Source organism: Pezoporus occidentalis, unplaced genomic scaffold (genome assembly GCF_034315485.1).
Source record: "Pezoporus occidentalis ecotype Australia unplaced genomic scaffold, CSIRO_AGI_Poc_V1 ctg14, whole genome shotgun sequence".
Taxonomy (NCBI): Eukaryota; Metazoa; Chordata; class Aves; order Psittaciformes; family Psittacidae; genus Pezoporus; species Pezoporus occidentalis.
In genome coordinates, this window is record NW_026913209.1 from 6961862 (window position 1) to 7106040 (window position 144179).

Consider the following 144179-nt stretch of genomic DNA (forward strand, 5'->3'; position numbering starts at 1 on the left):
AAGGTGCTCTCCAATTTCTGAGAAGCAAAGCAGCCCAGAGTATTAGTCCTGCTTTTTCTCCTCAGACAGCCAAGCAGTCTGACATCTGTGGGCAGCTTTTGGAAAAACAACGTTCGTTTCCATGCTAGCAATAACCTTCTCAGTCAGTTAGACAGCAGATTATTAACAGCACTTTCTATATTGTTCCTTGAGGTGCTGGCTTTTCAGGGTAGAAGAAAAAGCATCTATTTTTTTTTCCCTTTACTGAACTTGCTCCTTCCCTTGGCTTTGCATCCACTCACCCTATGTGCTATGGAAACCCTCGGTCCTCAACTGCAGTACAGTCAGGGGGTCATGTACATAGAGGGCAGCTGGGTTTTCATAAGCCGACACTTGCTTAACAACAACTGTGCTTAACAACACAACCTTGTGTTGTTACCTTGCTTACTGTGTATGGCTGCTCATGCCTCTCCCCATAGGGAGTGGAAGTGAGCTTCAATACAAGCATTTTAATGCCCAGGGAATCCATCTCTCCACCTCTGCACAGGGGTCCCAAAGGGGGTGTTAGAATAGGCTCATGCCAAGTATTGCCTCCCCCATATTGGGCTCCCTTGGCTCCGCAGGGCTGAGGAGGACCAAGGTGCCAGCAGGGACTGTTTGATACAGGACTCCCCTACATGGGGAGGACAGGCTGGTGGCTGTTTACACTTCAACAGCTTCACAGCAACAAGGAGGGCTTCCTGAGAGGCCTGCAGAGGGTGACAAGGACTTGGGAGAGTGTGGGGAATGCTGCACAAGAAGCTGTGCCAGAAGACCTGAGTGGGAGTACAAACATACTGACCCTCATCAGCTGCAAACCAGGGGAATCAAGAGGAATCAAAGTTAAAACACTGAGATGATAATCTCCAAGAACTGTAGATATTGAAACAAAGAAGTTACTGAAGACAAAGATATAATGTTGTACCAGGGACTTTCCCAGGAGCTAATGAAAGTCTCCAATGTGGACTGAGGGGACAAAAGAATGTGTTCAAGGAAAATGGAAAGTAATAATGTAGCAGAAAGTAGTAACAAAAAATGTGCTTATACATCTGGGAACAAATAAGTTGTTCAAGCAAAGGTGCACAGATACTGTCCCACACGACATCCTTGGCTCTAAATTGGAGAGACATCAATTTGATAGGTGGACCACTCGGTGGATAAAGAACTGGCTGGATGGCCGCACGCAAAGAGTTGTGGTCAATGGCTCAATGTCCAGCTGGAGACCAGTAACGAGTGGTGTCCCTCAGGGATCAGTGTTGGGACTGGTCTTGTTCAACATCTTTGTTGGTGACATCAGTGGGATTGAGTGTGCCCTCAGCAAGTTTGCCAATGACACCAAGCTGTGTGGTTTGGTTGATAAGCTGGAGGGAAGGAATGCCATCCAGAGGGACCTTGGCACGCTTGTGAGGTGGGCTGATGCCAACCTCATGAAGTTTAACCATGCCAAGTGCAAGGTCCTCCCCCTGGGTCGGAGCAATCCCAGGCACAGCTACAGGTTGGGCAGAGAAGAGATTCAGAGCAGCCCTGCAGAGAAGGACTTGGAGGTGCTGGTCGATGGGAAAATGAACATGAGCCGGCTTCAGTGTCTGCTTGCAGCCTGGGCTGCATCAAAAGGAGTGTGACCAGCAGGTTGAAGGCGGTGATCCTGCCCCTCTACTCTAGTCTTGTGAGACCTCACTTGGGAGTATCGTGTGCAGTTCTGGTATCCCCAACATAAAAAGGACATGGAACTGTTGGAACAAGTCCAGAGGAGGGCCACAAGGATGATCAGAGGACTGGAGCACCTCCTGTATGAAGATAGGCTGAGAAAGTTGGGGCTATTCAGCCTGGAGAAGAGAAGGCTGCGTGGAGACCTCATAGCAGCCTTCCAGTATCTGAAGGGGGCCTATAGGGATGCTGGGGAGGGACTTTTCATTAGGGACTGTAGTGACAGGACAAGGGGTAACAGGTTCAAACTTAAACAGGGGAAGTTTAGGTTGGCTATAGGAGGAAATTCTTTCCTGTTAGGGTGGTGAGGCACTGGAATGGGTTGCCCAGGGAGGCTGTGAATGCTCCATCCCTGGCAGTGTTCAATGCCAGGTTGGATGAAGCCTTTGATGAGATTGTGATAAATGTTCAAAAGAACTGGAAAATCTTACTGAGGGAACTAGTTTGTTCCCTCTTTGGGAGGAACCCTGAGGGGGGGGCTCAAGGGGGAATAGGGTTTGTAAATGCCCCCTTAACTTCAACAGAAGTTAGGAATTTAAGAAGGAGATTAAGAGACTACTGGAGGACCCCACAGGTCTCTCAGAACAATTTGACCAGTTCCTGGGGCCCAGTATTTATACCTGGGAAGAAATGCAATCCATAACGTGCATTTTGTTTTCACCAGAGGAAAGACAAATGATTAGAGTAGCGGGAATGAGAATTTGGGAAAGAGAAAACCAACAGGGTTCGCCAGGAGACCAGAAAATGCCAATAGCTACCCCTAATTGGAATCACAATGATGCGGCAGACAGGCGGAACCTGAGTGATTATCATAGTTTAATAATTAGAGGAATAAAGGAAGCCACTCGCCGAGGACAGAACGTGAGCAAGGCATTTGATAGCCAGCAGGGAAAAGAGGAAACCCCTACAGAATGGCTGGAGAGGCTCCGGAGAAACATGCAACAATACTCTGGTATAGACCCAATAGCCCAGCTGGCCAGCCGTTGTTGAGAGTTAATTTTGTTACACGCGCTTGACCAGATACAAGGAAGAAACTAGAGAAGTTAGATGATTGGTAGGACAGAGGATTGCAGGAGCTGCTACAAGAAGCACAGAAAGTTTATGTGCGAAGAGATGAAGGCAAAGGCTAAAGCAAAAATTATGATGACACAGTGCAGGGGGTTAACCCCCCCAAGTCTGTGGGTCCTCTGAATACTGAGATGCCTAAATACCATACCTTAGGGAATAGGGGAAGGGGAAGAGCCGGACCGCTGGCAGGAGCCACGAATAGAGGACCCTACTATAACAGTGAGGCACCGAATAGCATGTGTTTTTACTATGGAAAAGAGGGACACTTTAAGAAGGACTGTCCGAAGAGGATTAGGGACCTAAAGGTTTTCAAGGAAATTCAACAGAAGGAGATACAAGACTAGGGGTGTCAGGGGCTCTACCTCCTGGGGAATAAATACCATCTAGAGCCCTTGATAAATTTAAAAGTAGGACCCCAGAGGGAGACGTTGGAGTTTTTAGTTGATACAGGGGCTGAAGGAACTTGTGTCTCTAGCATTCCAAGAGGATGTAATGTGAGCCAGGACAATATAGGAGTGGTGGGGGCAAAAGGTGAAAGTTTTAAAGCTCCTGTAATCAAGGATGTGATAATTTCCCCAGTCGATGCCTCTAGACTTTAAAATTCGTAACATTAATCCCTGGGAGTGGGTACTAATTAAGACTTGGAGAGAGCAATCTTTAACTCCAAAATAGGAAAGTCCCTTTCAGGTATTGCTGACAACAGAAACTGCAGTCCGGACCAGAGAAAGAGGATGGACCTATGCCAGCAGGATTAAAGGACCTGTGGAAGAACCTACGGAGTGGACTGTCATATCTGTGCCAGGTGACACCAAACTGACTCTCAAGAAGAGGACTATGTAGCAATATATATAGATAATAACTTGCATATACAGGGTCTCAAATTTTTTGAGGAATACTTGAGGAAAGTCAGGTTCTCTTCCTGGGGAGGTAATATTCCTCAAATTGGGGGATCTGGATCATATTATTCAGATATACATGGGGAACTGGCTCGGGCTTGTGATCCTGTAATAGAGGAACAGAGTCTACACCAAGGTACGAGACAAAAGGTGAAGTGCGAGTTTATATGACTGGGGGTGTTTGTCACTGTAAGATAAGCAGATTCATATAGACAGCTATTACAGGGCACTGATGTACTTACTCTACTCTGTGGCTGGGAGTTATTGGTACCATCGGAGTGGGAGGTAACTGAAGATAATTGGAAACCCACTATCAGGGCTTGTGAACAGAGTTTTCATGAAAATCGAATAGGAGGAAATAAGATATCCAAGGGCAAGCCCAGGTTGGCCTCTATGCCTGCCACCAAGAAGCACAAACATACCTCGGCTGTGGGCAGCAACCCCACAGGCCAGAGGGGTGAAGCATATGTCATACTGGACCTCTGATCACCTTATGGCTCCTGTCCCTATCACGAGTACAAGCCTCCTCTGATTGCACGGAATGTATAAAAACCACATTGAGTGGGCACTTGACCATGCAAACTTTAATCTATCATACCCATTATTAATGCAGTGGAACCCCGCTCGAGATGTGTACCCATGACAATACAGAGTACGCCAGATGTAATGTTAAAGGCAAGATAATGTTATGATCCTAAAATGAAAGTAAAGGAATGGTGGTTGGAAGTGCGATCCCTGGGGAAAAACGGAGTAGTAGTAGGGCGAACTGAAATTACCAGCCTAAATAATCCAGCAAGCGTTATTTTTGATGCTTGTGAAGCAGTAGACAGTGGTAAGTGGTCAGGGGGATGTGGAAGTATGGAATGGGTACGAACCTACTCCTGCGAACGGAAATGTATGTGCCCCTCTTGGAGGTACAAATCTAAATGGGCAAGTACTGATTGTACAAGGAACTGGAATTATTGTACCTCTTGGACTCGTGTTCTTTGGACCACAGATTATACTCCAGAGAAGTATGCCAAGAGACTAGAGGAGCTAGGATATTGAGTAGTTAAGCTAGAGAGACTGACCGCCCCAAACGAATGCAGGATAAACCAGTGTAACATACTGAACTTAAACATAAATAAACCCAGAACCTGGAAAGGGGATTGGAAAATGGCCGAACACAATTTCGGCCTGCAGACTGACACCACTGGTTCAGACCCAGGAACTCTAATCCATATTAAGATCCAGGAAGTTGTACACACCGACAAGGAGAAGTACCTACTCTTCCATTCTTTCTATCATGGAATGGAAACTGGGGCCAAATATGAAATTCCCACAATTGCCAGAAATTTGTTTGTGAACTTGGCAGAAAGTATAGCAAAAGTACTCAATATAAGTAATTATTTGTGGAGGTACAAATATGGGGGAACAATGGCCTTGGGAATTGAAGGAAATTAATATCACTGATAATAGTATATGGAACTCAAGCAAAGTCCGGAGAGCGAAACAATGGGCACTACAGACAGGTATCATTGGCCAAAATTGTTGGCAAAAGCCCCCTGGGAGACAAGGGAAAAAGCCAGTGGGGGATTTAACTTATGAAAACAGTAGAATTTGGAATGAAACAGTAAACAAATGGGCAACTTGGGGCCATCCTTCGGACACTGCAGAAGGGGGGAAAAGTTGGACTTTAGATAAGTATCCTGGGGATAAGTGGGAAGCTCCAGAAGGACTATATTGGATCTGTGGTAAATATGCTTACTCTGAATTACCTGGGAGTTGGACTGAAACATGTATTTTGGGAACCATCCGGCCAAATTTCTTTTTGTTACCAATACGTAGAGGGGGACGATTAGGGGTGCCAGTCTATTTTGATGTATTTGAAATCTCCCAGGCAAAAAGGGCCCTACAGATTGGAAACTGGAAAGATAATCAGTGGCCCCCAGAGAGTATTATTGCATATTACGATCCTGCCTCCTGGGCTGAGGATGGATCCTGGGGATACCGGCCTCCTACATATATGTTAAATTGCATAATTAGACTGCAAGCAGTCCTGGAAATTGTGACTAACAAAACTGGTGATGCATTAGCCATATTAGCCAAACAGAACAACAAAATTCCTACAGTGGTATATCAAAATTGCTTAGCCCTGGATTACCCCTTGGCCCAGGAAGGGTGTGTGGGGGGGGAAATCAATCTAGCTAACTGTTGTTTACAGATAGATGATGAAGGAAAAGCTATTGAAAAGATAATTACTGAAATGAAAAAGGTCACACATGTTCCCGTTCAAACCTGGAAAGGGTTTAACTTGGATATGGAAAAATAGTGGAACTTGGGGGAGTTAAGAGGAATTCTGCTGGGTTTTGTTTTGCTAATAACTGGTTTTCTTGTTGTACCTGTGTTGTTCCCCTGATGAGCAGAATGGTCTGTTCTGTAGAACCATAGAGTAATTACAGCTTGAAATAATTACTCCTGAGGGAACAGAATCAAAAATTAGAATGCTAAAAATTCGGCCTCGTGATGAGCCGTTGAAGGAGGCAAAACTAATCTTCGAAAAAAAATGAGTGATTGAGAAAAGTCAGAAATGAAAATTATGGCTCAAGCCAAATGGATTAAGTAAAAAGGCGGGAATTGTGATAAACACATAAATGTATTGGCTTTTGCAAATCATAGGTGTGGTTATGTGGATATAACTGTAAGAGTTTATAATAACAGAAACAAAACTCACTAAAGACACAAGACTAGACAACAAGTTAAAAAGATTCAGATCTCTTGATCAAAATGGAGTCACATAGCAAAAGGATTTGTAAAGATAAAAGAAAGAAGGGGGAGGGGGCTTGATATAAGGAAAGCTGGTGCCTGGAAAACAGAGTTAAAGTACTTTTTAGCTTAACTTAGGTTGTAGAAAGAGAACAATGTTTATGTTGTAAGTCTGTGGAATGTAGTGGCCCCACTAAACACGAGTTAATTGTTTCACACTAGTCCTCTGAAGTACCTTTAGTTTTAAAGAACAATGTTTGTGTTGTAAGTCTGTGGTGAGATAACAGGATTTAGTGGCTCCACTAAACATGAATGAGTTATTTCGCACCATCCTTCTACTTATCAGTTAGTTTAGAGACAGACTCCCAAACATCTGCTAGCTTGGAATACTCCTTGTCTGCCCATCCTGCAAAAAATTTTGCAGGTAGATCACACTGTTTTAAATCTTTGCTAGTTATCAGAAGAATTACAGATATAGCTGGTTGTGTGATTGCTGGGGGGTCCAACTGTGCCAGAGGTGAAAAGTACACCGTGAGGAAGACTGCTTACTTCATCTTGAAGACCCCTACTCACAAGAGGAAGACTGTTTACTTCATCCTCAAGCCCCCTGCTCACAATCACCACAGAGCAGTGCGCAGACACCAAGAGGAGGAGACTTGTGATAATAAATTCTTGAAGCTCGTTATAATATCCCCCGCCTATATGTGGGAATTATGAATATATATGTGACTAATGCAATAGTAAAAGTATATAAACCTGTAACAAATACTAATCATCCGCACCTCTGGCTTTTTGCCAGCGTTGTTGCTTTTGCTTTATTGACTTTGTCCCTAAATAAAACCTTGTTATCTTGTTTAGAGGAGTGAGTTCGTATTTCACAAGATGGTTTAGTGTGAGGTGTCCCTGCCCGTGGCAGGGCGGTTGGAACTAGATGATCTTAAGGTCCTTTCCAACCCTACCTATTCTGTGATTCTATGATTCTACAACAATAATGTGATTGATTGAAAAAGGTGTGTCATCAGTAATGTCATTGGCTGGGAAGAGCGTATGATGTTGTGAAAAGTACCGAAAAGAACTTAACTGATACTAACAATTACTAACCACTAGGCAAGGGTTCTATAAAAAGCCTGTAAGTTCTCCACAACTAAAGTCCATGCCTCCACTGCCACAGGGGAGTTGTGGACAGGGCTTGGTGCCCAAAGCTCTGGCCCCCAGCACCTGCAGGGACAGCTGAGAAGCCTCTGGGGACTCTGGTGTTTATGCCTTGGTGGCCATGGGCTGCTCCTGATCCCTCCTGGACTGCAAAGGGTAGGTGTGGGAAATGTCCCTGCCAGCTTCTCCGTCCCTCCCTGATGCCCAGGCCACCCCTGCAGGCTCAGCATGCCCTTCCCTGCACCACCGCTCAGGTTTGGAATCTACCTGGGCCATGCTGTCAGTCTCATCACTCATGTTCAACACAAGTGGGACCAGGCTCCTCCGCACCTCCTTCTATGTTTGCCACTTGTGCTTCCAAACCACCGTGTGAATCAACTCTTTGAAGAGGGGGATAAAGAACTCTCGCACCTGGCCAGATTCCTAGTAGGGAGGAGGACAGGAGGACTTCAGCAACAGCCACTTCCTGAGCAAGGGCCTCAGCATGCCTGAGGGGAGGGGGCTCAGGTCTCCAGAGGCATCAGTGCATCAGGGAGAAGCTATGCTGGGCTGCAGAGCCCAGAAGCCATCCCCATGAGAGCGCAGGGACTGGAAGAGGGGCACAGCCCTGCCTAAGTGCTGCCACTGCGCTGTGCTTGTGGGCAGTTGTCCTGGCAGAGGGCCCATCAGGGGCTCAGGGTCCCACAGCAGCCTTATATCATCAAAGAGTTGCTGGAGCTTCTTGGCCAGCTCTTCCTTCTTCATACGACCCATCAAATTTCTGAACACAGGCAGGGGCTACACCTTGTTGTCAGTGTGGGCACTCTACAGGGTCTCCATCATGTCCAGCAGCAGGACCAGCATTTTCCTTGCCTGTATGAAGCACAGAATTTTTTGTGAAGTGGTGAAAGACCACCCTGGCAAAAATGCTCTGGCCACTAAGCACCAGTCTCCCATCCGACTGCCTGGCCGGTGGCACAGGAATCCCTGCAGCAGCCTCCTGGCAAGCAGCACCCATAGGTGCACTGATGGGGCCAGGGCCTATGAGGGGATGCTGGGGGCATTTGAGGCCACAGCTTCTGACTGCCAGCACAGGTCAAGCCACTGTGTTACCCACTGCCCAGCCCCAGGCTGCCAACACAGCTTCACTTGACTATGCCCTGCTCACCATGTCAGGTCTCTGGGACAGTGTGACAAGGCCTCTGAGCATCAGTGAGAGCAGCACCGGCCTTGTGTGCATCAGGGTCCTCTGAACTCTGTACACCCCAGCAAACTTCTCTGCTGTCACGTCACATCACCGGAGGCCAGCAGCTGAAACAGATGGCAGTGAGAGACCTGGAGAGCCTGCAGGGCTCCTTGCCCTGTGCAGCTCCTGGGTCCCACTGGCAGCTCAGAGCAAGATCATCGGGGACAGAGAGGATGTCCTGGGGGACAGTTGCCGCACACCACACGCTTGTGTCTGTGCTGGCTCCGCATGTGCTCTGAGATAGGCAGCATCTTGCTCGCACCCCTATGAGGAGCCATCCAAGAGAAAGAGCACAAAGGAAGTGTCGATGCTTTCTGTGCCCAACCTTGCAGCCTGCTCAGCCTGTGAAGAGGCCACTGGGGTCCGTGACCTTGCCCCAGCCCTTGCCCTGCCACAGGTCTCCAGTCTGCAGAGTGGGACAAGAGGATGCAGGCAAGGGGCAAGCACAGGACTGCCTGGGCAGACGGGCTGCCTGGGCTTTTTGCACCCACTCCCAAGCAGTGTGGCATGGCCCCCCGTGGCTTGTGCAGGGGAACCTGGTGCTGGGCTGGCCCTAAGGGGCTGTGTCCCTATGTCCTTGCACAAGCAAGGACTGCTCTGGTTACTTGCAGCCAAGTGCTGGGTGCAGGCCTCCTCTGTGCTGGAGCTGAATGTCCTGTGCAACTGCAGGTCCTAGACCTTGCCACCTCCAAGGTGTGGGGCTGGGACAGCAGCCCATCCCACATGGCCAGAGCAGCACTGCAGGCCCAGAGTGCTCTGTCAGCAGGGGTGCCTTGGCCACCACACGGTACGTGGGCCAGACCTGCAGCAACCAGGCTGTCCTGCAGCCCTGGCCCTTCCCGACCCCTTGCTTGGAGTGCCTGGGCAGGCAGGAGGGGGCTGAGATAGTGTTCCCCATGGGGTAGGGAGGAACCTCGTGCCGGGACTCGGATCTAACTTGGCCAGCTTTGGCTACTGCAGGCCTGGCCGACCCAGCAGGGGTGGAGAGAGTGGTGGGGTGCAGGGCCCTGCTCCTCAGGGGTGCCCTGTAGTTTTCTGTGTGTCTCCAGACCCCTATCCTCACATGGGACAAGCCCATGAGGGCTGTTGGGGTGAGTCACATGATGGAGAGAGCTTCAGCAGGCTTGTGACCACTTCCCTGGGCACTGCTCTGTCATACGGAGGAGCGGCAAGGCCAGGCTGTGCCAGGCTGACGCTGCACTGATGTGCTTCATGTTCTCATAGATGCAGCTCATGTTTGGCACCTGGAGGGCACATGGGTGAGCATGGTGCTCCCACCAGACTGCAGACATTTCCTCAGCTGCTTCTGAAATGGCCGCCCTTCCCATCCTGCTCTGCTGGCCTCAGATGGCTTCAAGGTGCCTGAGGCACCTGGGAGAGGGAAGGCGGGATGCAGGGAGGAACAACACCTGGAAAGGCTGAAAGGGCAGGGCAGCCGCAGTCTGCCTACCTCCATCAACCAGGAGGCAGGTTCTGTCATGGCCACATGTAGGATGCTACTTGCAGGGGAAACCTGCAGAGCTTATGAAACCATTTCCTCTGCAGGTTAAGTCTGAGTAGTATGTATGTTTTCCTATGGCTAGAAAGAGTTATCAGTTGGTAACTCTAGGGAGGAAAGGGTGGAGGACTTGGTATAAAATTTCTGGCTGTTTACATGAGGAAGGTTTAGGAAGCAGGTGCTGTCTCCTCAGCATTTGCAGCAATAGTAGCTCTGATAGAACTGTCAAGCCAGGACCAGCTCCATAACTTTCCAGATGAGGAATAATACATATGGGCAAAGAAGTAACAAACTGACCTGTTGGATATACTCAAGGGCAGGGTTTCACCTTTAACCCAGTGGTTAATGCAAATGCACATCTTATTAGAATCATTCTGCTTTCAGGCTTTAACATTCTCAATTCCCCAGTGATACTTTTGTTGGCTGACTTTAGAAGATAAAAACATAGCAGTATGGCACTGCGTAATGCTGCTGTTCCAGCTATCACTGCACTCCATCTCTTAGCAATGTTTTAAGTGCATTTTTATTTAGCTTTCAGGTGCCTCCAGCAGTCTCTCATCTCTCAGCTATGTGCTGTGCCTGGGCAACCACTGTCTGGAAAGCACGTGGTTTCTTTAGGTGCGCTGTAAAGATGTTGTTGGGTTGATCTTGATATATGTCTACCCTACAATACCACAGTGAGGTCACATTGCTCTGTGTTTCAGATGCCACTGTATCATGGCTGGAGTCTAAGGTTTCATTTCCACAGTTCTCTTATGTGGCATTTACAGGCTTGTGACTGGGCTGAGTGCAGCTCTGGAGCAGCTGAACACCAAACAGCTGACAGGCGGAGGGAAAGGCCGATGAGGAGCAGTCTGGGCAGAGAGGGACGTGAGAATGGAGAAAAGATCATTGTCTTTATTAATCGTTTGTAATTTTTCTAATCCCTTGATATCGGTAGTGTAACATCACTGCAGTAGGATTTTTGTTACAAAATAAATGCCAAAGATTGAAGGCACATTCCTCAGCTCTAGATTAATTGGGGGACGGGGACACAGGGTTTATATTATCTGATGATTGCTTAGTTGTTTTCTTATCCTTTACACAGCTGCTGCTTTTTTTTTTTTCAGCAGTATACTGTGATCTGGTTCAAGTACTTCCGTTATGTCTGTTCAACTCAGAACTGCTTGTTTTAAGCCAGTTTTGCTTAGTCTTAGTTAAAGCTGATGTCTAATAAAGACAAATAGTTTCTGCTTTCTCTCTGTTGGAAGTTGCTGCCCACTGTGCATTTTCACTGTCAGCTGGACATCAACATTGGCTGTCTCTGTGTTGCCTTGGTTTTCAGAGAAAAATAAAATTAGCAGTAGGGGTATAACTGGGAACCTACATTCTTTCATTTGTCAACTATGACAGATATATATGAAAGAAATACCTAGCAAAACAGGGGAAACAATTTGAAAGGTCTGGAGGAAATGCAAAATACTGAGCAGAGCTTGGGCACAGGACATCCTTTCTGCATGCTGCAGACAAGTGAATTCAGAGCCTGTTCCCAGCTGGAGCATGGGTGTGCTTACATGGTGACTAAATGCGTCAAATGGAATAAAATCAGAAGTCAGCAAATCTCAGTGATTTGCCCTCACACAGTATATAAACCAGTAACTGTTTCCTCCTTAACAATAGAGGAATGACAAATATGTTTCCATGTTAAGTCGTTCATGACAGGTTTTTCTTAGGGGGCAGGGCAGTCTGCAGCTTCCCTGGAGTCTTCAGTAACCTATAGTGATATTATTATTGTCCTTGTTATTATTATTACTATTATTAGCTTGCTGATACTGCATTTCCCATGTGTGAGCTCAGAGAGTCTTGGGGCAGCAAATCAATATATCCGGCGATCAGTAAAGCATAGGGCTAATTACACCAGAGCCCTGGCTGAGGAGGGATGTGCAGACCCATAGGCCAGGGCAGTGCTGACCCACCCCACTTCCCACCAGCAGGCAGACCCCAGCAGAAGCAAGCTCTGGTGAGTTCCTTAGGTTTTGGCACAGCCTGGCTGGGCAGCACTGGCTCTGCCTGCCCCAGGGTGCAATGCCATGAGGTGTGCCAGGGTACAGGTGGGCCACTGGTACAGTGCTCCCTGAAACCTGAGGTAAATCACCTGCGGGATATCCCCAGCTCAGCTAGTGACAGCTCCTTGAACCAGACTGTGACAGGCATGGGAGCAGAGGGGCAGGGTGGGTGGTACACCTCTAACAGCAGGCACATGCTTAAGAAGCTGCAATTTAAAATCACATGCTGCAGTATGAAAGAAAAAAAATAATTGTAGGAATTTGCTGCCCTCTGGCAGGATTTTCTTACAGCTCTGGTTCTCTGTAAGCTGTGAGAGCAGTGCTCAGTGATGATGCTCCAGCTCAGAAAGGTCTCTGCATTTCCCAGCTGATTGTCAGCAGAGTAGAGCAAACAGCTGGGCACCACTGCTGCTGCCTCCCTGCAACCCTTCTGGAAAGCCAGAAGCACATGCAAGGGCTGGTGTAAACGGCAGAGCTGCTGGGCTGGCAGGAGCACCCTGTCCCTTCTCTCTATCCCTTTGGGGTGATGGGGAAGCAAGCCTGACTCTCTAAAGCTGTTTTTTTCATTGCTTGTCTCCTCACAAGAGCAAGCCCACTGTCTTCCAGCTTTGTACAGCCTTCTAGCAAGAAAATTCATCTTTCTGACAAGCCCTGAATGGCTTTGCTGGTTTGAATTCTTGATATGAATTCTTTCATATACCATGCCAAGATACTCAGCAAATCAGGCTAATTTTCATTAATCCCATTAATGCTGATATGGCACTTGTGGATATATGGGTAGTGGTTTTGAAAACCTGGGTTTCCTCTTCACTAAACACAAAGTATTGTGAATCTCTTGGGGTGAGATTTCTCTGAGGAAATGTTGAGTTCTACAATGCCTACACCATACTACATCAGTCCCATGGACTGACTGCCTGGTCAGCAGGAGGAACAAGCACATTTTGGACACTTCAGAGCACTCTGATGAGTCTCAAACTGTCAGATGACTGTATCCTAAAAGCATCCATGTCTTATTAAATGTACTGAGGTTGGCTACCTTGAATGTTGATGTTTTTGCTGCAGGTACCTGAAATTAGGTCATGCTAGTCCTACCCTAAAATAGCAAAGAAATGGGGGAGTGGGGAGTCCATAGAAGTACCTTAGGAGTATAGAGACTCCTGATTGTTTTTCTGTTTTGAGAGAAAGGAAGGATAACATAGGTGCTCTATTCCCATTAGTATACGTAATAGTCTGGCTGCCCATATGACATGCATGAGCCTCACCTCCATCAGCTCACTACCCCAGGAATGATAAATAGGTAGGCAAGGGTTAAGGAAGAAGAACAGCAAGCAGGACTCACATACAAATCCATGATCATCCCTGATGGTTGATTGTACAGGTTGATTGCGCAGGTTGATTGCGTGGGATTTCCTCAGGGTTTGGAATGCAGGGCTGAGCCTGGAGTTGGAGGATGTGTAAGACTCTTACCAATAATGTAAGTATGTAGGTTTTGCTGTGTATCCAATTTCTTTTCTGCTTAAAAAACACATAATAGCAGGGATCTTGTGACGAGTGATTTGCTTGTAGCAGTGGCCACAAGCCTTAGCATCAAAGTCCACATTGTACAGTGCAGTGCTATGCAGAGCTGTCAGAGCTGGTCTGGAAGGTGCTAGCTCTGTGTGATAGTGCAGCCAGGCTAATAAATAGCTCATGGTTCTGCTTTATTGCTATTGGGGATTTGAACTTGTATCCCTTTATGGTACTGCACAGTGACAATGAAATATGTGCGCTTGTTTAGAGCTATTTGGAGTATCTCTGTCTGGCACTGTACTAGACAGGTCAGGGATGTTCATGAAGCTGTGAAGATGGTGATAAAAGCCAAGGTTTGATTTTATTGTTACCTTTGTTATTCTTGAGAAAGCTCAAAGAATAAGGAAACTGTTTCTTCATCATCCTGTTAACTGCAACAGCCATGGCCTCTAAGACACCCTGGGCCCCCACTGAAGTGATGGCAGTATCCTTGGTGATTTCAGTAAGACCTGGATTGATGAGACATACAATTGTGGTTCTGCTGACTTCCATAGACTTACACTGATTTACTTCAGCTGCGAATCTTCCCCCTTTCTTTGGGTTAGATTGTGCTCACTTGTGTTAGCAAGATAGATACCTTAGAAGTGGCTAATACAAATTCATATAGCTGTATATGGAAAGGTAATAATAATGCCTCTTCTGTTATGTTCTACAGAAAAACTGGGAGATCCACCTAATGTTGTCTGTTAAGTCATGTAAGTATTTCCTGAAAATGGGACATGGTTTTGCATTGTTCACCCTTCAGCATGACTACACATTTCACTCATCTGGACTTCCCTTGCTGTGAAAACAGCCCAGCCACCAGTGTGAGAGAGCAAGCCTTTCTTAGACACTTGGAATGGCCAAAAGACCTGGGCTCCCTGAGGTGCAATGTCATACTGAACCTGCAAATGTTCCATATGATTGGAAGCCCGTTAACTAAAGCAAGAGGGCAGACATATCACAGGAAGCCCCTGTTAATGGTGGCCTACCCTAGAACTTCAGTTTAAAAACTCATCTGGAAAAAAATGACCATGACTTTAACTACTACATCCCAGACAAGGACTTCAGTGGATAAGTTATTACAGAGTGAGAACACTGGAGACCTCAGTGGGCCTGCAACTGGGATGCAAAAAAAAGTATGTAGAAGAAAATCCAGGAAATTCATAACCAAAATGGAAGGGAGTATTTCAGGAAATGATGTTGAACATTTGGCCAGTTTCCTTTGAAGAAAGTGCAAAGCTTTTATGAGGGAAACAATTGCATAAGGAATGAAAGCAGAGCAGAGGGCCTCTGGGGATACTATTTATGCCCTGACTGTCATAATTACAATTTCCATGATCAGAACTACATGAGTTCCTGTCCAGAGAGTGAAGTTACGAGGAGCAATGAACTTTCCTGGCTCTGGGATAGCAGTACAGCCCTGTATCCTTCCATTGACATCAAGAAACCCCTTGGAAACAGTCGAAATATTTTACACTTTTCTCAGTTTAGGCTGGATGAATCCATAAAAATTTCCTTTGTGACATCCCAAGATTGTGCTTTGCTTGTATTTGTGTACACTTGACCGGTTATAGAGATGAACCTTTATTATTTCTCTCTATGGTAAGCTTTTGCTGGAACAATGTGGGCTGCATTTATGCTTTACCCGTTCTTGCAGATGGTGCATCAGGATGGAAAACCTCCTACTCGGGCCAGCTCTGCTGGTTCATGTTAATTGTCCACATGCTTTAAAGAGCTCAATGTTCTGAAGAAAATATACAGCCTCAAAAACTGGTGTTTTTTTTTTTCTTGTTTTGCTTTGATTCATCCCTATGCTATACTCCATCATGCATTTGAATGAATTAAAAGGATTTCAGCATTTTGATGTAGTATGTAGAAGACAGTTAATACGTTAATCCTCCCTGATGTACTTTCTTCTGCTCAGGTATGCATTCACTTAACTAATCCTCAGATAGCTGCCCCTTTTATAGAAGGGAAAATGAGGCAGAGATGTTAGCAGCTTGCTCAGTGTTACATCAGAATGAGAAATTGAAACCAGCAGTCTTTCTGCATGCCTCCATCTTAAACACATTTAGTTTAGTCCCATACCTACCTGAAGCAGGCAAATGGTGGACCAGAACCACGGAGCTCTGCTCACATCAGCTGAGCGCACAAGTATTTTCAAGAAGTACCTTACCTTAGTCCTTCTTCATGTCATTTTGGACATCCTCACAGAAACTGGGTGCAGACAGTAGTGAAAAAGCAGCATACCCTATTTGTCACAGCCCTGGCTTCATCTTCCACTGTAGACTGCACTACCAGCAAGTCTCAATTTCTGTGTTTCAGAGTTTAGCAAGTGAGCTGTATTGCCATTTTAAAGGCTATGTTAAGTCTTTCAGACCACATACAGAGTCTGAAGCTGGCACCTTGTCTGGGAAAGAGCATTAGCTCTCTCTCCTATTAGGTCCCACTACTCTGTTAGCACTGCCATCACCCACTACGCTGCCCACAAAGGGACTGCACTTCTCTCTGTCTTGAAGGCAAATGCTTATTTTTAGGTATTAAAGGAAGTACAGACACCTGTTGTTATCCATGTTACCCTTCCTTAGCCCTGTAAGAAGAGGATATATGGACATAAATAACTGCTTCAGGCTGGTGTGCATCCCCTTTGACATTTTATGCCCAGTTTCCATATCTTTTCCCCTTCAGGCAGCTAGTTCCTGTAAAGTTTTTCTGCTTTGATTCTTGATGTGTGGTGGCACTTTGTCCTGGTTTAAGCTGGGATAGTTAATTTTCTTCCTAGTAGCTGGTGCAGTGCTGTGTTTTGGCTTTAGTATGAGAATAATGCTGATAATACACCAATGTTTTAGTTGTTGCTAAGCAGTATGTACCCTGATCAAAGACTTTGCAGTCTCTCATGCTCTACCCGTGCGGAGGGATACAAGAAACCAGGAGGAAGCAGAGACAGGACACCTGACCCAAACCAGCCAAAGAGGTATTCCATACCACAGCATGTCATGCCCAGTATATAAACTGGGGGGAGTTACCTGGAAAGCCCAGATCACTGCTCAGGTCAGGCTGGGTATCAGTCAGTAGGTGGTGAGCAGTTGTATTGTGCATCACTTGGGGGTTTTCCCTTTAAGTTTTAGACGTCGCTCTTCCCACTCTTTATTATATTATTATTAAATTGTTCTTATCTCAACCTATCGCTTTAACCTTTTTCCAGTTCTCCCCATCTCACTGGGGCTGGGAAGAGGGAACAGAGCCTTAGGCTGAGTGAGTTGCCACCTGGGGTTAAACCTTGACATCCTCAGTCTCTCTTAAATCAATGATGATATCTAGGGAGTCACTTGCACATCAATGGTCTTTCATCTCCAGTGCTTGGGCATAGTAATTTTATTGTTGCTGAGCCTTAATCACTGTTTAGTTAAGGATAAACATCCAAGCACCAAATACCCTCTCCTTACATCTTGCAATATGATAAAAACGTACAGTGAAAGACGTGTCTCTGAAACAAACCTAGGAAGAGCACAAAAGTTAAAACTGAATTTCTTAAGTTTCACCAAGTGTTGCATTTTCCCTTTCATGTAAGGCTGTACAATGCCAACATTCTCTCTCCTATAGTGCGTGCCTATTTACAGTCACTTTTTCTAAGGTGTTTGTAAGAATCTCCCAGGGAAAGCAATGAGAAAAATGCATGCCTTTGGTATCACAGCTTTCAAACAGAGAGGGACTGGAAAACAGCTGATTGACATAGTAGAATGGCTCTTTCCTTCCCCTTATCAGCAAAAACAGAACTGAGGGAATGCTGAGGGGAATTCTCATGTTAAAAATTCCTCTTTAATGAAAAGATTTTAGTTGCTTCTGGTAATTGATATGAAATAATTTTAATTAAACTTTGCACCAAAGTAAATGAAAACAGTTGGGTTTTTTCCCCCAGTGTTTGTTCACTTGCTTATTACCAACACCTAAAGCAGTACCTAAGTTTGCAACTTTTGTTTAATAATCTCTGTGCTCTAGACAACAAACCTTTAACCACAATAAAATATAGTTCATATGGACAAGAAAGAAAAGAAAATGTAGTCTGAGGGACAGCCACATAGCAAACCATTGGATTACTTTAGAAAGACTGAAATGCTGAATTAGCTTGACAGTGATGCCTTTACTCTTTTCACTGTACCCAGATTTTCTTAACACTATTGGGCAGAGTACCCTGGGAACTGAAGGCATTGTTACTTGATAAGTTATGTATTTAATTTCTTCAGATTAAGCCTGTGCCTGATTTAAATGCAATGTGTAAGATCCTCATTTTATCCTACGAATAGACACTGATGGACTGCACCAGTGATGAATACTTGGTACCAGCAGAGCTGACTACTTAACCAGTCCTTGCTGTCCTGCAGTCAGGATGACCATGGAGCATGGTCAGTTCTTCCTGGCTCAACAAGGTCTTTTGAGGCTCACAGGCAACCAGTGGCAGGGTAGGAAACCAATGGCTAATAACAGGGATTTTGGAAGACAGATCCTCAATAGTTATCATCCTGGTCAGATTCCTTTCCAGCTGAATAAAACACTAGGAAATCATCTAGAGCCTGATTAGCATATCAGCAGACCAGATTAGGTGAACCAGTGGTGCTGAGCCATTTGTCAGGTTATGGGAGCTCTGTGTTTGTGGCTCTGTGTGGGCATCTAAAATAAAGCAGGATGCTGAGATCAGATGGACAGGCTTTGTATTACATGGTATCAGACCTAGACATATTAAAATTAGTGACTGATTTCTGAGGCTCCGTCATGTCCTGGAGCTTTCAGACACCCAATTGAGGTGCAAAGGGTTTTAGCAAGTTGCGGTCCCCAGAAAACACCACAGTCTGTGGACCTAGAAAGAAGCCATGTAGTATCTTATAAACACAGGTAATGATGGCATGGCTGTATGTAAGACTGTGTGGGTCCAGAGCTGATGCAGATGCTTCAGGGACTTGCATTTGTGACCTGACTGAGTTGGAAGGAAGTTTACTCCCCTATTCACATTGACTCTGACAGAAACCACAGCCGAATATTTACAAAAATTGGCTGAAGTAATTGAATTTGCTGAAGACAATTGAGCACTTACTTTCAGCCATTCATTCTCATGCTGGCTGGGTTTTCTATACTACCTGCCAGGAGAAATGCAGCCTAGAACACCCATTTCACACAGCTTTAAGGTCAAAGTCTTTTCTCATGGCAAAGTTTGATGTCTATATCTAGAAAAGGAATAAACAAGTAACCATAAGACAAATAAGGCATGTTTAAGACCTGTGCTGGTCTCCCTGTTTTTTTTCTATGTGACCCCAGCAAAGATTTGAAACATACCATCCAGCTCCCACTGGCCTCCATTATTCCTTTTGTGCCAGAACCTTAAAGATCTCATCAGGCTTAGACATTTGTGATTTCACACCTTTTAGCAGCCAGCTCTTTAACTGCTAGGAAACTAGAAAATCATCTAGAGCCTAATTAGCACATCAGCAGACCAGATTAGGTGACCTGGTGATGCCCAGCAATTTGACAGATTCTGGGAGCTCTGTTTGTGCCTCTGTGTGGGAAAGTAAAATGAAGCAGGCTGTTGAGATCGGGTCGACAGGCTTTGTATTACATGGTATCAGACCTAGCCATATTAAAGAGCAGCCAGCTCTTTAACTGACTGCTAAGAGGTGCATTCTTCAAATATATGCTATTCATATAGTGTATTCAAAATATGCTTCACTCCTCAAATATGTGCTATTTACTCTTCAAATACATCCTGTTATCCTCATATCTATCCTCAGTGAGTTATTGCCATAAAAATCATTTTAGATAAACAATTGTAAGGTGAAAAAACATCATGTTACTTGAGTTCTGGAAGGGACGTGAGAAAAACTTTCATTATTTTTTTGACAAAACTCCATTGTAGAAACAAATATTTTAAATTCCATTTAAGGTGGGGAGACTGTGACTACACCACAGCCAGTCAATAAGAAATAAATTGAATTTAGAATGATCCTTCTTTAACAGAAAAAAAATACATTTAATTCTTGCTATTTCTCTCAAAAATTAGATGTAGGAGATCCACTGAATACATTCAAATGCACATTTTTATGGGGAAGAAAACGAGAGATATTTTGTTTGAATTTTTTTTTGGTGGAATGGCTTTCTCAGGAAGATGCAATTTGTTAAAGGCAAAGTGCAGATTGTAGTGGATTTTTCAAGGGAAACGTGTAAAAATGATTCATTTGACATTCTGCTCATACTGTAGGACTGAAGTACAAGCTAATATCAAACAAAATATCTCTTAATTTCTTCTGAGCAGCACCGGATTAGATGTTAGTTTTGAGTCTTCTTGCTGTCTTTGCTACTGTCACATCTTAATGCTTGTAGAAACGAAACAATGGAAAAGAGAACCAATAAAACATAAGATCAAATTTCAGACTCTTCCATGACTATGTTAAATTAGGAACTGTCTGTAATACATTAATGTATCTTGCATAAATGTTTCTTATATATAAATATAACGTATCTTACATAAATGATATTCCTTCGTACTCAAACATGCATCTAGGTACTCAGGCCCTAATTTCTCCCACCCAGTATATCCATTGAAGTGGGACAACTAAATCAAAAGCTAATGTGTTAGTGGGCTTCTAATGGAGTAGCTCCTGAGAGCAGCTCCTGAGGACCACTTCAAGTGCAGTAGGGGTTAGCTGGTTTTGAGATAAATAGCCCTTGGGCAGATTCTGTTGGAGATGGCAGTTCCTATACCCCACATCAGTATCAACCCATGCACATAAGCCTTGGTTTGAATCTGGGTCACATTTCCTCTTTAGGCAGAGGTGCAGTGCCTTTTTATCAAAGCACAAACGAGCTCTGTCATATTGCTTCCTTTCATTGAGAGATACAAGGCTGTGTTTTTTTTTGCAGTGGCTCAGACTTTTTTTTGAGTGTTCTGCATTCAGAGAAAGAGCTCAAAATCCAGGTTACACTGAGAATTGTAATTTTTAAGTATTACAGCCCAGGTAAGCAAACAACAAAGCACAGGCCAGTGCAATGAAACTGAGCTTTCAGATGTTTCAGAAGAATCTATTCAACAGTATTGGTAGGCCAGATGATTTTGTAAGGTTCAAGGAGCCAAGATCTGTGGTTTGGTAGAGATGACTTGCAAGGTGATAGAATGAGGAGATACTTCTCAAGCTACGGCAGGTTATTCTCCCACAGCAGGGTACCCTGCATGCAGAGTCTGTTCTCATGGGGAAAGCTGAACCAGGTGCTCCTTCTGACTCCTATGCTAGCATCCCTTTCATTTTGAGGCTGGACACTCAGGCTGTGTGAAATCTGGTATGAATTTGTGTCAGCTGCTCCTCTAAGATCAACCGCCTCTCTTCTGTTCTCCTATGAGCAGCATTTCTGATTTCCAGTTTTATAACTTTTTGGATTTCTATTCTCTTCATTTTTCCTGTTGGCTACATTTTGTGATCCTCAGCTGGTGTGCTGGCATTTTCAGATTTCTTTCCTGGGATCTAACTATGATAGAGCATCCAATAAAGAATCAGGCTGCTTAAACTTCAGACTGTTGGTTCCTCTCAGTAGCCATACCCTTAAGATTTAGGCGTGCTAAAACTGAGCATTATGGTGACCAAATAAATTTATTGATTTCTGTAGGAGTTAGAAACCTAAACAGGCCTGAAAATCTGCACCTGGGCAGCTGCATGGTTAAAACTGTCTCACATGATATGTAGAACATAATGCAGCATTTCATAACAAAACTGTTAGTGCAAATAAATATTCTAGCTGTAGGTGGTTTCCCTGCAGAAAATTAAAGTTCAATTTATGTTGTTATACCTGCTAAATGGTGGTGATAAAATTAAGTAATCTCTGTACATCCATGAGAATGGATGTTTTTAAGTATAACAAACACACATTCTCTTATTATAGTGCAATTTGTGATTCTTCTTTTCATGTTTTGTGAGTCTAAATATTTTATAGTAATGTCATGTGAAAATAATAAAATATGAAACTAAAAATCAGAGGACATGATAAGCATAAAAATATTTTACTCATTGCTTTTGATGGTCCTACCAAAGCCATATGAAGTCAATGGTAAGCTTCCCTTGGTTTCAATAGGCCTTGAGTCAAGCTGGGGTGCCTCCTGGGAAATTACACCACAAGGGTCTTGAGACCTTGATAGGGTGCCTCTTCCATGCTAGAACATTCCTAAAACGGATCAGAAGGCATTCATTACAAGCAAAAAGAAGTTTTGAAGCAGTTTGTTTAGCTTTTGTGTTTACCTAAACACAAAAGATGACTAAAAAGCATCTAAAAGAGCTTATTATCTAAGTTGTTAGAAGTTTTGATAAGCTATTAAGCATTCAGATAGCCAATAAATAGTCTATGTGATTTGATGTTTAAGAATATTTATTGGTGTAAGGTATAAGAATAACCTTAAATGTTCTTTCACCTAGCCAAAAGATTAACAAAGTCAGCTAAAAATCTGCATGTATCTTGCTAATAATTGAAACCGTGTACAATTTTCAGTACATCTAGTCTTTTAGCAGAGGCAACCAAGGTTATTGAAATGTAGCTGTAGCTGTGAATGAGAGCAGGACATAAGGAAAACTGCTCTGACATTACTCCCTGCTGGTCACCCTCCTAGGCTCTTCTGTAAGTCACTTTGAAATGGAAAATCTTATACTAATTCTGAATTTCAGGTTATATGGAACTTTGGTTTGCAGCAATTTTGTGGTATTGACATGTTGTACCACATTTCCTGCTGGCTTTATGTTGACAAAGGTATCTTCTCTTTTTGCTTCCATCCTAGCAAACAACAGATGTTTGAAGCTGGCACCTACTTGCAGTCATACCGTGAAGTGTCTGTGCAATTCATGGCCTTGTTTCTTCATCTAGACCTAATCAGGCAAAACCCATCTGCATGTGTAGCCAGTTAGGAGGTACAGATACAAGTGGCAGCAAGGTTAAGTCAGTGTTTCAATTGAAATCAGAAATTCTGACCTGGTGCAGGCAGCCCTTGTCCCAGTCACCTTAACTTATTCAGCACTAAACTATTATCCTCCCATTAGCCTCGAGGCAGCTGAAAGGTAATGCTGCACCATTGTGCTCATTACTGCTACTTGATCTTACAGACAAGGATTTTTCTTTATCACTCATCTAGTTCCAGATGTCTGGATGTTGTTCTGAATCCCAGACTGGGTCTTTGCTGCAAATCAGTTTGACAGCTAACTGCAAAACAGATTTGCCTTGGAATAATTTGGGTAAAATGATGGTTAAACTCAGCAATAACATTGTTAAACACTGTACAGATTGAATTGCACATTCATTTTAATTGTATGCTGCATTGAAATGGATGTACTTAGGTCTCCTAAGTACGCTTAATGAGTCAGATTAATAGGAGTTTGTTTGTATTACTCTAATTTTCATGTAGGGGATTTAAGAGTAACTACCTACCTGAGTTCTAGTACTTTCAGTTATGACATTATTTTATGTTTATAATGAATAATTTAATCACCACTGTCATTGTATTGAGAATAGTGGAACAAATTACAGATCTCTTGTATCCATCTGCATATACTTTCACCTTGTGGTCGACTGGTAGAAGTCTGGGGTATGTAATGTTCTGAAAATTACATAATTACATTTAAATCTTTATATATCAAACCCTAACCTGATGAATCAACATAGAATTTTCTATTGGGCTCCCACTTAATTCAGGATTTTCTGAACAAGCCTGTCTTAAATAAAAAAAAAATACATATTACAAAATACAATATCTCTGAATATATTCAGAGGTATTGTGGCTTTCCTCTGCTATGTGAACTTAGCCAGGGGGGTTGCTTATTCAGATGACTCTTCATGGACTGGTATACCCTATGAACTCCCTACAATAAACGAAGTCTCAGCTCCATGTGAATTGCTCAGTATTTAGAAATGAGATATTAAGTGTTGTTACAGACTTCTGTTCTTCTGATTCTTGGGGAATTTATGTATGTGTTTTGCCTACAAACATGTTTTGAGAGAGTGGGAAAGGAGAAATACAGCATGAGCTAGAACAGCTTATAATCACCTATTAATATATGTGTCAGAAGATTTGGATTCAGGTTCTTTCCTTGTTTTGACAGAAGTGTCAAATCATCATCCTATCCAAAAAAGATGTTTCAGATGCTTATTCAAACAAGATTTGTAGTTCAGCCCATGCCTCTCTCTAAAGGAAAGATAAGCCTCCCAAACAGAAACTGACTATTCCGCTATTTGAAGGGTAGTAAAACTGTGTCTTCATGATGGCAATGAATCTATTTTCTGCTAGTATTCTGGGTCATTTTAGAAAGCTCTTCCTGAAATCTGTGTTTCTGTAAGGATTCTCTCTCAGCAGACAAGGAAGATGATGTTGAACTCTTCTGGGACTGGCTGCAGTTACATCTTAGATGTGTCTGTGGAAAAGGTGGCTCTCTCTTTAACTTTCACTGGATGTGGCTGTCGAAGACTTGAGCACTGATTCTCTGAAGAATTTGTTTAGACCTGGAGCAGCTCTGCAGCTTCCTACTGTATGTGGACTTTGCTCTTCAGCATAGAAGAACCTGGCCTTTTTCCAAATCTTCAGGCACAGGTCATTGAAATGATCACAGTACAAAAGGTGAAGTCTTTCCTAGTCATCACTGATTCTGCAAGAGCCATCTGTGTTAAGCAGATTGAACACTGGCTTGTTTCTCTGAGAAAGTGGGAGGAGGGATTGCAGATGAGCATTTAGGGAAAAGTCTGTAGTTTAAAAGCTGGATTTTTGAAATGAAAACTACTACATGCCTCTGCTTCCAGGAAAATCACTATTAGAAATCAACACAGACTTAACTGGCATTCAGTTAAGGCAACATGAATACAAATGATTTACTTGTAACTCCTTGGAGGGAAGAAGTGGATGTTTCTATAGGTGGTAAAATCTTTTTCTCCACTTTCAATATACTGGTTTTATTTTCATAATAGACATTTTCTCACCCTTTTTAATATTCTGCATTGTGATATATTACAAATATAAAAAAATGATCTAATTCTATTAAAGTTAGAAAACTCTTTGGTTGTATTTTAAATGAATACAGGATTAAAGAATATGTGCAATTTACAGCGTGGTCTTGCCTTTATCTAAGTGATTATTAGAGTTTCTGATTGGTAAAATGAAATATCACCACTCTGTAACACATGTATCCTGGTCTTATCTTGATAGAATATAGATTTCTGTAGCAGTAACTTGCTTACACAGCAGTGTGAAGAGGATGGAGAAAATGGAGTATGGCTGTACTTATCTCCAGAAATAAGATGTGTACACTGAAGAGCAGCAGCCCCAAACCCATCCTGCTTCATTAGGCAGCTGAAGGAAACATAGGAAAAATTACAGTCACATTATCAGGTTCACAAAAGTTTTCTAAAATACATAGCTGCTAAAAGTAGACCAATACATCTGACTTGCCTAAAGTTATGAAACAAGTCCAGGCAATGTTTGTTTGTCTCCTAAGACAAAGTCATTGTTACCAGAGAAAAGACAGATTCTGGAGCTTGCCTTGCCTTCCTTTGCCACGCTAATTCTCCCAAGGCCATTCAGGTCCTGGGCCTTTAGTTTCATTAGCACATTTGTCTGGGACACCAGAATGCTGAATGTTTGGGAAGCAGAACTGGAAAGAAAAAGCTAAAAAACCGCAATGACTGTGCTGTGCACATAGGTCATATCCACACCGGCTGGGGAACTGGGCTTCACAAGGGATGCAGTCCAGTCCCACTGAGAGCTAGGAAAATCCTTCCAGTCACTTTGACACGCAAACTTCCATCCAAGAGAAGTGCAGGACTCTTAAAACTCAATTTTGATTCATGCGATAACTAACACACATCTGTAAAGGAAAACAAAGGCTTAAAATGTAAAATTTACTTCCACAGTTTGACTCTTATCCCTAAAACTTATGTTGATCAGGTCCATGGGGGGTTTTGTGGTTAGTTTTGGTTGGTTATTTTTAATTTTCAGAATGCTTGCTCTAGGGCTTGGATTGGTCCATAAGGAATCTGGTCCATAAGGAATACTTAAAAGTCAAAGAGCATTACAGAAAATGTGCTACCTTTCTGAATTTTAGCCAGCTGTTTGATATATAACATTGGCAGTTTAAGGCTCCTGCTGAATTTTTAAGCCATTTGGAAAATATATCAGAGACTCCAGTAGGACTTCACTGATTTACACCAGCTGGGAATTTGACCCTGAGTCTTTTAGAACAGGGTAATAGCCAATCAATAAGAAAACATTTCAGTCGGTATGTGAAAAGTAGCACTCCTCTGCCAGTTCATTCCCTGGCTTTCCTGGTGGAATGTCTGCGAAGAAAATTGCCTCAACATTTTTAGTGGCTGCCGACGTAGTAGTTACAGGTTCTGCTCAAAGCAGCTGCTATGGCTTCACGTGTTTTTGGGGACAAAGAGGAAGGAGCCTGGATGTATGTATAAGGGGGAGAAATGGGAATACAGACATATGGGACTTGTATGCTGGGATCATTTCTCTCAGCAGATGAGTAGGGAAAGGCAAATGACTGACTGTCAACATGGAGCCAAAGGAAGGAGCCTGATTGACTGTGTCAAACTGATATCCCACACCTCATCCTGGGAACCACCATTAGTCAAAACAGGTCTTACAACAATAGTGTGCCTAAAAGTAGGACCAGCTCTCTGATTCTAACCAGATCTCTAAATATGCATAGGAAGAAGGGCGGTGCAGAAAAGGATGATCTGCATACAATGTTGAGGTATTGATGCTCACTCAGTGTGTTGACCAAGTATATAACAAATAGCAAAAGTCAAACACCCAACCTGAACAAGTGCTCAGCATGAGTCTGGACAATGTCTGCCCCCACTGAGGGTCCACAGCATTATTGGAGGTGTTGACAATAATCTTCTGAGTAACAGCTTCAAGGGCATTTATAACATTCGCTGTAAGCGGTAATAACATTCGCCCATTTGCTTCTGCTGCCTGTAGTCCTAACATTTTGTCTTGCTGATTGATGGATTAGGTGCATGATTACATGGTATTTTTGGGGGTAAAACAGAATGTTCAAGGCCAAAGAGAAGACCTAAACTAATCTTAGGCCTAGTTTTCTACTTTTCCAGTGTCTGCATATATGAGGCGGCTGGTAAACTGCTCCTATCAGACAGCCCAAAACTGATATAGTAACAGTGTCGTGGTTTAAGCCCAGCCGGTAACTCAGAACCATGCAGCCACTTGCTCACTCCCCCCCCACTTCCCCCCCGCTCCTGGAGGGATGGGGAGAATCGAAAGAATGCAACTCCCATGGGTTGAGATAAGAGCAGTCCAGTAACTAAGGTAGAACACAAACCACTGCTGCTACCACCAATAATAATAATGATAAGGGAAAGAACAAGGGGAGAGAATACAACTGCTCACCACCTGCCGACCAATACCCAGCCGACTGAACAGTGATCTAGCCCTTCTGGGTAACTGCCCCCAGTTTATATGGTGGGCATGATGTGCTGTGGTATGGAATACCTCTTTGGCTACTTTGGGTCAGGTGTCCTGTCTCTGCTTTTTCCTGGTTTCTTGTATCCCTCCTCTCTGATAGAGCCTGAGACTCATAAAGTCCTTGGTCAGAGTAAACACTACTGAGCAGCAACTAAAAACATCGGTGTTATCAGCACTGTTCCCAGGCTGAAAGTCAAAAACACAACATGGCACCGGCTACTAAGAAAGAGAAAAATGACTGCTACTGCTGAACCCAGGACACACAGTAATGTTGTTCATCTGTTCTTGCTAATACTTTTTTTAGTCATATGAAGAATGGATGGAAAAGGCCATTTAAAAGATGGGACATTGGCATCTCCCCATCTTGGATTCCTACCTCTCAGCAGCTTGGCTTGTGCAGCAGGTCTGCTGTTCTTGGCTGGGTCTGGAGCAGCAGGCACACAAATGGCCCAGGTGGAATTAGCTATTTTTAAGCTTATTTCTGTATCAGCAGAAATTGGAAGCTGATATATAACTCCAAAAGAGCATCAAATCTCTGTCAAATCCACTCCCACACTAAGCTCACATCCCATTTCCCTGAAATTAAAGCTTTACTCAGAGAAATCAGCTCCCGGTGGATGAATTTCCTAGAATGTGCATTCATTAGTTACTACTGGCATAGCACAGTGAAGGTGGAGAGCATTACACAATCAACTGATAATGTCACTAATATGTGCTATTATTAAGGCTATTAAAATAGAATTGGCATTGTAGAAAATATGGTGTCATTAAATACGTATTAGGGCTTTATAATGAACTATCAGCATGACTGGTTCCATGCAGTCTTGGCAGGCAATTTTAGAGGAACACGTTCACTTCCCAGCTTTGTAGTGCCAGGACTGTACTCTGTGGTGGGATTTGAAGGCAGAAAGCAAGGGCATCGTGTGAAGCCAGGCCTCGGGCATAGCGCTGCAACCACGCTGTGCTCTCTCGGACTGCCTCCACCCTCGACTGCTTGCGCTGTGGTCTATCTGCACCCTGGGCTGCAGCACTGCCACCCTCCACATGCCAGTGAGCTCTGGGACAGGGAAAGGAATGGCCGTGACATGCACCTGAGCTGTGTCCAGATGGAGTGTCTGAACAGTGCAAAGCTCTGGAGAAAAGAGGAAGGTAAGGGTGAGATGTGACCCAGTCTGCTCTGCAGTGGGTTGAAGCACTGACGGGTGAGTTGCTGGGCTACTTGGTGGCTGCCATTAGATAACTCCTTGGCTGGTTTATTGGCAGCTAGCTTTGCTAGTTCCCACACAATTACCATTGCTTTTCCATACTTGGAGGATTTCCTCCAGTGCTGGCTGGCAGAATATGGAGTACAGAAGAAATAATAGTTTTCATTTCTGAAGGAGAGCATTTGGCTGGGGTTAGTTTGCAAATGGGCTTCTCCAAGCATGCCCACTTTTTCTGGCTGGAAATTTTGTCTAGCATTTCCATTCATGTTCATGGCTACAGATGGGATCAGATAAATGATATTTGAACACTGGATATGACCATTTCAAGAAATGGCATGTCTATTTTGTACATGCTACAGATTCAGTGTACCTCAGACACAGCAGATGTTCCCTGAAGATCAGCCGTAACACTTCTGCCACAGAAAGCCAGCACTTCCCAGAAGGTGCTGGACCACTGCTCAAGCCACACTAGGTTTAATCTATGTGGTATGGAGCAATGACTGAAAACTCATAAAGCTTAATATATAAAACTCATAGAGCTTAATGCCTGTTGTTTTTAATAGTTAGTGGCTTTTAAGTCTCTCACATAATGATTCAAATAAATACCTGTTCTTTTATAGCCTGTCCAGCCTGTGAATCTTGAAATGCTATACAAAGGTCATAAACAACAATTTTACAATAGTCAAATTGTAGTCCAAAAAGACAGTCTTGCATCTGGCTGATGGCTGAGCCAAGAACGGGACAAGAGCCTCTGGACCCCAGATGAGGGTGCTACCCCCAAAGACAAAGGATGAACAGTATCCCACCTTACCACAAAATATTGCAACTGTACATAGAATCATAGAATAGTTAGGGTTGGAAAGCACCTTAAGATCATCTAGTTCCAACCCCCCTGCCACGGGCAGGGACACCTCACACTAAACCATGTCACCCAAGGATCTGTCCAACCCGGCCTTGAACACCTCCTGCAAAGGAAGACATCCCCAAGCACAGCACAGGGAGGGCCCAATCGCAAATGGTCCTTTTTTTGCCTCAGAAAACTATAACATTTCCTCTGGGGTCTTTCTCACGCTTTTTTCAGTGCTTGAGGTTAAAAGCACCAGCACAGTTCTTGTCAAGTCAGTGTAGTTATGGCAGCGTATGTCTGTTGAACTCCTGATGTGATCTGTTCTCAGCAATGCAGATAAACATGAAGAATGATACCAGACCTATGGTCTATCTTTACTGGGACCTATGGTCTATATCTTCCATTCATTCAAATAAATGAGCAAAACAAAAATCACAGTCAGAATTGCATAAAAGGAACTAACACCGTGTACTGCAATCAGCAGGGTTTGTCAGAGTTTGCCAAGTGAAGCTCTGAGCAGTTTAACTGGCTTAACTGGTTTAGTTAAACTACTTCATATCCTTTCTTGGATGCTTTTAAACTGGTAACGGTAGCTTTAATTCACCAGTGCTGCTCCTGGTGTTTCCACGCTGCAGTGGTGGAAACAAAGCCTCCCTTGGTACTCGCATTCAGGCATATGGTACCACTGGGAGAAAAGCTGTGAACCTCCCCTGTGCCTCCCATGTGTGGTTAGTGTTTATTTAGTTCACAGTATTAAACCTGAGGTATAGATACATAAGGACTGTGAGAACTGTCTTGTCTACTTGCTGAAAATGTTATTGCATATACAGAACTCAACATAAAGGAACCACATTCTATGAAAAGGTATTTCATTATGTTGCCACCAAACCTATGAAGTAGAACCTTCTTTAGCTGTAGCTGATTAACTTTATTCACATGGTTTGCCTACTTCTTGAACACAATGCAGTACTTGAATTAAAATCTTTAGATTTTTATGCTCTGTATTTTTTAGGGCTAGGTTAATGAATAATACCCACAATTTTACTGAGTTATCTGAGTGACCTGATCTCTCTGCCCAGATCAATCAAATTCTCTCAAGCAAGCTTCAAGGCAAGTGTTAATGGGGAAAAATGTAAAATTTGCCTTTTAGAAATTTTCTCTCAAATAAAATGTCCTGTTTCCTCAAGAGGTTCTTTCAAAAAAACTTGCTCATTAAAATATTAATTGGAAACAGGCAGAAAAGGGTCACGAACAAAGTCACGTATCTGTTGAAATCTACCTAGAGGAATGTGATTATCTAGTTTCTCAAATAGACTGTAACACTGATTGTAGCACTGATTTCATTGCTTTGAAAAACATGGCAAGACAACCTTCCTAATCTTCTCTTTGCTCAGCAGAAGGTTTGGTGGTGTAGAAATGAACAAATAAAGTGAGAGTTACAACTTTTTCATATTATTTCCTGGGAAAGGACCACTTCCAAAATAAGGAAAACCTTTCTGGTAATTGAAAATAGAAGAGTGACATCACCTTTACTTATTCCAGACTTCACTATCGAGTGTATATTTTTACACAACACAATCCAAATCTTTTTCCAGGATGACTCAAGAGATAGGAAAAAAAAAAAGTTGTTTTCCTGCTGTTTGCCTTGGTAACTGTGCATCCCATTGCTGGCTTCCAGGGCTCCATGTTCTGAATGGTTGCAAGTCCCTTCCTGTGCTGTGAGCAGGAGCCTGGGCAGCTGGTGAAGCAGCACAGCAACAGGAACAACAAACCAAACTCCTCCATATGATTAGCCTGGCCATGCAAGGAGAGGGAATCAGAAATGCAGCCCATTTATACCAGCAGATGTTACACTGCTTCGCTCCTGCTCATGAGGAGCAGGATTTGTACAGCTCCTTGATAGCTACTTCTACTGGATGGGGTTTCAGAGTAATCAGAAGAGACCGTTCCTGGGTCTGCAGCAGCATACTGGTGTATGGGCAGAGCCTTTGTAGATGTGCTAGAGCTGCCCAAGCTGTAGCATTGCTTGCTGGTGAGCTGTGTCTAGTTTGACTAGGGAGGCCTGGTGCACTAGTTCAAGAGTCCAGTGAAAAGTACAAACACACTCACTGCAAGCCTCTGTCCATTGCACTTCTCACTCGTGATGATGTTTCAGAAGCGTGTAGATTTTCCAGTGGTGGGTTTCATTCTATTTACATCTCTGATCAGGAACTACAGTTTTTACATAGCACAGGGTGCTTCCGTCTGCATACCGAGAGCCTTCACCCCTCCTGATTTCAAACACTGGAGGAGGTTGGGATCGCTTTGTTTGCTGTGCCAAGGAGTACATGCTGTAACAAGTGAATGTGGGCATAAGTGGTGTGCCACAAACTTCACTCTGTGCCACTTAGGGAAGGACTGGAAGAACTGGATTTCTGCCAGCCAGTATAAAGGTAGGGTAGGCTGGGAACAGGCAGTTCTGGTAGCTCTCTCCTGCAGAGCCTTGTAAGCAGCAGATCTCATCAGAACCAGGTAAAAAACCTCTGCATGAATTTGTTTATTTTGGTTTAAGCTTGCTACTGTTTGACCTGGGTCATTCCTGAGCAAAGGGCGGGATTCAGGTATATCCCACATGACCTCCAGCTGCAGTCCCAAAGGGATATAGGACTCCTGTGCATCCTGTGTCATACCTGCCAAGCCCATGGAGATACCTGGAATAGAACAGGGTAGTTATAACGTACTGTATATAGACAGCTAAATCTCACCAAGTGTTTTTACAACTCTTTGCACTGAGGCTTTTGAGGTTTAGTCTGCATAAATTTGCTTTTAGAAAAGAAACGGCTGTGTCCTAGTGCATGGGGACACTCACAAAGATTGTTTTCTGTGCTTCCTAATAGATGTGGACTGGTAGCAACCACGGTGAACCACGATGCTTACACCTAGCATGCAGATGTTACCAACCCCCTAAAAGACTTCTGCTCAGGTATTACCCAGCCCTCCAGACTGTTACACTCCTTTAGCATGTCAGGCTTTCCCAGTAATGTCTCTGCTTCACCCAACCCCTCTTGCCAGCTGGCTATGTAGAGACCTATTTCACATCTACAGTTTGGTGGGATTCTTTGGAAGTCTCATCTATGTGACCAGCTGAGAGTGACTTGCCAAGCATCTGTAAAGCATATCTCCTGGATATCTAAGGGAGATACTGATGAACAACAACTCTACTGCATTTTAGTCAACAGCCTGGTATTGTAGGAAATGGATTTGAAAGACCTGTTTGCTGCCTTTGTTTGGGAGCAGAGGCTTAAGCCCAGGCCTCCTGCACTTCTGACTAAGATTGGTGAATCCTTAGGTAATGCAAAAAATAAGATCTACTTTTGGTGAAACATTAGAGTGGAAAAAACAGTGAGCTTTTGTTCCTTGCAGATACAATATGACTGTTTTCTCAGAGCAGTAAGCTAAAGATGAGGGTTCTGGGGCTGAGTACTAGCTGCTCCAGGAGGGATGGGCAGCCATGGGTGACCTCAGCATGGGCCTTGCCCTCATCAAAAGGCACAGCCCCTATAGCCAGGTGCTGTTAATGGGCCCACTGACAGAGCCAGAGGAGGCAAGTGATGACCCAGGTGCAAGGGCTGTCCAGCCCAGTCAAGAGCAGCAGGAGATGGAGCCAGAGATGAGACAACAGTGTGGGCCCAAGGCATTCACCCAGGAAATAGGGCCAGAGATGGGGCTGGAGACAGGCACCCCTCCTGCATTGCTGCGACAAGTACCAACAGCCCCAGGCTAAGCTGAAATGGGGCTCCAGGGCCATGGGCTGAGCTGGAGGGAGGCCCCAGGGAAGGCTGGGCAGGGACAGAAAGACCATCAGTGCCTTTGGGGGCTGCGGCAGAGAAGTGTTTGAACCCCTTGAACAGTCACCAAGACAGCAAAGATAAGGACTCCATGCATGATATTAAGCGTATCTATGACACACAGTCTTTGGACTCTGTGACATAAATACTTCTTGTAACATCTTGGTGCAGCAGGTAGAAGGCTCAGGTTCCCTAAACTCCCAGCAATGTGCCCTAGCTGGGTGTTTATCTTGAGAAAGGCAGGGCAAAAGAGTTTCTTGAAGTGAACAAGTAATGCATTTAAAAACAAATCCCTGTAAAGTGAGGGCACTGCAGGCTGTGGATGAAGTGCTGGATTAAGACCTCTTGGAAATGCTCTGGCTTTTGTCTTTACCATCCTTTATGGCCATATGAAAGTCTATGATTGTTTTTCACCTTCAAAGGGTTTCTTAATTCATCATCTTCATGTGATGTGCTGTGGAAATACTAGCACCAATTGCTCCTAATACAATTTCTTTTTGTGACTGGAATGTACATATTTATTAAAGCATTGTCTGCCTCATTCAACCTTAGGATTGAATAGAAACAGGTCAGGAATATACAGTAATAGAAATATAAGGAAAATGAAAACAGATTTGAGGGAATCTTTTTTAGCAGCAAGCTAAATTAAGCAAAAGATTAGCTCTACCACTCAGATTCTCTGCTGACAAGCTTGGAAAATCCTCCACATCACTTAGCATCTAAAATGCACAGTCCACCCCCTTTTTAGCACATTTTAGTACAAAGCTTCTAACTAGCCAGAAAAAAAAAAAGCAAGAGCTTTATGCACAGGAATAGCAAGTAACTTAAAATTCACATGGCTTCCTTTGGGAAAAAAATAGTTGAATTCTGTGGGAAGTATCTACTAAAAGCTGTTCTTGGAAGATACTGAGCATCATTTTATAAATATATTGCTCAATCTGTCAAATTTATTTACATGTACACAGACAGGCTTGCTATAAACATTACAGCACTGGTTACTGCTCTGAACAGTGTCAGTGTTGATAGCAAGACTGTGTTTGAATTTTATTGTACACAGTAATTCCCACTGGTCTGCCATTGTATATGGGAAAATATGCACTTAACAGACATAAATTTGGGATTCAGTATCAAAAATAACTCTCAGAATCGACACGTGCTCAAGATGTTGCCTTCCTGCTAAACTAATGGCAACAGTAAAGGTAGTGGTATTTCAGAAAGTCACATTCTTCTTTTAAAGAGACATGGGGAAGGAACGTTGTACTGGCAGTTAGACAAACTATTGGTACAAAATGATGGAACCTGTTAATCTTTGCCAGCTCATGCTAATGGCAATAAAGCATTTGCTGTCACTTAGAAGTGTTTATCAAGGTACTACAACCATCTTTTATGCAGTTGAGCTATAAATGAAATAAAACTGGGTTTTGGGCTGTTACTACACCACCTATTTTTGAGGTAAGAGAACATCTTGCAGCCTGAGCAGGGCTTGCTGTATCCCTGTTTATCTGCACACTGTGGGGACACATGTTACGATAAATTTGTGTTTACCATTAGTTCAACTAGTAGGTAATATAAAGCAAGATTATAGACGTGAGAATGGAAAGGGTTTTTTTTCATTAAATCATAGTTTCATCTGTCAAGATACACCTCCCTCCTTTTCATAAAGAGATGAGAAGCAAAAGGAGAAAAGCACAGCAGGTAGGGTAGAAATGTGGGGTTAGGAATTCAGTTGCTTTTCTCCAGGGCTAATGCCCTGAAGGGTAAGGCTCTGGCCATGGCATAAACCCAGCTCACGGCATGGCACCCACCAGCTGCAAAGATGCAAACCTTGTTCCTGCTGCGGGTTGAGGTGTGAGTGCCCTGGGCCAGGTTTGACCTTCAGAGACTGGGCAGCACCAGGACTTCTGAAAGAAACCCACAGGCAAACCCTGGGGGAAAGCAGGAAAATATTTGTAACAACTCTGAGAGATCTTTATTTTCAGCTGCATTTTCCAGCAGTCGTGTCCTCCTATTTCCAAGGGATCCGGATAATGCAACCCAGATGCTTCTCTGGCTATCACTTTAAAGACTCCAAAGATTTTTTTTCAGTCAGGAAATGAAAAAATCCTTTTATACCAGTTTCGTTTCAACAAACGATTTTGCCTTCAGCTTTGTAACTTCTAACTAAATACAAAATGAAAATGAAAGCGTCACTTCAAATGGCAAGCAAACTTCCAAAATTTTTTTATATTGTTGCAACTTTCCCTTTTCACTGAGATTTTGTGTTGGAGACAAAGTAAACAATTTCATACATCTCAGATATATGTTTAATTAAAAGTAGTACCCTTTTTTAATGCAAACCAGTTTTTCTAGCAGCTCTACCTCCTGTATGTCAAATACTAAAGTCAAACTACTCTTTAAAACATTTGCTGGATGCATTCTGCAGAATGCTGGGTGTCATTTGTTCATTTCCACCTGGGCAAAGGGTGTTTAACATCTCAAAGCCTGAGACATTTAGAATGCAAATAAACAGGCGATGGAGATATTTTTTCTAACATTTAGAGTGCAGACTACAATCTGTGTTTAAGAATGTATTTTACCAACTAGTTCCAACTGATTTAAATAGAATTCAGGCTTTGAAATGCTTTAAATTCTTAAGTGGCTCTGTGGGTCTAAACCTTACTCTCTCCAGTCTAATGGGTATTGATAATGGTGATTCAGGGATTACAACACTGAAAATGGTATGATAAATACCTTCCAAACTGTAGTAAGAATCACAGCTAGAGAAGAAGGTTGAGAAACAGTCACCTGCACCTTTCAGTGATCCTTGGCAAAAGCCTAAAGAAAACTAAGTTTGAACTCTTAGGAAAGAAAGGAGAGTTTTCTTTCGGCTGTCACAGTGCATGCTTCTTGCAATAATTTCAGGGTTTTTAAACTGGAAATAGAAACAGTAAGAAAATGGCACAAGATATCCTGCTCTGATCCTACCTAAATCAAGAACTGAGAAATTACTGGAAATTGCATTAGAAGACCTTGCCTAGGAAAATTGCCTGGTTCAGGAAACTTCAATGAGTTGCTGTTACAGCTGGACAGCTTTTTTCAAGCTGAACAAAGCTGCTGAATATTCAGGTCCCTGAATTTCCTCTTATTTATGGAAATAATTTTTTAAATATTTATCCTTATGTGTGTAAAATCATATTCTATACATTACCCAACAACTGAGGCAATACAGAATGTCTAGAATGTGAAAAGGTCACAAAACCAGACACTGATTTTTCTGGCTTTGGCCAGAATTGAAGGTTCTTCTTTTTGAGGCTTGAATGCTGTTAGTTTTCTGCACTGCAAAGAGCAAACATATCAAAAAACTTACCCTCTCAGGGCCACAAGCCAGCTGTTCCCCTCTACCACATATAAACCGCAAAACTCAACAAAACACCACAATCCCCTGCTACTGTTGCATTTGCTACTGCTTCAGCAAAACTACAAAACTATTCTTCCCCCTCAATTTTCTGCTTTACTTCTGCAGGAATTCTCTATATCCCGTCTCAAAATGTTATATCCAGCCAAGTTCAATGCTAGACATCCACCCATCGGCAAACAGCTGCTTCTGAAATTCTCCTTGGCTGAAATATACCCCTGTGAGGTGAGCAGGATAATAAGGTTTTCTTTCTTGTAACAAAACCTTTTTGTGAGTCTGTTCCACATCGTCCTGCAGGACTAAGCTAGTTAAGAATACCAACAACAGCTCCAATAGCTAATGGGCTTGTAAGCTGATTTTCATAATGAAAAATCTATACTAATTTTAACTAAATTGGAAAAATGGTGTTTGAAAGAAACTGTATTCTTCTCTTTGGAAAATAGTAAAATATGTGGAAAATTCATACAATCACTTTATTGCCAAAAAGACTGAGTATCAGTCTAAAGTTGGGGGAAAAGATAATATTTATTTATTATAAAACACAGTGATCCAAAAGAAAAATGTAGGTCAAATCTTAGGAAAATTTTAGATTGTCCAATAGTACTGTGAATTCTTTGTGCAGAAATATTTAAACTGTTATTTTCCGTACAGACATGTCAGAGACATGATTGTCAACTATGCAGGGAATTCAGTGTACCTGCATCTGCAGGCTGGATTTTCTGAAGATGAAGGTAGCACAGAGTGAGCACTGGAGACAGGACAATTAATCCCTTGCACCAGGACACATGCCAGCTACTCAGTACCTATATTTGAGGGATCTTACACACCAGTGCACCATCACTTCCCTCCATAAATATAAATCACACACTGTTCACCAGTGCACTAATAGTTGCTATTACTCTTGCAATTGTCCAGGAGGACAAGGATGGAATAATGACAAGAGTAGAGGAGGAGTGGAGCCAGAAAGGAGAAGTTAAAGCAGGTTTGTAGTGATTCCCTTCAAAATATCTTACACTTTGGGCCGTGAAAAAGCAGCAAAGAGCAGGGATTTTGGCTGCAGCCCTTTTGTATGTGAACGTGTGAGGAAGTGTGGGCTTAACCCCTCTGCCTGCCTGTTCCTCTGAAGGGATAGGAAGGAATGCAGCTACAAGTTAGGTCACACCGTATACCCTGGCTACCTCATCTAAGCATCTGGGTCATTAAAACAGGGCAGCCAAAAAGGAGAATAAGTGGCTCTTTGCCTACTGCCCACATTAGTTGTCTCTGAAATTGGTACTCATGGGTCCTGAGTAGCCTCCTCACTGTAATAAAGAAACTTCAAAGAGCATCCTGTCTCCCCACCCAGGAACAGCACTGACTGTGAATGACACCTGAATGTTTGTGGCTTTAGGCATTTTGCCGCCTGACACATCTCATCCTTTACTGACCTAAATTCACATTTTGCAGTTGCTTTAGGGCATTCACGGAAGGCTGACTCCACTTTGAAGACAGAAATGTTATAAATGTCAAACACCCCAATGATTATTTACATGCAAACATACATTGTATCAGTCATTTACATAATAGTGATCAAAATGATAAGGTCAGAATTAAGCAAGAGGTCAAAAGTCAGCATTTTGTGTCTGAAAATAATGTGCCACTGAAAAACGTGACCAACTCTAAGCTGAGCTCAGGTAGAACGACTGACGGACATCCTATATCCTTTCCTTGGATGTCAGACATGGAGCTTTCAAACCTACGATGAAGTTGTTACACACTGCCTTCATGTGGCTCCTGAGAAGATTTTCACTCCAAGTTTTCACCATGGGTTCCTGTGGCCCATTTGCAAAGCTACCCTCTCCCTCAGCTCGTGGCAATTTGACAGCCCTGTTCCACTAAATTCTTTACATTCTCAATCTTCAGGTAACTCAAGAGCCTGGTTCTTCTCATAGCAGTCAACCAAAAAAGTACATTAATTTTGATGGCACAGGATCGGATCCTTGGGCAAGGCATTTTATCAGCTTTTTTCTCAGGATTTTTTTAGAGCTGGTAATGAATGCAGTAAATAAATGCATTTGCTTGACCTCCTCAATCAATATACATTTATTCTATTTTCTTTGTTCCTTCCCATCAGCAGCCTATAATTGCTTAGCATTTGGTTGCCTTTTTTACTCTCCCATCCTATTTCTGATTTGCTCTTTAATTCTCCCAAGTAAGGCCAAGTTCTCTTCCTTTCCCCACTTTATTAAGAAAATTCATGGTATAAGAAGGTGCTGACTCTTTTTAACCTCTATTTCCATTCTGCAGGGGTTTAGTTTTACCTTGCATGAACAAACTCAGAGTTATTCACAAATGAAAGCAAGAAAAGATCTACCTGTGCTTGATTTTCCCTCAGAGACAAGAAGAGCCACTGAATAAATAAATAGTATTTGCTGGGAACCAGAGTACATTTTCTGTATTAGTAGCAGTTCTTGGGAAATTATTTGTAGTAAATTGTTCAAGTTTCACAGGCCAGTGGGCATAGGGTAACTTAGTGGTAACAATCGGAGAAGGAAAAAATCTTTCTCCCTCAAGGAAAGACAGATATTTGGAGAAAAATAATATAAAGGAGTTGTTCAGTGAAAGAGCTGTATAGAGGAACAGCAATGCTGAGAGAGAATAACAAGTCTCAAACTAGCGGCTTCATCTAACAGCAAAAGAATAGCAATTAAATTTTATGTAGTGGTGGGACATCATCGAGCAGTGTCCCTGCATTTGCAGGGACCCTGCTTCAAAAATATGCTAAGTATGATAAGCAATTTATGACCAGGAATTGAAGAGACCACTATATATATTAAAAAAAGATAAAAACAACTGACTACATAGTGATTCCTGGTAAATGAGGACAAAATCATAGGCTATAATAAAAAATGCTGGGGATACAAGAAAAGAAAGGTTTTTTTTTGCGTGTTGTCAAAGCTTGTAAATAAAAATAGTGGATTAAACCTGCAGAAGGAAGGAAAGTTTGGTGAATATTAGGTTAAAATGAAAGTTGTAATATTATCTTGTTCTATGGGAAGTATCCTAAAAGAGTACATGAAGCAGGGGATATACATACATTTTTAAATAACAGACCAAATGACCTATTAAACTTTATCTCAACTGGAAGATTCTTACAGCTATATTCAGAGAATGAAACGTCATTAACCTCAGTATCATTGATACTTTCAATAAAATAAGTTGGTCTGACACCCTGTTCTTGTATTAGAAAAATAGGAAATATTTTATTTAACATGTAAATTATCATTGCCTGAATTATTCTGGATAAGAACTAAAAGAACTGAAGCATTTTAGGCCATCATAACTCATCCTGCAGTTTTCTAATCCCTGCATGCAGGGACCTTCACTTGCAGCCCTAGCACCATTACCTGCAGAGAGATGCCAGGTTGTTTCGTATCATCCATCTGAATTCTCCCGTGTTCCCCTTCCAGAACTGATGGGGAGAATGATGCTCACTGTCAAAGACACTTCAATGTGCTGGGCCAAAGTTAATTACACGGGACTTAGGCTGGTTTATACCTGCTTATGACCCAGTGCATGACAATGCTTGCTGTGTTGGGAAATGAATGTGGAGTGCTACCCTACTCATGCATGATGTAACCATTAACTCAAGGGCAGTCACAGAGGAAGCTATAAAGGAGGTAAAATCAGTAGAGCATGGACAGTATTTGCTAAGTGCCAGCTGTTAATCCAGGGTAATGAGTTAATTTTTAAAGGAAGAACTTGCCATGAGAGAGTCATGCATGCTCCCACAGCTCCCAGATGGATTGCACCTTGCTGGGATATGGAACCCGGTCTGGGACCAATGGTGAGGATGGTGCCAAGCTATTTTTCTTTCTGAGCTTGTCTGTTGTCATTACCTATTTTGCTACATTTTATGACTCCTGCTTCCAGATGGCAATTTATATCTTAGCTGAATAATAATAATAAAAAAGGTAATTTTTATCCCTGTTTTGCAGATACATTCTATAATTGTGATAAACAATGTGTATCACCCCAAATGTATATTGTGTGCTGCTGAAAGAGCATGGGCAGCACACTAGGCTGATTTTTCCCAAGCACACTTTTACTTATGGTGGTGCAGAGAAGAGACTGAAGGAATACCAGCTGTTTTTTTCCCTCTCCTGCTACATGACTGGCTGATACACCATGTGTTCATTCATGTGTCTGGTGGAAGGGCAGCCATCCCAGGCAGACCAGGACAGTATGTGTTAGTGGGTTTCTATGGGGCAGTTCCTTTACTTTGGTTTTCTTTAGCATCTGTTTTTGAAAGTAAATTAATTTTAAAGGGTGACTCCTTTGCTTGTGAAGTATTTTGAGTCAATCTATGGGTAGTCAATCTATAACAGAAACTACTTTTGAACTGTGTCTTTATGTTATGGGGTGATGAATGAGCGGTTGGTGAAAGCACTCATGAAACCCTCAGGATCTGTTAGCATTCCTCATTTTCTAAAATTAGATTTCTAGCCCCACCGCTGTAACTCAAAAAGCCAAAGGGTTTGAATGTGTGTGTGCTTGTACTTATGAACTCCTCAAGCTACTGGTATCTGCATTTGTTCTCTTTGAGTCACCATTATTAAATCTGCCCTGGTTGCTGCTCAAACCCTATTGATGACCATGATGATGTCCTATATTTGTTCTTTATAAAAATAACTTGTCCAGTTTATTGCTGCAGCAATTTGATAATAATTATTTATGTAGTGGACATCTTTAGAGCTAATTTGGTACAGGCAATGCTTTGATTAAACTGTCTAATGCTGTATGCTCTTTGGAAAAGTTATCAATACCCACATTTTCATTTTCCTTTCTCTCTTTTCCTTTTAAGTAGGCAATTATTAGACTTTATATAATTTTATTAAAAACTAGGCTACACATCCAGTATTCAGTTACACAGTATCTTGAAGAAAATGTAGATGAGCCTGTAAACTAGAGCTTGATGGCCCAGTGGGTCCTTAGCATGCCTTCAGCCTGTGCACTAACTTCCAGGTTGAATACTTTTGTGTGATGATATTCACATTGTCCTTTATCACATCCTGAGTAGTGCAATATAGTGCAGAAAGTGCTTCCATCTCCTATGGAGACAAATTGCTTTTCATTTTCTGTGTGAATAACTGACTATTTAGGTCTGGAATTCATCTACATACATTTGATGAACCAGTTAGATGCCTGTTCTTGTTAGGTACCATCTGCAGGCAATGGAGAGAGACAGGCACTTGTGCAGGGTGATTCCTCCCCCCCTCACCCACCATTCAGGATCTGAGATAAACTCGAGAGGTTCCTGCAGAGCGAGTCTATGACAACTGCATTCCTAAAGTAGGCACTGCAGCTACATGCATGAAGTTGCCTGGGTAAAGTGCACTGTGACATTCAGTCCTTATGACTTTAACCATTTATGTGTTAGGACTGTGGACCCAGGTATGTGCCTGTAATTTACTCAGTCATTAGAGGGAGAAGGTATTTCCTGGCAAGGATAAATATACTGGACAGATGTTGTACATAGATGGGAAGAGTCATGCTCTAGGGGTTTCTGACTCTTTCTGCCAAAGATAAAGAGTGTCTTGAATAACTACCTTGGAGCAGGAGCCTAACTTTTAGATGGCTGAAAAAGTCTCATTGTTAGTGTCTGTCCTGGGTTCAGCAGTAGCAGTAATGCAACTGTATGTCTGACTGGGTTTAAACCACAACAGTGTTAAAGGAAAGTATCATCCCAGCAGCTTAATAGTCATCTTTTATCTTATCCGGTAGGATAAAACAGGCAGCAGGATGCAAGCTTCCCTGTAATGTTCTGTGAGTATCATTCAAAGTTATTAAGCTCTGATTTGCCTGAAGAGCTAGAAAATAGCTCAGCCTTCATTGTCATTAACTCAGTTACTTTCAGCTGCATGTCAGATTTTATGACAGAAAGCTGAAGTCATTTTACCAATTTTATGTGACGCAGCAGGTAGCCAAGATACTAACTGGATAGGCTGAAACTGAGCTTTCAACTCAGTTGTGATGGCATAATAGCAGAAAAAATAAAGTAGATTTAACTGTAGATACTTTGAATCCATTAAGAGAAGGGATGGAGAACAGACCACTATTTTTTCAAGTATGGGTTTCAGGAAGATGTTAACATTCTCACGTCATGATGATCATGATTTGATAACAATGCCTGCAATGAATTTTTAGTAGGCTTTTATATCTTATATTTATAGAGTTTAAAATCCTTTTAAAGTCCTAATAATTCAATAATCATATTGCATGCAAGAGTGAACAAGTGGCTGCTATACTGGAAAAATGCTCACAAGGCTACGAAGACCAGCTATGGACAAGTTGCTCAACATTGGCTTGTGCAGTCTTGTATGAGCTCTGCAGTGCAGAAGCAAGATCAAATATGAGTTTAACTCATTCTAGTTACTGGCTGCAGTGTGCAGAAATTCACACTTCTGGTGTGAGGACATAAATGATGCACCTAATGACATAGATGAGCCCAAACTTGATGTTTTCATCTGGGCAACTGATAAAATATGGGCTCGTATTTTTAAACACAGTCAGTAACTGTGGGTGGTGCAATGTGTAAGTACCTATCTTGAGAGTCTACTAGTTAAAATTTCTGAATTAGCCTTACACTGACTGAGGAGCTTTTAATGCTTATGAACACAAATATGCAGCACCAGAAACTGGGTGGAGTTTACAAAACTACTTTGGTTCTAATATTTCTACACTGGTTTGCAGTGAAAATGTGAGCAGCCTTTAAAAGCTTTATCTAGCAAACAATCCTGCAATGTGCCTCATCTCTTGAATCATAATGTTGCCTGTTGTATCTGCAGCCATCAGGTATTGTGTGTCAACCAAACTAAAGAAAAGAATTCTAAGTCAAAGAGATCTTTTAATACTGCAGAAGTCAAAGAATACAATCCTGAAAGGGTCCTCTGGAAATAATCTGATTATCGCTTGCTTTCCAAAGTTTATAGGATTAATTATATCTACAACTTCCTTGAAAGATTTACCAACTGTCCTAGACAAAGTATTCTATTGTTTATCTGCTCTTACTGCTACAAAGGTTTCTAATATTCAGTTTAAGTCTTTTTTAGTATGATTGAGATTCATTAGTCCTTGCCTAACCCCTAGTGGACAGGGAGAATATAAGAATGTAATGTTCATCCCTTTTCATTCTTTTTCCATTTCATGCCTATAAGATATATGTTACTGTGTTTTCCTAATAATGTCCTTTAGAGAAATATCCTTTATTTCTTCAGTCCTACCTTGCTGTATTTCCTAGACTTCTATTGTTTTCCGTGTTCTGATGTATCTTCAGTGTTCTGCTCAATTGATTTCTTCTACCTCAGGACAAATTTTTGCATACGTCTCTATTGAGTTGAATCCAACCTTTTCCCTCGTCATTCCTTCCATATGATAATTATTGCTTTTGCCACCTAGGCAGACCTGTAGGCTGTCCATGCTGTAGGCCATGCTCAGCAAAAAATAAACACTTGTCTGAAATTACATTTGAGCCTCTGTTAGGATTCTGAGGAGGCTGTGCATGCTGAGCTGGCACGTAATTTCAGTTCACATCAACACACACATATGAATATATATGACTCTCTGAAACTTTACCTGTGATGTGTCTGTGTACATGTCACACTAACAGAGACCTATTACTACATGCCTCTAGCAAACAAGTGACTAATCGGGCAACTGGGCATTTCCATTTGGGGGCTTTTCTACATCTTTTTTTTTTACACTAGTGTATTTTCCTGATCATTTTTCTCTATTTTCTTGGTAACAAATTACTTCAGCGTGATATTTTTTTCTCACATCTAACCACTATGAAAACATTAACAAGCAAGAAGCAGCTGTTTTATGCCAAAGGAAAGCTGTAAATTAATCTTTAATTCAAGGGAGTTGCATGTTTTGGATTCGTGGCAATTAATTCTCTGGCCCAAAGAAGGAGACAGAAACTGAGTCTAAAAAACATGAATCAATAGCTCTGGACAAGTTCTTATAAAACGCCCATGAGGTAAGACTCAGATTTCTTCCTCTGCTATGGGTAGGTGCTGCACGCTTTACCATTAATCATGTAAACAATTCCTCCTGTGCAAAGCTGCATCAGGTATTTAAGGCAGGATCAGAGCAAGATGTACATTGCCTGACTGTAAATCTATTCCTGAGATATTCAGCAGTGTTTTATAGATAATTACATGTTATAAAACTGTTTGAAGTAGCAAATAAAAGGTGAACTACTAAACATGGCTGCAGAATGGTTGCATATCCTGTGGTAATTGGAAGTGATTGACTTCTTTGAAAATGGCTTTTGAAAATAAATGAATATTTCCCTAAACTTTTCTTAAAAAAATAGTATGATAAAATCCCAGTTTAAGAAATAGACTAGTTATTGTCTAATCCATTATTAAGTTCCTCTTTTATCTGGGAGCATGTGAACTCAGCTGTAATAAAAGAGGAGAGAAAGAGACTCTTCTTAAGATGTTTTCACTGCTGATACAATACTTAGAGTAGAATTCCCACATTTTTAGGATTTTCCGAGCTTGCAAGATCTTTCCCTTTTTTCAGTAAATTGATAATTTCCTTTATGTTGAGAGAAACATCTGTCCTGGGTGATTTACTCTGTTTGCTCAACGAAGAAGTAAGAAAATAGCAAAAACCCACCATCTAAAACAGTCCTACATAAAGCTTTTGAACTTGTTAATCTTCATCTCGCTCTCACATTCTGTTGGTTTCACAATGACCTGATTACATGTGGTTTTGTTAGCAAGTTCAAACACCTGTACTTGGGGTCTGAGAGACAGAATCGGAAAGAAATGATTCACGCTCGCAGGCATTCCAGAAGTTCACATATCATCTTTACAGAAACAGTTTCTGGCTACAGTCAAGCATAGAAGAAACCCTGATGGTTCTCAAATGACTAGTTGAAAAGTATAAAAAAAATCCCCCAGAAATTCTATTTCTATATTGCAGAGAATTAAACTAATGAAAATTAAATGCGGTCTAGACATGAAATTCTCATGGAAAGCGCCATTTCCTAAAGCTGTTCCTTTAGGAAATGGCACTAACAATACTGGGCAGTGCCATCCTGAAGTGTAGTATAATTTTTATAATGTACAAAAACATTTTAAGACTCTATAAACCCATGAACACTGACAGTGCTGCCCAGAACCACCATTTCACTTGCCATGGGTCTTCCTGAGTTTATTTTGGCACTAGTCTTAATGCCTCCAGGTAGTTCTTTTTATGTCTTCAATATGTAGATTGCTAGCCTGGGAAGACACTTACCTTTTCTATGCTACTTTGCAATCCAAATGACTGTTAACTCTGCTACTTTGCAATCCAAATGAACTGCTACTTCTGCAGCTTTCAGAAGTTATTTGAATTCGTTTCACAAGCAGGTGAGGCAGTTCAGAGGCAGTCTGTAACACAGACTTTCTTTCAGGCCGCATTCCAGCTGTGTTAGGTGTGGGAGCTAGCTAGTAAGCAACCTCCTACCCTAGCCCCTGTGAAAACCCTTGGCTTTGTTTTCAATTCAAATTCAGGTAGTCGTCTTCACACAGAACATTTATAACCTACTTTAATGAGCACTTTTCTCAGCAGGCTTAGTAAATTGGACTTTTTGAAGGTAAGAGACAGTGGGATCTGTTTTTTCAAGCATTATAATAAACTGAGATACTGATTTATTTCAATAATTCATTTTTTCAAAATTACTTTAGAAGTGAATAATGTCTTTGTCAGACCGGATTTAGAATTTCTTGTATTATTGTTCTTAATATGGAAATCACAAACAAAGTTCCCTGGCTTTATCACTCTGACAGAAACAAGTAAGGAACAGCCTCTGTTTTTTATGCAAGATGGACAGACTATTTCTAGATAGATCTAGTTAGAAATGGGGACTAATCTATTTCTGATTTCTGCAGAAGTGGTATGTGAGCTAGCAATAGGTAAATAAACAAATAGAATTGAGAGAGGCCTCTGGAGCCCTTGAACTTCTGGTAAAACAGGGCACAGATTAATCATAGCCTTTTACTGCTTTACACTTCAGAACTTCCCTCCAGTGCACACACGGTTACAGCAAAGGTGTAATGAGTTTTTACTCTCCTTGACTTCACAAGCAGAGTTGATGGCAGGAAAAAAAACAAGCAGACTCAGCAGAGAAGTTTTGAATGCTCAGGAGAAAGAGCTAATTTAACTGCAAGAAGGTCTCAGAAGTAAAAAATCCTTGAGATCAAAGTCCAAATCAAGTTCAATACATGCAAAGGTGAAAAGAACAAAAACCTCCCAATCAAACACACTGTAAATTACTGCTGAATGGGAGCTGTTTGATAAAACTATCCTTTTTTTTTTTTTCAGAAAATGCCAGTCTGTTAAAAAATAAAATAGAAAAAAAAAAGAATCATAGAATCATAGAATAGTTAGGGTTGGAAAGGACCTTAAGATCTTCTAGTTCCAAGAAACCAGAGGACCAACAGAAACCAGCAGGGAATACAGGGTTCTCCAACTCATGTGAGTCCACATTGACTGTGAAATAGAAAAATAGTATTTTGCATAGTAGGAAACATGTACTTGCAGCAGAAGAGGCACTGCTGCAGTCTAGAGCCTGCTGGGTTCAGGTAACAGCCAGCTGAAGGTGATTTTGGCTGCAGAATGCTGCTTGTGTCTGTGTTACCTGTTTCTCCTGCACATGCAGAGAGCTTACAGCTGAGAGTTGGGAGGGCAAGAGGGGACTGCAGCACCTTCAGTCACCCCAGCCAGAGCTCATTTCCAGGCCCTCTCCTTCCTTCTCTGCCTCCTTTTTACATAACCTGTTGCAAAGCAATAGCCAGGAAACCAAGCCTTGTCTCTTGTGAGCCTGGCATTTGTCTTTGCTTGGGGCAGTGTTATGTCCCTGAGTTTGGGGTGAAGGTCAAGGTTATATACCAAAGCTGGTTTATTCCTGGACAGTATCGTATGTCATATTTTCATTGTTCTCTCATAGACTATGGTTAATACAAACATTAGTATGTTAGGAAAATATGGGTGGAGAACATTAACATGGATTTTGCATGTCTACTACATCAATGAAATCCAGGTGGATTACATTGCCATAACAGAAAAGAAAGGTTCTGGCCCACAAGACACATTCTGTGCACAAAAGTGAAGGCTGGCTGAGAACAAGAAGCAGGATTTCCTGCGATCCAGTGGTCCTGGTATCCTAAATGGCACGAATTTCGGAGTACAGGGAAGACTGGTAAGTGCTCCTTGTACTATCCAGCGTTTACAATGGCGAGGATGCAGGGTGGAGCAGTTCCTTTTCTATGCTGTTGTGGTGACGATGTGTGCTTCTCTCTCTTCTCCCCACATGTAATTTGAACCTATGTGGAAAGGAACCTTTTCTAGACATCCACATCAGTGCACATGAATAGGGCAGTGGGCTTACTCTTGCTAAAGGTGCAATCCCAAATATCATTGTATTAGTGAATGTGGGCTCATTGGTATAGATCCGCACAGATGCACCAGAGCTATGTTCACTGCATGGATTTTCTCAGTTGAGAATATGGGACTATATAAGCTTCAGAAGCAACCTGTGCTACTGCTGTTGGTTTAAGCTGGAACTTAGTTTTACAAACCTTTTTGCACTTCGGCTGGGTGAGGGAGGGTGCCTCTTTACTCCTTGATTAAAACTGCTGCTTTCAATATGTACACAGGACACACAGAAATGCATCTTTCTTAACACAAAACCATTTCACTCAGATTGCTTTTAGCTTTCCTATTTGAAGATATAACTTGAAAGTGCCTAGGCGTAGATTGACATAAAAGACAAGGAGACATGAAAGGCAATCAGGTAAATAAGAAAATTCTTATTTACTAATTTTTACAGGGCCTATTGTCATGGCAGCTCAGCAAGGGATTAGAAAGATTTAAATGTAAATTAGATCTGTCATTCTCAAAACTGAGTTTGTTATTCAGAATTGTAGGGGAAAAAAAATAAAGGCAAAAGAGCCTTCTGTGTTGCCTTTAAAAGCTTAGATCTGAATCCTGGAAGGCACTGAGTACAAGCCATTTGGGAGGAGGCCTCCCAGGGGAGAACTGTGCTGCCCATAGCCAGTTTCCTTTAGCTGGCACAGAGGAGCACAAGTCAGAGGTAGCCTTGCATATGCAACTGTGCCAGGGCAGGAAAAATAACAATAATAATTAAAAAAAAAAAAGATTTACAGATTCTCTAGCACTAAAGTGGCTCCTTCAAACAAAAGAGAACATAGGTGATAGTTGCTTATGAAGGTTCACCTCTGTGGGTAGCTGAACCTTCTACCAAATGGGGGATCTTGGTCAAGTTAAGCCATGGTTCTCCAAAAAGCAGTTTGAATCTTTAGGCTGGAGTTGACAAATATATAGAAAATCTTGGCTAAAGAGGTGGTAAATTGTAATAGAGTCATATCAAAATGGTGAAAGCAAATCTCAGGTGCGCACAGGGCATGCCAAACATACGTGGTGCTGTCAAAACTACTGGTGTGACTTCAGCTCTCACAGCTTAACTGCAAGGGGTGTAACGCTGCCTGGGTCTGGCTGGGGGCAATGCACAGCAACATCAAGAATCCTGGGAGTGAGTTAGGGAAGTCAGCCCCGTATTGTGAAGGGGTGAAGGAAAAGAGCATCCTGAGCGATGTGAATTGGAAGGCAGGCTCTGTCCCATGGGCATGGTGGGTGAGCATACTATGGAGTAGGTCCCTCTGTCTTGGGGATGTGGAGGTTAAGATGGGCACTTTGGAGAAATGAAGGTTGGAGGTGGGGATATCCCAAACTGTACTGGGACAGAGAAAAAGAACAGGACCTCTGTGGAGGGTGGGCTTAGAAGAAGGGGATATGGGGTGTGCAGAGAAGGATCTGACAGGCGTGACTGAGGTTCACAGGATAGCTGCAGAGAAACAGGTTACAGCTGCCTTAATACCTTGTTTTGCTGAGAGATGAAGAAGTGCAGGGAGGCAGGATTCATCTCAGTGGAACCAGACTGGCAGGAGAGCAGGTGATGTGAGGGGAGAGGGGAAGGGAGATACCACATCTTCAGCTGAGCCCCCTGCCTCCTTTCACTCCATTCCCTTAGCCTTACACAAATCACAGTGTTGAGTTTTGCTACTGATTAATAATGGGATCAATTCCTCAATACTTTGTTTTTGGGGCAGCAGAGTTCAATTTTGCCTACACTGCTTAGAACCTTTGGACCATCTCTGCCTTTGCACATTACCACTAGTTTTTTTTATTATTATTATTTGTAGCATTCAATGGTATCAATGGGGTGGTATTTTCATCTTTTTATCAGCTTCTCTTCCCATCTGGGATGACACCGCCTCTCTTTTCAGCTGCCAGCTGTGGCTTCTGTAATTTTTCACCTCCTGCTGCCCCACGGCCAGCAGGAGCACCTTCCAATTTGTATTATATCAAATGGAAGTGAGGAGCCACCCAACAGCCATACTATAATGATTTAGAGGAGCACAGTAACATTTAGCACCAGGTTATTGGGTTGAATCCAGCTCATTCAGTAGCAACTAAATATTGTCAGTGCCTGCTGATGGGCTGGCAGCTGTGGGGCGTGATACTGGTGGCTTTTCTCCAGTTGCTAATGGACAGATATCCACATCATAAAAATACAAATAAAACTAACGCCTTTGGTGGCAGGCTTAGCAGGGGCACTGAGGCTGTTCTTAACGCTGAGCAATGCCCACAGAGAAGACTGAGAGGACTGGGTGAACAATCTGCAGATCACCCACCTGCTGGGGGTGTTCCGGGGATGGGAGCCTTCTGTATCAGTGACTGCAAGTCTTGTTTTGGAAGAAATAGTTTGATGATAAAAGCCAGAGGAGATGTTGCTGGAATGAACTGAACTGAAAGTCTTGAGACTGAAACCAATTCCAAAGACAAAACTGGTTTTATATTGAGGAAGAAAAGGAACATTTTTTAAGTTGCTATATTATAACAGAGGGGCCACAGCTCAAATCGGCTCTAACCCGTGGTACTGCCTGCCATCCCACTGCTCTGGGAGCCCCTCAACACAAACTACAGCATGAGCATAGTCAGAGCTAGGAGTTTAACAACAAACAGCGGATGGTTGTTTAATTATCTTTATCTGGGTGTTAACAAACTCATCAACACCTGCAAGGGATGCTCTGGTGGTCCTGCCCGAATCTCTGTGGGAGCAGGAAGCTGGCCCAGTGTGTCTCAGTTCAGTGATCTCCAGGCACAGCAGCCTTGCCACTTCCTTACTAGTGAAGGATCTCCTCCTACGATCGTGTTTCCCGCCCAGCGCGGATGCACTGCCTGGGGGTACTCAATGATCCAGCCATGCAGGATACAGTTTTGCTTACTTCTTACCCCATTTCTGCATAGCCATTACTCAAAGCACTGCTGCATCAAAAAGCAAAATTAAGTCAAACTATAAAACATTTCTTACTTTAGGAAAAAAGAACTCATTCAAAGCATTTTTTCAGTGGACTATAAAACACAGTGTAAAACCTCTGACAGGTAATGTGTTGTTATACTACTTACTGCAATCAGCTGTGACAGGAGACACCTTTAATCAACTACCCTATAATTATGCTAAGGCTTTCACCAGATACAAATCCCAATTGGCTGGGCCAGAGCCCTGCCCTTCCAGACAGGAATAATTATTTTGTCCACTCACTCGATTATTCACTCCAGCAAGTCCTGACCCGTAGAACCATGTGGGTGAGTATTTATTGCTTATTTTTTATATTGCTTACATTTTTACTGTTTGGAAACGTAAATCTCAGCCAGGGAAGGTAAATTTCAGTAGGACTTACCAGGAAGATTGTCCGGAATTGTGAGGTGTAACAACCACTATTCTGAACCATGTATGATGCTACCACCCCATTATCTTTCAGCCTGTTTTAACTTTTTTTCATAGCAAACGATACACCGAACCATTGCACACACAACAGATTACCTATAAGCTGCAGATATGTAGCTCTTGGAGGTATTGAGTAAAATCTGTGTCTCCATACCAACAAAATTGCTAAACCAACCTAAAAACTTGAAACAGGTCTTATTTCAAATAAGATTGTTAGTCTACAGCGGGTGGGAATGGCGTTCACTTAGAAGTAAAAGTAGGGATTTTTTGGGTTTTAGGAGTCTATTGGTATAAAATTCTGCCTGGGGAAGTTTAAGAAGAAGTTATTTGTCTCTAGTGAATGCTTCTAGTCAGGGGTGAAAGAAAATACACCTGATTGTTTTCAGCCTTTCAAAAACTCAGGGAAATGATATGTTGCAGTGTAATAGTTATTTTCTATGTGGAGCCGCAGGTGGCTAAGGTAATCCACAAAATATCTGAGGTAAGAGATTTGAGTCAGAGTTGCTCATAAGCAATGGAGCGCACACTGGGCACAGCTTGCACAGCTGCAGGTTGGCATGGGTCTCTGCTGAAGCCAGGGAGAAATCTGAGAGAGGGTAAGCACCAGGCCTGAATGGCACACATTGTCCCAGCTCCCCTGGCAAGTGGTCTACAGTCACTCTCTCAACACGAGAGATGTTGAGATCTCTTACCCTCTAGACTTCATTGTGGCTCTCGACCTTGCTGTTTAGTCAAAATGTATAAAGGTTTGTAGGTTACTTCAGGTAGAAGAAGACCCGGTGAGGAGGTCAGTTATCGCTGTTGTTCATAAGGACTGCACCAGCTTGGCCTCCCTAGCAGTGGTAGGTCCAAAGAAAAAGAAATTGGTGTTGGCTCAGAGCCACAAGTCTCTGCTTTCAGCTCCCTCCCTGTAAATCCTTTTCCTTAGGCTTTCTCCAAGGGTTATGTTAATGTGCTTGCTCTGGCAGGTCCAGCTGAGCTCCTTTCTTCTTTTCAATTGAAACTGTTAATTCTCTGCATAACTGTCTCAGAAAACAGTGCTAGATAATGGTAATGCCTCCTTTATAAATCACCAGTGTTCTGCATAGCTTTGTACTCACCTTTGCTTTGAGCCTTTGACATCTGCTTACCCATCTCTCTCGCTTATCTCCAGGGATGGGTGGTAATTACACTGGCTCCTCGGTATTAGTAGGCTTATCAAAATAACAAAAGGCAATGAGGATTGTGAAGAAACAGCAGGTGAAAAGGGACACAGTAGGAAAGAGAAATTATCTTTGAGAGAAGGTGCATTTCTTTACTGCGGTTTCATATTTTCCTCGGATTATATTTATTTATATATAGTTGTGTGGAAGAAAGGAATATGGAATGAATTACAGTCCCAGGAGAGGAAGTTTAAAAAGAGAGAGCACTCAGGCATAGCACTACAGAACTTGAAACACATACTGTGAAGACAGATGTTACTGTGCAAACTGGTACTGAGGTTAATAATACATATTTATTTCCAAGGATAATTCCCTTTGAGGACACCCCCAAACCCCCCCGCCACCTCCTGTTGCTCTAGCTATGAAGTGTTGCTGCTGAAAACCCAGGAACAAGTTCATCCATGCAGGCTGGGCTTACTCCAGGGGTATATCTGCTCCCCTGCTTTTAAAAGGGAACACCATTATCATTTTTTCTTGAAAGAACCGAACCAGTTTCACATTCAGAACTGGTCGCTGTGTTAATTTTAATTCTACATTACTTCCGAGAATTAAGCAAAAGCCTGCTCTCTTTTCCTCAGATGTTCTCCAGGGCAATCTTACCTCTTCCAAAGGTACAGCTGCTTTTGTATAATGTAGATCATTTTACCATATTAATCCCTAGACCAGGGTAATGGTTAGGTTGGGGGAAAATATATTTTTAACACAGATGTGAAATGCAATCTGCTTTGTCCAAATGTGTTGAAATTATTTCTGTGCTGCATGAAAGCTTAGAAGAAAAGAACACTGTATATGTTCAGTTCAGACTTCTGGTTTTCAAAATAATATTCCTATGGGAGCTAATGATCATACATGTTAATAGCATATTATAATCCTCCATAGTATGAGCTCCCTGTGATATTGCCTATGCATTTGCAGGTATAACATTGTCATGTTTGGAAGAGAGCACTGAGAAGATCTAGTAAAGGAAGCTTGTTCTTGTACTGTAACTCCAAGTGCACAGTGATCTGCACGAGAGCCCTTTGTAAAAATTGCTGTCCAATAGAGTTTTAAATAATACTGGAATTCAGATATTGCTGAAAAAAAAAAAACCCTGACACTGGACATCTTGGGTCAAATTTCAAAGCATTATCTTGATGAAATTATTCAAAGATTATTTGATTTACTCAGTCGATGTCCCCAGTGGGAGTTGGACCAGATAACCTTTAAAGGTCCTTTCTAACCCAGACCATTGTATGCTTCTATGAAAATTTGTCTACAGCTTTGTCAAGTTGTCAGATGAAGAACAGGTTGAACATAAAGGCTCAACCAAAGAAAATCAGGATTGGATTTTTTGTTTGGTTGGTTTGGGGCTTTTTTGAACGCTTCTAATTAGAATTATTCAAGAGGGTTCAGTGGAATACAGTGAAAAATATTTGACTAATTACAAACCAAAGAAAACCACTAGTTGCTTTTAAAAATGGGTCTGTGATTCGCTCTATTCTACATTAGAGTTGTAGCAGTGTAGTGCAGAAATGTGTTACAAATATACTCCCAGGTCAATCTGTACTCTAATTAGCTGTAAGCTAATTGATATTAATGGTAGATATGATTTTAAAATTTGTCTAGTAATGCATATTTCTTGCTACAAAAAAATGTTTGGACTTGTTTTGCCATAAAGCACTAGAGATTCAGCAGACAGTGAATATTTTGCAGAATAACCTTCATGAGATGGAATACTCTGCAAAGTGACAGTGATGGACTCTTTATCTTGTCCGCTATTTCTGTGCAATGGAACTGGCAGAACTCAGACTCTGTAATGACAAGCCTAAGTATGCACAATACAGCAAAGGAAATTTTCCAAATACTCCTGGAAATGTGTTCAGACAGTTTATTTGGCTAACTTGCTAAAAATTAGAACATCAGTAAACAAGTCATTAGGGTATTAAGAATTTGTATGAAATTGAGAATTAGAACTTGCAAGAGAAAAAGAAACCAAGAATGAAGAGGATAGTATTTCCTAACATTTGAAACTAGTCATGGAACGCTGCAGCAGTCATTGTAAGACTATAAAACAAAAATAATTGGGATACATTAGTAAAAACATATCATGGACTCATTTAAATAATTGAATGGCAGTTTGACTAAATCTTTTGTATATACATTTTTAAAGGGGGGCTGTCTATAACCTGAATGCTTATCTCCTGACCTTTACATCATTGGCTTACTTTGATGTCTTCCACAGGCAACGGTCAGGCATGCCATCACAGAAATCTGTTTAGAAGTTTTCTGAGACTTCAGGTCCTCACACACTCATTGCCCTGTACTAGGAAATAACTCAAGAATGGGAGTAAGCAATGATGAAAGAGGTGGTTTGGCAGTTCTTGATGATAAAGACAGCCACAGCACTAGGGTGTAGTTTGACAGCCATGTCTTAAATCAGACATGCTGGCTAAACTAGCCAGTTTTGCTGGTTTGTGTACTTAGTCATAAAACCCCCTTCCTTTCTCTTCTTTTGGCTGAGGTATTTTTAATCTGAACAATTCATTATGTGGCCTCAGAAACAGTTGCCCTAACTCAACTGAGATTACACTGAAATGAGGGTGGAGTTTAGGAACCACTGTCAAAAGTAAGTGCTTAGCAAATTCTGATTTCACAGAGAAGTGCAGCTTAAATGCATTCATAACAATGAGGTTACTTCATAACAATGCGGTTACATCCTGCTATACAAAGACCATCCTTCACACTTAATGTCTCATCGGGTTAAACTTGCCATCAGGTGTGCAGCACTGATGGCTCATACTCCTAGAGGAGGACCTTCATTCTGAGGAGCATCCTATTCCTCACAGATATTAATGTTATCATCTCAACATCAATGTGTGTTTGAATATCATTGACTTATCTTTTAGAAATCCCAAAATGACCCAAGTAGGGAATGCAATATAACTAAAGGGTTATTCTGCATTTCCTCTATGGTTGTGTCATGACTATGAAACCTCTTTGTAAGGAACAAACAGCCTCTAGCCCAAGGACTGCGCCTCTTAAAATAAACAAATATATAGCAGGGTTTAAACCCTCTCTAAGCTGAAGTCCCAGCAGTGATACTGTTCCCTTCATCCAGAAGAAGGATTCTGCTTCAAGTTCCAAGTTTGTTAACACTAATTTAACATATTCTTAGTCTGTTTTTCAGATCCTAGGAGTCTATTCTATTTCTCCTTAGGATTTGATCAGTGCTGATCTGTTCACAGAAGTCTTCAGACATCTTTCACAACTTTGTTTTCATAGCCTTCAAGATGAAGGAAGATCTAAAGCAACTTGACCAAAGAACTTATAAAGTTACACTGTTTAATACCATGTTTTGTCTGTATTGTTGGGAATTATTTTTACACTAACATAGTTAGTGTTTATATGAAAATGAAAGAATAGGGACTAAATCCTCAATATTCTGGTCCCATCTGCGTGTTTGACCATGTGACTTGCACCACAGCTTTAGAAGGATTTAAAGACTTGGATTCTTCTGCCCTATCAAAAAAAAAAACAACAAAACAGTTCCACATGCCAACTTCTGAATTCATATTTTCCTTGGCACAGGAGAAAAGCCCAACCAATTTTTACATCGGTGTTTTCTGTTACTGTTTTATGTTACTAATTAATAGGCAGCAACACATTGTGTGCAATGCAAGAAACAGTCAATAAACATTTAAACTATGTCATTTATAACCTAAAATTATATTGATAACTAGGGCTTAAAAGTATTTCTACATGCTATTGCTCAACCAGATACCGCAGCTCAGTAACACCCAGCTTCTCCCTCAGAAGTCATGAGGAGCACCACTGCTTCCTCAGCATTAAAACTAAACCAGGGAAAGTGAGATTCCATGGGCTTTTTTTTTGTTTTTTTTTTTTTGTTCTTGAAATCTGAGAAATGTGGTTAAGATTTACTAAAATCACAATGTCAGATACTGGTTGTACTTATTGGCTTAAGTTTATTTTTAATGTTAGCAGGTCTGACTTCACTAAGCAATGTCTAATCATTTCAAGGCTAAACATGGACTTTCATGTCTAATTTTCATTAAAAAAGCCCAAACCTGAGTTCTTCTAATATTTAGTGGCACTTCTTGAATATAAGCCAAATAACATAATGCTTATTTGATGGGATACATCATCTGGTTGTGGTGCATAATATTTGTGTGAAGTCCGAAGGTATGTATAGTATTCCTCTCCCTTTTATTTTCTGTCTGTGGCCAAGTGAGGCATTTTTTTTCAGGCTCCCCTGGCATCCATGACTGACTAGCTACCAAAATACAGGAGCACACTTGCTGTACTTTCAACTGTGTGTTTCTGCAGTGCAGTTCATGCTGTGAAAAATGATGAAATAATTAAACCATGAAAATTAATATGATTCCCTCTAATAGTTAACTTTTACAAATGCCAAATTTGGGAAAATAAAGCAGAAGCTATTTCCTTAGACAAAGGGCATTTAGATCCATCAGTATGTACTCCTAGTCAGGTAGCCCCAGAGCAATTAGTGTTAATATATTGTAAAGATATTGACTTTTTGACAAAGACAAGGGTGGCTTTATGACTCAGCTCATTCAGGAGGATGCTCAAGAAGACTGAAAAGAGCAACATTTATCAGAGCTGTCATTGTTAGGTGGGGCTACAGGCAATCCTTTTAACTGGAAATTATTGCATACAATAATGTATTAATTTATACCCAGCAGAGCACATTACAGCAAGATTTGGAGGAGCACTGTTTCCCAACAATCAGTTAAATCAAACTTTGCAACATTAGCCAAAAATAAATATGTTCTAGCTAAACTAGCAAATACAGGATTCAAAACAATGCTTTCCTCTTTACATCAAATCAGCATATTGCTGAAATCCACTCATAAAAAAAAAAAGCCTGTAGGAACAAAGAAAAAAATCTGTGTCCTGCAGTTTTCTGACTTTGGGTGCAAGAAATCTTTTACAGCCAGAGACAGGGGCACAGTAAAAGCTGAACCAGTCCCACAGCTCCTTTCTGAGGTTATCCCACTTTGTTAGGACAAAACCAATCCCATGAAGGATCGCTGTCCTGGCAAATACCAGTATATCTCAGCTCTCTATGTGTGATAGTTTTATTCAATTTTAATAAGATGTATTTGCATAAGTGGAAAATACTTTCCCTCAGAATTTCAGTATGGATTTCTTTTAGTTTTTCATTGAAGTATCAGTCTGTACCATCTTGGGAAATGTCACTTTGGATAATACAGCAAAGAGTGAGCAAGGGGAAATGCTCTGTTGAACCTTACAAACAGGGAGGGTGAAGGTTGGAGGCAGTCTTGGCTGCAGTGATTATGCAATGGTGAAGTTCAGGGTCCCCAAAAGAGGCAAATGGCAAGATCACAACCACTGATTTCAGGAGAGCACACTGATGTCTTTAGGCATCAGCTTGGAAGAACTGCCTGGGAGACAGCCCTAGAAAGATGGATCCAGGAGCTGATTGACTTTCAAGAATCACCTTTTCCAAGCTCAAAAATGGTCCACATGTAGGAAATCAAGGAAAAGCAGGAGGATCTCCTGACAAAACTCAGACATAAGAAGGAAGAACACGTGAATGGTAAGCAAGGACAAGTGAACTGGGAGGAATAGAGACACTGCCTGAGGTGTAAGGATTGGATTAAGAAAGCCTAAGCCCACTTGGAGTTGAATCTGGAAAGAGATGTTAAGGGCAACATGAAGGGCTCTACACGTCTGTCAGCAGTAGAAGATGTGGGAAAATGTGGGCCCAATGCTGAATGCGGCAGGCAGGAGGTCCAGTGGCAAAGGACATGGAAGAGGCAGAGGTACTCAATGGCTTTACCACCTCAGTCATTTCTGGAATGAAAAAAAAGAGTGGTGGAGGGAAGACTTGCCTTCAGTGGAGGAGGATCAGGTTAGGGAACACTTGAATAGACTGGACATACGCAAGTCTATGGGGCATGACTTCATGTGTCCGTGAGAAGCTGTATGTGTTGAATTGGCTGGCTGATGTCATTGGAAGGCCATTCGTGATAACCTTTGAAAGGTCATGGTTATTGAGTGAGGGTTCTGAGAACTGGATGAAAACAAATTTCACTCGTCTTCAAAAAAGCCAAAAAAAAGGAGATCCAAAGAACCATAGGCTGGTCAGCCCAGCCCCACCTCAATCCCTGGGAGGCTGACAGAGCAAATAATTCTGGAAAACATTCCTGAACATTAAGCACAAAATGTGATTGGAAGTAGTCAGCATGTATTAAGAAAGAGGAAATCATTCCTGCCCAACCCAACAGCCTTCTACAAAGAGATGACTGGCTTGATGAACAAAGGAAGAGCAGATGATATTGTCTTTATTACAGATTCTTTTGATTTTAGCAAGACTTTCAACACTGTCTCCTGTGATATTTTCAATGGTGAAGTACAAGTTAGATAAATGGATGGTGAAACTGAAAAGTTGCTGAACTGCCAAGCTCAAAGGGTTGTGATCAGTGCCAGGAAGTCCAGCTGGAGGCCCATTTCAAATGATGTATAATAAGGGCTCATACTGGGTCCAATACCATTTCACATCTTGATTAATTAGCTGAACAGAGTGCTCCCTTGGCAAGTTTGCAAACAATGCAAACTTGGGAGGAGTGGCTGATGCACTAGGGCATCATGCTGCTGCTTAGAGGGGCCTTCACAGGCTGGAGAAACAGGCTGATGGGAACCTCATGAAGTTCAACAAAAGCAAAGTCCCGCAGCTGGCAAGGAATAATCTGACAAGGAATGTGCTTCATCTCTCTATTTAGCAGTGGTGATACCACACTGTAGTGTTGTCTCCACCCCTGGTGTTGTTTCCCCAGTACAAGAAGGAAATGGACATACTGGAGCAAGTCCAGCAAATTGCTACAAAAATGAATAAGGGATTATAACAGTTGTCATATGAGGAGAGGCTCAAAGAGTTTAGATCAGAGGAGAGATGGCTTTTTCCTTTTGTCGTGTCTGGGCAGTTGGGGGAAGTGCATGAAGCCTTGTTTTCTACAAGACTCATCAAGCAGATGCCATGTAAATGAAGTGCTGCTCTTGGAGCAATTTAAACACAGCCATACGTTGTTTCCTGGTGATCAGATCTATAATATAAGCCTATCTTATGAAACTGCTTCTTGGCAGGATTTCTTTAGTTATCACATCAGCAGGTGCAGAATGATGAAGTATCTGTATGAACGTTTAGACTTCAATGCATCTGCTATTTCTATACCAAGAACTTGTTTTCCTCCTGTGATTAATAAGGCTTTTTAAGATAAAAGAAGTGGACAATTGAAGACTAGGTGAAGGAATGCAAACACAACTGTGAGAACTCCTGTCTACTGCTGCTTATTTATCGTCCCAAGAGAACAAAAGAGCTTGACCATGAAGGAGGATTCAAGCTTGTTGAAAGCAATAAGCAGTCACCATACATACCTCTTGATCATAGGGTCTCAAGTATCTGTTGTTTCACTTTTCCTTTACAGCTCTTGGCCTTCTTGACTGGTAGTCTAGCTTTCAAGGCACTGGTTTCCATTTCTTCCAAAATGTTGATGAAAACTTGACCATTGAAGATGAACAAAAAGCTTTCCTGTAAGGGAGAAAATAAAAGCTAAGGTAAATAAAGAAGTGCAGAACTACACTGGAGCAGAGCTCAGCTCTTTGTGAAAAGACATGGAGTTCTCTGCAGATATGCACATAGCACTGTGAACACTGGGGGAAAGAGGATGACTGGGCCAAAATCCTAGCTGAAAGTTTGTGCAGGTCTGTGGAAGAGAAGTGCTGATGACACTCCTGCTAGAGAATGTAGAATGTGCTTTAAGTTGCTTGATTTATGGTCAGAAATTGGGCTCTAGAGACTAGCAGTGCTACTGGGAAGATGGAGGTGCTACCATGGCTTGTAGGAGGAAGCTGTTGCAGTTATAGGTCTGTTGTACTTTGCACCTCGCCACCTATGCTACATTTTATTTCCCTTCCTTACCTGTCTTTTGTGTATCTGCTAATGAGTTCTGAAGTGATGCTTGAAGATACTGCATGGATGTACTTTCTGCTCCTTCTACTTGCACTTCCTACTCCAGGACTATAAGGTTCTGCTTTTAAAGAAAAAAGTCTTTCTCTGCTGCCAAACCGTCTTCCAAGAACCCTTGCTATAGGTGCCTATTTGCCAGTTTTTCAGCTGTGCATGCTTATGTCTTTGAGTAGCTGTTTTCATTCACATGTACTGGGAGCTCTAAGCCAACAATATTGAATTGGCTGTTGTTCCCTTCTCAGCCAGGTTGGGGACCAAGCAAAAGGAATGGTGAGCAGCTCTATGTTTCTCCACTGACACAATGGTCAAGAGCTGGCAATGCGCCCAGGAAGAAAAGGAATAAAAGGGAAAAGATCCCTACTGCCTGTTGGCATCAGAAATGACGGATGAGGAAGAAGTACAGTGAGATCTGCAAAATAGACTTGCTAATCTGGGAGCCTGAGAGTATGGGTTCTGGCATGTCTTGAAGATCCCTCTAATGCATGCATCCTCTCTCCTTTGGCAGACTTGACTCCTAGAGATCTCCTCCTCCAGTACAACTTTCTCATTTGTCTTTCATTTCCTCCTAGTCCTCAGAAGAGGCAAATTACCCTCGAATTAAGAAGAATCACAGAAAAATCTCTAGTGTGAAGTCTGTGACCAGGGACAGGATCTAGTCCATTTGTTGGCATAGGTTCCTTTACTGTTTTGATCCCCCAAAGGTCTAGATTTCCGTCATGCTGCTCTGCCTTTTCTCCCCCCCACCCCCCCCATGATAGTTCCTTTCATACGTGGCTTTCTCTCTCAGACAAAGCAAATCTGTAGTTTTCAGTAGATTCAGATGTGATCAAACAGTGAACGCACACAGGGAAACTCTTTGTACTAGTACTACAACAGTCTCTGCTGTGAATCTGGCTTGAGGCTGAATTTGGGAAGGTTCAAGTCTATCAACCTCCCATTATACTGTCAAACTTTCCTGCTTATGTGACAATTTGACGGATGGAGGCAGTTTGCCATTTTACTGAAACACATCAGAAGTATAACCATGCAGCCAGAGGGAGGGTGAAAAAACGCAAATGGATTATAATTGCAGCCTATTGTCTGTATGTGCTGTTGGGGGAAGAGAGATCTAAGATTCTGTGCCCATGCAGCTTGTTTTACACTAAGTAGTCACAGAAAAGAGAAACAGAGGGAGAGAGATAATTCAGGGTGTAGGAACCAGAGATTTGTGGATTTTCACTCCTAGCTGAATTCAGTAAATGCAAATCAAAATCTTTTTTGGCTTTTCTTTTTAATCTGTACTTGGAGACTTTACGCTGCCAGCCACACTGTGGCCCACTTCATGGTGGCTCCTATATTTTTGTGCACACTTCTATGTACTCCTTAGATACTCTATGGCCTTGTCATGAGGCTCCTATGGAAAGTGACGGATGCAAGTTTGAACTATTTCAAAATCAGGAGGGAAGTGGGTTCAAGTGAGTCACTGCACCCAAGAATGGTTTAGCTCCTGGGCTACTATGTAAAAGTTGATGACCACACCATGACTACCACCGCTTCCATTATGTTCTTCAATAAAAGTGTGACTGCTCACTGTGGGTGTATGGACAACTTCAGCTCTCCTAATGAATTACACGTACAAGCAAACTTAAGGTCACTTAATCTGTAGATCTCAAATAGCCTCCAGCAACATAAAGATGGCCATATACCAAGATGATACATAGCTTCTGAGCCTGTTTAATAGAGCTCTGGACAGAAGATAGAGTACCTATAATATTTCAGATACCTCACCGAGTTAAATGAGTGTACATAGATTGTTTTCTTGCATATATACAGCAGTCCAGATTCCAGTTTTGTGTTATCTTTTAACTTCCCTTAAGTGCTCTGTAAAATTAATTAAGTAAGAGCTAGGGCTGTATTTTGAAATAGGTGAGAAATGCTACACATACATTACTGTTGATTAAGAGAAGATATTGTGTGACTGCTTACAGACTTCAGTCACAGGTACAATCAGGGCTACTATTGAGCATACTCATTCAGATACATGACTCACTGGCTACGATTCCACTGTCAGTTTTATACCTACTTTATATATACATGATTTTATATATGTACAATTTATTTCCTCTATGATTACATATTATGCTTTTGCTTCATAAGAGAATTTTATTCAAAGATTACAATGCATTCAAAATCACAAATAGTATGTGTGTCATGGTTAGAAATTAAACATTTATCATCTCTTGCTTTATCCACATCTGTCTCTTTTTCTGCATTAGGTTTCAGAAGTTGTTGAGAGGCTTCCTGCAGCCTGAAATGATGGAGAGCGTCAGATAAAGGACACCCCAATTTTACACCCAAGGAATATTGCTTAATATGTATTGATCTGAAGTAATATACTGTATGGTAAAGCATTTAACAGAGAGCCAACCTTCTAACACCCAGAGAGCATTTAGCTTTTGTCCAGTCAAAACCACCTAATGTCACTGCACATACTACAATGGAAACTGTAAGACAAATACAAAGTTTTGGTATCTGTGTTACCTATACGTATCCTATAGCATCTGGTATGGTATTTGCCACTCTTCTAGTGTGTTGCTGCTCATCTCTGAACATAAGAGCTCGTCCACTTGTTCATAATTCACCCTTCCTTTCTATCTGGAATGCTCCTACAGAGCTTTGTACTGAAAGGACTGGAGTACAGCTGGACATGAATTTTTTTTCCTTCATTGGAAGCACACTGAAGACATCCACTGGGCAAAACATCACTCTTTTCTATCCAGACAGGCTTGGCTACTATCCTTACAAAAATGAAATCACGGGAGAGGCGTTAAATGGAGGACTCCCTCAACTCTCACTGCTGGAGAATCATTTAAAGAAAGCCAAAGAGGACATCCAGTTCTATATTCCTTCAGATGAACAATTTGGATTGGCTGTCATTGACTGGGAAAACTGGAGACCTGTATGGATAAGAAACTGGGGATCAAAAGATATTTATAGGCAGGAATCCATTGAACTGGTTCAGCAGAGAGACCTCAGTATATCAGAAGCCGAAGCCAGGATTATAGCCAAAATGGAATTTGAAGCTGCAGCAAAATCAATTATGTTGGAATCTTTAAAGCTGGGCATAGAAATGAAGCCAAATCGTCTGTGGGGATATTACCTTTATCCAGACTGTTACAACTATGATTACAAACAAAACCCACATAATTACACAGGGACCTGTTTAGATATTGAAATAGAAAGAAATAATGAGCTTAATTGGTTGTGGGAGAAAAGCACAGCACTTTATCCATCTATCTATCTAGAGACAGCCTTAAGATCTTCCAGAAATGCCCAGCTCTTTGTTCGCAACAGAGTTCAAGAAGCCATTAGAATTTCTTATGTCTCTAGTGCTACTCATCCTCTTCCAGTTTTTGTATATACACGTCCAGTGTTCACAGATATCTATGAGGAATATCTCTCCCAGGTGAGTGGAGATAGCCCTTGAATAAGGGTTAAAAGATAGTGAGAAAATTCTGTCCCTAGTTGTACTCCAGTAGCTTTCCAAATAGTATTTCAGCATCTCATGGGTTAGTCAAGGTTAGGCTCTGATTAAGGTCTAATCATCTTATTGCAGTTATGGCTATACTCTCCCCTTCATATTTTTATATACACCCATGCTATCAGAGATGCCGCCAATCTGGGGAATCTCTTCCTGGTCATCCAGACCATGAGGAAAGTGAAGTTAGATGTTGTAGTAATGGTGAATGCATTGTTGTCTGTTGTCATCTCACATTCTAGATACTGCATCACCGGGCATTGTCCCCAGTTCTGTGGATACCTTCAGGGAGGAAGGGGTGCTGTCAGAGTCCCTACTGGGTTCCTAACCAATCGCTTAAATCCTGTAATCCTTACATTCTTCCTTTTCATGTGCTGTGTTTTCCCCTTGTTCTTTTTCTACCCATAGTCCTCTCGCAGGCCGGATGAGCTTTAAGATTTTTGTTAGGGCTGGGTTAATAGCTGACCCTAAAAGGAGATATGAGCAGAAACAAATTTCCCAGATTAATCTCTGTAAAAGGCCAGAGCCATCCTCTGAAGAAAATTGATTGCTCTTGATGAAAGCTCTTTTTCTTGCTACTTTTCTGCTTTAGCACTTTCTGGTACCTGATACAAAGTTTAAGAAAAAATACACACACAAAAAGAAACAAACCCAAAACCCAAGCCAAACAACCAAAATAGCTGTGCTGTCCAGCTTTTGCTTCAGGCAGCATTACTGAAACCAGCTACTACCAGCTCTGAGCAGTGTCAAGGCAATGCAGCAAAACATAATTTAAAATGGTTGGAGGAGTGTATGTCATATGCCTAACCACCATCTCAGTTTTACAGCCTTGTTTTTCTAACCAGATGACATGCATAAATTGGATATAGTCGGCAATGTTTTCTGGTGTCACCTGTGCAACCCAATCCCAGAATAAAACAGTGTAATTGAGAGCAGAATGTTTGCATAGTGTATAATTACTTGCTGTCCTCAAAGCAGTTATTTTGGATATGTAATTTACTATACACATTATACCCTTTGCCCTTGTACAAAGAATCATACTGATAAGTAAGCTATAACATGTTTCCCCTCAGGATGACCTGGTAAATACCATCGGAGAATCTGCTGCACTGGGTGCTTCTGGAATTGTGATCTGGGGTGATATGAATTTAACACAAAATAAGGTATGCCAGATTAACATGACATTTTTAAAGAGCTCTAAAGTGAAAAGGACATAAAGCATTATGATTACTTACATAAGATCTTCTACATTTATAATAATGACTCTATATTGCCAGCAGTCCTATCGAGTCAAAAAAAGCAAGCACATTTGAGGCATATGAAGATCGTCACTGACCACACAGAGTAAGAGTTCAGTTTTTCAGATTATTGGTGTTGGATCTGAGCAACTGGACAAGCTACCATGGTAACTGTAGGCAAGTTCACGCTTAATTTAAGGAAAGAATTCCTATATTCTCATTGCATTGCAGTCTTGAGGTACAGAAAAAAATTACTTGTGCTTGCCCAAAACAATTTTTAAAAGACTCTTCTACTTTTTAAAGTAGTGCATTTAGCAAGAATATTTAAAGCACTAGGAGTTAGTCTGTGAAATTTCAGCGTCAGCCTGTTGTGTGTGTTGGAAGTACTACTTTGATTAATTTCATAGGAAGAAGGATCTGGGTCAGAAAAGGGAAAAAATCTAGTTTGTTTTAGGAAGGGAAAAAACATAGTTTGAGAAACATTGTTACAAGGATGTTCAAATAAATCTTTCGAACTAGCTCATTCATACCCAGGCAAGCTAGATATAATAAACTTCTGTATGGGGAGACTCTTCTGAAGTCTTCTAAGAGCAAAGAGCTGAAACTCTAAAGCACTGCTGGGCCTCCTGTCATAGAAAGCATAGCCAAATAAACCTCCCAGTTGTTAGGGTCAAACAACCAAGAGAATCTGAGCTTGACTTTATTATATGTGCCTGCATTTGAGAAAGGATTATCAGTTGCACTTGAAGGGTTTTTTTTTTTGCCTATTAGTGCAATATCAGACCACAGATAAGCAACCACTTTTATTGCTTGAATTTTGAGATTCATGTAAGGAAACAGAACTTTCCACAGCCCAGTCAGACTATGTATTTGTGCACTAATCACACCTTTTTTTTTTTTACAGCTATCAGAGTCAGTAGCCTTTCAGCAATGAACTATTACTGTGAGCCTCCCTTCTGCAAGAATTGCATCAACCAAAATTTCTAGGCAGGGTTTTTATCTATACCTAAAAGAAAAACAAAAAAACCTACCTGTACCTCATATTCACCAAAGTCATCTCCACAGGTGTAAATATTAGCTGTATCTATATGTGGTATTAGGCAAATGCCCTAAGAAGACAGTGTCAGAAACAAAGAGTTTCCAAAGCCTCTGATTATTAAACTGTGCCAAGCATACACAGAATATATGTCATCTTTGTGATCAATTCAAATGCTCAATTCTCTTAGCATACATCCAGTTTGACCATCCTCCCAAAATGTTTTCCATTCAAAAATGCTGTGAAAGCTCCCTTTTCCTGCAGCCTATTCAAGTCAGGGCAAAATTGAAGAGTCTCATAGAGATGATTTGATAGAAAAAAAATATTTGTTCAGGCTGAAGAAGTGATATTTTCTTCCAAGATCCCTTCAAACCATTCAAGACCATAAAAAAGAACTTCGATCCTTCATGTAACTTCTTTAAATGCATCTGATTCAAGAAGCTACATGAAATATACAGATAAAATTAAAGCCTAAAGTTGTTGGCTTTCTGATGTGTTTTTCATCACATCTACAGCAACTACCCACATAAATTTGCTGTGATCCTTGAACTGTGTAGCAATTTCTCAGATAAACTTGCTTCCAACAACTAGTTGGAACTGTTATCTATTATCAAAACCTCAGAAGAAACATTCATAGATATCCACTACAGTACAGTGGTGTTAGAATGACAGCATTTTAATGGTTTCTACACTAAACTATGCAGATATGATATTCTTTTCACAGAACACCTGCAGAACTCTGGACAACTACCTTAGGAGGACCTTGACCCCATACCTCATCAATGTCACAATGGCAGCCAGAATCTGTAGCCAGGTGTTATGCCAAGACTCTGGTGCCTGTGTACGGAAAAAATGGAATTCCAGTGACTATCTTCACTTAAACCCTGAGAATATTGTCATTCAGATGACAAAGGATGGAAAATACACTCTACAAGGGCAGCCAGCATTTCAGGATCTGCAAACATTCATAGAAAAATTTGATTGCCACTGTTATGCAGGGCAGAGTTGTGAACCCAGAGCTGATATAAATGACATCCATTACCTCCATGTTTGCATTTCAGAAGATATTTGCATTCAGATATCCTCAAATGCGCTTTCTAATATAGAAGACTCTGAAGAAAAGATCCTGTCTAACAGAACTGTATTTTCGTTACCCTCCCAGAGTAAGGTGACATTATCTACACATCCTGAAATAGAAGATTTCCAATCTACCTTTGGAAATAATATACTCAATATAACAATTCCAAAACATAGCACTGTCACAGCTGTGACTAAATATGATTTAGAAGCAAATGATACCCGTACTTCCAGTAGTTCTTCACCCTATAAGATAACCATGTTTAATCTGTTGAGTTTAATTCTAATTTTCAGAACATTAATACAAATGACCTATGAAAGTGAGAATATTCTTTTCTCTGGCTGTGGTTGAAATGTTTTATTTACAAAGAAAAACCATTCCTGAAAGGCATATGGTCTTATCTGTATCAGGTAACCTTTTCTATTGCATAGGTGACACTTCAGCTTGAATGTATTTCTTCAGTTTAGTTCTATAAACTACTATCTGTGCCAAAGGTATACTGATCTGTAAATATGGATTACACCAAAGGACAATCCAGAATAAGGAACTTTTTTTACAGTTTACATTTTTAACAGTTATCTTAAAAAGAAAATAAATTGTGGATAATGCCATTTTGTATACTTCAAGTTAAGCAGTTAAATACATCGTAACCTGGATCTCATTGAGTCTCAGGAATCAATAGGTTTGATGCAGGAATTAATTTTATTCCATATGAAACTTTAGATCTGTGGGACTTTGCAGCATAAAATTTATCTGATTAATGTAACGTTTCTCCACTTTTCACCATACCTACAGAGACACTGTGGTTTTTCTTTCAATTAAATATATTCATAACTCTTCTAAAGGTGCTGACTTTAACGTAAATATTCACTTCAAATATTACAGCTTCATTATTCAGAATATGAGCTGAGCAGTTTAGCCTTCTTTCTTTCCTCTTCTCCCAAGCCCTCCCCTCCTTATCTCAGATGTCCCATCCTTGGCTTTCACTTGTTTTGTCTAGCCAACACAACTCATCTGATCTGCCTTTACATTTCCTATGGGCACTAGTCACCAGCCCTAGTTTCTCCATCCAGCCAGTCCCAGCAATGGGATACAGCTGTCTATGCCATTTGGACAAAAGCCTGTGAGCACAGAACTTTCCTGAGCAGTTTCTTTGGTAGCATCCAGTTTGTCCCTCAGGAAAACCCATCAGTGGAGACTGTAAGATGAGTGACACTGAGGGTCTGGGACTCCCTTTCTTCACCTCCAATGCCTGTGATTCCTAACCTCGAGACAAACTTTTTGATGCAGTCTCCTGACAGCTCTAAGGCTATTTGCTAATGTTATTCCATTGTCAAAAGCAGTGTGAAAGTAGTAGAGATACCTCAGAGCAAAAACTGCTCCCAGTATCATATCAGGAGTCTATTTATGATGTATGTGTAGCATTTAGAAGTAATTAACAGTTTAAGCATTTAGAAGCAATTAACTGCAGTTTATTTGATAAAATAACCTTTTCAAATTATTGTGTCAGATACTTAATAGGTTGCTGGACTTCTGATGGGTGAAGAGTGGCTGCTGGCATGGATACATTAAAAAGTCTCCCCAGAGCTAAGCATGATCCTCATAGATCACCACCTCCCACAGATGCAACCTGCCTCACTAATGGAAATGCCTAAGATTTCAATATATAGTAGACCTTTATTTATAAAAAGTTCATGCCTCAATCTAGCAAAAAGCACATATTCATTGCCTTTGAATTTTCAGGTTGTCAGTCATAACAGACATGCATAAAAATAGATGAAGCCTTTAGATTTAACACGGAGAAATAATGTTTTATGGCTTTTGGCAGCAAGTTATCAAGAGGGGGTGACAATTTTGTCATCACAGTTATGGTGTTGAGTCAAAGCTATTTCTGCCATTAATATTCCAAGTAGAATCATGGATAAAAAAATACATATATGTAGCAGACTGACACAAAAAAAAAAGCCAGCTGCTTTTAATCACCTCTGTAAAAACATATTTCTTTTTCACTTCAACTTTGATATTGGGTATTTGATCTTGGGTAAACAAAAGCCATGGTATCATAATTACTGTACCTGAGGTCCCTCCCCTTTCACACCATAGTTGTGATAACTGGGTTATCAAAGGGTTTCTAAAAATTGGAAACAAAAAAAAAAAACAAAAGCAGGAATGACAAGTTGAAATCACAGAAGAGTTGAGGCACAGCCAGGACCTCCCAGTGGATGCAGAGGAAGTGAACTGCTGAAGCAAGAGTGAAGCAGTGGGGAATGTGAACAGACCAGTCTCTTCCCATTCAACAGTTTTTATCTACCTGGCATTTAATACAGTCAGCCTTTCCCTGAGGCCCACTGTAAAGGTAAAGGAACACAGTAACTGATATTGTTAGATTACACCTATCCATCTGATCCCATCTCTTTTTTTCTTGAAAGCAGCCAAGATCAGCAAAGGGATATGAAAGGCAAGAGCCTATTGCAATAAAATGTCCACAGAAATGTGTCTTCATATAAATAGCTGTCTGTCATATGCTCCAATGCACAATCCTTTACAAAACACCTTTCAAATGCTCATTTGGGATATTTATGTTACCTACATATATCTGCAATTCATGCTTTAAATCCTACAAATTTCTTGCCATAGAATCAGTCTGGCTCCGTGCTGTGTAAAATTACAGTATTTTCCAAATATTTTATTTTATTCTGTATTATATTTGTCTTGCCTATATTCTATGCTAGAGTCAGATGGAGTCAGAGAGCCTCCACGGAGTCAGGAAGAAGTAAAGAACAAACAGGGGTGCTGTGCCTTGCATCGCTGGTGACTATGTTAGGTTCAAAGCCAATCTTGTATTCTTCCGAAGCGGACTCTACCGCCCCCAAATATTCCCCTTCCATTCACTGCACCTCCTGTAATCATTAGTTGTCTCTGTAGCCCTGTAGTTTCCGTTTCTTATGTTGTATGTTTCAAAAGATTAAACACTAAAGAAACATTCATTTCACTTTTGATTGCCATTCACTCTTTTGTATGTCTCCCTTCTAGTAAGCTTTCAGGCTGGCAATACTTAGGGACTGGGAAATGCTAAACCAGTTTTGATGAAATAGTCTAAAAGAAAGTTGTTTGAGTGCCTCCAGTGCGCTCCTCCAACATCTAAAAGTTCTGCTAAAATTTTAATTGAAATTCCAGCTCTCTCTCTGAAGAATCTGGATCTGGTTTATTGTGTTGCTTACTCTGGGGCACCCAAAGCTATTGCACTTTTTAAGAGAGGTGCCTATGGGCACAGAATCTGAACAGAAGTGAAATCATAGTCTAGTCCTTGCCTTACAGTTTCTTGTTTCTCTGTATTAAAAATAGCAACAGGGAGAGAGAGACTGAGATGCAGGCCAGTAAGACCACTTTGTAGACAGCCTAGTATGTGACTAGCATCCCAAGGAGCCCAGCTAAATTTGCTCTAATCCCTGCATCACAATATATACATACATATCAGCAAAGAATTGTGTGGAAGATTTCCAACCTGTGCAATATGCACTAGACAGCTCCCAGACACAGATTAGATTTGTGCATCTACCTATCCATCATTTTTCAATACAAACAACAAGACAGCGAAGACAGTACATAATTTTAAAACATATTCAGTTATGGAGCATTGATGACCTTTTTTAAGAAGACAACTAAATTTTGTCCTTCAAGCACACACACTTAAAACTTACTTGAAAGGTTTTTCAGTGTGCTTGTGCAAGGCCCTTTGCACTGACAGATACCTATTCTGCCAAAGCAAAACAGCCTGCAAAATTAGGGGCTGAGATTTCAAGACAGAGTTATGAGTTCCATTCCAAAGAATAACAAAGATAAAAAACATTTATTGCATGGCTTAAAAAAAATATTATTGCCTTATTTAACAATTACGTCATCTTTCTTGAAGAAATCTCTTTTTTTGTTTTTGTTTCTTGGCAGTTTTTCCCCTGTCCTACTGAAAGCCATTGTATAGGTGGCTAGAAGCAGATTGGTCTAACTTCAGCCCTTAGCACTTCTAGATGGTTTTGGATATGTGGTTAGCCCAGACCTTTCTGTCTGTTTTTCTGGAAACTCCAATGAAATTTAACCAGGCACCATGGTATTTTTCTTTATGATAGCAGTCATGTAAGCAAGCAGTATTCAAGATCAATTCTAAATTTTTGTGAGTACCAGTCAAGGATTAGGGTCTGTAGAGAACAGTTCTTTGGTTCAAGAGTTCTGAATCTTTTGCAGTGACTTTTCACTGCCAGTAGTACACAGGACTGTAAAATCATCTTGCATTTGTTGTCCCCTTGTTACAAACAAAAAAGTAACGGGCAAGGAGGGTAAAGGGCATCAATCAATATTATCATCTTTAAAGGAACAACATTGTATTTCATTAAATTCACTAATGTGTTACCACCATCTTGGTGTATTGATTATAGTTCTCCTTGGCTAGTGGTAATCAGATGACATTTTCAGTGTATGCTTGTATAACCCTTAGTTTAAAACTCATAAGGTATTTATTGATTAGTAATCAGATACAAACAGTATGAAAATTAATGTCAATTGCTACTTTACATATTCAGTCAACATTTTGTTTCTCTGCACATGATTCCAGAGCATTGTGTTCAATGCCATATTTATATGGACATCAGATAATATGCAGTCACCCCTCTCTGCCTTTGTTTTCATCTCAAAAAATGTATTTATTCAATAGCACTTCAAGATCTCTTAGAAGAACTATACCATATGTTGGCAGTGTATTTCTGGCACACACTGCTCCCTCAGGCTACTAGCAGATTGAGGCGAGGTGGTAGGTTGCCAGTGTCAAGCGATGATTTCCTAAGGCAGGGACCTAACAACCACCATTTAAAGGGAGGCTAAGGGCACCCTACAGTCTCATAAGAACAATATTATTAATGTCACAACAAAGTACCTCACCGCTAGCACGGCTAGTAATTAAGGGCACTGGACTAATAATAGACTCAGCCAGTCTTGAAATCCTATGCAGTTTCAGTACGTGCTGCATATACCAAATTTAGGTATCCAAAACACAGAGTTCTTAAGTTAAAATCTTGAATGTGGCCCACTGAACCAGTGTAACAATCCTTACAGAAATCCTTTTTCACCTCTCACTGGAGCATGACGAAAACCAATATAGATACTAAGGAGTTCCTGACGCTCCAGCCAGCAGAGGGCACTGACGGCACAGGCAGACACTGGCGGGTACATTGCATAGCTTTCACTGTAAAGTTCAATCCAATCTCTCTATTCTCTTTGACAAAGCACCTGCTTGACTCTGGCCTACAAACAGAAAACACAACTAGACTCTCACTAATGCAGTGCCTCATTAGCAGAAAAGATATGTGGCTTATTCTACACGTTTTTTTTCCTCAAACACCTGGTATATCAGGACTGAAAATACTGGAGAGAGGCATCACCTCTTCTCATGATCTCCACTCGGGGGGATTTCATTCAGCTGAAGGCTTCTTCTTGTTAAGATCTTCAGCTGTCACTGAAATCCCCGCTTAAACTACAGATAATGTGATCTGATCTCTTTGGTACCACTCCAAAGTAGAGACGTGGGTCCCAAACATCTTGTTTCTCTCCAAATGCGGAAATATCTGGATATTCAGTGTTGGTTCAGTCAAGCTTTGCTGAACATGTATTGCATCAACACCATCGTCACCTGAAATGTAAGATACATTGTTATACTTTTTCATAGCATAAATAAGCCTCTGCAATGGAGTATGCTGCTTTACTATCACTTCATCCACAAAGCGCTTGAAAGACTCAGTGACCCCATAACACTGCTGAAGTGTGTAAATCTCTGTAGACAAGACAGGAAAGTGAAATACTTGATCAACTGTCAAATGTTTCCCAGAGATTAAGGGGCTTGTCTACAGTCACGCTGAATAGTTACTTGTGGCCTTCTGTGCTCCAGCTCAGGCTTTTAGCTACAAGAACATACATCCTCTGAACTACTAATGGTAGCAAGGTAGCAATATTGTATTTTTACATACAATATTATCAAACTGTCTGCAAAGTAAAGAATTGTCCTTCATAATAATTTAGTTTTGCAAAGGATATATCAGATTTTAGATCATTTTAACAGATCTTTTAACTTGGACAAACCCTCCAAGACTTGTTCATATATTATATTTTGACCTCCTAGATTCTGTAAGAGACTTCAGTCAGTGTACAGCTGAATTAATGGTTTAGATTTATCAGCCCATCTTCTGCCGGATACGACAGAAATGTATTTTTTCAGAATATGTTACTGTATCTGCAATACATTGTTTCTTTAAGCTCCCGCCACTAAGAGCCTTCTATTGAAGAATTAAAAACTCTTCAAAAAAGTCTTGCAAAAACAGAGACTGCTCAATTTCATACACGTTTTCCCCCGTTCAGTAATCTGAGCCACTTGATTCGCAGAAACCACTCTCACAAATTGACTGTCTTTATTCTGCCCATTGCCATCTGGGTGATACGTGGAGATGGGAGAAATTATTTTATTTTTCAGTTTTTAAGGCACCCAGAAACACTTCACCTATTCACTGAAAATCTATACTTGCTTTGGCTGAAACAAGCTTTTAAAAATAACAAAATTGACAAATAATACTGTTTTGCCAGTGAATTATTTCCTGGTCCTTTTACCCCTGCAACCAGAATAATTCATTTCCTCAATGTCAACCTTTTGACCCATGTCTCCAGTGAACCCCCAGTTATATTTACCATAAACAGTAACTGGTGGGTAAACTTGTGACCAGTGCCTGAGGATGCATGTATGTAATGAATGGCCATCTGGCTGCTACCAAGAGGCAAGTAAAAGAGCAGAGTTCTGCTACACTCTCTCTCAATGCAGGATCCGATCAGGTTCTTTTTTCACCATGCCACCCATTTGCAAGAAACTTTGAGAGCTGTACCATGCTCTGAAACTGCTGACGACACCCATCACTGCCTCAGTTTTAACACAGACATTCAAAATTCTGACTCTAACCCAAACCACCAATGCTAGGCTATAATGTTAGGACAAAAGGACTACCTGTGTCAAGAGCAGAATCTTATGAAACTAGGGAAAAAAAACCAACCACCCAATTCCTTTTGTTTGTTTGGCCCTGGCCACTTAGATGTGTCTGCTTTCCTCAAGACTTTGTATTAAGAGAAGCAATGAAAAATAACTCCCTTACACTACCTACTGGGTAGCAGGGCCAGCTCCAGTGTCCAATTTCCTTCTGGAAATGTTCAATTAAATTTACAAGAGTAAATAAATATCTGTAAAAAAAAATAAATATCTTAGCATTACCCTATGAGTCACTTTTACTGTATCTACAACCAGAGCATGAAAAAGCATATAGTTTTTCACCTTTGCAGCTAGCTCAGAACCAATTTCTCTTGACAGCAAAGTCACAAGAGCTTCCAGTTTTTGTGGCCTGACGTAACCAGCTAGGTTTAACACAAATTGCATTCTCCCAAATGCTGAATTATGTCTCTAAAAAGGGCATGAAAAACTAATTTCAAAATGTTTTGATGAATTTGCTTTGTTTCAATAGTACAAGTATCCGTACTAAATTTTTGAAGTGCCTTGTTTACACCTCTGTGAAGGTCCTCCATCAAGCAATACCATCAGCATTGTAATCTTCTAGAGCATCACGTATAATTTCAGTGGTGGATCCAGGTTAAATGCTAGCTCTGCAGTTACAGAGAAACGCAGCCTTTCTCAGTGATGTGTGGCAAGACTGTATGCTAAATGCTCTTTATCCAGTAGGTAGAAGATTCCTGGTGAAGTAGCATGTCCTGTCTATACAAAACCACTGTCACAACCATCTCTTGTTGAGGCAAGGAAGCATGCTAATAGAGACTCACCAAAAATTGTTGAAAAAGAACCCAAGTAAAACCACAGTAAACCTTGAATGAAACACTTCTCCTATGAGGAAAGGCTGAGAGAGCTGGGGCTGTTCAGCCTGGAGAAGACTACAGGGAGACCTTATTGTGACTTTTCAGTTCTTAAAAGGGGCCTATTAGAAAGATGGGGAAAGACTTCTTAGCGGGGCCTGTTGTGACAGCATGAAGGGACAATGATTTTAAACTGGAAGAGGGGAGATTCAGGCTGGAAGAGAGGAAGAAATTTTTACAGTGAAGGGAGCAGGTTGGCCAGAGAGGTGATGGATGCACCATTCCCGGAGACATTCAGGGCCAGACTGGATGTGGTTCTGGACAACCTTGTCTAGCGCAAGATGTCCCTGCTCATTGCAGGTGGTTGGACCAATGAGCTTTGAACTCCCTTCTAACGCAAACCACTCTGTGATCCTATGATGACCGGTCCCTACACGATAAAACAATTCAAGAGTGTCATAAGAAGAGTGGAGGTCCAGGAGTGTGGGAACTGCCACCACTACAGGTGAAGGACCTACAGCATCGATGCTGTCAAGATGTAAATCCCACCAACTCTCATAAGCCAGCGGTGCACATGTGGCCCTGGCCCACCCGTTGCGTGCATGGTGCTGGACGGACAGCCCACAGCGGCAGACCTATGCCGGGCCACCCCGTCCTGCCACACTCCCGCCAGGCACCAGCTGTTCACCTCACACCGCGCTGCCCTCGTCGCGCTGCCGGGAACCACCCTGCCGCTCCCCGGAGACTGCGGTGCCGCCATACGCCCACCTCATGCCCGTAAGGCCCGTGGGATGCCTCAGCGCCCGCTATTCCGTGCGAGAGCTGCCTCACCCGCGAGCACCCCCGTCCCCCGCTGCGGACACCGCCCTATCTCCTCACCCTGCGGACACCGCCCCACCCGGCCCCGGCCCCGGCCCCGGCCACCTCCCGGCCCTGCCTCACGCTCCCCGCCCCCGGCCGGGCCAAACCCCTCCCCCGTCTGCAGCAAGTGGCAGCGGGAAGGGCGGCGGCGCCGTCACGTGAGGGTCGTTCCTGCTCCCGGAGCCGGCGCAGCCTCGCCGCCGTCGACCCCGGCCCGGTCCCCAGCTCCGCCGCGCCTCGCCCCGCGCTCCCATGCCCAGCAGTGAGGCGGTGCCGCTGGGGCTGGGCGCCTGCCGCAGGTCGGGGGCGCTGGGCGGGATGCTGGCGCTGGTGGCGCGGGTGCTGGAGTGGCTGCGGTCGCTGTTCTGGAAGGAGGAGATGGAGCTCACCCTGGTGGGGCTGCAGTACTCGGGCAAGACCACGCTGCTCACCGTGTTGGCGGTACGCGGCCCCCGGTCGCAGGGGCAAGGCGGGGGGCGCGCAGGGCGGCGGCCCGCGGCGGGGAAGCGGTGGCCGTGGGCGGTGAGGCAACGGCCCGGCGGTGTGGTCTGGCTGGAGGGGGCCGCCCCTCCCGCCTCGCTTCACCTCCCCCGGCAACAGGTGCGGGCTTTGCCCCCGCTGCGATGCTGCCGCCTGTCGTGAGGCCCCGAGGTGCGCTGCGGAGAGGGGGGCGGCGGGCGTGAGGCAGCTCCCGCATCGCTGGCAGCCTCGGGAATTTCACAGCAGGATCGGGTGCGTGTGAAATGGGAGAGGGGGGGGGGAGAAAGAAAATGTCTCCTCTGCTGACTGCAGAGCGTGCCCGTTCTGGGCATGGGCTCTTGCCTGTGATTGAATTGGCTTTTCACGGCCAGTGTATCCCGGAGTAACTCAGAATGTATCCTGCATCCAAGGCCACAACTCCCTTGTCAACTGAATTCTCCCCTCCCATCAGTTGCATCAAGGTTAATGCCGCACACGGTTCCTTGATAGCTCTTTCCCAGCATTCCATGTCTGAATTTGGCGTTCCCTACCCCCTGTGGTGATGGCCTTGCAGCCTTGTTCCCCTCTAATGCTGATGCTTGCTATGGCGTTTTCCACTTTATTGCCGTCTTTGTTTCTCATCTTTGTTTACTGTGCTCTCTGACCTTCATTTAGGTCCATCCTGAAGATTTACTTTCCATCGGGAAGTGGAAACAGCTATATATGTCAAGTATGGCTCCTGCTAGTCAGGAAGCTTAGCACCTACTCTTGCTGCACATCTTGTCTGGTGAGATTTGCAGCTTCACCTGCCATGAGATAAAGGTTTCCAGACGTTCTTTAGCCCTTATCCTGAAAAGTTGCTAGATCACAGATCAGACCAAACTGGGATGTGTATGACCTAAAGCCAAAGAGATTGAGGCAATGATGACATGAGTATATGGTATTTGTTGTTTGCTTTTGCAAACGATTCTGAGTTAAGGGAAAAACAGAAGATTGTAACTCAGCGGGAGTGAAGAGGTGGAGGCAGAGTAGGAGATGAAGCGGGGTAGGGAAAGTGTACAGTAAAAGTATGTTCTGGGGAGTATTAGCAATCAATAAGCAGAAAATACCTGGATTTAGTATGTTAGTTTGTTAGACACTCAGCACAGGCCTTATCACTCTGTGCGCCCACTGGAAGTGTTCCTCTCCAAAGGACAGGCTTTGCTGAGTAAGGGGGAAAAGGCATGATAAGTTGCATTGCTTCTTGGATTGATTTCATAAACGGAGCAAAAAATACAGCACTTCAGAGACCTTGGTTCAGTTCTGTGTGGTGTTAGATTTTGTGCCTATAACTGCTTGTCCACTCACTTATGCTAGACCACCAGTGGTATGGCATCGTATGTTTGCGTCTCTGTCATGCTAATATCTTTAATAGCAAAGCACTGCTGTTACTAGAGGTCTGATTTTGCCAGTATATGTATTGTTTAAGAGTATTCTGCCAGGCATCCATGTTCTGTGCAGGTTTTGTAGCTTTTGTATTTTTCAGTCTAGAGATGACACACTATGATAATCAACAAAGAAAGGTGGTTAAAGAATTTGTGAGTAAACAGTTTAAGATATGGCAGATATTACGCTTGAATACAGTTTTATGGGGATGGCAAATTGACTGGGAACTCTGTGTTTGTGTCTATGTGGCTAGAATGTGACAAGATGAAACTAACCGTTACAAAACAGTGGATACTTAAAATGCAAACTGCAATGGATCATATAAACAAGTGTTAAGAAAATACTGTATTTTTCCACTTTGCAAGTGTATTCAGGGATCTTATCAGACTAACATTGAATAAATACCCTTTGAGACAGCCTCCTCCCTTAAGAATTTGAAGATTATGTAGTAATCCTTTGTTACTAGTGGAAACCTTGGATAATGTCCCTGTGTGGTACTATGGCTCTGCACTAATATAACTGAGTAGAATCTGGCCCATGGCTATGGATGTGGTAGGGGATAATGACAGTATTCATTGTCAAATCAATATTCAGCAACATTGAAAGAGGACAGCATGTTGTAGCATCAGTTACTTTCATCTGTGTCAGGATGTAATCTCTTTTTTACTGAGATACAACCCTAAACTTGTTTGCACATCTTGGATATTCTCAAAATAGGTAATTTGTCATGTAAAACTTCCTTAGCAAGCAAAATGGAACAGATTTCTTACTTTATGGTGCTTATAGCACTTGAAACAAAACACAGTAATTAGAGCTTTTGTACTAATGTTGGCAAAAGATTTGACATATTACTTTGTTTCCTTCATTGTGTGGGGAAAATAAAGAACTGTAAACATAATACTTTCTTTGTTGCTGTTTTCGTTCAACCAGAATGGAAAATTTGTAGAAGAAAAGACTAAAGACCAGTAAAGGGGACACTAATTCTTTGCATTCTGTTGCTGATACCAGAGCAGTTGTGAAGGATTTTTTTTTTCTGATGTCTGTCTTCCAGTTTAGCATGTTACATATGGTGTATAATTTGCTGGCAAAGTGTAATCCTGACTTTCTATGAGTTTGTTTAAACAATAGCCTTCTGAGTTGACTGGCTGTTTTTCGAGGCATTCTTGTGCTTGAGTAATGATGCTACATTCTCAGGGTTTATGTATTTCTATGTGTTTATACATCCGGCCTTCACAAATAAACGTGCTTTATATTTTAAGAAATTAAACCAGTACGTGCTGCAGGAGATAGTTACTGATTGTCTTTGTTTTACTCCATCCAATTAAGAAGTTGTGTCACTGATGGCTGCTTATATCTGTATGAGGCTGCAGGTGCATTTGTCTTCACTGTTTTTTTATATTGCTGTTGACAAGTCACTGAAGCAAGGAAAGAGGAAGGAAAAAAAAAAGACTTTCAGAAACAAAAGACGGGGAGTATTGTACAGAATAGCAAGAAGGTTCCCATAGGTGAGGTTGAGCAAGTAACTGCTGGAAGAATCTAATTCCAGACTCCAAAATCTTTGGGGGGGGGGGTAAGTACCTGTCAAAGGTTGTACAGCTTTTAAAATCCCAGATTAAAAATAATTAATCTTAGTTTGTGAAGACAAGCTAGAGGCATTGTGTGTTCTCACTCTGCCATGAACAGGGAAAATTTGCAGAAAGTATATAGCAATAGCACCAGGGCGAATTGGTGGCAGTGTGTGCTCTGTGAGGCACGTAGCTGCTGCAGTGCACTGTGAAGCTATGATCACCCGCTCTCAGATGGGAGACATGTATTGGAGCATGCCCATATTTTCTTCCAAGAAAACACAAAGCCATGGCATATGGGATGATGAGGTGGCTGAAGGGAATATGGCCAGATATAGATGGAAGAATGCACCGTGCCTGGGAGACACAATACTTTGTTAACAATACTTTTTGAAAAGAAAGAATGAGTTATCTGCTAAGGTCTGAGTTTCACCTTTCTTCTCAAAAGCTGTCTCCTGTAGTGGGTACATGTGTGTAAGGTTCCCGTTATCGTGATGACAAGCATCTGTCTTGTAAAAACGTTTCTTGAAACTGGGGGAGGAGGTAGCAATTTGATTTTATCTTTTGGGTTTATGCTGTGCTGCGTTAGTACCTTGTATTTTTCTATCTTTATGGCATTCTCTTAGCTTCCACAGCAGGATTCCTCTGCTGGCATCTACTCAGAAGGAAAGGGTCTGCACGTAATACTTTCTACAAAGTACTCCTTTGTCGTTTATTACATTTGGAGTTAAACCATTGGTAACAGTAGTGAGAAACTGTAAGGAAAAATCCTGCTATAATCAGTTTTATCATGTTTTATCATACTGGGGGCTGGACTAGATGACCTTTAAAGTTCCTTTTCAAGCCAAACTATTCAATGGTTCTGTGATTCTCCATTTTGACCATGCTGCTTTCTGGCTTGCTGAAGGAGCAGATGAATTATCCAAGGTCTTATGGTTTCTGGGCTGACCTTTGTCACTGAGGAGAATAAAAGATCATTTGAAGGGCTGATATGAACAGTCTTTCTTGGCGTGACAATGCATTAATGTCAATGCTGGCCGGTGCTCTTGCAGAAAATTAATGTGATATTTTACAGTGTTGTAAGATAAAAATTCTAGATTGCAAATGAGAAACTTACCTGCTGTGTATCAACTGTTTTATAATACTTTGTTCTTTTTTTTTTTTGTTCCTTTTTTTTTTGTTTGTTTGTATTCTAGTCAGGGCAGTTCACAGAAGATATGATTCCTACAGTAGGCTTCAATATGAGAAAAATAACAAAAGGAAACGTTACCATAAAGGTAGGTGTGCATGTTTGAAATAAATCCAGAGTGACTAACTAATAGAGAAAGTGATTTCAATTTGGAATGTGAAAGGACAGGAAATTTCTTTTAAGATGGTGGGATTCTTTATCTGTTTTTCTAGCTCAGAACTTTTAAAAGGCATATAGTTGTATATTTCTGTGTTACATGAATCTAGAAATAATGAATTTTGATTTCATTATATCCATGCCAGGCAGAAACTTTGTTGCACTCTTTTGGGTTAGAAAGGTCAGAACGTTCTGGGATACCTTCCACTTGAGCTTTAGTAATGCTTCCTAATTAATCAGGAGAGGATTCTATTTTAATTATTTCTAAATGTCAGTTTCATAAACTTTTCATCTCATCTGCCTTAGATCAAAGAAGATCTGTCAATGATCAAAGAAATCCATATATGCAACAGTCAATAAAAAAGTTACTGCATTCAACCATAGCTAATAAATAATACACAGGAATAGGAATTTCCTTTCAGTTCCCTTGTTTTCTGTCTTGCATAGGAACAATAAGGCCATATAGAGAAAGCATAAGGCTAATTGATCGCTGTACTGATGCTGTGACAGAATTGTCAGATGTGGAAGAAAATGAGAAAGTTATTAATGGTTCATTCGACTAGAGAAGCAAATCATTTACAAGTAGGCAGTATTCAAAATAAAGTAGTTTTTGAGCCAGGCTAGTTCAGGTAAGTGAAGGAAATGACTAATAAGTTTGTACTCCAGTTGTCTGCGCAAACGGTACTTCAAGACCACATTCATATAGGGAGGAGGTATGTTAGTTTCTGTGGTACTGTGCTTTTTTATCCTTTGATCTCAAAAGTCATGTTACATACAGTTATTATAATAAGGTTGTAAGAATAAGGAAATAATGCTAAAGTTATTTATATGTTTACTAGTTTCAAAAACAATACTTGGTTTGGAAGCCAGTCTGTACAGGAAACCAGTTCTTGTGATCTCTCTCCTATGACAGCATACAATGAAAGTAAGAGGTGTAGCAAGTATGGCTCTTATGTATACTTATTTCCTTAAAAGCCTGTCAAGATGAAGTACTTGCGCACTGCTATTCCTGTATCTAGGTAAGCTGTTAAAATCTTACAGCCAATTGCTAGATATGGTTTCCAAAATTATTTTACTGTGAGAATAGTGACATCAGTTGTTGATAAGTTGATGGCTGAAGAATGGTGAGGGGGATGCCTCATACTAGAATCATTTGATGAGCTATTTGCAGCCTATTCAACAAGGATTCAAGAATGGAATTTTCTTTAACCTATTCATCCCAACAAACCAGGTTACCTTTCTCATAAAAAATACTTTGATATCCAACTGTCGGCTATTATTAAAATTCCTGGATAAAGCATTATGTTACTAACTCTATGAAGTCTTTCAAACATGGTAGGAAGGATCTTCATAGTAAGCAGATAGGCCTTGTGTCTGACTTTTTTCAAAGGTCTCAGGCGACACTGCAAAACAGAAACAATTAAACTTACTGTAACAGTGCGGCTGAGAAACCATCTGGTCAAAAAGTCATCAAGTGAAAAAAAAGGCATTCTGGAAATGTAAGACTGATCACGTTAGGCAAAGTGAGTTGCAATACCAACAAGTAAGCAATATTAATTTTTAGCTGTTTGGTTGGGTTTTTTTTCTGTATTTTGGGGCAGGCCGCTAAGAGGAAGCACTGTGCTAATGCAGTGTCACTGCCTGGTTTCTTCACTACAGCTCTCTCTGTTTCAGCAGGCAACAAGAACTAAGGAGCCCCTGCTCTTTATTTTCTTATGATTTTGGCAGGCATTCCTGGAAGCCAGTAGATTTGTTCTCATACTTAGTCTCTAATCCTAGGGTGTGAAAATATGGTCACCGGCATGCCTGTGTGTATGAGTAGTTATCTGAACCACACTGAAAGGGAAGTGATTTATGCAAGGAGAAACATTTTGTCCGAAGATGCCAATTTCATGTGCATTTCAGTCCAAGCTGAGGATTAGCAGAAATGTAAAGCTGTCAGCTTTAACCATGAATTGTCAAATTTTGGCTTGTGAGTGCGTTTAATAAAACCTGTCGCCTGTTATTTCCAACAAAAGAAGAGGCAAAGAAGAAGGATTGTTGTACTGGGCAGTATTTGAAATCTAAACAGGAAGTTTTATGGATTTTGAGGTTGTGGTTGAGGTATTAAATTACGGGATGGTATCTAGCATTGAAATACCTGATGTACTACAGCTTAGAGATTTCTTAAAACTAATTTGATGAAGTTCATAGCAAACCTAATGACTTACCACTTTTTTCTGACAAAAAAAGAATAATTATTACTGAATCAATTTGGGGTTTTAATTCCAAGCAGGTTTTTTTTGCTGAGTGATTTGATTTTATGGAATCTGTTTTTTAATCAGCTCAGTTTCACTAGTCTTTTTGCTTTGGTGGGATTTACTGTTCAATAACCTGGACAGTAGCTAAAAACTTTATTTGAACAAGCTCAGATTTTGAGAGCCTGAGAAGACGTGCATCGCAAACTGTTGTTTTAAATGACTGAAGCTCCAGCTAACGAAACTTTCATTCTTACAGTGATAGAATAGACTCAGGTATAAAAAAGGAAGGGAGCAACACAAGCCATCTATACGCACAGGCAATGCAGCAGCTTCATTTTCAGTGCTCTTGCAGTTGGTTTTCTTGACGTAGCGCCATCAGCCAGTCTGTGTACCCCGTGGACATCGAGGCTGGAGCCAGCCGCCCTGGGCAGTGCTCGGGGGCCGGAGCTGCGGAGGTTGGCTAGACTGCGGTCCTCCAGCTGTCACCACTAGAGGCCAGCGTCCTTCCACGGGAGCTGCAGCCCTGTCTGCTGGAGGGCGAGGCCAAGTTTGCTGCTTGCTGTGTGCTCTGATGTCAGAGAGGGAGGAGGAGGATCCGTGCTCTGTGCGTTCTTCCAGCTTCCATAGTTGCAGCACTCCTACGTTCTCTGGAGAGTTGCCAAGTGTCCAAACATCCTTACCGAAACAGAATCCTTCTGCTTTTCAGTAGCAATTAAATACCACCTTACCTGTCATCATGTATCATTCAGTAGTACCAGCCTCTGTGTGTGCTGCCTGTATAACGCTAGCAGTGTTTCAGCATGTACAGGCTATTCTGCATGGCTTGGGTAACTTTGGAAAGGCTGTGCTGTATCTGGGCTGATTTCAAGTCAAAATGGTCATTTCTATAAAGAAGAATTTTTGTGAGATGTCCCAGTGATTTGTGATAGTTGTGTGTAAGGAAAATGTACTGCTGGACTCAAAAGGGCTATGATCCACAGCAGAAAGCCCAGTTACTAGTGATACACGCCAGGGATTGTTTAGCTTATTCCCTTGGATGATGGGGCAGGTGCTGATGATACAAAACTGGGAGGAGTGGCTGGATAACAGCAGAAAGTTATGCTGCCATCTAGAGGGATCTTGACAGGCATGGGCTGACATGACCTATGTGAAGTTAAAGACGTGAAAGTACAAAGTCCACCGCAGGCTGACTGACTGAAAAGCACCTTTGCAGAAAGGAACATGGAACAGGTTGCCCAAGGAAAATGTGAATGCTTCATCCCTGGCAGTGTTCAAGGCCGGGTTAGACAGGCCTTTGAGTAATCTGGTCCAGTGGGAGGTGTCCCCCCACAGCAGGGGGCTTGGAACTAAATGATCTTATGATCCTTTCCAACCTAAACCATGCTATGACTCTGTGATCTGGGGGTCCTGGTGGATACCAAGTTGGCCATTGACAAGCAGTGTATCTTTGCAACAGAGACCAGCAAGCATCCTGGGCTACATCAGGAGAGGCTTTGACCACTGGTCAAGGGAGGTAATTAATCCCTCCCTTTTACTCAGCACTGATAAGGCCATACCTGAAGTACGAGAGGGATGTGGAGCTACTGTAGAGTACAGCAAAGAGCCATGCAGATAATTAAGGGACTGGATCATCTCTCATGTGTGGAGATGCTGAGACACCTGAAACTGTTAAGCCTAGAGGAAGAGAAGGTTCAGGGAGATCTCATCAATGTATCCAGAAAATGTAGTCAAACTTCTCAGTGGTGCTCAGTGACAGGACAAGTGGCAATGGGCACAAACTGAACTATGAAAAATTCAATTTAAACCATAAGAAAAAGTATTTTTACTGTGAGGGCAATCAAACACTGAAACAGGTTGACCAGCCAAGTTCTGGAATCTCCATTCTTGGAGCACTCTGTTGTAGGTGATGCTGCTTTGACCAGAGTGAGTTGGACTATACAGTCTCCAAAGGCCCCTGCTAGCCTCAGTGGTGTTGTGATTCTGTGAAAAGGAGTTAAATAAGGGTTAGAAAGTGTCTCAGAGAATAAGTATGGAGCATACTCAGAATTACTCAGTGGTCAGCTAAGAAGGAAAAGTATGAAAGCACTGTCCCATCTCATAGTTTGGGAAGAGAAGCCTTGGAGACTGTATCTGTGCTGTGAGTTCTGTGCTGCAGAGTATGAGTCAGCATCATAACTTTGATAGGAACCTCTGCAGTGGTTGGGGCAAACACGTGGAGCCCCCAAACACGTGGGCAGTGTCCTGAGTCAGAACAGGCAGTGATGAATGTCTCACCAGTGATTCAGAGTAACTGTTAGGACTGCTGAAAATGAGGACCAAAAGTTGATCTCAGGGAATCATCTAAACCAAACTTGTGTTTTGAGGTGAATCAGATATTTACCCAAATATCTTGGGTAACTGTTTCTTAAAATCTGTTCTTCCATGAAGAAGGTTGTACAATGTCGGTTGTTTTGTACAGTGTTCTTTCACTCTAAGTGTTGGAAAGCTTTTTTCTAATATCTGATATGGGTTGCAGTCATCACAAATTGAGCTGTTTTTCTTCTATATGTGGCAGCCATTTTCTGGAAAGCATGATGGGTTTGCTCCCCCATCCCCTCTTTGTAGGTCATATTTTCAAAATCTTTTCTCACCCTTTCTTTTCTCATCTGGACTTTTATGTCTGCTCTATAGACTGATGCTCTGAGACACTGAGGACAGGGCAGTACATACTTCAAAAATCATACATAACATGCTTCTGCTCTAGTACAGGCTGATTTAAGGTTTGCAACACTGTTGAAAATCTAGTTTGTGAACAGCTGAAGCTTTTTCTCCTTCACCTCTACTTGCCTGCTTCCACTTCGTGCTGGTGCACTTGGTTCCCTCTATCCAAATGGACAATTCTGAACTTGCGTGTGTTGAATTTCAGCCGCCTTATTTCAGACCGCTCCTCTAGTTGCTCTGGATACTTCAGGATTCTGATATTTTCTTTTTATCCACTCTCAGCATAAAATTACCTGTAGTTCATATAAAGATATGTTCTATTCAACATCCTGTTAGGACACCTGGGAACCATAAATGCTGCCCCTGGTTAGCACTGTTCTCAGCAACTTTGTCTGATTAATGCTGGGAATCTGTCGGGATTCCTCAGACTTGAGAGGCAGCGGCAAGGAGAACACATGAGGAGAATGCCAGAAAGTTGCTCTGTGGGTTTAAATCTGTCATGAGAGAATGTCCTTCTACCAGTATGAAAGAATGTCTAATCTACCAGTATTAGATTAATTTTGGTTGTCCTTGAAGAACATACAGCAATGAAAACAAAAATTACTATTTGCTCAACAGCACAGAAAAGTCAGGAAGATGTGCAACAGTGTATATGCTGTGAAAAAGTAATCACTACATTAGTATTGATCATCTCTTTTGAGATATCAGAGTCCTTGCTTCTGGTCTCATTGCCATCAGTCTTCCAAGTGCAAGTTCTGCCTATAACTTACATGCCTACTTTCACCAGAATATCTTGGATTTCGGTGTCTGTAGACTATGTGAAAAGAGGGTACAAAGGACTGCACATGGTCATGCAGAATTAAGGCTTTCTGCTTTAGGGACAACACAATATTGAGGGTAGGATGGGTTGCCTCTTCTGCTTAGATGTGTGCTACATCTTGATTGAGAGGATTACAGTCTTCCCTCTAAAGCTGCATTCCCTGGAACTCTCCTGCCTTAGAACACAACATGGAAGTAAGCAGCATGAGGTTCAAAAAGCAGTTTCTGAGAACAGACTTTGCTTTTGTGTCCTGTTTAAAGTCCACATGTTGATCCTTCCAACATTGTATCTTGTATGTCTGATAAAATGTCAAATACACCCTGATCATTGAGAAATACCCCTTCCCATTAAAAATGCCTCTGTGCTTGTTCTCAGGAGTTGAAGATATTCAACCATTTTGTGTTGCAAGTCGAAGTCTATTTCCAGTTCTTCAGTGAAAGTGCTATGATTAAATTAACGAATTATAAGATGTGAAACATGCATATAGGGGTTTGTTTGGTTTTTATTTTTTGCTGTCTGATGCTACTAAAATAAAATACCCAGTTGAAAAAAAAAATGCTTAAAACTAGGGCTTTATCACCAGTGAGGAGTAACAACAGGGTTCTTAAAGGACCAAGACTGATTTCAAAGAACACGGTATTCTGGGAACAATTGCCCACAGAAAACGTAGCCATGTGGCTTTTTTTTTTTTTTTTTTTTTTTTCAGCTTTAAGAGCAACTGTAAAGGCATTTCTGAAATACAGGGTAGTAGGTGGATGGTAAGTATTCTAAGGTAGTAAGGTATTCTAGCTTCCATAATAGGTTACATGGCTGGTACTCCTAGTAAGGCTCTAGAGTTATGTGTCCACAAGGCAATTTATTAAAAAATTTAGGGTTATTTGGTTTAGCTTTTTATTTTTTCCCTTTATTAGATGAGGAAGCTGAACATTACTGATTGAAGACTCTAGTCTAGTATAAATGACTGTTTCAGGTTTGTCTCCCTGGAATTTAGCCAGTTGAAAGAGGAGAATGCCAGCCTGAGCCAGATTATCTGAACTCAGTGGAGAGCAGTGGGTGCTTTGCAGGAATGCTTCATCTAGTAGGCAAGGTAAGACAGATGCAATCATTAGAATTTCCTCACTTCTTTGTTCAGGTTAAGTTTTATGGCTGATATTTTCTGAATACTTCCAAGCAGAAAGATACATTTGTGAGTTCCAAGTATTTGTAGTGTTGGATTCATCTTGTAAATAAAGATGTCTGAATGTAAATAGCTATACATCTGCAGTGAGGGTTAAGCTCCTTTAACAGTAGTCAGAGGAGCTCTAGTCAGTACTGTCAAGCCTAGAGCGTAATTTTGTCATCCTAACAAAGATGTTGCTTCTGGTCAGCTGAATGGCTGTCTAGTCTTCACTGACTGCCATGAGATCCTGGGTACTGAACCCATGCAGTGACATTGAGATACATGTCGTTGTACACATCTCTGCCCATAAGAAATACCTACCCAGCATGGCTGAAAAAAGCTATGTGAACTGACATCTAGAAAATAGTTTTTCCTGAAACTGTCTGATTAACCGACAAGCCTTCCCACAATATAAGCTGATTAGCAGAAACACAAATAGACTTTTAATGAGCCTCCCTGTAACTGAAAGCCTTCAGAAACCTTTGAACCTATTCCCCAACTGCGTTTTTGCTCAACTGTCATGATACATCTCTGTACAAAGGAGAAGGATTTGCTCCTCAGTGTACTTGGTAGGTGTGGTCTTAAGAAGGAGCCTTCTAGCCACAGAAATAAATTGAAGAGACATATCCAGAGAGATTTCTGTTTTAGGAGAATTTGATTTAACAAGTATGTATAAACACTAAGGTAAATGATGATTCCAAAGTATGGTGATTAATCTAGTTTAAAAATTAAAACATTGCATTATTTTATGATAGTGTAGACCTGCAAGCACAATTAGAGGTACTACTTTATAGGAACAGACAGGAACAATAATTGTTGACAAAATGCAGTAGAAATGAGATGTATGCCTTTGAGGCTGAGCCTAAACGGCAACAACTTGATATCTTAATTTCCTGTGAGACAGTGGGGCTGGGTATTAAGGAAACTTTTTCTCTCTTTAGTTTTGTCATTCTGTAGGTATTTTCTGATTCTTAAAATCATCTGATCTTCTAGGGATAAAATTGCCTCTTAAACATTATAAAAATCTTATTGCCGAGGAACCAATGAAAGCCATGGGAGAAATTTGAAGTCATGTCTCTTTTAAAAAAACACCCAGACAAAATAAACTTATTTTTGTAGCTGTTTATTCTGCTTTTAAGGTGTAGTCACGTGCCTTTCCCAGTTCACACCCAGAATATACTTTTACCTGTGTATTAAATACTGAGATACAAAAACAGGTGATTTACAAAACATGAAAGGTGCACACAAGCTTTAACATTAAGGACTCTCCCCCTTCCTTCCTGGGTGCCACTTGTATTCTCACAGTTCTGGCTGTTCTGTGATGAACAGTGGAAATGGTTTCAGGCAGAGATTTGTGTTTTGAATAAATTAGTCAACTCTGTCGCTAGTTATGCAATGTAAGAAAGAGGATTAGAAAGTTGTTACTGTAGCCATCATAATTTCATAGGCAAAGAGGTGAAAATTGTTTAAAATTTATTTCATGCATTTATTTTTTTCCTTTTTCAGATTATTGTCATTTAATATATTAAGGTAAACTGGGTTCCCAAGCACTGTTAAAAACACCTAGTCTATGTGGTGTCCTCCATGTTGTACTTTAACGAATAGCTGTAAGCCTTTTTAGGGAAACTGGCTGGAAATGACTTACCTTTCCATTGTTTTGAGGTGACTTTTTCTGCTAATGATAATCATACTTGCAATTTAATGTAGTATAAATATTGCAATTTAATGTAGTAGAAATACAGTATATCATCAAACAAGGACAAAACCAGTATTTTTCTGTCTTATATTATTTATGGTGTGGTTGGTCCAGGCTACATCATCTTGTAGATTTTTGTGGCTAACAGGAATAATTGTCATCAGTCTCCAAGAATCTAATCTTACTACTGGCCTTCCCTGTCCTCTTTCCCCTTCTTTCTTCTCTAATCTACCAAGAAAATAATTTAGTTTCTTTTTCCAGACACCCGGATGTGCAGCAGATGGTTACTGATAGTTTCAAGGTCCTGATGAGTTATTGGTATAGTGTTGGTGTGAGGTTTGTCATCTATCATAATGAACTGTGTACTCAAGTTTTTAAAATAAAAGGTTTATTTTATTAGTACTTTTAAAATAGCACTTTAAATGTCAGTGCAGTTAGTATTTGATACCCAGTTCATGGTCAGAAGTTCATGGTCAGAAGTTCACTCAAACCTCTTTCATACGTAAAATTCTTGATCTTATAAAGGGGATCAGAGGCAGTCTACATTTAGGTGACATACTAATTTTATGCCAGAAGGAACAGTAAGAGCAGTCAGGAAATGATTTTAATGGTGAACTGGGAAATACTTCTTTCTAAAATACAAACATAAGGTGTTGAAAATGATAGAGAAATTAACACCTAAATATGACTTATGAATTGTGGAATTAAAAATATAGTCCACAATTTTAGTTGAAAAAGGTCTTATCCCAAGAGTCTATTAAGTCTTTGTGCAAGTCTTTGTTGTCACAGCAGGTTTAATATGTATGGATTTATAAAGTAGAAATATGGAAACAACTCTTAAGAAAATTTTGCTTCTGTGTATGTTACTTCCAAATTTAGTTTGTACTGTAGTGGATATGCCTCCTAGATCTGCTGTATGGTACATAATGTTTTCCTAGCTAAATCTGATTAAAATAGGAAATGATTACTTATCTTTATCATTAATGTATGAACAGTTCATTTCCTTTTATTTTTCAGTGTTCATCACTATTTTGATAGGTGTGCCACTAGTAAAACAACTGTCTACATAATCATGTAGCCCTTGCCTGCCTAGTTTAAATCCTTTCCCTGGTATTTTGATCTTGGAAGTAGTTTTGAAACCCAAAATACTGATTTTCTGCAAGCAAAGGAGAATAAGTAACTCCTGTACAGATAGATAATGTGTTAGCCTTTTAACCATAAAGGATTCAGTAGGATTGCCTGATACCAATAGCATGCTTAAATATTGCAGGATTGAAGCTTTATAAAATCTCAAGCAGAATTTGAGCTTTCTTAAGATTCACTGATTAATCTTTCAGACCTACCATATACTATTGTTTCCTTTCTGGTTCTGGTCAGTTAATCCATGTGTCTTTTAAAGCACATTTGATGAACAAATGTGAGATCTGTGGAGATATCATAGCACCCTAGAGTATATTATCCTTTTCGTGGATTTAATTTGCTCTCTGACCAACTCTTTACTTAATATCTTTATTTACTTAATATTTTATAGGTCTCCCTAAACCCATAAAAAATGCAACTTCATAACTGTTTTCATACAATGGTACTATTCTTTCTGGGTTTTGAACTGTGTATTTGCAATAATTCACTTTGGTATCTGAGGAAAACTTTTCTTGGAGTGGGAAGGGCAGCATTCTCTAAATGGATATTTGGAGCTGCTATTGTCACAGGACTGACTTGCCCTGTGAATGTGCCTGTCCCACTCCATTGTCTGGAAGGGGCTGAGAAGACCAGTCTCTCGAGGAAGGTCGCTTGGGAGACTGCCTTCATCTAGGCATTGTCAATGCAATCAGCCTGCTGCATGTAAGAGTTCTGCTGTTACTACTGTGTAGTTCAAAAACATTGTGGGGTTGAGGTGTTCTTACCTTTTCCAGGTATGGGACATTGGAGGGCAGCCAAGGTTTCGAAGTATGTGGGAGCGTTACTGCAGAGGAGTCAATGCAGTTGTGTAAGTTTTCTTCTGTATGCCTATACAAAATATATTTTAAAATATGTATTATTTCTATAACTATGCTTTTCTTTTTGTCCACGTCTGTCACATAGGAAGACCCAACATGATAAAAGTAGTGTGTTTTACACATCCAGCAACCCAGATGCATTAGTAATAGCGTGTTCCAGGCCATTTTTTCCCCATGGCGTGTATTTGATTCTGTATCCTTGTGTTTTAATAAATCCAGGCCTTATACAACTTTGGACTGTTCTAATGCTATTGTGAATGCAACCATACTTGTCAAATTTCAGATGTTTTAATGCAGCTTTCTTCAGGGAATGGTCACTATCATAAATAACTATATTCCCATTGCAGTTACATGGTGGATGCAGCAGACTTAGAAAAAGTAGAAGCTTCAAAGAATGAGCTACACAGTTTGATAGATAAACCACAATTGCATGGAATTCCAGTAAGTGTTTTGATTATTATTCTTACCTGAATGTAGACAATGTAGCCTAAATCCTCATGAATTGGTTCTTCTAGACTCTTAAAAATATTAGCCTGGATGTATTGAGTGCTGTTACAAAAATTATTGTGATATTTTTTCAGTCATCTAAGCCATCTTATCAGTGCTGCAGTGTGGTTGTAGGTTTTCTTTTCTAAAGGTCGGAATAGATTTGGGAAAAAATCATTTTCATATGTGGCATTATTGGACAGTAATTACTTCCAGTCAGGCCCCTTCTTGGCTGGGTTTGAACCAGTGACCCAGATATATTTCTGGCAGTATCTTAAGGCATATGAGGTTTGTCTTTCTGAAGGTTGGCAGATGCATTAGATAATGTCATCTGCTTCCAGAGACTGTGGAGGAGTTTGACTTTTTAAGTGTCTCGACTTTTTCTTGACTGTTTAGTTTTTCAAACCATGTGGAAAAAAATGCAAATATACATCTGTTCTCCAACAGGAAGTGTCAAAGAATAGTATATTCTGCTGAACTTCTAGTGAGGAACTATGAAGTTGGAAACTAGCTGATTAATTAAATATAATCTGCCAGTTTAGACTAGAAGGAATCCATCAGGTTAGCACTAATCTTTGCTGATATCACCAAGCAAGTGTTTGTAGCTTTGATTATAAGAAGGAAGACAATGGTACATACAAATCAGGAAGAAGGTACAACTTGATGACTGCTGCTTGGCCCCTTTTTTGTAAGCAAATATTGGGAGATTTGGCCACTGCATGTGATTAAAGTCAACTGAGAATGAGTAGACAGCCAGCCAACATGAAATCATTGTGAGAAAAAGGTTCTTGCACATCCATCCTTGAAAAAGAATTTTTCAAGTGACTCTTAATAATTTTTATAAGGCTTGCTGTTACTGTTGTGTTTCTGTATGCTAAGTGTATATTGAATATATCCTGCAGAAGTCTATAGTCACGCTATTCATGGTGAGTGACATTGTCCTTTGTGCTGTCTTCACATCCTGTTTTACTTCTCACTTTTCCTTCCTGAAATGATAGGTCTTTTGTATCTTCAGAAGTATTTAATTAAGTTCCTTTCCTTTTATATGTTATAATATCACATTCCAATTGCCCAGCCTTACCAGCACAGTAATTTCCAAGATGCAGTAATGTGTTTTTTACTTAGTTCTATTTCATAGATATTAACTAGTATTGAACTTCCTCCAATTTATTGTATGCAGGCTTTAGCATTATAGATTTTAAAGTAGCTTTATTAATCTGAGTCTGCAAGTAATGAGTTTTAATGTGTTCCAGATTCATGGAAAATAGTGGGACAGTCTTGACTCAGAATTGTAACACATCTGGAAAACGATAATGCAATCATAATTAGAAAAGCCTTCCGTTGCTTACTTTATCTTACAGTGTGCTCAACCCATTTATCTGACCTTAATTTATACTTGAAGCCTTAAGCATTTTGTAGCAACTTTTAAGTTCTGACACCTATTCAGTAATTTTTCTGCATTTCTCAGACTTAATTCCAAATGGCTGCCTTTCTGATTTCTACCATGAATGCTCGAAGTGGAGGGCAAGTAATCAGTCATATTGCTGGTGCTTTGATGATACAGGGTTTGGTTGCCTGACTGTTTAGTATGTCAGTGTTAAGATTCTCTAGAGAGAATCCTGCCTGGGTCTCGAGGACCCAGCATCTATTGCTGGGGTCCTACTTTTGATTAACATTAGTCTGGTCTTGTGAATTGAATGTCTGTTGTTGGTTGAGTGCACCCAGGGCATGCTCTCTGCAAAGTTTAGTTGCATTCAATCTGACACCATCCCATAATGCCATTCAGAAAGGAGATTCGCTTCCAGAGAAGACTTCTGGTACTGATACAGCCAGAAATAATTGGATCCAGAGGGTGTGCATACAGTATCTGACCTGGATGAGGAGCAGGATTTCCATGATGCTTCCACAGTCATTAGTCATTTTGAATGTGTGCTGTTGCAGAACTACTTAGATGCAAGATCCAAAATAATGCAAACAAATGCTTAAAGACAAAAATAAACTTTCATTGCTCTTGACTTTAACATGCATATGAATGATTTCTTTCAGGTGTTAGTCCTTGGAAATAAAAGAGACCTCCCAGGTGCACTGGATGAAAAGCAGTTAATTGAGAAATTGTAAGTAGCTGTAAAAAGCTGCAGCACTGTGAAATTTGATATGTAAGAGAAAATCACTAGTAGTATATGGCAATAACCAGCTATAATGGATTCCATTTTACATTCTCAGATACTCAAGCTCTCCTGGCAACTGAAATAGCAATCTAGGCTGATAACTGACTGCAGTAGATTTGAACCTCTCTTGATTATTATTTCATTTGTATAAAGTTGTTTCAGATAATCCTGTTTTCCCATCACTGAAGATACAGCTGCTATACATAGCAATAGGCTTACTTACACTTTTCAGAGTACATTGCTCAGTAATGCTCATATGGCATTAGAACAGTCATTTCAAACTACTGCCTGTAAATGTAAGCAATTCAAATATTTTGGGCTCATATCCAAAGCATATACGTATGAATTACTGAAACTAACTTAAATTGATGCATTGCAAGGGTGATTATAAAGGAAATACACAATTTTGTAAAAATGGCCAATATAGCACTAATTTTGCAGAATAGGGTTCTGCATCTCAAATCACAGAATTTTAATTAGTAGGCAGTAAAGTTGTATAGAAGGCTGGGGAGGCCTGTCAGAAATCTGGAGAGGGACTTTTTACAAGGACATGTAGTGATAGGACACGGGGTGATGTCTTTAAACCGAAAGAGGGGAGATTTAAATTGGATACTAGGAAGAAGTTATTTACTGCAAGGGTCGTGAGACACTGGCACAGGTCGCCCAGAGAACCTGTGGCTGCCCTATGCCTGGCAGTGTTCAGGGCCAGATTGGGTGAGGCTTTGAGTAACCTGGTCTAGCAGAAAGTGTCTCTGCTCATGGCAGGGGAGTTGGAACAAGACGATCTTTAAGGTCCCTTCCAACCTAAACCATTCTGTAATTCTGTGGTCCAAAGGCTAAGCAACTAAACTAGGACTTAGGAAACATAATGGCTAAGGTTGGAAGGAGCCTCCTTGTCGACCCACCTGCTCAAGCAGAGCCATCTAGAGCTGATTGCCCTGGACTGTGTCTGGACAGCTTTTGAGTATCTTAAAGCATGGAGACTTTACAACCTCTGTGGGCAACCTGTGCTAGTGCTCGGTCACCCTCAGAGGTAAAAAGTATTTCTTTATGTTCAGAGGGGGCCTCTTGTGTTTCAGTTTGCAACCATTGCCTCTTACCCTGTCACTGGGCTCCATCTTTACAGCCTTCTTTCAGATATTTGTACACATTAATAAGATCCCCCCTCAGCCTTTTCTGCTCTATGCTGGAGTCCCAGTTCTCTTAGCCTTTCCTGATACATGAGATGCTCCACTGCCTCAATGATTTTAGTGGCCCTTCACAGGACTCCCTCCAGCAGCTTCACACCAGTCTTGTACTGGGTAGCTCAGAAGTGGATGCAGCACTCAATTATAACCTTACCAGAGCTAAGTAGAAGGTTAGGATCACCTTCCTTGACCTGCTGGCAACACTCCTCCTAATGCAACCCAGGATGCCATTAGCCTTTTTTGTCACATTGCTGGATCATGTTCAACTTGGTGCCCACCCATCTTGCTTTCTGCAAAGCTGCTTTCCCAGACACTGCTCTCCCCTCATCTACCAAGCTGTAGATCTCATTGTAGAAGGTTATCAGGTTGGCCAAGCGTTGTGAATCCATGCTGACTACTCCTGATCACCACCTGACCTGTCACATGCCTGGAAAGAGTTTCCAGGATTAGTTGCTCCATCACCTTCCCAGAGATCAAGGTGAGGCAGACTGTCATGTAGTTCCCTGGGTCCTTCTTCCTGCTTTTTCTGAAGACAAGAGTGCAATTTGCTTTTCTCTACTCTTGAGGCATCTCTCCCAGTCATCATGATCATTCAGAGGTTATCAGGAGTGGCCTCACAAGAACATCAGCCAGCTCCCTCATTCCTCCTAGATATATCCCACCAGGGCCCACATAATTCTCTCTGTCTGGTTTGCTGTGTATTTCCTGACCTGATTTTCCGTCAAGAGTACAACTTCCTTGCTCCAGACTTTCCCTCTGGTTTCTGGAACATCTGATTCCTGAAGGCTAATCTTTCTAGCAAAAGCAGCATTCAGCACTTCTGCCTTTTCTGTGTCCTGTGTAACCAGGTTGCCTGTCTCTTTGAGCAGTGGGCCCATATTTTCTCTTCCATTTGTTGCTTATGTACTTACAGAAGTTGTTCGTGTTGCCTTTGACATTCCTCCAATTTCAGTTGGGCTTTCGCTGTCCTAACTGTGTCTCTGCATGCTTGGACAATGTTTCTGTGTTCTTCCTAGGTTGCCTCTCCCTGCTTCCACCTTCTGTATGTGTCCTTTTTATAACAGGGTTTTGCCAGGAGCTCATTGTTCATCCACTTATGCCTCCTGGCTGTTTTTTTCTGGACTTGCTAGGATGGGCTGCTTCTGAGTTTGGAGATGATCTTTGAATATTAACCAGCTTTCTTGAGCCCTTCTTTGCTACAGGGCCCTATCCCATGGGACTCTTCCAAGCAGGTTCCTGAAGAGGCCAAATCTGCTCTCCTGAAGTTCAGGGAGGTCACTAGCTCTTTATTAGAGTCTCTTGTGTGATCTCAAAACTCTTTCTTTTTTGGTGCCTCCACTCTACATCTCATTTGAGTGCTGTTGCTTGATTAAGAGTTATTGGAGATACAAACACTGTATTCCAGGGGAAAAGAGTAGAAGATGAATGCTAAGTTAAAGAGATGTGAGGGGTTTTGTGTGCAGTAGCATATTTTAAAAATTTAATATCTGAGGATAGATTTGAACCTACTGAGTAAAAAGCAGGAAGCATGTAATTTAATGGAAATTTCTGTTGTCAGTTTTTGTGGAGTTGCAGTACCGCTTATTTTATTGTTTCTGTTTCTGCAGAAACCTTTCAGCAATTCAAGACAGAGAAATCTGCTGCTATTCTATTTCCTGTAAAGAGAAGGATAACATTGGTAAGCTTCGGTTGTTTTTTTTTTACAGCATCATTAGTGTATATTTTTTGTACTTTGGTTCAGATGTTAAAAATGTTAATGAGATTTGAATATCTAATTCCAGCATATAACTGAAGATCTCTAAGAGTTTGTTGCAAATATTGCATGCAGTTGTATCTGTTTAGACATCGAATTATGCGTAATTTTAAAGTCACTTGAAGAACTATTTAGTTCCATGAGAAGTTAAGAAATTAATTTGACAGGAGCCTTGGAAAAGCACATCTAAACCCCAAAGTATTTGAATCCCTCACAAAATAGTAACTGGATATGAAGGCCTTCCAGTTCTTAGCTGATACCTAAAAGATTTTGTAATTGTTTTGTTCCATGTGTGGTTTTACTTTGTAAGTGGGTCTTACATGCATGTGGCTGTATGGCAGTGTTCCTCAAACTGAGGGACTAGTGCTTTTGTCCTGTTGGAGACTCAAAGAGTGTATCCTGAAGTCAGGATGAGTGAAGGGCAGCAAAGGTGATTGAGATTTAGAAATGCAGTGCTTGATCCTCATTGAGTTGGCAAGGCTGCAGTGAAGGATCTCAAGAGTTCTGTTGAGACTAGAAGTTGGTAAAAACAGCTTAATTTCTGAAAGGATCCTGGAGAGAATAGGTTTTGATCCTGGTTCATTTATATGGATGGCCTGGAGGAGAAAAGCATGCAAAAAAGGCATGCTAAAATTTGCAAATAGGAAAATAGTGAAAAGAATGATTGCTAGTGCAGAGGGATGTTGATCACTTACTTGTGGAAGTCCTGGGACTGGTGATGAAAAAGACTCAAATCCTAATGGAGAATCACTCAAGTATCTTTCAGTGTAACATTGTGCCTAGAAAGGCTAACCTGGTTCCTGACAATTTGCCTGAAGAACTAACAGATGGGATCAGACTATATATATCACATGTGACTGGAACTGTGTGGGCATTACTGGAGCGCTTGTGTGCTGTCTTTTGAGAAAGACCTTGAGAAACTGAAAAGAGGTTGGGCAAAAACCTAGGGAGATCAAAAGACTGTTTTTCAGTGAAAATAGTGAAAAACTAGAATGAAAATGTTTAGCTTATTAGTGATGAAACTACTAGGCTGTTAAAAAGACTGGCAGCTGTCTTCTGCTGCATTTTTGATTGATGTTGTTGCAGTTGAATGAGATGATAGTGCAAATTGCAGGCTAATGGGTCTCATCAGGAAGTGTAGGTGTAAGACTGCCAGTTACTGTGTCCTGAGAGACAGAAACTGTATGAAGATGAGTATATAGTTATTAGCTTTGGTTTAGATTCTGCGGGGTGCTTCTCTCTGCAGTCTTGGTGCCTAAGTTGGTCTGCCAGAATATTCATGGAACGCTGTCTGGAATTTTGGACAGATGTGGCAACAAATTTAAATTTGGGGCTAGAGCTGTTGCTTCCCCCCTGGCATTCTTCCTACCTCCCTGACAGATGTTACTGCCTTGAGGCAAAAAACATTTAAACTGCTCATGAATCAGTTTGTGAACTGCTGCTGTTTTCAGCCCAATGCATTAGATTGTATCAGGAGGGTTACCAATTTCAGCTATCAAATTTGAGTCCAGTATTGTATGTCTTTCAGAGACCTTGGACTCATACAACCTGCCTTAATGGCTTCTTAATGCTTTGTCAGATGTTTGTCCTTCTCTTCACTTCTGGTTGTGTATTTCTGCCTTTATTCCCACACTGCATTTCATTCTAGTCTGGATTTTACCATTCCTTTTATGGTAAATTTAAATCTTTGCTTTTCCAACAGTTCTTCATCTGTAGGTTAGAGAACTTGATGTCAGTCATTGTATTTCAAGAATACAAAATGCACATAATTTAAAAACAAACAACAAGATTAAAAAACCCTTACCTGGAGTTTTCAATACTGAATTTTTAATGAGGTGTAAATGAGAGCCTGTGGTTTCTGGGGTTTTGTTTGTTTGTATTAACGTGCTGGTTTTCTGTTGTCCTTTTACATTCTGCAAACAGGCTGTTGAGTTTTTTCATTTTGTTTTATCTATCCTGGCAGACATAACACTACAATGGCTTATTCAGCACTCCAAATCAAGACACTGTTGAAGAAACTTTTTCCTGAGGATAACTCCCAATCACTTTGACTCCTGTCACCTACACACAACTGAAAAGATAAAGAATACAACTGTGTATTACCAGGACTCACCGTGGTCGTATTTGTTAACAGAAGTAAAACTGAGTTATAGCTTGTCTCTCTATTTTGGTTCTTTTTATTGTTTTGTTTTTGTTTTTGTTTTTGTTTTTTTTTAAATCCAGATATTTGTTTGTCTAGGTGAAACTCCTGAATGCCTTAATACAAGACTGAAAGAAATCAATACTTTTCGGGGCTGAAATGTTTAAGTTTTTGCATGTGAATTGTCAAATACTTAGTAATTTTTTCTAATTTGAAACTGAATAAACTGCACAGTGGAAACATATGACTGGTTTTTTTGAACACATCATGTAATTATTCATACATATTTTGCCTGCCAACATCTGTAGTTAAGTATCAATAATAAATTAAAACCACTATTAAAAATATCTTATTCATAAAAATACTGTTAATCAGAACACTTTCAAATACTCTCATTGGTAAGAAGTTATTTCCAAAGTTGGGTATCTGTAGTTATATAATTTTTCAGGTTAATAATGTGAATTATTTGTATGAATATTTTTTTTGGAATTGACACATAAACCAAACTCTAGGCTATTCTGTTCTCTGTTGGTGGAAGAAAGAGTCTAGAACTGCAGCGGATATTTTTCTCTCCTAAACACGGAATGAAACGCAGAGAGAGAGCAGATCATAGAATCATAGAATGGATAGGAGGAAAGGATCTTAAGATCATCCAGTTCCAACCCCCTGCCATGGGCAGGGACACCTCACACTAAACCGTGTCACCCAAGGCTCTGTCCGCTCTGACCTTGAACACAGCCAGGGATGGAGCTTTTACCACTTCTTTGGGCAACTTGTAGTGCCTTACCACCCTGACAGTAAAGAACTTCTTTCTTATGTCTGACCTAATGATAGGTCATATGCATCTTTTCTGAAATTATTACCCCCCCCAAATTAATGGATTTTCTAAGCATTTTTATTGTGAATGAAATAATTTTCACAGTGCTTCTGGACTACTCTTTCCATTCCTCAGCTATGCAGAATTTTTGAGCATATACCATAGCATAGCTGGGCTCTGAAGTAGGATTATTTATTTTGAAACAGATTGAAGAAGTAATTCACTTTATAAATCTTGATGCTTTGCTAATATCTTATAGGTACCTGCTTCCAAGTGCTTCACTTAGAGGCGCTGTGATAGGAATTCTGCAAGCTTGGAAATTCTTTTAAATATGGAAAGTTCACGTCAAGAAGCAGTAGAGAAAACTTTCACAGGATAGATACTCAGTGGCCAAGTGTTTCAAGGACACTTGCAGATCTAGGAGGGAGAAGTTCTGGGATGCTGGTCTAAAGATATGGTAAATAAGGTGATTGCTGCAGTATTAAAAAGGGTATTAATCATTTATGCAATTCTTGCACTTAAGTACATGAACTGTAAAAACAGCAGCATCTTTTGTCATGTCTAAGGATGCTTTTAGGCTAGTGGCTCTGATAAGCTGCTTAAAACATGTACTGCACAGATATGATAAAGTCTTTCTTGAGTGTCACAGGAATGCTACTACAAGCATGGTAGTCAGGTGGCTCTTGTTCAGAAATGTTTGCAGAAATTGTCTACAGAAGTCTGGCCCCAAATTTTCTATGGTTACATAAAAATAATTTGACTATGTGGTGAGTGCTCAGTAAATAACTAAATTAAATAGTGGATGTTCCTGAAATGGGATGTTGGAAATGACCCTCCAAAATCTGCCATTTAATCCATCTAGTGATATTTTGTATGCTGAAAATCCAGCATTAGTTGGCTAAGGTGATGAATTTTGAACACTTGTTGCTCATGGACTTCTGAAGTAGTAGAGCTGTTGCAAAATGCACTGGAATTGCAAGCATTATGCATACAACAGAAGAGCCATTTCTATACCAGTGGTCTCAATACGCTTCCTGTAGTTGTGCGTTTTGATGGCGGTGCCTCATCCTTCCAACCTACTGTCCTGGCATGCAAGGCCATGTTTCTGGCATAGGAGCTCCATAGCGTATCTTACTGCATCAGTCCTTGATCCAGACCGTTCTTGCCCCTTTGCTGCAGAAGGTTTGTGGCAGTTGACATAACTTCTTTGCAGATTGATTGGAACCAGACAGTTTTCCACCACTGCTTTGAGAAGAAAAATGGTGTTGGCTCCTATCCTTCCCTCACTTTACTCAGTGTAGTGTTTCCTTGGGGAATGACCAAAGAAGTTAACTTCCAGTATGTAGTACACACATCACCAAGTACCAAAGCAAGCTAAAGATAACCTGTGGCGGGAGGACATTAGGTTCTAGGTTGGCTGTATAAACCTCTCTTAATGAGACGGGGGAATAAGCAATTTTGTTATTAAAAATATCTCATTATACAGCATATGCTGATTTTTTTCTCATTTCTCCTACTGTGTGACCTTGTGTCTGAACCTAAGGTGAATCAGCATAGGTACTGGCCTCACTGCTCCCATTTGAAACAGCCTGTCTGTGCTTCAGCATCTTGCCCTCAAGTAATTTTTCAAAATGGGCTTAGCCGAAGATGAGTGTTTACTGTCACACTCTGCAGCGTTGTGGGAAAGATTAATTGTAGCTGACTGACAGCTCTGACATAGTGTTTCTGAGGCTCTGTATGGCCATGAACTGTTAGATCTAGACCGCTGGAGACAGTATTGCAGCAACGTTGTTTGGAGAGGTCACAGGCTTTCTCTGTGAAGGAGCCTCTGTGCAGGGAGTATCTCCTTGCTCAGACAGCAGCACATAATGCAGCGCCTTGCATGAATCCACATCAGGTGTGTTTCAGAAGCAGGGAGGACCTGGAGATAGGTGGGGTGGCCACACTGTGATTGCTTTCTGCTTCTCAGCACACCTGAGAAGCTGACTGCAAGGCAGAGCAGTAGAGGCTGCTCTGGCTTTGCCTGGGAGGTGGTCAGTGCCATCCTGTGCTCAGAGGTCCTGATCCCTAGGCATGCATGAATCATGGTGGTCATCTGGCCTACAGGACAACATCCTCCAGGCTATGGGAAAGAGCAGTGTTGGAGAATGTAGGCAGCTGAGGAACTAGGGCTAACCTTCAGTCCAATCACTGCTTGTAACCCCAGACACCACAGCGTCAAGATCCCTAAAACGGCACAAGTGCAACAGTGATACAGACTTGTTTTCCTTCCCTTTTTTCCTTCTCCAGGCATAGGAGCGGCTTAGCTGCCACCCAGGGCCATACAGAACCACCAAGTGCTGACAATCTGTTTTACTTGCAGCACATTTTATTATTTCTTTTTTACTGCCAGCCATGTATTTTTCCCCATATTTTTCTTCTCCATTTGCATTGTGTATTGTAGAAAGAAATCACAAGCATAAAATTTTAGTTAAATGAGATAAAAAACCCAAATCAAAGTCCAATTTTTTATCGAATGTGCTATAAAACTTTCTACATTTATTGCAGAGAGCACTGATGTATGTAATTTGCTTCTGAGTGACCTCTTTTGTAAAGGCAGGTACCTCAGTCACCTGAGAAGCATACAAAATGGAATGTCTGCTCTGTGCTTTAGGACAGGGTGTATGTACTGGCTGTCAGGAGACTTTTGAACAGAATGGTGGAACATACACAAGAATTATGTATAGAGGCCCCAAAATTTTAAAGTAGAACAGGCCATACCCTTGGCTGGCATCTCCAGCAAGGCCCTTCTGCCTCTTGCTATGACAGTCTGGTCTGTGGCACTCACACTGTGATCCTGCGAGGGCCTGCTTCCAAACTGCCTAGTTCAGGCCACATTATCATAGCTTAAAAGGGACCTGAGGGTCCTGGTGGACAACAAGCTTTGAATGAACAGTGTGCTGCTGCAGCAAAAGAAGCCAACAGGATGCTACATGACATCAAGGGCATAGCCAGCAGAAATAAAGATGTCGTTATCCCACTCTGCTTGTCAGGCCACACCTGGAATACTGTGTCCAGTTTTAGTTCCCACTGTACAAAAAAAAGATATGGACAGGCTGGAGAGGGACCAGAGAAGGGCCACAGAGATGATTCAAGGACTGGGAAGCCTCCGGTATGAGTAAAGGCTGAGAGAATAGGGTAGGCTCATACTAAAGAAGACTCAGGGGAAACCTTATCACTATGTTCCAGCATTTAAAGGGTGGCTACAGAGAAGGTGGGAGATTCCCTTTTTATAAGGAGTCACATGGAAAAGACAAGGGGTGATGAGTACAAGTTACTCCTGGGGAGGTTCTGGTTGGAGAGAAGAGGAAAATGAGAACAATCTCAGAATGAGAACAATCAGCCACTGGAGTAACCTCTGCATGGAAGTGGTGGTTCCCTAACACTGGGTACTTTTAACACTCAGCTGGACAGGGTACTGGGCCATCTTGTATAGACTGTGCTTTTGCCAGGAGAAGTTGGACCAGATGATCCTTGAGATCCCTTCCAACCTCGTATTCGATGCTTACGTAAGGGCAGTGGGATATGGGTGAAGGGTTGATTTTTTGCTATTACTTTTGTGCACCATGGTTTCCAGACCAGTTCATGCCTTGGAGTCAGTATGTGGCAGCCCATAGAATATGTAGTACTTCTTCCTACGGGTTTGTCTTACTCAAATGCCTTCAAAGAGCAAGACACATTTATACTTTTGCCTTCAAAGATTCTGGGGTACACTGACAGGAGCCATGGTATCTCTGCATTATAGTTTTGTGCTTGGGACATAGGACATGAACACACTCTCTTATGTGGAGTGCTTACAAACCTGTCTGAAAGCCAGAGGTCATCAGCATGGAGTGATGCAGGACAACATACTGAAAGCGAAGAAGTGTGAGGAGAGCTGTCCTTGCATCCTCCTCACTTACGGAGAAGGATGGTTTTAAGATCTGTGCGGCAATGAATGAAAACAAGATCATGTGTCACCTTCTCTTGCAACTCAGGCAAGCAACCTCACACTTGCTCGTTCTGGCCTCACGCTTCAGCCCTTGTCAGGAGCTGTTTGCAGTGCTGGCAGTAGCCAGTATATTTCACATGGCTTGGCTTGTGGTATACCAGCAGAGACATTACTTTTACCAGCCCCTAGTTTTGCCAGGACTATTGATCTGTCTCATGGCATGGCCTGCAGCATTTTTGCCCTCTCCCAGAACGTGACCGTTGTGCTGGAAAGGTCATTACATGAGCATCTTGCAGATAGACCTACCATAGAATAATGTCAAGACTGGACAGGCAACAAATGCTGTTTTGGTAGCACTGTTCTGTCACAACAATCTCAGGATGGATGAACAGGAGCAATGCAGCTGACCCATGACATAAACTGATGATTATGGATGTTCTTAGCCTGAACATAGAGCACTTCTTCATCTGTTTTGCTTTGGTCAGCATGGTCAGTTGAGTTAGAAAGTACATTTCAAGAGCTATCCATGCAATAAGAGCATTTGAAAGCTGAGTGTCCAAATGTTCCTGTCGTGGTTTAAACCCAGTCAGGTAACTTGTTCACTCACTCCCCCGACTTCTTTCCCTCCCCCTACTCCCAGAGGGACGGAGAGGAGAATAGAAAAGAATGCAACTCCCACGGGTTGAGATAAGAACAGTTTAGTAACTAAGGTATAACACAAATCACTGCTGCTACCACCAATGATAATAATGATAAAGGAAATAACAAGGGAAGAGAATACAACACCTCACCACCAGCTGACTGATAACTCACCCCCCCCAGCCCGACCAAGCACTGGCTGATACCTCCTCCAACCCCGCAGTCCCAGCCCTTCCAGCTCACTCCCAGTTACCTCCTGGGCATGACGTGCTGTGGTATGGAATACCTCCTGGGCATAACGTGCTGTGGTATGGAATACCTCTTTGGTCAGTTTGGGTCAGGTGTCCTGTCTCTGCTTCCTCCGTGCTTCCCCTCCTCCCTGGCAGAGCGTGAGGCTCACAAAGTCCTTGGCCAAACCAAAACATCCTTGTTATCAGCTCTGTTCCTGAGCCGAAAGTCAAAACACAGCGCTGCACCAGCTACCAAGAAGGAGAAAAATGACTGCTGAACCCAGGACAGTTCCTTAGAAAGTAGACTTTCCATGGAGAAAGAGTCTCATAAATCAGTCTGGGGTGTGGATAAGTGAGGTGTGAGGTAGGTGCAAGGCAGCAGGCAGAATGTTTGAGGTGAAGCAGTGTCTTGCGCTGATTCCCATCTCCCGAGTTCCTTTAAAAAAGGGGCATAAAGCCATTCCTGATGACCCAAACTGTTCTTCCCTCTTTTTCTGATATGGTCTGAAGTAGCACTGCTGTGGGTGCTGTTCATGGTCATGGTCTTTGGAGCCAGTGCTCAGCACGTCAGCAGCTTTGGCTTGAAGGAGAGCAGTGGCTCTGGCAAATGCTGCCCCTCTTGCCTTTCCAGCTGTGGATGCCAAGCTGGTCTCTGCTGGTTGGAGAGGAAGGGAAGAAAGCTCATGCCACCACAGCCATATGGCAGCTAAGAGGACAGGGGCCAGTTGGCCTTCCAAGGGTCAATGCTTTGCCAAGCCTGAATGATTTTCAAGACATCAATGCTTTTTCAAGACTCTATGGCTTGAAAAGGCAAAAGGAGAGATGCGCAGCTCACAGCAGCCATCTCTGCTTTTCACTTGGGATGGGGGGAGCATGACAAAGAAACCCCCATGTATATTTCCCTCTGGCCCCACGGAAAGCTGGATGCCAGGCTCTCTGTGGCATTGTCTGGTTGTTCTCCTTGCAGGCATCTGTTGCTGGATGGGAGCACACTTGGGGTGATGAAAGAAGGGGCTGGGATCACTGCTTGTGCCCAAGAGATTTTGAAGAAGCACAGGTTTTAAGAGAGGGGCAAACAGCTCTGTTCATCCAGTGGTACAGGCTCTGCCCTACTGCTGCTGGGTGTGACTGGTGGCCTTGGCCCCTTTGGAGGGGGCTATGTCTGCTTCAGCATTTAAATTTGCTTTGAGAAAACCATTGAGAAGGTTTGGCCACCCGTGTGTAGATTTTCTAAGTGTGGACAATGGGGCCTTGGAGCAGCTCAAGTATTTCTGGGCACCTAAGCCCTTGACTGAGGACTGGATGATTCTGCTTTTCATGGGCTTGTCACGTGGTGTCCAGCACATCCTGGGAAGGAGTCAAAGCTCTGCACTCAGGAATTGTAGAAAGAGGGAGGTGATTTCTCTGTCATGTGTGTAAACCTAATCCTTGCTGGTGACAACTCATCCCTAGGGCCCACAGATAGGCATTTACAAAATGCTTCTGTTTTATGACTGAGTGGACCAGATTGCACCTAGTGCATATAATTTTGCAAAATGGTCCCCAAGGAGAGTAGCTCATCTGCCTTCCAGTTTCACAAATTGAAGCACTATGATACATCTATGTAGGCAGTGCAGTTTTTCAGGAGCAAGGTATTTACAGATAAGTGCACTTAAAATAAGTGGGTTTGTTAAGCAGCGTTGCCTGACTCTTTGCTCATTGTTATCTATAGATTGCATGGCAACTGTTCTCACTGAAGTAGAAAAGAGTCAATACATTTCCCTAATTCATCCTCCAGTGTAAAAGCAGGCACATGCGCTGCTGGTGTTTAAAGGTATTTACTGATTAAAGGACAAGAAATGCAAGTTTGCAGCATGACACTTGATTTGGAGACTGACATATTGGACCAAGAACCTCATTACATAGATTCAAGAATAGAAGACCTTTCATGTTTTGAATCAGATTTTCCCTCCAATACTGTTAGCATTGCAAGTAACTCCTAAACAAGGCTGTCTCCCTCATATGCTATGGACAGGTTGTCCTCCAGTCTGAAATAGAAACCAGAGTGCATGCCAAGGCAGTCAGGACCATTTCTGCAGCATCTTGTATACCTTCCTTAATCTATCATCTTCTCCCTCAAGTTTATGGCAGTAGAACTTGAATGTAGTCTTTGAAAATACTCATGTAGCTGCATTTTGGTTTTAGCAAATGTGGTGAAGCCTGGTGGAGTGATACTGCATGTCAGCTTTTCTTCCCCATTTTACTCGCACGTGGATACAGAAATCCTAAGGATTAGTAGATTTCACATAGAGTAAAGAGCTGCTTCTGTATCTAGAAATACAACTTTCTGGCTAATAAAGAGGTGATCTGATGCCTCTACAGTTCAGAAGACAGCATAGACAGGTGTATATTAGAGCATGAAATGGCAGAATGTGTATCAGTTATGGATGAAAAGGATTTCTTGACAACTGTTGGACAATATGTAAGTGTATTCTTCAAGAAAGAGCTAAAATGAGACCTTTAGGAAAGCAGTCATTCATTTTCAGTCCCTAGAGAGCAGTAAACTGGGTTTTATAGACATACACTTTATCTTTTTTTAAAAGCCTTTAAACCAAACACACGCACACACCAGGTTTTGATCCATGCTCAACCCCAAACACAGATGCAGCTACTTTGATCTGATGTACAAGTGTACATCTGTGTACTTTACATTCAGTTGTACATGCAGATGGCTAGTTGGCTACCTTCTTATTTGAATAAGATAAAAATTAGTGACATTTTTAGAAGGATATGTCATCAGCCACAGAAAGAAAGAGCTCAAAATGACCTCTCTTTTGTAGAGATTAGTGAGGATTAAGTGTAAGTATTTTTGCTGTACTCATGCTGCGTGGATGTCTGTAAGTGCTCCACAAAGAACCTATCAAGATGGTCCAAGTAAATGTCAATATTTATTATACACTGTGCCACAAAATTCAGCTTCCAGATCAGATTAAGAGCCTGTGATACCATGCCACAGACTTCAGTATGTGCCATCTTGAACAGAAGTTCCATTCCTCAGCACTCCAAAGCTCAGCCTCCAAACCATCACTCTACCCATTTCCTTAGTGCTTGGTATGCAGCAGATAGAAGATGCCTTGAGGACCCTGGGGCTGAATGCTAATCTGAAGACTGCCACGTTAAGGCACATTTCATGCTCCTGCAACCTCAGCTTCCATACTGAGTGAAAGAAAAGTTTTATGATGCATCTGTTTATCAGCCAGTTTATTCCCTTGTGCTATACAGAAAACTCCTCTGGAGGACCTCCTGAGGTGTGGAGAAATGACTTGGTCAGAAAGCAAAAAGTTTGTACTTGCCGTACAAAACTGTATCGTTTTTGAGAAAGGTGAATTACTGGCACTGTAAGCAAGTCTGCCATGAAATGAAATGGAAGAAAATATGTTTTCATTATAAACTACTCAGGAGGGCTGTCTTCTATTTCTAGGACCTGAGAGCTTGATTTTGTTAGTTTTGCTTGCAAGGAAGTCAGATATTCCAGGCAGCAAACCTTTTAACCTTTTTATTACCTCAGGGCTAACCTCTTTGACTCCACACAGTCATCCCTGCACTCTGAAATTATCTATGTTTATGGCCCAACCTTGTACTATATTTCTGCAATCTTATGAATTGTGAGTTTCAGCCTTAGGTTTTAGCAGCTGCCTCTTTTGTAAGTGCACTAAATGAAAAAGAAATGGATAGAACATAAAATAAGGATACTTTTTTAGTCAATATTGTGATTCCTTAATGTGTGCCTAACACCCAGGAGCGTTTTGTGTTTTGCCTACAACCATCAGCAAATGCACGTGACCCTCACTGTAATGTCCCTTGTCCCTACCCTCCCTTTAATCCTGATCTTGGAGCTCTTGGTTGGCTCCTCATCCATCCCCAGGCAGCTCTCTGCACTCCAGCTGTTGACTGACATAAAGGGTGACACTTCTCCTCATCTCTCTGCCTTGTCCTTCCTAAAGAGCCTGTATCCTTCTATTGCAACTCTCCAGTCACAGGAGCCACCACATTTGAGAAATGAGACTCAGAAGTCACATGTAAGAAGTCTGAGAATCAGGCATTCTCAGTTTACTGAAGCTGTACACTAATAAATCAATGTCTTTAAAACAAGAGATGAAAGATGGGGGAACAGCAAAAGAGATTTTCACACTGTACAGAACAGAATGTACTGGTAATTGTGGTGGATAGTTTTAATTACTTTTAGTACTTTAAGTCTTTAACAGAAGATTTTTAACGGGCACTGTAAAATCTTTGCCGCTAGTTTTTGATGCAATAAAATTCAAAGTCTGATGCTGAGCTGTCATAAATCAGTGAAATGTCACAGAGATCAGAGAGTCAGAGACGCACTGTTTGAACCTCAAGTCCCTTATTTTGCATCAAGTGCAGCCAATCTGCTCTCTTGCACAGTGTAAACAACAGGACATGCTGTGTAAAACCTGAAATGTGGGAATGTCACCTTTTGGGGAGGAGAATTGGAGGTCATCATTGATGGCTGAGGTTTGCTCGTTCAGGGACTAATGAAAACTGACAGATTACTCCTCAGGAAAAAAATATTTCCTTACAAAAATAACAACCATGCAAATTAATATGATACACAAAGAGGGTGAAGATTTATGTGACTGTTTCCCCCATCTCTTTTATCTGGCTTCCTTTTTTTGGTGCTATTCCCTAATGACGCTTACTTGTCTGCTCCACTTATCACTGCCTGAGCTTTCCTCCCATGCCAGTCCTGTATGCAGGGCTCCAGAAGTGTTGGGGCACACAGGGCTGCAACTTCCTGGCTCCTAATTCATGATCCCCACTTTTATCTTCCTTCTTACTGTCCTTCTCTATCATCTGTGCTCTGCTGCATCTGCAAACAATATTCAGGCTTCTTAGAGCAGAGTCTCTGGTTTTCCATTTAGAGTGCAAGATATTAGCATTTTTTAATGTTGGGAGGTGATAAATATGCCATGGAAAATGTCTTTTCTGCACTTAACTGGGGAGTAATTAATCCTAGAGCTTTTTCCTTCTTCCTGGGAATGGTACTATCAGCTACTTCCTGAGGATGAGAGGCAATTGGCAACAGGCAGTCTACTTGATGAAGTGAGATGGATGGTGTATTTCTCTGAAGATATTGATATTGGTCAGGGGCTGTTTGAGAAAAGAATGAAGCAGAAGGGAGGGAAAGGCAGGAGAAATGAGGAAAACCAGGCCCTTGCCCCCTTGTCCCTCAATGACGGGGTTCAGAGACAGCTCACCCCGAATTTTCCAAAATTGAGTGATCTCAATATAAAGCAGCAGAACCTACATAAAAAATACACATGTGGGTGCACACATACACACACAGGTATATATATATTGTATGATAGTTGGTGCACTTTTTATTTACATATATGATATGATGTATTAATGAGCTTCAGCCTGAAGTTTTAGCTTTTACAGCACAGTGTGAAGGGCTGCTGTGGTGAAAAACATCAGCATTAAATAACTTGCTCAATTCCTTACTCAACTATGGGATAAATATTGCAAATAAGTGCTCATTACTTCTGCATATTGGTCTCTTTGTATTTTGAAAATTGTGTTTTCTGGTTCGTGTTTATCAAATAAACACATTTATTTGCTTTTGCCTTAACCTGCCATGAAGTAAGACTATTTTTAAGGTCACTTTCAGATGTCATCTGCAGCATATATTACCAACTTTTGAAGTAGGAGACTGGGAAACCTAATAACCCCATGACTCCCCAGAACATTGCTCCAGGCTGGGGAATGTTTAAGAGTGATGGACGTGTTTTCATATCAGCTGTACAGGTTGATTTCAAAATTATTGATATGGGATTCTGAGAGGCAGATGTGTCTTCCTGTGACTGGTAGATTGCAGGGAAGCTTGCTGACCTATAGTAGGGGATGAGATACGCATGTAAAGTGCAAGAGTTTTCAAGGCGTTATGGTAATCACAGTATTAAATGTTTGAGGAGGGAGGTGAAATCTGCTGTTGAATAAACTCGAAGAGCTTGACCATGTTGACTAAAAATTTGGGCATGTGAAAAATATTTTTAGCAAATGTCACCACAGCTCCCAGTAAAGACCTCCAAACTCTGCCATGGACTTGTGTCCACTCTCTTTGCAAAGACTTCAGTAAAATAATGAGTAGGTGAGGAAAGAATACAACATACCAGTCCACAGAAAAAAACTCTTACTCAATCTCACCAAATTCATAGGTTTTTGTCATAGAAGTGGAAACGTTTAAAAATCTACGTGTATAGAATGACTTTTGCCTGTGTCCTTGGCAGATCTACTTCCAGGAAAAAGACTTCTGCAGATTACAAACCCAAAACGTACATAAATTGCACATGCTTTTTACAGTTGAACAACAAATTGGTTTTGGAAGTTTCAGTAACTCAGCATAAACTGTTATTCATACCTTTGGGGTTGTTATCCCACAGTCCCTTGAGTATTATTCACTTGATTCAGTCTCTTTCAAAAAGTGATGATCCTCTTAACATACACATAACATGGAGTTGATATAGCCAAGAAGAACTCTGCTGTCTGTTGGAGAAACTTCTTTTCTTTGGCATCTAGAGACATTTGTGCCCTGCTGTGTTTATTAAACTGTTGGCCTAGATATTGCGGAAATAGATAGCTTTGGGGTAACGAGGGCCTGTGTATATACCAGAGATATTTTTTACCACTCATTTGCTCTAGCTGAGATTACACATAGAGACAGCAGATCAAAGAAAACTCAGGAGATATTATATTGCAGTCACAGAGAAATGAAACTTGCTTTGTAAGTCAATAGACTGCTAGCTCTGTTGTGTGTTTTTCTTTCCTGCTATTACAAGCTGAATATTTAAAAAATGTACTGCAAAACTTAATCTGAAGAAATTCTGATAAATGCACTATACCAAAAGCAATAAGTGATGCAGTGTATGCCCTGTTCTTTCAGCAAGAGAAAAATAAACTAAGGTTTATATACATACATACATATATATATATATACACACATGCATATATATGTATGTATCAAAATATAGTAATTATGCAAAGCAGACTTCATCCTGCTTTTGATGATGCAGTTGGCATTGGGTATGGATACTACAGCTATATACTTACAGCTATGAGGGTTGAGTGGCAGAAAGATAAATTGGTTATCCAGGATCATTCACTTGTTCGTTTGCCACCAGCTGATGTACCTTCATCATTCTCCCCTGAAACTAATAGCGAGATTTGCCATTGCCTTTGTGCTTGTGAAAGACCCTGAGCTGAATTTCATGTATTGCAACAAGATAAATCTATTCAAAACAACATAAATCTCTAGTAAGGCTTAGGGCTACTATTTTTCCTGTAGGCTTTCCTGGGCTTTGCTTGGCAGTTCCTTAGTGTGTACACTATGACCATTATTGGGCTGAGTCCATTGCAGTAAGTATGCTGAAATGCCGCTTCTTCAGTGGAAAGAATAGGAACCATCACTCTGTAGCTCTGTATTTAAAATTTGAGAGAAACAAAGAAAAGTTGGACCTTTTTGTACACTATGGAAAGTCTATTCCTATCTTCACTGAATTGGATAAAAGTGGTGAAAACAGGCACTTTGTTAGTTCTTCATAGTTCCTTGAAAATAGTAGACTAATTTTTTATACATAAACTTAGAGTACTGGCTTTAGTAAATACTTTTATAAAATGCAAGTGAACTAAGATCATGCAATACTCAAAGAAGGGGAAAAAGAATAGCTTTCAATAGAGGTGACTTTTCAGTGTGACAGTGACACATAAGTTTGGTGTAGGATGTAATTGCTTGTGAGGCAGACTTTATAGAGCAGGTTTCAGGCAGATCCTACTGGCGCTGTAGGCATAATGGGATGAAAGAGCCCACAGATTTGGGATGGATCAATACTGTCTCTGCTCATGCCATTTCAGAGAAAGCAGTAAATCATTTATTTACCATACCTCCAGCACACTTTGGATAAACACAAGTAAAAACTGTTGTGTATATTTATTGCCATTTTGCAGACTATAATCACTGGTGTGTTCAAGATAATAACCTTCCTTCCACCTGTTGTATCATGATAAAAGTGATAACCTTTAGTAAGAAAGAAGCTGGATGAAGATTAATTTTTCTTTTAAATTCCATTGTTTTTTTTTTTTGTTTGTTTGGTTTTTTTTGTTTTTTTTTTTGTTTAATTTCAGCTTCACACCCTGGAGCCCCATGTATTTTATTTTATTTTTTTGAATACCCACAGAGAGCTGTAAATTCTCTGAAGAACTGTCAAGACTGTAGTTGGGATTTTGAAGGCCATGGGCACAATAATCCTGGAGATGTCTCCATCATCCCAGACAGGCACCATCTATGTGCACAGGGCAGCTGTATGACATGTACAGTAAAATCCAGTCAGAATCTTAGAGCATATGGCATAGCAACAACTGTCTGCCTGCACAGATGGAGTGAATGGGGTGATTTATCTGTTTACGTGCAGTAGCAGCTTCTGAGATGCACCATAGCCAGTATGGCCATAGAACTACATGTAAGATGCTAGCTGGGATGAACAGCCTTTCCGGTACTGATTAATGTGTCCTGGTGACCATTCTGAGCAGGCATTCAGCCTTATACCAAAAGATAACATTAGCACTCTGTAATCTGCGTATATGATGTCTAGCATAATAGGGACCCTGAACCAGGTTCACAGGTGTTAATATGATAGAGGGAAATACTAGCTTATATTCAAACAGTCTTGAAAGTTACCTGGTCATGGGAGCCTGGCCTCAGTGTCTCTTTCTACAAATCTTCTGAGGATCATTGTCATATTAAGAGACTGAGGAAGAGAGGGAACTCAGCTATCTTTCTTTTGTTGCTTCAGTCAACCATTTTCCATTTACTTGGTGATCTCCCCTGCAAGTCAAGAGCTTTTGCATCTCTTTAATTTTTTATATCAGAATAGAAATTAAAATATATTATTAGGAATAATAATGATAACCATGTTATTTTCATGTATCAGGAGACCAGTACATATTTCAAATCTATGTGTTTTCAATGTGTTGCTTCAAGAAACCTGTGAAGGATATTAAATCTCAAAGGGGTAAGGACAATAAAGATGTAGGTAAATGATTGCTGCAGATTTAAATTCTGATTCTTTTTCCATTTACAATCCTTCCAGTTGCACAGATTTTCAAGAAGATGCAGTGAAACACAGCATTATGCTGTGATCAAATAATCAAGATTCTTTGTAATCCACAACCTGAAACCTTAGATTCTTCCAAACCTTTTTTATTTAACTAAAATAATATGGATGTTCATAACATCTTTACACGTATTTGGTAATTTCCTAAACTTCAGCAAAGCCTTGTAAGATTAAGGTCCACAAACTAACCGTGTGTTGTGGAAGGGCCCTTAAAAACCTGTACATCTCTCTCCTGTCATGGGGAGCTTTGCCTCAAAAGCTACTTCATGGTTCAAAGACCTGGGCTATTGAGTAGGGGAGCAGATTTCTCTCTGATGGGAGAAATGAACTGCTTCAGTTTTGCTATAAAGCTCCAGGCATTATAGTCAGCCAGGTAATATCCTGACTCTGCTTGAATCACTGGCAAAATGCCTTCTGAATTCAATAAGGCCAGGATTTAATTCACAACATCTTTAATAATCTGTGTCAAAATGAGATCAATTCTTTGCTGTGGGTGGGAAGATGTGAAATTGTTCTGAAATGGAAAATGGACAAGTTGCCAATAACTAAGAGACATCAGAGAGTTTGAGAAGCTTCCATCTGGGACACATCTTCGGTTAGTCTTTCATATATATTAAAAATATGTTTCCTGTTTTCTACAGCTAATTAACTAGGAAAAAAAATATTCTTCTGGTGGGTATATCCAGTGATGAACCTATGAGATAAAATCAGCAAGTCTACCAGTGCCAGAAATGCTGCTGAAAAGTTGACTTGTATTGAAGTACCATGATACCTCCTTTTTCATTAATCTGCACACCAGTCTGTGTGCATTGAAGTGAAACCTAATCTGCTGTTTAGAATTGATTCATATAATGTAATATTGTAGCAAGAAACTTTATACAACAGTTAAGGATAGAAGTTAGGACTTGCGTCTTCCTAGGCTTCCAATACCTTGAGCTCCAATCCAGAAAATACAGTATTTACCACTGATAATTTTGGCCCAGATGAACTGTCAGTGAAGTACAAACAGAGAGAATACGAGATTTTAAAGTCCTAAGAGTGAGGAATCAATTTTTCTGCCTTCTGTGAGAACTCAGTGATACTAAGTTAATGTTGCAAGAGGGAAGAAGTCTCAGTTCAAAAAAGTATTCTCAAAAGTTCACAGTTCTGCCATTAATTATGTAAACTAATATCAAAGAACTACAAGGAAAAATGAAGATCTCCAGTCTTACTGTATGAATCAAATTATTCTTATTTTATCAATAAATTTTTAATCTGTCAGGCTCTAGTAAGTTTTTGCCATTCTGTGGACTTCTAAATACACACATATATATATGTGTATATATATATATATATATATATATGAGGCCCTTAGTGACATGGTTTAGTGGTGAACTTGGCAGTCCTGGGGTAACGGTTGGACTTGATGATCTTGAAGGTCTTTTCCAACCTAGTTGATTCTATGATTCTATAGTTAACCCCAAAGTTAAAATATGATGACTTTGTTGTGAAAACCAACCAGATTCGCTCTCAACTCATGTTCAAGATTTGCCCAGGAAGTTTTATTTTACATCTTTACTTCTTAAGCAATAGCTGATTATCCTTCTGTACTCCTTGCAATAATCACAGCTGTCTTTTTTCTCTGTTTAATGGCAATGACTATAAGAAAGCAACTGTTTGCTTTATCAAAGTGGCTTTCTTTTCAATTCCCTCTTCAGTAGAGCTTTTAAAAAGCCAAGTCAAACACCCTCTTGCATGAAGGAAATATTTCCAGTGAGCCCTTCTAGCTACAGGTTAAACAGAGAGTATCCTCTGCTAAAACTGGAGTTCTTCTGAAGCAATACAGTGTGTAAAAGAAGAAAAATAGCTCAATCAATATAGCCTCTGAAAGAGATTAATTGCTCTCTGATGTGTAGTAAAGGGAAGAAAACAATGCTACTGTAGTCTAAGAGAAAGGAATGAAGTGTTGGTTTCCTTTATATGCCTATTTATTGGGGTAATCCCCTCAGCAGGAGAACCACAATGTTCAAAAGAGGACAAACAGCATCTGCACCCACTATTTTTATAATAGCTTCTAATATAGTCACATTTAAAGTCATACGAATGTCTCATTTAGACACACAGGCCCAGACACTGTAAATATACAACCAATGGAATAATGTTATATGTCAAGAAGTCATATTATCAAATGACTAGGAAGAAGCTATTGAACATGCTTGTAGGTCAGTCATACCTACCTGCAAGAGTGTTTATGCATCTGACATCTGTAGGCAAAAAGCAGAAATAACCCAAAGAGTATAAGACATCACATGGCTTTGCCATCTTTCAATAAGAGCATAATCCTCTAAGTAAAAATCAGATTCTCTCAAGTTGCCATTCTCCCAGCACAAGTTGTATTCTGCAGCTTTATAGTGGTCTTACTGAGCAGAGAATGGAGGAGCATTCCCACCATGAATGCCTCACCTTCCTACACATGGATACCCTCCTTGGACCAGGGACATCTGCCAGAAAATCTTCCAGGCTGCAGGCTCACCTTTGCTCAGCAAAGGTTCCTAGAGAGCAGGCTGCCACGCAGGAAGACAGGCAGCGGCACTGCTGCATTTCATATGGTAAGAGAAGAGCTGAGGGCCTGTACTTAGTTCTTGCTATCGATCAGCTCTAGCTGGCTGACTGCTCAGCCATGCGGGGACAAGTGGCACTAGGAGTTTTTATGTACACTAAGAAGTTGAGAAGCAAACTCCTTATTTAGGCTCTCTAAATTGTTCTCTGAAGGTGTTCAGAGCTGTCTCGTCCTGTCTGTTGTGCACTTAAAACAGTTGGGCATGTTTTCTGCACAGCTTGCGTTGCATTTAAAAGGACAGTTGCCTGATTTTAAGATGAACTTAGTTTGGACACAAGCTTGGGGTGGGTGCAATCCAATTAAGGCTCACTGTGCCTATGTTCTCTACCTGTGAAATGGAAATGACAACGCTCTGCATGGAAGTTCTCTAGTTTTGTATACATTAAGCAGCTGATGTACCTCTGAATATGCTGATTTCTACAGCTGGAACATTGAACCCCTCCATGCTCATAGCTCACCTGGGCTCTATCCTTCTGTTAATTTTAATGCCCAAAGTAGTTTTGTTCAACTACATCTTTTCTATGCCTTTAAGGAAATGTTACAGGGGTACGATTGCAAATCTATGGCTACTAGTGGAATGTAAAATTTGTGGAAATGAGCCACTCTATTCAGGCTGTATTCACTGAAATCTTTTCCTGGAGAAACATCACAGATGCCACTTAGCAATTGTTAATAGGAACCAGAAGCCTAATTGGCAGCTCACCAGATGAGCAAAGAAAAAAAAAATGATACCAATTTCCCAAGGATATGCCTAGGTATCTTGGAATAAGAAAACACATTCTGCAGCTCAGTTTTCATAAATACTGAATTTGTAGCTGGATTCAGCAGCTCCTGTGGTCAGTAGCTCTTCAATGCGGGGCCCAAGCAGGAGCATATATCAAAGTTACAGCACATAATCTTGCAGTTTACTTTAGCACTAAGTTGCACTGTGCCACACCGCATAAAACATAATGTTGGACACAACATAATGATGGACACAACATGACCACACTTAACTGCACGCATGTAATAATGCTCAGGGTTCATGATTTTTCTTCTTTATGCTTCTCAGTATTGTCTGAGACAGAGACAGATCAGCTGGAAGTATTTCAGACTCAAGGTAATGTTACAGGTAATTAGCACTCCAGATGGATAATAAAAGACTAATGAAGGGTTAAGGGTCAAACATTGTAACTGTTAAGAAATGCTCATCATTAAAATACTTCACAGTCTCCGGGATTGTCTTTTATCTTTCTCCTGTCACTGATGACAGAATGAGATCTCCTACCCCTCCCGTATGTATTTGGCATTGGCTTTTATTAGTCTGTGTATGCTTTCAATCACATATGGAAGTCTTTTCAAGGTCTGTATGGTGTGTTTCAGTTAAAAAAAAAAAAAGGTTTTCTGGTTGTTCTTTTGTAAGGAAAAACATTTCAAGAAGCTGGGCAGTTGAGTAAAGTCCAAAAAGGGTTTGGGAGGGAGTGACCATTTTTAAAAAGAGGTGAAAGCACCGATGTTAAGAAACTCCCTGTTGTAGGAAGAGAGAACTGCTGAAATGGTAATCAGGAAGGGTCTTGCTTCATTAAGGGTCAATTCATTAAGGGTGTTAATGAATAGAGGAATGCAATGATGAGTCTAGACAACTTCCACTCAGATTTAGTATGAAACAGTTGGTGTGCTGACTAAATAGCTCTCCTGGAAAACGTGTATCTCCTGCCTGTGTCCCTTTGTGATAATTAAATACACCCACCAAAAGCTGCAGTTGTTTTTATTACCAAACTATCTTCAGAACACTTGTGTCACTAGTCATTCCTTACTATCTTAAACAAAATACTGCCAGATCGCTGCTGGGTCCAGGTTTATGCTTTTCTTCCCTTCTGCCACATCTATGTAGACATGGCGAGTGCTATTATTGTGGGACAGTAGAGCTCAGAGGCCTCAGTTTGCAAGCCCTGCTGTGATAATGTGCACTGTAGGTCATACCAGGTACCAAGGTGAACCCCTACAGCCTGATAATATGTAAACTGACTTTGTTTCAGATATGTAAACTGAAGGAAAATCTCAATGAAGTACTTGTGCTTCAGAGTGAATGACCTGCAGTGGTTGGCATTTCATTCTGGGGATGATTTCAAACAGTCAGTCAAAAGATATTGTTACATGAAAAAAAAAGTAAAAAAAAAAAGGTAATATTGAAAATAGGTGGCTTTTGGCACAGCTTAAAACAACCCCATCATACATGGCAGGTGGCTGTGTGTGCATAGTGCAGCACTCAGTGATGGTTCTGGCATGCAGACTGTCTATCTTATCTGCCACCTCTTTGTTCAGATATATTATCCAAAATGACCCTATTCTTTAACAGGTGCCCATGATGTTAAAATGCAAGTAGACCTACAACAGATGTCCACATTCGTTTATTGTTGCTGTTTATCTACATTTTCTTTTATTTGCCATGAAGACATTTATTGTGAATGATGAAAGAACAGGCTTCCTACCTCAGCTGATGGATGCTGATAGATGGGCAGTCTCTTGGAGTGGCTTTTAACATGGGGTACCAGAAATTTGTTACTGGAATCCAGTCAGCCTGGCTCTAATATTATAGATTCATTCCTTCATTGTAACTTGGGAATATATGTGCCTGTGTGGATCATCTTCAGTGAACAGAGGCAGCATTCCTTTCATCTTCAAAGGGGAATGGGTTCTGGCTTGCTATATCTGCTTTAGCTGACAGAGCACCATCTCTTCCAGATGCTGTTTGCTGAGAGATTGTATTTGCAACAAGATATGTCATCTCAGTATTCTATTTATGAATATATTTAATTAAAATCCATTCATGCAGATGTAAAAGCATTTACCATTTAAGGAGGCTATGACAAGGACGTAGGGAGGACTTCTATTCCTGTAACTTCTTTACCCTTTACTTAGGGCTTTTCAGTTCCTATCTGAATTTTCCAGGATATTCTTAGATTACCTGTTTGACTAAAGTGGCTTGCAAATATAGACGCTACAAATGGAAACGCTCACACAGAAACCATTCAATAATCAAAGTCTTTCATTTCCAAACTCCAGCTTACTGCTGCTTTTGAAATGCAGCCTCATGAGTCTGACAAGGGCTCCATGCCTAATTGCCAACATTGAAATTGATGCACCTGCTGCAAAAACTAAACCATCACTCCACTAAAGATTTAAAGATATTTAAATAACTACAGCATCTCACAAAAAAAGCCTCCTCAAGGGTTGTATCCAAATTGATCTAATCATACAAGACAAAGCATACTCTAATAGTGTTAAGCTACAAAACTAAGCACTCCAAACTAGCTAGTGTCAGGGGTACACTGCCAGTTGTTCAGGGATGTCATGGCTCAGTCTTTGCTTACAGGAGCACATACTATTTTTAGAGGACCTTTATGTATGCTGCACTGGGAATGGCTTATGACTGGATCTGTTAATCTTTCTTATGCCAGTCAGAGATATCCCCATGGTATTAATGGTGCAGAAGGCCAGGAAGATGGAAATGGATATCTGCAGCCAGCCAGCAGATTTGTGATGTATAGGAAGTCTTCCCAAATGTGCACTAGATTTTCAGCAAGTTAGAAAGAAGTCCAGAACTGCAAAACCTTCATCATGCCAACTATCTTCACTGTTTGGTGCAGGGTGGCTTCAGTGGGCAGCTATGAAGAGAACACTTTTTAAACGTATAATACAGCTTGAGAGCAAGTTTTGATCTGGTAATAAGCAGAGATACAAAAAAAAAAAAACAAACCCCAAAACAACCCACCTTCTATCTGTCTGACTCACTGGAAAATGCCCAAATGACCAGAGCAAGTCATTATTTAATTAAAATTAAGAATATCTGTCTCTGAATGCCTGCACAGTGAGCATGCATGCATAGGCACAGAGGAAAAAGCTGTGGTTCTTTAAACTGAAAGGAAGAGATGGCATCTGGCTCTTCTGCTGCCACAGTTGCAAAAACACATTAAAAAGACAAAGAAGGTCAGAGAAGTCCTTGGAACCAAGATGAAAAACATTTGGGATTCTAGTAGCAAAACAGATAATGGCATTAAAGAAATGTAAAACTGTCCAGAATAATAGCAATTTGCTACTGCTGCTGTTGAGTAAACACAGCAGATTCTTCTGCCTGTGACAGTTCTGCCATTAGCACAAGAGAATCATTCATACCACAGCATTGAAGAAAACAAACAGGATCTGTACTTAATTTGCAGTGAAACCCTGAGCCAGCAGCCTCAAGAAGATGAGGACAAGGGATGCTGACAACACCCTTCACAAGCTGAACCTATAATATGAGCGAAAAGAATGTGTGTGCGATGAGAAAATCAATGAAACAGCGTCTGGATCTGCAATAAATTGTCAAACAGAAGCAGAGCATATAGAGCATGTGTGCACTGTGTGGGCTCGCAGCACATTCAGGATAAAGGAGGTAAAGCACTTGCAGGACTGAGGAAAAGTTGCAATACACAGGGTATGCTACAGGGGATGAAGGTTTAATAATCCAAAGAATTATTGGAGAAAATCAGATTGAAGAGTATCTGGAGAGGTCACTAAATCCACCCTCTAGCCCATGGCACAATCAAGCTTTCCTCTCACCATCTTCCAGAATAAGCAAAGAAGTCTCCATTGTAGATGGGTGCAAGGGTGCTGAAATCCACGAGATCCCAACTCCTTCATTGAACCAAGTGTGATCGTTTTGCAGTACTGTAGAGGCTAGTTGGTATTTTAAAATGTCAAACAATCACTGCAGTCCTTTTCTTTATTAAGACCTTTCACTTTGTGAATTATCAATTCAACTCCAGCCCCAAGGTCAGACAAAGTAACTACTCATCAGACAGATGTCCATTCCTAACACAGGCAAGCCCATGTGCACAGCCCCACTGTGACTGACATGAACTGATGCCTTCTGTCAGAGGACCTTGCAAGTGATCAGAGGACAAGCTGCTCATCTTGGGTGAGCTCTCCATCGATCCATGAAGCACGCTGAAAGGACAAAGCAGGGAAAAAAGCCTGTGCCACATCTTTTTCTGCTCAAATATGACTTCACTCACCAAAGCTCCAAAGCTGGAACTTTTGACAACCACTTGAATTCATCTGTGAAAATGTATGATATCAGTGAGACAACTGATGTCAGTACTACTGGGGCTTGTCTTTTCTCATAGACTAGCTAGTTGGTAATGAGCAGCAGATATTTTGCGTCTTGTCTGGAATTAATTGCTGCATCTGCAGTTGCCCTGACATATAAGGGCTGTCTAATGGAAATAGCTTCAAAGTGCTGGGGGAAGCTGAGCTTAGAGATGAAAGATGATGAAAATTCAGTCAGTGACTCTCCACCTTTCAAAAACTGTCCTTTTTCTACTGGAAGTGGATAATGGTCATGATTTTACTTGAGTAGTACTGGGTGGAGATTCATTTTATTTAAAAAAAAAGAAGTCTGTTTCTAATCACTTTGACACCAACTGGGAGTGCATCATAGAAGGCAATGAGTTAACCATTTCACTCTAAACAAAATCTAAGAGCTACAAGGAAAATTCAATTGCAACAAAAGCCCTTTGACAGTAAATAAAAATTTATAGCAGATGTAAATAACAGTTCAAGTGACTCAATTTAACAATGATAAAAGCTGTTTTCAATGCAGAGTAATTGTTCAAATTGCCCCCTTTCACAAAAAAAAGCAACAGTTAAAATGAGCCAATTTATGTAGCATTGACAAGAATTGTTTTCAACTGTAGGCATTCTGTTAAAGCTGTTTAAAATTAAGTAGATGGTTGCCAAATTGATGCAATTACTTAGACATCATAAAAAGGGTTTTAAAACTATAAATGCATCTGCTAAAAGTATTAAATTGAGGCAATTAGCCAACAGGAGTTTTAACCTTCATCTAGCCACTGGGAATCTATCTGGACATAAGAAGTACTTTCATATATGTCTTACTGTACTTGTATTAGTAATTAAGGAGGTGATTTACCTGGAGATATGAGCTTCCAGAGAAGTGCCTATCTGCAGCCTACATTAAACTATGTTTTGTGGATGCTGTTTCACATTAATTGATGCTGCATGAACTGTACTGGTATTATTCACCGTTATGTTTAATCTATGTACATTTTGCTATTTAGTCAATAAGTCTTATACTGGAAAGCATCTGGAAGCAAAACAAAGGCCATTAACTGAGAGCAATTGTATGAAAGGAGGCCTATGAAATTCTTCCAGTTGTCAATCTCTGGAGGAAAGCTTGATGGACTCTGTCTGGCTGTAAGCAGCCCCTTGCAGTTATACTGCTGACTCGAGAGGTGCTGTGTCTGTGGCAGCTCTTACAATGTTCCCAGAAAGAGGTGTCTGGTGTTAACTGATAGTGGGCTGTTGCTGGTCTTACAATGCTCATTTCAATCCTTTCTAGGTTGTGCTGTGTGGCATTGGGTTAATCACATACACCCAGAAAGTCCAAGTTACATCAGTGCCACTGACACTAATACAAGGTTCTTTAATCCTCAATATTAACTGAAGAGTGTGACCCAAAAAACATTCAGGTAAACCGTCGGAAGGGCAGATTTCAGTTACTAAGTTTCCCAAGCTCCTGCAGTCCTCTTCTGTCTGGTGCATACCACAAACCACTGGGGTCCCTTGATTGAGGAGGTCATCAAATCCATGTCTTCCTGTTCTTATCTCTTGAAATACACCTCCAGATCCAAGATGCTGTTGTGACATAGATACTTTAGTTTGGAGGGACTTGGAGTCCTTGTCCTGAGCCTGGAGAAAGAAAGTTGGACAGAGATGGAGTTTAGATAAACCTTTCTCTTTAGCATTTCCTAATGGCTATCTTAGGGAGCTCCAAGATACATTATTCAGTACAGTGGGTCTTGTCAACCCTATTTGGAGATCCTTGACTTTCCCCCATGCTGCTCAGGTACTTCTGAGCAGCAAATTCCTGTTCAGGCTCCAGGCATCTTCTAAGAGCCTTGCAGCTTTCAGTATTGCTACACCTAAGCCCATTTCCAGATAGTTATCTCAGTTCCCATCTGTTAGTGGGAGCAACAGCATTGTCTTATCTTAGAGGAGTAGTGTCAGATGGGTAAAAAAGGATATACGGTTGTCAGATATTGCAGTGAAGGAAGCCATATGAAGGAAAAGAAGGAGCAGCTGGGTAGGCTTGTAATTGGATTAGCCTGATCCCGATCAGTTTTGTTCAGCCATACTCTCTCCTAGGGGTAAAAAAAAAACCTCACAGAAGAATAATACATGCTCAGAAAAAAGAAACAGTCGTCAGAACTGCATTTTCCTACAGGCTTCTTCTGTGCATCTTGATGAAAGTTTTGAAGTCCAAACTTCTGACAGTCTGAGTGGGATGTTAGATTGGCGAGAAGAGGGATACCTAGCAGCGCTTGACTTTGGGACTTATGGAAAGAACTGCCTTCTGGGTCTGAGTGCTCTCTACTGGTACTAAATGGTTTTCAGCAAGCCTTTTTTGTGTCCACCATTTTAGTATCCTTCCATTTTTTTTTATTGTCCACCCATTCTGTTTTCTCCAGTTTGTCAAACCACAACAAACAGGGAGATTCCCTTATGATTTAGAGAGCCAGATGTGGGCTGTGGCTATGCAGAGATCACTGTCTCAAAAAAGTGAAGTTCCTAGCGCATACTCTTATTACAATCTTTTAAATGACCTGTGAGAGTTGCACCCTGTGGCACAGGAGATTATAGCTTAGACATGGAGGACAGTAACAGGCAGCCATTGCTCTCAGCAGAGCTGAACCCACCAAAGAAAGGGTAATTAATCAAAAAAGCCTGTTTATCATACTGTCCTGGGTTCAGCAGTAGCAGTCATTTTTTCTCCTTTGTAGCTGGTGCAGCGCTGTGTTTTTGACTTTCGGCCTGGGAACAGCACTGATAACACCGATGTTTTTAGTTACTGCTCAAATGTTTGGTCTGACCAAGGACTTTCTGAGCCTCATGCTCTGCCAGGGAGGAGGGGAAACCAGGATGAAGCAGAGGCATGACACCTGACCCAAACTAGCCAAAGAGGTATTCCATACCACAGCACGTCATGCCCAGGATGTAACTGAGAGTTACCTGGTTCACTGTGGGGCTGGTTCACTGCGGGGTTGGACTAGGTATCAGTCGGTGCTTGGTCAGGCTGGGTATTATCGGTCGGCGGGTGGTATTGTATTCTCTTCCCTTGTTATTTCCTTTATCATTATTATTATTGGTGGCAGCAGCAGTGGTTTGTGTTATACCTTAGTTATTGGACTGTTCTTATCTCAACCCATGGGAGTTGCATTCTTTCAATTCTCCTTCCCATCCCTTCGGGAGCAGGGGGAAGAAAAGGGGGTGAGTGAGGGAGCGAGACTGCATGGCTGACTGGGTTTTAAACCACTACACATACATACAATGTGCAAATGCATAAAAAATAAGGTAGTTTAATGACATTTCAGACATTGTATTTCAGAGTGCTATTTATTAACTGTAATGCAAAGAAGACATCTTAGAGATGTCAAATGAGAATTAGAGAACATTCTATATAACAATTCATGTTCCTTATTAACACTTTCTTTCTGTATCTCTAAAATTGGGGGTATTTCAGCACAAGACAAACATGGAAAATGTAGATCAGATTTCAGAGGAAATCATCAGAAAAATCAGGAAACAAAACTTGTGAGCACCAAATGAAGAACATAAGTTTGTTTAATATGGAGAAACTATGGACTAACTTGGGAGACATAGCTACAGACTGAAAATATTCAAATGGTTTTGCAAAGGGGAAGCAAATGAACATTTGTACAAAATAGCTACAAATTTAGGATAGATACTGAGCAAAATCTAGCAAGCAGGAGAGTTAAGAACTCAACACACTGTGTAAGGAGGCTGTGAAATCACTGTTGAGGGTTTTAAAGACCAGATTAAACCAATCTCTCTGAGAAATGAGATACTGGAGACCCTTGGTACCCTGTCACTGGGCATGACAGAGGGAAAATTAAATGACTGCCCAGGGTCCTTTCCAGTGTTTTCTGTAATTCTTCACTCAAGGGCACCCTTAGTAAAAACTTCAGGCAAGAAGTCTTTCAGTCTCAGATGGGACTGCCTAAATGCTAGACTGTGCAGACTCTGCTCATATTGACTGCCTTCCATTTTCAAAAGAAACTTGACTTTGCTAAGAACCTAATTACTTTATTTGCTGCATTTCTACTATTGATCAGTTATTGCTGGCTGATTCAGCATGAGACACACAATTCTGCAGCAAAAATACATTTGGAGTTCACAGACTTCCAATTTACCTAAATATGTTTTCATAAATGGACAGTGTGCAAGAAAACCTCTTTTCTCTTAGTCTTTTAGTCTTTGATTTTTATCCTTTTCCCACTTTCACCTCTTGTGGTATCACAGTTCAATGCATTTTTTATGAAGGTTTACTCTGGCTTTGTATCTCCAGAGCCTGTTCCTGTATTCCTCAGGCAGGCAAGCTGAGCCACTAGGATTTCACAACATAATGTTTTGCTTATTTCTTCTCTTCTGGAAAGAAACAGCTTGCTGCCTTCCTTCCTTCCTTGCTTTCTGTGCATTCATTTTGTTGTTGTACTCTCTCAGTTTGGGGAGGTCAGTATATGAGGCAAAGCTATGTTAGCCAGTGTTTATTTCACAAAGGAGTTTCTCATGTCTTGACGGTACAGATGATTATCAGTGTTAATTTAAACAATCAGCTTCAACAAAAATGTTTTCTAGACATTTTTTCACACTGTCTGCTTATCACTGGATGCTCTTTAAGTGGTCTGTGGCTGTCCTGTGCCCAGGAATGGTGCAGTCCACTCTGAACGAGAGAGTGCTCCAGATGAAACCTTAGCTTTCTTTTTTAAGAAAGGACCACATTACGTGCTACAGTTTGTTCTTACTTCTCGCCACCCCCACCCCCCCCAAAAGGTAAAGTTTGAGGCATTCAAGTTTTAAGGTTCTTAATGGCGGAATTTCTGACTATTGATATTTTTTTCTAAAGTAGGAAATAAAAATCAAAACTATAGCAGTTCAATAGATCACAGAAGTACTCAAAAGTTGGTGTCTCCATGACTTCATGCTGCCTGACCTCATAAGAGTCTTTGTTATTGCTTTTTGCCAGGCCTGATTGTGTCATACTTTAGTGATGGTATTTTTTACAGTTACATTCCTCTTTATATTGCAATCTCTTCAGTGGAACAATTGTGTTCTGTATCTGTGCTATGCCTAGCACAGTAGGATTACGCCCGATTTCAAGCCTTGAGAACTTATTGTACTATAGATAATGGATGAAAAGAGATTGTGCTACTTGTATGACCCAGATGCAATGTAAAAAATAACCATGGAAATGACAACAGCTCTTTCTTGTGATCTCCATTTTTCTTCTACTGTGTAAGAAAAACTCTTATTAATGAGAGTTTTAAAGGAAGAAGTATGGTGTTCTACTACTGATATTTTCATTCATAGTATTCACTGATCTGAAAAGTTTCAAAGGGTAGGTGAAGTACTGAAGCAGAGTAACACTTCCTAGAAAGGCCAAGAAACATGTTTTCCCTAAGAAGTAGCTGGGACTGCAGTTTTCACTATTATGGTATGATCCTGGTGCCCCCCTAAGTTTGTGGCTTTTTGTGGGATCATGTGCCCCATTGTGCATAATTTCACTGTGACTAGAGTCTATTGTATGCAAATGTCTGTGAATCCTTCAAACATTTCAGTGTTATTTTTCTGTTAGTGATTGCAATCTTGGACTTATGCCTGTCATCCATTATTCATTATTCAACGTGAAAAAAGTTTGGTCACAGGCAAGAAAGCAAGAACAAGAGGATTGGGTAGCATAATGTATAATTAAAATGAATAATTTCAGTCAACAAATTCAAAACCTAGTCCCTTAGCAATTCTTCTAAATAAGTCACCGGTGCTGAGAAGAGATGGCATTGCAAATTTTTAGCAAATAGAAAATCAAAAGTGAAATAAACCTCAAGATTTTTAATAAGAAATTTAACTATTTGGTTGCTCATCACCCCAGCTTTTAAGCATTTGTAATATTGAAGGTATTGCATGCTTTAGGAACAAGTTCAACAACTGGAAACATTATATTTGTTTTTCCAAAACTCTTATAAGTCTACATGAATGGATATTAACTAATTCATTAATTGCACACAATTGTACTTCTGACGGTTTTTTGCAAAGGTAGTTAAACTTGTCATTTTCAACATGTTAATGCAAGGACAACACTATTCAGTAAAATGAAAGGTGCAAGAACTTTCTGTAAGAAGGAAGAAGGAATAAGACAGTTCAGTGATTCCACTAAATAGGAACTCTTAGAAAAGATACTACCTAGGACTGAATTTTCCATTGACAAATACAAATGAAGAGAACTTACTACTTGTGAATGCTGAAGGATCATATATTAATTTCATATCTTTACTTGAATACTCAATATTAGAATTTGAAACACAAGTAGCCTGAGATGATCTATTGCTTTAAGTCATAACACTGTCACTGACAGGATGTCTTTGTATATTGACCTACTTTTATACCCTGTTACCCAGAAGCATCCCTTACTTTTAGCATACTAATGTCTTAAGCAAAATGCAGCAGCTGACATGATCTGAACAAATTTGGTAAAAACAGACTGACATCTAGCTTCCCTCAATGTTTCCTGAATGCAATTAAAATAAAAAAAAAAATTAAAAATATCAGCTTTTCTGTGACACATCAAACGTATTTCTGAGTTTTGATAATCCCAATTATGTGTGGCAGTTCACAAATTATAAATTCAGGGTATATCACAGAAAACTCAGGTAGCTGCAATGAAGGCCAAAACTTTTATGGTTAACTAGAAAAAAAGAGCCAAGGGTGATTAGCAAGGTTTGGACACGTAACTGCTAGATTTCAGTTAGGACTAATGGATCCCAAACAAAGATTTTTTGCTTAACTACTAAACTTCTTAAAATTGGAGATGCCAACTCTGCAGGAGTTTTCTTGGCAGACTTCAGGTCACTAAGTTTTGCTTTGGGTTGTGATGGGGGCAGTGATGCTCCTCTAAAGATAATTAGTCGAGGTGCAGAACACAGTTTGCATAAGGAGAGAAAGCTGTGAAATAATAGCAGTGGTTTTAGGCAGAGCTCATGAAAGTGGCTAGAAGGGAACATAGAATCATAGAATCATAGAATAGTTAGGGTTGGAAAGGACCTTAAGATCATCTAGTTCCAACCGCCCTGCCATGGGCAGGGGCACCTCACACTAAACCATGTCACCCAAGGCTCTGTCAATATAATTATAGAATAGTTAGGGTTGGAAAGGACCTTAAGATCATCTAGTTCACAGCCCCCATTTTCCTCCAGCTGATGTCATCATATCACTTAGACAACCAGTTCTTTCCACTTTTAGGTGTAAATAGGCATATAATAGTATAGTGTTTCTAGCTCTGTCTTCTTTCTCTAAGCAGTTTTCTGTAATTGCAGAATTCATGAGAATTTTGTATTTCATATGTCACACAAACAAAAACTGCAGACTTACCTGTTTGGAGATACCAATTACTGAGAAATTCTAGAAGGCCACATGAAAGGAAGAAAGAGACAGGAGGAATTGTGTGGTTAAAGCCCTGGATCGCGTTTTGTCTTTGTGATCAAAAGAAAACCCCAGAAAAGTGACAGAAATATGAGGTTTCAGTTTTTAGGGGTTTAGTTGGTTGGTTTGGTTTGGTTTGGTTTGGTTTTTGTTTGGTTTATTTTTTAAGAAATTAAACTATGACACATGCTGATGTCAAAATGTTTAACTCAGGATTTCTTGAAAAAAGGTATTTCAACTCTCTCCTCTGATTTTTGTAACCCAAATTATTTGTTAATTCAATCCTAGTAGGTTCAGTTTCTCTGATTTTTTTAAATAAATTATAAGTCCAAGCAATGTTGCCCAGCCTTTTATTTTTTTTTTTCTTCAGATCGAGACTAGTTGTTTATTTCACATGAGGTAAATCATCTAAACTTAGGACATGACCCTGTATATTTCATTGCCCTATTAGAACTGCAAACCAAATGGTGTGTCTGTGACTTCCCAAAGAATTCCTAAAGCTGCCACAAGCACATCCATGCAGGGAGAACTGCAGGGCTATAGCCTTATTTATTAAATGACATTTCAGAAGATTTTTTCTGTACTTTTGCTACTCAGCTGTTGTGTTCAGGCTCCTGAGTAAATCATAAGACAGCCCTGTGAATAGTGAAGAAAAATCTATGGTGATTTTGGTCTTTGGACATTTACAGCTATATAAGAAAGACAGAGCAAGCACTGGCTAATGAATAGAGTAGTAGTTTGCATTCATTTGCATCAGACCGTTTGTCTGCAGGGATGTAAGACAATAGGGAATCCAAATAGAAGATGAAAATATTAATAAAAAAGAACAAGGAGAATACTGAAAACTTTATATTGACCTTACCATAGTGAATTTCGGGAGCTTTCATGCTGCTTAAAATGCATCCACAGACACTTTTTAAGAGGTTTAACTAGAACATATTTTTTATTAACACATAAAAAGAACAAACTGCATAACAATATTGTTTAGAAAAGCTAAGGTGATGTCGTGTTAGTTAATTGAAATATGTTTCCCAAGTAGAAACGGCTTTAGGATGTGACCAGCCAAACCATACACATACTGATTCAGGCACAAAGATTTTATATATATATATTTATACTGAGAAAGCTTTGGTCTTGTAGTGAATGGATTTTGCTAACCCACCAGAAGATTTGTCTGGTTTCAGATAGATGCTCTTTTATCTCAAGTGTTCTATTCACAAAATGAAAATGTCTTTAAAATTTCAGTCTTTGGTTAGCAAGAAGTTTTCTCTTCATGTTTATAAATTAGCATGGCTATTCTACAATATTTCTAGTTTTAAACCAGCATCTGGCTTCACAAATTCATTGACTCTTTGAGCATGGCTAGAATAAGAGACTTGTAAAATGTGTCCTCTGAATTTGGCCTGCCTAGGTTATTGTGGTGAAGGGTGTTGCTTGTCAGTACATCCTTTCTTGATGTTCAGACACAAACATATTGTTCTTTAGGGATACTCCTAATATCAGCAATGCTGTCTTGGTGATGATTGAAAGTCAGGACCAATATTAATGCACATCTGTAGTACATAAACGCCTGACAGAATTTAATGAATATATTGTGGCTCTGAATCTTTTACCTTGACTTTGTTTTAGTTCTCATGACTTGCAATACCTCTGGAAATGCAGTAAATGGTAGGATCTTTGTTTTTTTTTTTCTGTGATACTTAAGGCACTGTTTATGTCGATTTTATTTCACTGCAGAGAGAAATCTGGGGTTCCTGCTAAGTGTAACAATCAAAGGCAAGCTAATTGCTCCAGGAAGTATGTTGAGTTGCTGAATTTTAACACTAGAGGGAAGCGCATGTAAAGACGCTAAGAACTGTGCAGCCTGCACTTGGGTAATATTTCAGATGAACGGCATTTGCTTTTACACAGATGAGGATTTGGGAGCACTAATGACGAAAGACAAAATCACACGATGTGTCAAGAAGTGGTGTGGGATTGAGGAATCCTGAATCCTGTGACCAGCCTCGTGAGTGATTTCTGTCCAGGTATTCCCCCCCGTTATTTGCTTAGACTGCTCATTCTTCCAGGGCAGCAGTTTTGACTGATTTTATAGTTGGCAGCAACATCCAATGCAGTCCCAGAAGCAAAAAGCTACAACTGTCTTGAGAATAAGTAACAATTTGAAAACAAATGAGAATAGAAACATCTATGGCTTGTCAGACGCAGTTCCTATAGCTGTCAGCATATGCAGGTGGCCTATTTTATGCACAGGTACTGAGGGAAGCCCGAAATTCAGCTCTAGAGCCTTTCTAGCAGCATTAAAAACTTCAGTGTTGTTCCAGCTCCACTTTGGTATAGGGACACTCTAGAAACCTTTGAAACAGAGGGGAAAGATTGCCAACTAAGAGTGTTGTAGGGATGTTTGTTCCATGGTAGTTGTGATGGATTAGATGTACCCTCCCCTTAACAATAAATAGAAGTATTTAACCTCCTTTCTGCGAAAAGGTTTTACCCCATAAATGTTATTCTTCACTTCTATTGGTAGATCATGAGGTGAGAATCTGTGTATAAGCAAAGGTTCCCTTGATGATCTTATGTTGACCCATGTGGACCCTGATGCAATGCCCACTTCAGCTATAGGAGAGGGTCCCATGACTTACAGAATCATAGAATCACAGAATAGTTTGAGTTGGAAGAGACCTTCAAAGCTCATTCAGTCCAATCCCCATGCAATGTGCAGGGATATCTTCAACTAAATCAGGTTGCCCTGAACCACATCCAGACTGGCTTTGAATGTCTCCAGGGTTGGTGCATCCACCACCTCTCTGGGCAGCCTGCACCAGTGTTTTACCATCTTTATGGTTAAGAATTTTTTCCTCACATCCAGCTTGAATCTTCTCTCTTTTAGTTTAAAACCATCACCCGTTGTCCTTCTGCAACAGGCCCTGCTAAAAAGTCTCTCTCCATCTTTCTTATTGGTCTCTTTCATGTACTGAAAGGCTGAAATAAGGTCTCACTGAAGCCTTCTCTTCTTCAGGCTGAACAACCCCAGTTGTCTCGGCCATTCCTACACCATTCCTCTGGTTATTTTTGTGTCTCTCCTCTGGACCCTCTCCAACAGGTCCATGTCTTTCTTATAATGAGATTTTGCTGTCTTCAGGCTGGAATATTAACATATCCTGTTCAATTCTAATACATTGGCTTCACTTTACTCTTTACATATCATGTGGGGTTCTGTTAGGAAACAAATGTGCATTGCCACAATACCATTCTGATTTGCTTTCCTAGCCCTCAAGTTTACTTCTTTTCATCTGTCCGCTCCATAACTACCCTCTGAAAAGAAAGCAAAGGGGCAGGGGCAGAAATGTACAGTATTGGGCCATTTTAGGCCCATAGACAATGCATCAGAAATCATACAACCTTAACTATTCTATGATTCAGGCACAAGTGACTGAATCAACTTTTTAACCCTACCTGCTGCAGCTTCATCTTCTTGCATGACAGCAGAGACAAGGTCTGTAATTCAAGGGCATCTGGAACTTACAATTCTCTACTGTCCTGTCATGCTGAAGAAGTTCAAAAGCTTCTTGTACAATAAATACTTTTTAGTTCTCTTGAAGGCCATTTGGTCTCATATTTTTTTTCATTTCTTTTTTTTAATATCCCACAGAGGCAGTTTTTCTCTATTTTTCTACTGCCTGCAGATCCCCCTCAGCACTGCAGTGGTGAATAGCTGTGGTAAATACTAGGATTATTATTTATCTGAATGAGAAAGCCAAGTGGGTGATAATTTCAGCAACCCAAATTAGAGAGAAAACTGAACACCATTTTAATGGAAACAGTTTTCACATCCGTATTGTGGACACTAAATACTTGCACATGTCTAAAGGATTATTACTTTAACTGCTCATGAATTGTAGTTTAGCCAGAAAGTGCGAAGTGTGACCATTTCCTCTTTTTTAAGGTCTAAAAGATTTTATGTGTCAAAGCAAATTTTGCTTCTAAGAGTTACAACCATAAATGTATTGGCCTCAAATAGCCGAGAGCAGAAAATGCAAAAATCAAAACATGGGCATCCACTTAAAAACCAAATGCATGCAGCTGCATACTTAAATTGAAAAGATGAGGAACCTGCTAAAGGAGCCCCTCTTCAAATCTATTTTTGGCCACAGGTACCAACACTAGTGCAGAACAAACCATGAACGACTTCTTTCCTCTGTCCTAGCCCTGATGTATCATAGGTGGTCTTCAACTTTCTAGCAGTTTCTCTCAGAGCCGGTTTTGCCAGGCAGGTTTTACAGGCTGCAGTTTCTTTCTCCTACACCTGACATCTTTTTCTTATCCTTTTATGTATACCTAAAAACATGATAATGTCTGGCAGGAGAGAGGTCAGCTAACAGGTAAATCAGTGCAACCGGGAAGAGGCAGGCAAGATGAAGGGAGGATTTTCCTCCCTTTATGTAAATTAATTCCTACTTTTTACTTTATTTATTCTATAAAAATTTTTGAAGGTTCCTATAGTCATGGAGGCTCCCTCTTCTCTTCTGACTTTTTGTGTCATGGTGTGCTATTGACCTTCCTAATGATGCCTCTTCAGAGATACAGAGAAAGATTGCTCTCACCCTGCATATCCTCTCCCTTGAAGGTAAAGGTACTCACATGGAACTGGAGACATGTGGACATAGTTATCCTCAGACTAAAAAGACTCTTTCTCTGGAGAGATTTCAAGCAATGTGTCTTTCGAGCTCTGTCAACATTCCCTTTGCTCTTTTCCAGTTACTGTTGTAATAGAACACTTTGAATAGGATGATGGTCTAAGATACATAACATTTCCATTTGAGCCACTTGTACTCGCAGTGACAGTAGTAGGTTGCAAATCTAAACAGAAGTACTTACATAGAAATATTTAGGTTGGAAAAGACCTTTAAGATCATCAAGTCCAACCATAAACCTAACACTGCCAAGTCCACCACTAAACCATGCTCCTAAGCACCACACATACAAGGCCGACTAGACCTTCTGCAGTTAATTTTTTCTCTGTTAACTGGGCAAGAATTTCAACAGTTATTTGAGGAGGGCTGGAAAACAGCTCCCCCACTTCCCCTCATTCAGGCCAACGTGAACCCGTATTGAAAGCTGAGACACGAACTATTCAAATGGAATCCTACCCCTAATTTTCTCTTCCTGACTTAAAGATCAAAGATAGAAATGGCACTGCAGGCAACAGGGTCATCTTCTGTTGGCTCATGTCCTGACAGAATATGCCAGCTGGTGCTGTTTGGTGTACCAGCTCAGTCACAGATGTATGGAACAAGGTGCATGCACTGTATGAAGTGCCATGGTTTCACAGAATAGAGTATCTTCCCGGAACACAAGGAAAATATTATGTTATATAACTGGCCCAGTTCTTTGTTGTTCTAGTGTTAAGGAAAGCTCTTTAATGTAGGGAGATCTAAGAAAGCTCTTTAATGTAGGGAGATCTAAGAAACTTATTTTGGCTGGACTTCTAGCAAAAAAAAAAAACCACCACCAAAATAAAACAAACCACAAACCAACGACAAAACCCCAAACAAACAAAAAATGGGCAAAGCAATTCCTGCTTTCTTCTACCAGCTAGTATTCAAGCTGCAGCCTTATTCAGCCCAGCTGGTAACATTTCTTTCAGCCAGAATAACCTGACTGTCTAGTGCTGAGCACTTGGATTTCAATGCACAGCTTTTGATACAGCCCTGTTTGAGTAATGAGATAGCTCCTGGGAAACACATACACTTTTTGTATCAGAGGGAACATCTGTAGATAACCCCTTCAAGTAAAAATGTTTTTTAGCCACCTTAGCAGGCAAATAAACTATATGAACTGTATAATAGTCTGACAGATGTGTGCAGTTGTGATGAATTGGTGCTGCACCTGATTCAGCTGTAGAACATAACCTCAGCAGCTGCTAGACTTCAGATTTATCAAGAAGAAAATCCCTTAGAGACAAAGCAAAAATTGATTTTATGAAGTGCATAGCACTGAGAGTTTATTTTAATCACCATTTCTGTCCTTTCTGTGTGTTGTTCCATTTTTTTCCTCATCCCTTATAAATACTCTAGTGATTGGTAGTAATACTGGATTCTGATGAATGTTTCTATCTAGCTATAAATTGAATTATTTTAGTAGATTAATTTCTAACCTACTGATTATGGGTGCAAGTAGGTGAAACTGTTTGATCATCCACATTTTTAGCTGTACTCTAGTATGCTTGATCAGAAATTATTAGGGTACAACAGCTGATAGGTGTGAAAAGGGAGGCCAGACTGTCAAACTGGTGAGTTTCATTCTTTAAATGTTGAAATAACTTCAGATAATGAAAAAAAATAAATTAAAAAAGTGAATCCATAAGATGGCATTTTTCTACTCTGTAATGAAATAATCAGCTATGATTCTTTGATGCCCAAGATCTGATATATCATTACATTGGCATTAGGAAAAATTCCTTTAGTCTGGCTATTCTGTTTTCTTCTGCTGTTCTTAGAGCAGGCCTGAACTTTGCTTTTGATTTTTCTGAAACCTAATATGGGTTGTATCTGTAGATACTTACACTTGATCAGAATCTTTTCTTTCCTTTTATCATTTACCGACGTAGAATTAGCGTAATTAGATGAAAATCAGGGAAACTAGATGTAACCCCCCAAAACCACTGTTCAGCTTTGTGTTTAGTCTTGAGTGTATTTTGGTTGAGGAGAGTACATTTACTGAGGCTAGGATGAGACCTTCAGAACCAGCTTTCTGCGAAAATAGGGTCTGGGGAGGGTGGTGTAATTTTCTTGCTCAAGCAGGGAAATGATCACGAGGCTGAGCAGAGAGTCTTGGTGACAGCAAGTGGTTAACCCAAGCCACCTTATTTTCTCAGGTGAATTATGCTGAAGAATAAACTCACCAAGATGTCCTGTGTGTGGTGAAAAGGGAAAGGCAGAGAGTGAAAAAGAGCAAGGCTGAACTTGAGAAGGATGGAGCAGAACAGTAAAAGACCTGGAAGTGAAGTAGAATAGAAAGTAAGTGATATTACTGGATCCAAGACCACCGGCAAAAGAAGTTTTGATGAGTAGAAGATGAGAGGAAGGCCAAAAATATTAATCATGGTGACAGTTTGAATCATATTTTCAGATTATGTTCCTGCACTTTCTCACAGTCTGATTTCTTTCTGAGCTGCCTTTTCTCTTTCCTCCTCTCTTGCTTTCAAATAAGCTCAGTTGAAAGAGTTGAGAATGAGGAGTCAGTGAGATGAAACTGGAAGAACTGTGAAGCTACAGCCAGTAAAAGTATAAATGAAAAACTATATGCCAGCACAGTATATATAATATCCTCAAGGAAGTTGTACATTAATACAGAAAGATCAGCATCTGCAGAATAGTTTTCTGCACATTTATCTCAATTCTTTATAATATTTTTCTATTCTGCTGCTCACAAGAAATGAGCTTCAGTAACTGCAACTTTTGCTGTGGAAGGGTTTTTAAGTAGTCATTCTTTGAAAAGGGGAAATAGTACTGACAAAGAATAAATCTTAGTGATTGTGGTTCATGCAACAACTGACATCCGTAATACCTCAAAGCTCCACAAAACTTTTAATAGGTCTTTGTAGTGTTCTGCTTGTCAAAGTATTCTCCATAGTGAAACTAAGCTAAGACGATTATACCATTGACACTCCTTAGACAAAGCGACCTCTGATCTATTTTTATCTTTCAACAGATTTTGTTTATTTTATAAAGAACTCACTTAGGTGTATGATATAAAATTGGCAATAGAGATTTCCCAGTATAGAAAAATTAAACATCTTTGAGTTAATTCTGAAATTTATTCATTCATTCCTGCAGAAGTAATACACTGGATGTAAAGAATAAGTTATGGCATTTGGAATTATTTGAATTGCTATTCTCCACAGAATCAAATATTTTGTGCAGTATATCATTAATTTAAATGTAGCCATGGCAAGTACTACTGAAATATATTCATGAACATATAGAAATATAAAAAATGGCTAGATCATGAAGCCTGAAAAACAGGAATTACTTCCAACTCCTAATACTAATTAGATATAGGCTTAATTGATTTAAATGACACATGGAATTCAGCTAGAATTCACCTAGATCCTCTTTATAATCATAGCCAAGAGAAAGTATCCAAGCGAAAAGCCTTTTTTTTTAACTGCTGCTCTCCCTCATTAATTACAGTGGGAGCAGTGTATCTTGCTCAGATTAAATGAATTGGTTGGTAGGTCCGAATGGTACATGAACTTAAGAAAAATGAACATGTTGAATACCTACCAGAAATTAGCTTAAACAAAAGATTTAGATGTGTTAGTCCAAGACAGTGAGATAATACCTCAGAAGGAGTTATATGATCCTTCGATCCTGGTTTAACCAGGATTACAAAAGTTTGGCATTTAATCAGGAGAGGTCACTCTGAATTCAGTTAGGTACTTGTGAAAATGTTTGCAGAACAGATGTGTGACAGAATAAGTGTCAGCAAGGGTATAATGTGGGGAATGAGGTCAGTTGTCTTGGGCTCTCACTTAAGCCTAATTTACAGTAGAATGACTTGAGGCAGGACTGAAAGAAAAATCAAGGACTTCACTTTGCAAGGCACAATTGCTTTAGAATCAGACTGCATGTATCACTGCCAGAGAGGTTTCTGAGGGCTTCCAACCTTCCCATCCTTTTCCTGGTGACATCTTTAGCTGCAGGTGACTAAATGATGAAAGGGATAAACTCTCCAGCATCTTAAACTGGAAAATATTTTATCTCCTCATCTCCCCTTTCCCAGAGAGGGCACACTGGGCAACTTCTTTTTGATATTAGACTATTTAGGTCCAAAAATCAACTATGCAACAGGCCACCCAGCCAGCAAACCTGCTTACACAAAACAAAGCTTTGGTCAAGAAAATACAGAGCTGAGCTGTTGCCAAATGATATTGGGAAATGTTCTTAGGTGCTCTTCTTATGTAGGTCAACTAGTATTAAACCCTAAAATGAAATATATGCAATTTTACAAGTAGAGGAAAAACTTAATCCAATCAATTTTCCTTACCCCCCCCAAAAAAAAAACAAACAAACAAACAAAAAGAGGGAAATGGGCACTAAATAGAACTTTGCACAGTAATAGCTGCAGGGTACAAAGATTGATTGCCCTCTCAGTAATCAAAATCACATAATAAGCTTTCAGTCACCACAAATGCAATTATTCAGACTTCAGAAAGTGCACATTAAAGGCCTGATGAAGATTTTAGGTGACAATTGAATACAGTGCTAAGGATCTTTTCCACCCAGAACGGATGAATTAAAGATCTTTGAATAGTTATTTTCTCTTCACCAGTGAAATGAAATAATAAATTAAATTTCATTTAGTTTCAATGAATTTTATATTTTGGTTTTATCTTTGCCAAACCAGAAAAAAAAAAAAAAAGGAAACAAAAATAGTCACATATTTACAGAAGCATTACATTAAACATGAACAGAATATTTGATTATCACTTTAGGACAAAAAATGAAATGAAGAGCAAGATTTAATGGTAGTTTGACCTTCTTTTATCCAGTTTCTAGGGGTTAGCAAAATCCTCAGGAAGGCCATAAGCTCATGCTCATTTCTGTGAGCAGATTTGAACAAATACATATCAGGAAGCTTCCCTAAATACATATCGTGCTGGTATAAATACCATCATCCTACAGTGAGATGTCCTTATTATGTCTTGTTGGTCATATATGCTGTTTTATATTAATTTTGAAAGACTCACTGGAGCAGGGACTGGAATGAAAATGTCCGACATCCTATGAGAATGTCCAGAAGATCAAGTCAGGTAGTGAAATAATTCACTCCTTCACATGATGGTTCAATGAATTTTAAGTAGTTTATGCTGAGCACAGCAGCTCTAACATACTGATTGAACTTTATTGGTGCCTGTCAGATATGAGGACAGATCCCTTCACTAAAAAAAGGTTTGATCCCTGGTCTCTCCTGGGGTGAAAAAGTGCCTAGGCTAGTGGATAAAAAGGAATGGTAGTAACACCATTCCCTCAGATACATTTGTTTGGCTACAAATACTTGGAGAAATTGGACAAAGTTAATGAAGAATTTCTAGTTGGAAAAAACATTTTTTTTCAGTGCAGATTTAGCCACAAAAAATTAAAAGCAATCAGGAAACACTAAATTGAATACAGTATCTCTGTTTTTGTCTGTGTTAAAAAGTGTTTCGTTTTGGGGTACATCTTGTTAAATGATTCACATCATTCCATATGAGTCTTCCTCTCTTCACTGTTAAAGATCACTCCTTCAGTGTTGTGCAACATCAGTACACTGTATCAGCAATTATTTTCTGTATGACTCCAGACCAGCAATGAAAATGTCTATATTTGTTAAACAGTGCAGGACCAAATACTGTCCCATGCAGAACTCCTGAGACATACACTTCTATGAAGTATACCTCAATATGCTTTAGATTCCTATGCCTGAATTCTATTTAAAATTTTGTTGGTGGCCTAAAAACTGTCTTCCAAGTGGATAAATCCCCATAAGACAAACCTTTCTCACTGGGACCTGACCAGCAGAGCTTGCTAGACACCTAAATACAGAGAAAAAGGATGAGAATCTACTCAACTATGTTAGAAAAGTGGCTCCTGCATTTAATTTCTGGACCATATGGATGAAGCAGTAGGAGAGAAGCTGTGCTGCTGTTAACCATGCCGTGACACTTTTTCCTTTCTGACTCCATTACTGTCACTTCGGTCTCAGCAATCACAAAATTGTATGGGGCAGGGAGGAACTTCACACACTTGCTATTCTAACTAGTTCTATTGCTGTTGATCTACCAGAGTGCAGAAGGGAGAAAGTAGAGGCCATTTCAATTCTTTGTTCTGGTACATGGCAACCCCCTGCAGCATTATTCAGTTTTCTTGTAAAGGTGCTTTCTTCTGGTGCTGGGCAGAGGAAGGCTCATCCTTCTGACATGTCTGCATGGTGTCACTGAAAACCAGAAGAGTCCACATAAGAGACAAGGCTGTTCTTAAGTTACAGTGTGAGATTTCTCTGTTTCCTGTTGGTTTTTATTATTTTTTTTTTTAAATGCCTTGGGGTTTGCAACACAACTGTGAAATCCCAGAGACTCACAAGACCTGTGAGAATGTATCCAAACTGACAGGAGAGACGGCACTGCCCTCTGGGACTTCCTAGCTTTGCTGTACACATTACAGTGTAAATTATGGGTAAACAAGAGAGAGCTTTTAGATTTTAGAGTTTGGTAGGGCCAGTGGGAACTCTCATCATGTTCTGACGTGCCATAAGAAGCGAGTTACCTGATTACTTCAGGAGTTTTACTATTTGATGAAGCAGCAGAGAACCCAGCTACCAAGGCAGAAATTACTCAAAAGAAGGAAAAGCTCATTTCCACTGATTTTCCATATCACATTCACTGAATGACAATGAAGGAACCAGCAAGGCATGTGTTGGATGTCTGTCCAAAGTACATGTTCCATGTGCTTTCACTGAGGTTATTATGAGAACTTTTCATTTTTTATATTTTCATGAGCTGTTGTTGCTAATAAAGAAAAAAGCACTAATGTCAGAGAGTTTCTGCCACAGGCAGGTTTCTTTTTGTAATGCATTTCTTCAAATTCTAGAAGATGACAGTTTTCATTGTTTAAAGAACAAGTGTCAATGTAAGAAATTGAAAAGGAAAATACGATTATACTGATTTTAACCACCTTTTGACATGTATTTCTGTACTGATTAGATCCGCAGGGATATACATCCCTCCCTCACACTTTTCAGTCTCAGAACTGGCAGGTAACAGATCCTGGATGTTACTGTCTCCTTTTGGTATCTGGATTGCATCCTGTTTCTCTGTGCAGCTACTTGATCCACAGGACAGCAGAAAGGAATGCTGCCACCCTCCTCTCACCACCATCCCCCATGCTGAGAGCCTGTGGATGTCAGCCATCTGTCTGTCCCCCACAGCAAACTGGATTCTGCAGCCCAAAGTGCTCTGAGGTGGTCAGGACTGCTGAACTGTCGTGGTTTAAGCTCAGCCGTAGATCATGCAGTTTCTCTTTCATTCCCCCCCTTTCTTTCCCCCACTCCTGGAGGGATGGGGAAGAGAATCGAAAGAATCTAACTCCCATGGGTTGAGGTAAGAGCAGTCCAGTAACTAAGGTATAACACAAACCACTGCTGCTACCACCAATAATAATAATGATAAGGGAAATAACAAGGGAAGAGAATACAACCACTCACCACCTGGCGACAGATACCCAGCCCAACCCAGCAGCGAACTAGCCCTTCCGGGTAACTGCCCCCAGTTCTACATCCTGGGCATGATGTGCTGCGGTATGGAGTACCTGCCAAAGTATAAAGGTGGTGACCACACTGGGAACATAAGCCAGATCAGTTTTGTGATCAATGATTCTATTGTATTACAAGTCATTACCATAAAGTAAAATGAGACAAGAACCTTAGCCCAAGCCCCCCACCTGATAAACACTAACACAGCAAAAACCGGCTGTAAGTAAGGTACGACATGCTGAAACTGTGAGATGAGAAGCAACAACTTTGAGAGCCAATCAGCATTGTGACGGAGCAACTATTAGTCTGAAACAGTGAATGCTTATCACAAATACGATTAGACACACTCCAGTCAGACCTGTTGTTATCTCAACCCTTCGTGCCCCAGGTTGGCCCCTTGTCCCTGGTGCCCAAAGAGGGGGAGTGAGCGAGGGCTGCATGGCTGAATTGCCAACTGGGCTTAAACCATGCCCTCAGCAGCAAGCTGCAGGCAGAAGGCTTCAGTCCCCCAAATTGGTCCCAAAAAGAATGTACTTTAGACAAACTATTTGGTGCAAAGATATATTGCATGGTTCAGGTTACTGTCTCAAAATAAAACAAGTGGAGACAAGGGACTATACATGAATCATATACCAGTGCAGACCAGTGTGGTAGAAGACAAGTTTGGATGCAACAGAACCAAGGAAAACAGCTGTTTTGGAGCCAAGGAAGGACATCATTATGATGAGATTGTTGATTATATTAATAAAAGGAACAAGGAGTCCACTCATGGGCTGCAATGAGATGTGTCATGCTGGTCCTGCCTCTGAGGCTGCAGGAACAAGGAATGGGTCCTCTCTGCATTTCAGATGTCCACAGAGTCAGGGAACACAGGAGGGAAAGTGCCACTGACTTTAGCCAGGAAGACCTTTATGAAAATCAATCACACTATAGATTTCATAATTAACCCTCTGACTAGGAGGGGAAAGTGTCCAGCCATGACTTGGCCCCAGGTCCATCTACCCTTGACCCTGCCTTATCTGTGCTCCGAGCATGCGCTGCCTGGCCAAGAAACTGATGAATACACATCCCTAACCAGCCTGGTTGGGCTCCCCTCCCTTCTGCTGCCCTCTTGGTTGTACGTGATGTGCCATTGACAAGAAAATGGTACTTCCGTTGATGCCTTACCTGCTTTAGGGTCTGCCTCCTCACACTGCTCACACCTCAGTGCAGAACAGACCTAATTTTTTTTTGGTGTTTCAAATGGACAAATAGCTAGGGCTTGGGCCACCACATATAAATGCTTTCACATTGTATATAATATATTGTTTTATCATTGGGGATTTCTTAGTAGAACCAAACCGGACAACAGTATTTGTCATGGGTAAGAATAATTGACTGCACTAGGACCAGTCATGGAAGTTTTCACATTAGAGCTTGGACAGTTTTCAAGGTCTGGTTATGCAGCACTCTCTGCATAGTATATGCTGTCATCTATTACAAAAAACAGCCAATCCATGGGGATAACACTCGCTGCTACTTTTTAAAGATCGGGAAAGAGAGATTGACATAATGTTTTGAAGCAAAACCAACAATTTCTAATGCATTACCTAAGAAGTACGGTGCCAAGCATACAACTTCTTACCTCTATTTCAAACCAATAACAGTGTTGCTATTTGTATAATCAAGAAATAAAGGAAAAGAAGTCACAGAAAATCAGACACTAGCAAAAATTGTAAAAATTATTGTGCTTCACATAAGGTAAATTCTGTCTGTTCTGAGCAATAAAGTCCCATTTTCAATTGAATTATAGTATTTTACAAATGCCATAAATGTGAATACGCTGAAAGCAGGAAGTTTAAAATACTGTTGTGTGCTTAAGTGATAAACAATTGCGGCAAACCTGCCGAGGTCCAGCACTTCAGAGTAGCTGGATAATATTGAGCAAAGCCAAAGCAATAACGCTAAATGCTCTGTCTTGATACTTCAAACTTTATATGCATTTATGTCAACACACAGAGAACAGCACCTCATCCATAATAATGAATTAGAGAATATGGGAAACCTACACTGGATACAAGTGATGTTTTAAAACAATCATAAAAATGAGGTCCTAAACGAAATCCTGTCTGTCCGTAGAGACAGAAGAGATGACAACTTTTATAGGATTACTAAATTAATAGGTGATTCAAATTTTTTTCATTGTTGTTTTATTCTCACTTGCTATCTTTCTCTTTTACTATCAGTAGGCAGCCAGGCCAGGGAGAGAAGGTGTTCTTCACATGGAATTGAGCTGAGCTGTGAAAGCATTGTGTAAATCTGGGCACTTGCTTCTTTCCTACATCAATGAGCTTGAGACAGCTGGTAATTTTCCCTAGTTTCACAGAAAGTGGGATTTTTTTTCTCTTGGATTACCTTTAAAGAAAAGAAACGGGGTTTATTTTAGATAAACTTAGCTT

At 40.9% G+C, this 144179-nt stretch overlaps 2 protein-coding genes, 1 long non-coding RNA gene and 1 pseudogene across 7 annotated transcripts; 3 read left to right on the top strand and 1 right to left on the bottom strand.

The window, feature by feature from the left end:
* The first annotated feature begins 14700 nt into the window (after window positions 1-14700).
* Window positions 14701-16624, top strand: LOC134159049 (hyaluronidase-4-like; annotated as a pseudogene).
* An 8999-nt stretch (window positions 16625-25623) lies between these two features.
* LOC134159110 (uncharacterized) lies at window positions 25624-40172 on the bottom strand. Its single transcript, XR_009963042.1, has 3 exons — window positions 40060-40172; window positions 32064-32142; window positions 25624-25775 (listed from the first exon to the last, which is right to left on the bottom strand). It is a non-coding gene; the product is annotated as an uncharacterized LOC134159110 (long non-coding RNA).
* Window positions 40173-40375: 203 nt separating this feature from the next.
* SPAM1 (sperm adhesion molecule 1) lies at window positions 40376-68311 on the top strand. 5 transcript variants are annotated; one of them, XM_062609716.1, is made up of 5 exons: window positions 47128-47182; window positions 47748-47906; window positions 62984-64173; window positions 65319-65408; window positions 67244-68311. In XM_062609716.1, the coding sequence occupies exons 3-5, from the start codon at window positions 63205-63207 to the stop codon at window positions 67946-67948; spliced, it is 1764 nt and encodes a 587-aa protein (XP_062465700.1). In that variant the 5' UTR covers window positions 47128-47182; window positions 47748-47906; window positions 62984-63204; the 3' UTR covers window positions 67949-68311. The 5 variants fall into 5 exon arrangements, with proteins under 5 accessions (XP_062465702.1, XP_062465700.1, XP_062465699.1 ...); XM_062609718.1 differs by lacking the exons at window positions 47128-47182; window positions 47748-47906 and adding an exon at window positions 40376-40499; XM_062609715.1 differs by lacking the exon at window positions 47128-47182 and having other exon boundaries at window positions 47474-47906.
* An 8148-nt stretch (window positions 68312-76459) lies between these two features.
* LOC134159111 (ADP-ribosylation factor-like protein 8B) lies at window positions 76460-99724 on the top strand. Its single transcript, XM_062609720.1, has 7 exons — window positions 76460-76783; window positions 80988-81068; window positions 91665-91738; window positions 92096-92189; window positions 94281-94348; window positions 97197-97267; window positions 99306-99724. The coding sequence occupies exons 1-7, from the start codon at window positions 76595-76597 to the stop codon at window positions 99353-99355; spliced, it is 627 nt and encodes a 208-aa protein (XP_062465704.1). The 5' UTR covers window positions 76460-76594; the 3' UTR covers window positions 99356-99724.
* Window positions 99725-144179: the final 44455 nt, after the last annotated feature.

What these genes read in the sequence shown, in the direction of transcription:
- SPAM1 (XM_062609718.1), top strand. Translation starts at nt 63,205, where the DNA reads ATGGAAACTGTAAGACAAATACAAAGTTTTGGTATCTGTGTTACCTAT. An exon ending in ATGAGGAATATCTCTCCCAG is followed by an intron (nt 64,174 to 65,318) that starts GTGAGTGGAGAT and finishes GTTTCCCCTCAG; the next exon opens with GATGACCTGGTAAATACCAT. An exon ending in TGAATTTAACACAAAATAAG is followed by an intron (nt 65,409 to 67,243) that starts GTATGCCAGATT and finishes TTCTTTTCACAG; the next exon opens with AACACCTGCAGAACTCTGGA.
- LOC134159111 (XM_062609720.1), top strand. Translation starts at nt 76,595, where the DNA reads ATGCCCAGCAGTGAGGCGGTGCCGCTGGGGCTGGGCGCCTGCCGCAGG. An exon ending in CACAATTGCATGGAATTCCA is followed by an intron (nt 92,190 to 94,280) that starts GTAAGTGTTTTG and finishes GATTTCTTTCAG; the next exon opens with GTGTTAGTCCTTGGAAATAA. An exon ending in AAGCAGTTAATTGAGAAATT is followed by an intron (nt 94,349 to 97,196) that starts GTAAGTAGCTGT and finishes CTGTTTCTGCAG; the next exon opens with AAACCTTTCAGCAATTCAAG.